General features: G+C 39.1%; 1 protein-coding gene across 1 annotated transcript; it reads left to right on the plus strand.

Moving 5' to 3' along the window:
- Positions 1 to 31,126: 31,126 nt before the first annotated feature.
- fgf10.L (fibroblast growth factor 10 L homeolog) lies at positions 31,127 to 95,983 on the plus strand. Its single transcript, XM_018266199.2, has 3 exons — positions 31,127 to 32,200; positions 92,967 to 93,070; positions 95,246 to 95,983. Exons 1-3 carry the CDS (start codon positions 31,762 to 31,764, stop codon positions 95,435 to 95,437), a joined length of 735 nt encoding a protein of 244 aa, XP_018121688.1. The 5' UTR covers positions 31,127 to 31,761; the 3' UTR covers positions 95,438 to 95,983.
- The last annotated feature ends 48,196 nt before the right edge of the window (positions 95,984 to 144,179 follow it).

Genomic DNA, 144,179 nt, shown 5'->3' on the forward strand with positions numbered 1-144,179 from the left:
AGTATGGTGCCACTAAGCCACGCATGTATAAATCATTGACTTTTACCTTGGTCTCTGAAGGTGGGCGAAGCATCAGAACCATCTGGTTGGGTGGATTTAACGCTGAAATTTCAGCAATCGTTGCAGGTTCAGGTTGGGTGCTGGTTAGACTGGGAATGTACACTCCTGCTTTGATCCTGAAGTTTACCTCTCTATTGTGCGGAGCAACAAGACATGGGTACGGTTTGGGAGCAGGTCCTACAATGAAAATATTTTTAAAGTCTTTTAAGGGGGTTGGTTGTGGGTTTCCCTAACATGCACATCACTAATGCAGGAATAGAAGTCTACCTATAGTAGAAGCTGGTGTCATCAGGCCAGGAGTTTTCAGTTAAAGATAATGTCCACATTGAAAATAATTGCCCTTTATGAACTGTGCTCTATGTACTCTATAGGCTTTTCAGGTCCAGGATGTTGAATATTTTTTGGAATATCAATTGACTTCCCTGGCATGTCATAGAGTTCCTGTCCCATGTCCAACAAATGCATCAAGGGTAGCATGTTGCAACTTGTATGATGTACTAGAATTAATGCAATACCAGGGGGGTAGCAGAGGAACTGCATGGGTGGAACAGCTGTCACTTGACTTTGCTTCTTATTCTAAGGCAAATGGACATAGAAAATCCATTACACACGTGTGCTTGTTAGTGATGGGTGAATTTGCGCCGTTTCGCTTCGCCGAAAAATTCGCGAATTTTGCGCGAAACGGCGCCGGCGTCTCGTTTTTTACGCCGGCGCCCGTTTTTGACGCCGGCGAATCATTATCCGGAAAACCCCAGGTCCTGAGAATTCTGGATAACAGGTCCCATACCTGCACTAAATTAGTAACATAGCACGCAACAATGTACATAACCTCATTAATTATAAAACTCAGCTCTAACTGTAACCTTCTGAATGCACACAATGGACCAGATTCAATTCAGTGTGACAACTTATGGACTAGATTCAAATCGAGGAGAAAAAACTTTTCTCCTAATTCAGTTTCATTTTTTCCCCATAGACTGCAATAGAGTTTTCAGGTGATAAACTGTGAGATAAGTTTCTCTGAATTGAATTGCATCTCAAATTGAATCTTGCCCATGAGTTTTCACATGATACACCTTTTTCTCACTGAATTGAATCTGGCCCAATGTTCTTCTCTCCTCCTCAATATTGCATCTTTACATTCAGAGCTATAGATGTGCTGGGTCCATGCTCTGGAATTCCTTTCCCTCTCTCATTAGACATTGCAAGAGTCTCTCAGTCCTTCACTTTCAACCTACCTCTACAACCATGCTTACAATCTAATTTCTCAGCAACTAGCCCTCTTTTAATAGTCTTTTATACCATGCTTGTCCTCCCCCAACTCCTTGTACTTACTGAGTTACTAAGTTTCACTACACAATTACTTGCAATATCTCCCAGGACCTCACAAAGGTCACATTCACGAGATGACTCATCATAGGTGAAGGGTGGATTTTGTGTTTTGGTTGGCTAATTATAGACATTTTCTACCTCGATTCCTTCATAGATAGTGATGGGCAAATTTCTCCCAATGCGGTTTGCCGAAAAATTCCCAAATTTCCTGCAAAATTCGCAAAACGGCGAAAAATTTGTGAAATGCAAATTCTACCACCGGCGTCAAAATATATTTTCTACCACCAGCGACAATTCTGACGCTGGTGACAATTCTGACGCCTATTAAAGTCAATGGGCGCCTAGAATTGACGCCGGCGTCGGAATTGTAATATATTTTGATGCCTGCAAATTTCGGCAATTTTGTGAATTTATTCACCGGTGACGAAACACGGAAATTCGCCCCAAATTTGCGCCTGGTGAATAAATTCGCCCATCACTATTCATAGATCCCGGGGCAAATTGCACATATGGTACATCGGAACACATGGCAGAAGAAATACAGTGCCAATTCCAGATACAGTTTAGAATGACCATAACATACTGTATATATTATAAATACTCTGCCAATTTAATGTATAATACCCCAGAACAAGTTAACTGGAAGTGCCAGTTTAATGTATACTGCTTGGCAGGATAAATACAATGCCAGTGACATGTCTAATAACCCCAGAAATGTATTGGTGTTGGTTTGGGGAGGTTTAGCCTTTCCAAGCCTTCATTACAATCTGCCCATGTGTCTCACTCTTTTAGATTGTAAGCTGTTTTGAGCACAGTACTTCCCTTACTGTCTGACAGTAACAGTTACACCCAGTAACTTCACAACAGCTAAAGGCAGTCATAAAATAGTAGGTATAGTTCAACAAAAGCTAGAGTTGCTGCTTGAGTTTACCATCATCATAAGCAGTAGTGATAGGCGAATCTGACCCGTTTAGCCGAAAATTCAAGAAATGGCGAAAATTCGCCAACATGCATTGAAGTCTATGGGCGACAAATATCTTTTGGTGCGCAACAAAGTTTTTTTTCACGTACTTCCCTCATAACCCCTTCCTGAGTACGTAGCTATTTCCCCCTGTGCTTTCACTCTTGTTTTTGTAGCTCCTCTTATCTAGGGATTTATATCAGAGGTTAGATCTTCCTCAGCAATGGCACAGATGATTCAGCCTCTGATGAGAGATGGACGGTTCACCAAATGACCCTTGATAAAATCAGTAACACAAATCCCTCGTCCCTGCCACTTCTGGTCACATAAATAGTGGGTAGTGTTACAGAATAATCTTTTATATCACTACAGTTTGTGCTTTAGCTATAGCTTCACTGCTAGACAGTTGTACTTCTTATTCATTTTTGTATTACCTTACCCAAACCCAATAATGGAAACTTTATTTTCCCCTGTTAAAGGAGAAGGAAAGGCTTCATACACTTAGGGGTTCCAAACGTTAGGCACCCCCAAGTGATTGTATTGACTTACCTAAAACCCCAGGCCAGTGCTCCTATCGGCAGAAAACTGCACCGGCCCGGGGTTATACCAGTGAACACCACAGAGCGATCCTCTTCCGGCTTCTTCTTTCTTCAAATTTCCCGGGGCAGACGCATGCGCACTAGAACGAAATAGACCACTTTTTAGTTAAAGTTCAGCTTTTTGTTTTACTGCACATGCGCAGGAAGAGAGAGGTAGACGGAAGAGGATCGCTCCATGGTGGTCATGGTATAACCCCGCCCGGTGCAGTTTTCTGCTGATAGGAGAACCGGCCCGGGGTTTCAGGTAAGTAAATACATTCACTTGGGGGTGCCTAACATTTGGCACCCCCAAGCGCACAAAGCCTTTCCTTATCCTTTAACAGGGGAAAATAAAGTTTCCCTTATTGGGCTTGGGTAAGGTAATACAAAAATGAGCACCGGCCTGTAGTTTCAGGTATTCAGTATTTGGCACCCCCAAGTTTACGAAGCCTTTCCTTCTTTAATATAACAACCCCCACAATCTATAAATTTAAAGCATAGCTGGTCAGCACATTAATATTTGTATTTTGTACAGTATTTAGTTTTTCATAGCAAGTGTGCACAATATTCACACAGATTATATTCTAGATTTCAGTTTATTATTTTTTTATATTATCTTTGTAGCACTTAGGGTTAGTCTTTATTAAAATAGGGCAGTGATAGTTTACTGCCCCGACAAATCATCCACATCAGTCTCTACACCAGTGGGATTACAGTCTGGGTTCCTATCACATACACTATGGCCAATAACCCTCAATATATCTGGAATACCTTCAGAAATGCATTGGGCCACAGATACTCTTTGCAGAGAGAGCCCTATAGGGTTATGTAATAAAAGGCACTAAGTTTGCCCAGGGGCAGTTACCCGTAGCAACCAATCAGCAGGTAGCATTTACTAGTCACCTATTTAAATGCAAGAATTGTATTGGTTGTCATAGGTTACTGCTCCTGGGCAAACTTAGTGCCTTATATTACATATGGGGGCTAGTGCAGTAATTGTAACCATTTCCCCATCTACCCACATTGACTTTAAAACTTTTCTATCTCTCTCATTCTTTTTACCATTTTCATTACATTGCAATGAGCCTATCTTGCTGCCTAGTTGTATTCTACAATTTAGTTCATTGTTTTAATCTTGCCATATCCTGCTATGCCCATCTATTATTCACAGCATTGCAAAAAAAATCAATCCTATGAGATCCTTCTCGCGCTGTTTACCCTGAGGCAATGTACGTGCAGGGAGCTGCGTCATTACGCTGGATGAGTCATCCGCGGAAGTGACGTAGGCGCATGTGACGTCACAGACCCGGAAGTTCGGGTAGCGTGCGGAAATCAAGAATAGACGCATAATTGAAGAGGGTATTTATTTAATCAGTGATCCCCTTACACATCAGAATCCCCTTGACAAAGGCTGTGTGCCGAAACGTTGGGGCTGTTCTCATTTGGAAGGTGTATCGGCTTTTTGTTGTTCTTTTTCTGCCTTGTATGTACCAAAGGGTGGTATGTATATTACAATTGTGTGGAGTGTTTTGTCTTTGTAAACATTGTGTTACTGTTAAATTGTTCTTTTTAAACAGTAAAGTATTTTCTTTCATACCACCTGAATCAAATAATTTCCTATGAGAACACACCCCTCCCCTATGCCATAATTTACAGATAACCAGGACTTCCTAAACTAGCGCTATCATCCTGACTATCATCAGGGTCATACAGTGCTGGTGTCCCTGTTTGACCATAAACAATTTAATGTAAGCAACTTAATTTAAAACAATCCTATAGAAAACAAACCCAGCTTGATCCATTATTGTTGATACATTGCTGCTGAAAATAAATAATAATAAGATTCTTCCTATACACACAGATGGCTGTAGAAATGTTCTGACCATAATATGCTGAGTAATATGACTAGTTTCTGTAAGAAATCTCTTAAATCCAGAGAGAATGGTTGTTTCATGGCTTGTACATTATTAGAAATTGTGAAGATGGTGCTTTGATAATTCCAGCTGCCTCTATATAAAAACAGGGGTTTAGGGCACGTGTAAGCTTGATTTAGGCACTATATGCTGTGAAAAAGTTCTGAACACTGTGTATAAACCACTATATGTTCAGTTTATCTCCTGGTTGACTTTATCTTTTCCTTAAAGGGGAAGGAAACCTAGTTGGCGCAAAAACCCTCCCCCCCTCCTGTGTGTTGCCCACCCTCCCTCCTCCCCCCTGGCCTACCCGTCCCGCTGGGCAAATGCCCCTAACTTATTACTTACCCTTCTGCACAGGTCCAGTCCATGGAGTTCACGGACGCCATCTTCTTCCACGCGATCTTCTTCCTGCTTTGAACGGCGTTTTGGTGCATGCGCAGTAGGAGCATTTCGCCGGTACGGATCTACTGCGCATGCGCCAAAAGTCACGATGTACTTTTGGCGCATGCGCAGTAGATCATACCGGCAAAATGCTCCTACTGCGCATGCGCCGGTCAAAGCAGGAAGAAGATTGCGTGGAAGAAGATGTCGTCTGTGAACTCCCTGGACTGGACCTGCGCAGAATGGTAACAAGTTAGGGGCATTTGCCCAGCGGGACGGGTAGGCCAGGGGGGAGGAGGGAGGGTGGGCAACACACTGGAGGGGGGGAGGGTTTTTGCGCCAACTAGGTTTCCTTCCCCTTTAAGAACCGTCGTTTCTGTTTTCTGCAGAGTACCAGGGGGGAGCTTTCTCGTGATCACTGAGATGGGAGATACTCAGCTGGAAAGCTAGAAGATGACACCAGTGAATTTTTAGTATTGATCCTGCATCAGCTTTTCCTTAAACTGTATCCCTTATGCTGCACAAGATTTCCAATGTGCCATAACTAATGGTCCAAATAGCAATATACTTGACCACTTTTTACAGATCCTCTCCACTATAGAGCTGAAAGAGGCAATGGAAGGTCATGCAAGTACCTTTGGTTCCCCATGGGCTGCTTTGGTTTGTTCAGCAACAGTTGGAGGGAAGCAGGTTGTCTTTCTACTTTCACGGTTTAATTACCCCCTTCCACTTATCGTCGCCTTTAGAACCAGTGTCCAGTATCAGCCTTGGCTGGAAATGTGTTTTATTGGCCTTTGAGTAAGTGTCAGGAGCAGTCAGTGGGCCAGTTACTGTGTAAGGCAATAAATCAGATCAGTGATACTGCACAGTCGTTGTCTCCAGACAGGGAACCACAGCTTTAATCATCCACTCACCCCCCATGGCTTATGTTCCAGCTTTTGGGAAGTGCTCAAAAAATACTTGAATACACGAACAACTGTTTCATTTATGATAAATTACTAATACATCTAAATCAATGGGCTTTCTGAGTAGAATAAGCTGTTTGTGTTGCAGTTAGCACTTTGTCAATGTTCTAGTGCACTGATTGGCAATAAATTGGTTCAGCTCTAGGAGTGCTTGAATGCTCTGGTTGGGTGCATTTTTTTTTGCCCTACTTAATTGATCACATACTAACATCTAATACATAAAAGTGCTTACTGTAATTGACATCAAATAAAGGGAAAGGATATCAATACTATAAGATCACACTACCCAATAACTATATGGAAGGTTTATTATGGAGGAACACGTGTTGCCCAAGTCTGTCATAGATTGTTGCAGATATATACATATGTATGTATGTATGTATATTTTTATTTGTAAAGCGCTCCTTGAGGGCAATGCACTGTACAACAAAACAATAAATTAGTAGTAACAAACAAGGGGTCATTGGAATAAAAAGTAACAATAAGTGCATTATTAGAGTTTCATTATATAAAGTTTCATAACTGAGTAACAGGAAAGATACATAACAAACTTTGTTTATTAAACAAATTCTAGCCCTTATACATGGAAAAATAACATACTATAAATGGAATTAAGTGAGACACTTACCTGACGGAGCAGGACCTGGTGGTGCTTGTGGTTAATAAACTTAACTATAACAAGCAATGCCAGTCACTGGTAGTATGGGTCAGTAATGTTTTATCCTATATTAAAAGGGGAATAGATTCATGGAAATAAAGGGATTCCCTTCTTTACAAACCACTGACAAGACCCCATAGATTATACAGTACAGTTCTGATTTCCAATCTGTGAAAACAATATTAATGATGTAGAGACCGTCCGAAGAAGAGCTACAGTACTGCATTAATAAAGGGAATGGAAGATCTCAATTATGAACAAAGACTTGCTAAGTTGGGGTTGCTTATGCTGGAGAAGAGGTGCTCAAGGGAGTACAGTATATATATAAATACATAAGAGGACCAAACAATAAACTTTTCAGATGCTTTACTATTAGTAGGTCCTGCCAGAGGGAAAGGAGGTTCCATCATAAGAAGGGGAAAGGGTTCTTTAGTTAGACCTGGGAAGTTGGAATTCTCTCTCTGAGGCGGGTGTATTGGTAAATAGAGATGTCGCGAACTGTTCGCCGGCGAACTTGTTCGCGCGAACATCGGGTGTTCGCGCTCGCCGGAAGTTCGCGAACGTCGCGCGACGTTCGCCATTTTGGGTTCGCCATTGTTGGCGCTTTTTTTTGCCCTCTCACCCCAGACCAGCAGGTACATGGCAGCCAATCAGGAAGCTCTCCCCTGGACCACTCCCCTTCCCTATAAAAACCGAAGCCCTGCAGCGTTTTTTCACTCTGCCTGTGTGTGCTGAAGAGATAGTGTAGGGAGAGAGCTGCTGCCTGTTAGTGATTTCAGGGACAGTTGAAAGTTTGCTGGCTAGTAATCGTTTTGATACTGCTCTGTTATTGGAGGGACAGAAGTCTGCAGGGGTTTGAGGGACATTTTAGCTTAGGTAGCTTTGCTGGCTAGTAATCTACCTTCTACTGCAGTGCTCTGTATGTAGCTGCAGTGGGCAGCTGTCCTGCTTCTGATCTCATCTGCTGACTGCTGCAATAACAGTAGTCCTTGTAAGGACTGCTTTTATTTATTTTTTTGTTGTTTTACTACTACTACTACTACTACTATAAGAGCCCAGTGCTATTAGTCTAGCAGTGTTGGGGAGTGGGACTGCTGCTCCTAGTAGTTCAGCAGCACCAACTTTAATTTTTTTTTTTAATATTCATTTTTTTTTATTTTACTTTTTTTTATTTTACTACCGCTGTAGTAGTGTATAAGTTGACCTTTTAGGCATTATTTGCCCTGTAGGCATTATTTGCACAGTGTTTTCTTCAACCCGCCATCTAGCTGTGTGACCTTGTTCACATTCTGTCTAAATATCCATAATATTACCGTCTCCAGAAAAAACACCGGAGTGACTTTTTTCAAGCAGCCATAATATATTTTACGTAATCCGTATCCACCGCTGTAGTAGTGTATACGTTGACCTTGTAGGCATTATTTGCACAGTGTTTTCTTCAACCCGCCATCTAGCTGTGTGACCTTGTTCACATTCTGTCTAAATATCCATAATATTACCGTCTCCAGAAAAAACACCGGAGTGACTTTTTTCAAGCAGCCATAATATATTTACGTAATCCGTATCCACCGCTGTAGTAGTGTATACGTTGACCTTGTAGGCATTGTTTGCCCAGTTTTTTTGGCCGCAGCCACTGAAGCACAGAGGCCAGAAAAAATATGCCATATAAATGCTGAAAATAGTCATTTTTTGCCATACGTTGACTCAACGTATATGGCAAAAAATGACTATTTTCAGCATTTATATGGCATATTTTTTCTGGCAACTGTGCTTCAGTGGCTGCGACCAAAAAAACTGGGCAAACAATGCCTACAAGGTCAACGTATGGCAAAAAATGACTATTTTCAGCATTTATATGGCATATTTTTTCTGGCAACTGTGCTTCAGTGGCTGCAACCAAAAAAACTGGGCAAACAATGTCTACAAGGTCAACGTATGGCGAAAAATGACTATTTTCAGCATTTATATGGCATATTTTTTCTGGCAACTGTGCTTCAGTGGCTGCAACCAAAAAAACTGGGCAAACAATGTCTACAAGGTCAACGTATGGCGAAAAATGACTATTTTCAGCATTTATATGGCATATTTTTTCTGGCAACTGTGCTTCAGTGGCTGCGTCCAAAAAAACTGGGCAAACAATGCCTACAAGGTCAACGTATGGCAGTTGTTTAAAGAGAACAGTAGATTACTAGCCAGCAAAGCTACCTAAGCTAAAATGTCCCTCAAATCCCTGCAGACTTCTGTCCCTCCAATACAGAGCAGTATCAAGCAGATTACTAGCCAGCAAACTTACTATCATCTGTCCCTGAAATCACTAACAGCTCTCCCCCTACACTATCTCTTCCAAGCACACACAGGCAGATTTTTCAGATACATTTTTGCCCTTGATCCCCCTCTGGCATGCCACTGTCCAGGTCGTTGCACCCTTTAAACAACTTTAAAATCATTTTTCTGGCCAGAAATGTCTTTTCTAGATGTTAAAGTTCGCCTTCCCATTGAAGTCTATGGGGTTCGCGAACCGTTCGCGAACCGCTCGCGTTTTTGCGCAAGTTCGCGAATATGTTCGCGAACTTTTTTTCCGACGTTCGCTACATCCCTATTGGTAAATACATTAGATGGTTTCAACTCAAGTAGAAGGTTGATCCAGTGACTGATTCAATTGCCTCTTGGTAGACAGGAAAAAATTTTTCCCCCTTTGTTGCAAATTGAAGTGGCTGCAGATGGGTTTTTTCCCACTTTTACTTTCAGTATTGGTATATGTACAAATATTCATGTACTGTGGATATTGGAAGCTCGGAGATTGAACAGGTTTAAAAAATGTACATCTGCCAATGCACAAGAAAGTGATGATGAGCCAAAGCTCAGTCTATTTGCAATTTTTGATGTTGGGTAAACACAGTTTTTTCCCTACTTTCAAAACCAGGTCATTTTGTTTCCCATTTGAGCTCATCATCATTGCATAGTATCAAAGGTTCACCTGAAGACAAAACACTTCGTACCTTTATGCTGGCCCATCACTAAGGGCTAAGGGCTTTTTGGCTCCTTTAAGCCCTTCTCACCCTAACCAGATTTGGCTCCCCATTTTGCTACTCTCCAAGTCCTACCTCTCAGAAGCCGTGTTCCAATATCTTGCACTGATGAGATCTAACAAGATCGAAACAGGCTGTCTGCAAGTTTGGATATATGGCTCTGAACCATTAGGATGTATCTGTGCTATAAACCAGCGGTTCTGGATGCATAGTTGGCCAAAGGGAGACAAAGGAGTGATTTGCATGTCTCTGCCCATGATGCCTTATGGGAGAATTAAAACTCTTATTTTTGGTATCTAGGCATTGCTGTGTATATGGCATGAGACAAGTAAATACCTTCTGATTTCAGAAGGCATCACTGCATATAATTGCTAGCTAAGGGCTTTTTGGCTCCTTTCAGCCCTTCTCACCCTAACCAGATTTGGCCATCACTAAGTGATGCCTTTTGTAAAATCCACAGTAAATGTGCACAGACATTATACTGAAAGAAGGGATCCCAATGGTAATGGTTTAACAAGTATTCCCATAGTTAGTAACATCTCAGTAGTAAGAATAATTATAACCCACAGAAAATGCTGCCGGGTGAGGAACTGCCTAACTGAGATAACAATAAGGATTTCAGCAGCTTGACAGTCTGATCCCATGCGGGTAACAGGTAAAGCAGCTGCCTTATTGGTTGTTGTGACTGTCAATAAATTACTGCCAGCTAGAGGGTTGCTTATGTAAACAAAGATTCTATGGTCCCAGAGCTCCCAAAGAAAAACACATTTAAAAGGGCCAAAAGGTCATTTTTTATCATTTTAAATGTATTGACATTTGGAGATCAAAGACTACTGAGGAAGCTGCTGGAAAAAGAGGTCTAGACTGATAGTTGTGAGTCTTCCTAGGTCCCTGCTAAATTATCAGACACAAATGCCTCCTGGCTATAAGCAGGGGCTACTTTTGTTTTGTCTTTCTGTATATTTATGACATGGTTTATTTTATACAAACAGCTTTAAGTATGGGAGCTGCCATGCTGCTTCCTCTTCTAAGTTAGTCTTCACGGAGGCAGTGCACCTAGCAAGTAATCAATATAAAACATGGAGCGTAAAGCTGGCCATACATGGGCCGTTAAAAATGCAGACAGACCAAGTCAGCAGCTTATTCGCCCATGAGTGGGGCCCTCTGACGGGCTTCCAGGATCGGTATCTGGCTGAAAGTTGACCAGATGTGGATTGGGCAGGGTTCAAAATCCCGTCACATTTGTTAGTTGATGCGGTCCTGTGATCCAACCGCCCATATTGGTTGTATTATGATCGTTTGTTGGGCACTAGGGCCCACGATCATATCAGCCCAATATCGCCCACCTCGATGTTGCCATATCAGGGAGAGACTTGCAGTATTAGTATTAAGGTGGCCATACACGGGCCGATAAAAGCTGCCGACAGACCGAGTCGGCAGCTTATTGGGCCGTGTATGGGGCCCCCCAACGGGCTTCCCCGAATGTCGGCCAGATCTCGATCGGATGGGACAAAAATTCCCGTCGGATGGCGCCCGCATCTGTTCATTGATGCGGTCCCGCGATCCGACTGCCTGTTCCCATTCGTTAGGATCCGATCTTGGGCCCTAGAGCCCACGATCGGATCAGCCCAATATTGCCCACTTCAAGGTGGGCATATCGGAGAGAGATCCGCTCGTTTGGCGACATCACCAAACGAGCAGATATCTCCGTGTATGGCCACCTTAAGTTGCACCAGCAACACTGGTAGGTCCCCACTAGGACCAACACTTGTATTATCCAAAAACAAGGAAGGTAAATCTACATTGCAGTTTATAGTTCCAGAAACAAAAGTGATAGGGTGCAATGTTTCAAAGGCACTTGCCCAAAAATAAGAGGCAAATGATACTTAAAACATTTGTACTGTGTTTAATGACAATAGTTCCCCTTATAATTCATTGAAATAAAATGGTGGTGAGTGAATTAAAGGTTCAGCCCTGGCACAATCGGGTTAGACAGGATATTTCAGCAGGGCTGCTAGGGGATGAAGTGACTTTTTTGGAACCAAAAATAATGTAATCAAATGTTAGGAAGTCGTCATTAATTTTAATTTATGTAATAAACAGAGAGTGTTTTTTATTTCCTATTTTCTAAGGCCCCAAGCTTGTGTGACTTGGCAGAGTATAAACATGCCCTCCACACTTTCATTCTTAGTTTCTTTTTTATTCTTATTCCATGTTAAATGTATATGATGAGTTACACATATTTTCTGAGTGAGTACTAATATTCTACATTTTTGGCAGGGATGGAAAGATCTGCTTTACAATTCTGCCAAGGTACACTTCCTTGGGGGTTTACAACGTCGGATGTGAACACGATGTTCATTTTCAAAAGCTGTGCGTGTAAGCTAATTTATGGGATTTCTATAGCGATCAGCATCAAAATCCAGGTTTGGGACCTATTATCCAGAAAGCTTGAGACCCGGGGTTTTCTGGATAAGGGATCTTTCCATAATTTGGATCTCCATACCTTAAGTTTAAAATATTGTAAACATTAAATAAACCAAATAAATGTATTTTGCTTCCAATAAGGGTTAATTATATCTTAGTTGGGATCAAGTACAAGCTACTGTTTTATTATTACAGAGAAAAAGGAAATCATTTTTTTAAAATTTGAATTATTTGATTAAAATGGAGTCTATGTTAGCTGGCTTTCCTGTAATTCAGAGCTTTCTGGATAACGGGTTTACATATAACTGATGCCATACCTGTAGTAGTAAATATGATTAGAGGAGAATCACAGGGTGGAAATTTCAACAGTTGCCACAAATGAGACTGCCTAAATCTGTGTATAAAACAGTTTATAAAACTGTATCTGCAATGGACATTAACACAGGCATTGACTAAATGTGATCATAAACTGGCCAATCCTATATGATATCCATCCGATCACCCTATGGCCCAAATAGACAGATACCATATGAGGCCCATACCATGTACCAAGGAAATTAGCAGCGAAATTCCACACTTCGCCGCCTGCGAATACATTCTCGAAACTGAGGCAAAAATTCCCCGGCAAAAAATCTGCCACATCAGAAAAATCTTGGCGCGCATCAGAATAGTCAAGTGCATAAAAATTGTCAAAATTATTGGACCCCCATCGCCTGTTGCGGGCATCGAAATCGACATGTGTCAAAATAATTTTGACGCACATTGACTTCAAAGTATTTCATAAATTATTCGCCGTTTCACGAATTTTGCAGGAAATTTGCTAATTTTTCAGCGAAGCGGGACAAATTTCACTAATGGCCACCTTTCTTTTGTTCCACTTGATCTAGACGGCAGCCTAAATAATCAGAACAAGAAGAAGTGCTAAAGAGCTATGGCCCCTCTCCGGTTGCTTATCTGCCGTGCTCTGGCCAACATATTGCATCACTAAAATGAATTTCAAAACATATTCAATAGATGAATAGACGAATCCATAGTATATAGATATTGGTCAGGATTCTTTGTTGTGTATGATTATATGGGTATGTGTTTGACAAGCTTTACACCTGCCTTTTAACTGGTGCACTAGAAATCCCAAGGTTTCAGTTTTCCCCACTATGATAAATCACAAAGTGCACCAAGTGTTGATGGCCAAAAAAAGCTTCATTCTTCATTTTTCTTCTGAGGAAGGGTTCCCATCCAAATCTTTTGTTTATATTTGGCATAAATAAAAACACCAATGTAGCATCTAACCTTCCATGCAGTATGGCCTGAGATCCCTGAGAAGCCAAAGGGACATCTGCCAAAGGGTCTTAAGGACCAACATCGGCCAAAGGGACATCTGCCAAAGGGGACTTGAGGACCAACATCAGACTTTTCAGCTGCAATATCTTTTTCCCTTTTCTTTTTTATTGTAAAGCCCAAAATATTCAGAAGTATTTAGAAACCCCTAGTAATGAGCTAATTTTTTTCTCCAGCCATGGATTCGCTACAAAATTCAACATTTCGCCATCTGCAATTTTTTTTGCAAAACTGCTGTAAGAAGTCACCAGAAACAAAAAAGTCGCCATAAGAAAAAATACCCTTGAGCCACTGGTTGGGGACCATTAATCTAAAGTTTCAAAAATAATTTGCAGGAACCAGAAAGAAAGTGAAATAGACCACATTATAATAGAATGGAATGAGAAATATGGTCAAAATATAAATATTACTTGGAATCTACACATTTGTGGCTGGTCCTTAGTAAAAGTGATATGGTGGCCATTCAGCTCCTTCTCTGACTTGGAGTGGGGGTAGTAGAATGCACAGTGTAGAATACACCAGCACTTTTGCCTTTTATTCTGTCAGTGGGCATGGGACCACCACTCAGATTCTTATTCTTATTCTTAGCAAATTCTTACTTGGATGTTGGTTTTTGGGCCAACACGTGTCTAAAATAGGAACCAAAATTATTCAAAAATAATTCTCTTTCTAGTCTGAAGTCTTTCTGGGTCTTGAATAAAAAATATCATCTTTGAAGATTCTAGCAGCTCATATTATACATACATACACTAAAGATCCTACCTACCAGCTAGTGGTTTGTCCCATACCCAGACATAAGGCTGGATCTTATTACCTGTGCTAAATTCTGAAATCCACCCAAAGCCTATGATGGGAACGTGTGAGACTGAGGCCAGCGAGAACCTCTCCAGGTTAATAGAATCCAGACCATGACATGTTAAAGGAACAGCAGTATCTTATTTTTATTCCATTGCAACAAAACACCCGCATGGCTTTATCTGCAGTGTATCATTCTGTATTCTTCTTGAGTATCTTGTTCCCTGTCTTCTCTGAAACTAAATTTACTGTTATCTGCATAGCTAAGCCACATAACAGCATTTGTCTTGGTTTCGTCCACTGACCTTATTGTTCTCATTTTCCTCTACTGGAATAAAAGTCATCCAAAGAGCTGACACAATAAGGCCGACTATACATTGCATTGCATCAAACAAAGGGCAATTTAAGTCTTTTTCACGCTGCATAATTCACAATGTGTTCTTACCTTAGCAGTCTATTAACCCAGCTCTCACTTTCATTAACAGCTTTAAGGGGCAGATTTATCAACGGTCAAATTTAGATCTTATGGGAGTTTATAAAAACTCCCACAAACTCCCATAAACTGGAATTTGAAAAAAAAACCGAGCAATCGAAATTTATTCAAAAATTTGAATTTTTTGGAATTCGAGTGAATAGGATCGACCTGCAAACTTGAATCAAATTCGATTCGAGTTTTTCACCAAAAATTATTTTTTCAAAAGTCCAACAAACTACTACAAATTGATTGTAGGAGGTCCCCTATAGGCTAAAACACCAATTAGTCAGGTTTTAGATGGCAAATAGTTGAATTTGAATTATTAAAGGGACAGTACATGATAAATTTCAAAATTCTAATTTTTTTTAAACTCGAATCTAATTTGGACTATTCCCTAGTCGAATTACAGTAAAATAAAAATTAGAATTTTCAATTCGACCCTTGATAAATCTGCCCCTATGCATCCCAATCACAGAAGTTATAAGCCCATTTATTAGAGGTTAAATTTTAGTGGTATTAGAGCATTTTAAAACCACGATTAAAAGGCACTATGTTTGTCCAAGTGTAGTAACCCATATCAGCCAATTATATTTTATTTTAAGACAGGTGACCAGTAAATACTACTTGCTAACTGGTTGCTATGGGTTACTGCTCCTGGGCAAATGGGTTATTACATAACCCCCATTTTTCTAAAAAATCACGAATGCCATGTGCAAGTTATTAAAAGATCCAAATATAAAAAAAAAAACGAACGGCACTGAACAATCCAAATAAAATCTCTAAAATATATAAAAAATTCAAATTTTACAGATAATTGCAAACAAAAAAAAAATCCAAAATCCTCTAAAACTCTGAATGGCAAGAAAAAGGTCCCATAGCATCAGCTCCCCGGGGCTTCTCGAGTGCTTTTACTTGGAGAAGTTTTGTATTAGTTTTTCTTGGTTTTTACACTTAATAAATCTCCAATTTTTAAAAATAAAACATACAAATTTTTGTAGAAAAATAATACAATTCGAGGAATTAAAGGACAATCAAATGTAAATAGGCTAGGGTTCATTCATGACTACATGAAAAGTGCAATATTTGGATGCATATGGTCATGTCTTTTGCCAACATTGCAATATCTTTTCCCTGCCTGCTAAGTATAGTGTTCCACAACTTTTGCACAAATCTCAAATATGTCCACTTTGGTGCATGCAATGCATGTATGTGCATAAGGGGTCAGCAACAACACTAGTCTCCGGTTCATTGAACGCAAGTCGGTTGCATGTGTAGACACAACCTTCTAATTCAGTGATTCCCAACCAGTGGCTCATGAGTAACATGAATTTCACCAACCCCTTGGATTTTGCTATCACTGGCCTTAAAGCAGGTGCTTAATTTTGAATTCCAGGCTTGGAGGCAAGTTTTAGTTGCATAAAAACCAGGTGTACTGCCAAACAGAGCCTCCTGTAGGCTGCCAGTTTATATAGGGGCTACCAAATAGCCAATCACAGCCCTTATTTTGTGCCACACATGAACTTTTTTATGCTTGTGTTGCTCCTCAACTCTTTTTACATATGAATGTGGCTCACAGGTAAAAACGTTTGGGGACCCCCATTCTAAAAGAACCCTGGAATTATTGTCTGGTCAAGGTGCCATTTTAACAATTGTGTTAAAGGAACATTAACACCAAAAAATGAAAGTGTTGTAATTCCTCTAAAACACTTTAATTTTTTGGTTTTACTGTTCCTTTAAGCCTTATAATGCATAACAACAAGCTAATTGGCATGCTTAAAATGAGATTAAGCGGCATTCAGTTTGGGTGACTTGACATCAAAATTGTCTTATTGCACCTTTTCTCTTTTCTTTAATTTTCCCAGGGTTTTTCTCCCCTGTTTGACTTACAATATCTACAAAGGGAAGGTGTGCAACAGGGTGTATCTGGGTCCTACAGGAATAAAGGCACATCACAAAGCATCTTGTACACTGATATGCATTGTACCTACTGCTTGCCTCAGGCACTACCCAATTTGTATTAATGCTGTCAATCACGTCTCAGGCGAATAAACCTGTCAAGATATAGGCTAATGGTTGGTATGGAAAGCATACAAAGAGCAGTAGAACATTACCCTTGGAATTAATTATCGCTGCACCATCACAAGATCAGACTCAAACTTACATGGCCCCAGGATACATTTTCTGTTTACTTCTGTTTCTTCAGAGAAGAGGATAGTGGATCTGAGGGCAAAAGAATCTTTGAGTGGAGACATCGCTTTAATAGTTATAATATATAATGTTCAACTCATTGGCCTTCAGTTATTACACTGAAACTTCCATCATCATTGACTCATATAAAGTGTTAGTGGTGGGAAACTGGGTTACATGCTTAAACCATATATCTATATACAGTATGTGCATCATTTCATGGAAATTATTCCATCTCAACCTACTTAAAAAACTATCCCACAGTCACACTCCCTTCCCAGAGACTATTATCCCCACTGTTACTATAGGCACCATCTCTCCCTACTATACCTGCTATCCCACAGTCACACTCCCTTCCCAGAGACTATTATCCCACTGTTACTATAGGCACCATCTCTCCCTACTATACCTGCTATCCCACAGTCACACTCCCTTCCCAGAGACTATTATCCACTGTTACTTTAGACACCATCTCTCCCTACTATACCTGCTATCCCACAGTCACACTCCCTTCCCAGAGACTATTATCCACTGTTACTATAGGCACCATCTCTCCCTACTATACCTGCTATCCCACAGTCACACTCCCTTCCCAGAGACTATTATCCACTGTTACTTTAGACACCATCTCTCCCTACTATACCTGCTATCCCACAGTCACACTCCCTTCCCAGAGACTATTATCCACTGTTACTATAGGCAGGGCCGCCATTAGATATCACGGGGCCCCGTACAACGATATTTTCGGGGCCCCCTGGGCCCCGCCCAAGCCCCACCCCAGATCCTGCTCACTCCACACCATAGTTAAAAGACCACACAGACATCAGCGCTAAAAAGGTAACCCCCCACACACACAAGTTATGAAAAGCTATTGATGGTCAGGGCCCCCTTATAAGTTAAAAAAAACTGTGGTACCAGGGCCCCCATAAAAGTTTTTTTTAAAAACAATTGGTAGTCAGGGCCCCCCTACAAGTTAATACAAACAATTGGTGACCAGGGCCCCCTATAAAATTGGCCCCCTATAAAAAAAAAAACATTGGGCCCCCCTTACAAGTAAAAAAAAAATTGGTGCCCCAGAGAGTATATAAAAAAAAAACATTTGCGCCAGGGCCCCCCCATAAAATATTTTTTAAAAAAACATTGGGCCCCCCTTACAAGTTAAGAAAAAGTTGGGGCCCCAGAGAATATTTTTTAAAAAGACGTTGGTGGCAGGGGCCTGTAGAGTATTTAAATAATAAATTGGTGGCCAGGGGATTGAAAAAAAAAATGGTGTTCAGTAGAACTTCAGGACTTCAACTTCACCTCCTTTCGTGACTTTGGGTCCTTTCACCGCTTCAGGACTTCAATTTCGGGCTGTTTTCGTGACTTCGAGTCTTTTCACCTCTTCAGGACTTCTGGTCCTTTCGCCACTTTCAGGACTTTTTGCTGCTAATCCCTAATTTAACAGTTATATTCAATTCCAGTGGTAAAAATAATTGAAGAGCATTACTGAGCAGTGGGATTCTAAGCAGTGACACTATTATACTCGGTGCCTGTGTTGGGATATCATTTATAAAACACACAAACACTGTTAGTTACAATTACAGGATGTTGTTGAACTGGACACTGCTACTCAGGACTATTAGTTGATAGCAGGTCTGCTCTGACAAGTAAAGCATCGCCAAAAGAGGGGAAATACAGTTTTAGATGTGTCACTGTCCACTTCAAAGAACCAGATTTACTAGGGGATTACTGGCGACAATCAGTGCGACACTTGCAACAGTAACAAAGTCGCTGCTATTGTGTCTGTGCGATCCATCGGGGGAGCCCAGCCTGTGAGCCCAGGGAGTCCTGTCAGGACATTAGTTCAACTGGTGCCTTTAGAAACTGGTGCCCCAAAGCGCAGACGTGACAGTGGACTCAGCCGCTACCTGTCATTGTACCAGGGAGGCGTTTCCCCGCGGCCAGTGCCCCGCCCACTCAGACGAGGTGTTGAATCGGCCAGCGAGTTGTGGTGGAGGCAATGGAGCTTTCTGATTGGCTGCGTGAATTAGCACACGCTTCTGCTTGTACCTATAGGAATCCTTGCGTGCCGGACTTCAACTTCAGCAGCGAGTCCTCAACCCAGACCCACGGGAATCAGCACAATCACCCAGGTGGCAGACACCATGGAGACAGTACTGGAGCAGTTGTCAAGGGGGGCCCGGCTATTTCAAAAAGTGCAGCACAGCCGGGCCCCCCTTCAGGCCCGGGCCCGGTACAGTAGTACCCCCTGTGCCCCCCTGATGGCGGCCCTGACTATAGGCACCATCTCTCCCTACTATACCTGCTATCCCACAATCACACGCCCTTCCCAGAGACTATTATCCACTGTTACTATAGGCACCATCTCTCCCTACTATACCTGCTATCCCACAGTCACACTCCCTTCCCAGAGATTATTATCCACTGTTACTATAGGCACCATCTCTCCCTACTATACCTGCTATCCCACAGTCACACTCCCTTCCCAGAGACTAATATCCCACTGTTACTATAGGCACCATCTCTCCCTACTATACCTGCTATCCCACAGTCACACTCCCTTCCCAGAGACTATTATCCCACTGTTACTATAGGCACCATCTCTCCCTACTATACCTGCTATCCCACAGTCACACTCCCTTCCCAGAGACTATTATCCACTGTTACTATAGGCACCATCTCTCCCTACTATACCTGCTATCCCACAGTCACACTCCCTTCCCAGAGACTATTATCCCACTGTTACTATAGACACCATCTCTCCCTACTATACCTGCTATCCCACAGTCACACTCCCTTCCCAGAGACTATTATCCCACTGTTACTATAGGCACCATCTCTCCCTACTATACCTGCTATCCCACAGTCACACTCCCTTCCCAGAGACTATTATCCACTGTTACTATAGGTACCATCTCTCCCTACTATACCTGCTATCCCACAGTCACACTCCCTTCCCAAAGACTATTATCTCCACTGTTACTATAGGCACCATCTCTCCCTACTATTACTGCTATCCCACAGTCACACTCCCTATTCTGAGGCTAGTATCCCCATTAGCACTGCTGCACTAACTGTGCAGGAACATGAACACGAAGCATGTTATTGAATTTCCCCACACAGTTCTTACCTAGAGCTGCATTCTGTGGGGCCCCACTATATGTGCACGATGTAGGGAAATCACCCTTAAATTTGCCTAGAGCTCTGGTTTACATTTGGAGCCTTGTGCTGCTACATTGAATTCAGTTATGCTGCCTCAAACTACACTTGCCTTGAATTATTAAATTTGGTCAGATCGGATCTACCATATTACCTATTAGAGGGAAATTGCTTAAAAAAACAATAGGAGCGCTTCTTTTCAACTCCCAGCTGGGCCTCTCGCAGTTGGATGGCAGAAGCACAATGAATGTGCTGTGTATGCCACCTATTGACCTACTGTACTGACTCATGTATTACATTTATAGGCTTTCCCAGTAAAAACACACATGTTAAATTACACATCTTACAGCTATCTATTAACAAATCTATGTAAAACAAAGAACTTTATTGCTGTATACTATTAAAATAAAAACTCAATTGAAATCATGCCTACGCAAAGCTTAATGTTTTTCTTAATCACAAGTTGGTTCCAGCAGGGTAATAACTTTCAGGCCGACTTTTCTTCCTGAAAATGTATGAACAGGTCAGGGATGTTGTCATCTGAATTTTTTATTCCTTTAAAGTAAAAACAAACCTGTTTGGTAGCAACCACTATCTAAAGGTTGTGACAGAGAGTAAAGGGCACATTTACGTTAGCTGGGTGTCAAATGGGCTCAGAATTGTGGCCAATGAACTTCCCCAATTTCCCCAAGAACCAATGGATTTTGTACAAAACCAGAATCGACCAATTATACATGGAGATGGCACTTTATTTTTCTGGTAATTGGCACTGAATTTATCCTACAAGGTGTTTAGGTTTAGGAAGATTTACTTTAAGATACCTTTTAGTATGTTATAGAATGGCCAATTACGAGCAACTTTTCATTTGGTCTTTATAATTTATTTTTTATATTTGTTTTAATTATTTGCCTTCTTCATCTGACTCTTTCCAACTTTGAGATGGGGGTCACTGACCTCAGCTAAAAACCAAATGCTCTGTAAGGCTACAAATGTATTGTTATTGCTACTTTTTATTGCTCATCTTTCTATTCAGGCCTCTCCTATTCATATTCCAGTCTCTTATTCAAATCAATGCATGGTTGCTAGGGGAATTTGAATTCTAGCAAACAGACTGCTGAAACTGCAAAATGGAGAGCTGCTAATTAAAAAGATAAATAACTCAAAAAACACAAATAATAAAAAATGATAACCAATTGCAAACTTTCTCAGAATATCAATCCCTACATGATACTCAAAGGTGAACAACCCCTTTAATATGGATGAAATTGGCACTGCATTTTCCTTCCATGTGTCCTGGTGCCAACCAACATAATTTGGTGCCAACCACCATCTTTTCTATGGACTTTTTTTTGCATATATCAAAGATTTAGTGACCAGTGAAAGGTACAAAACGAACATTAAGTGCATGACCATCAGTGGGGTGGGGAGTTGCATGAGATGTTAAAATGGTGCAAGGTAGGAACCAATAATTAAGGACAAATGGTAAGTAAATTGCATTTCAGTTCCTGAACCCCATTCTACTCTAGTTGCACATGTACCTTGTATTGTAATTAGTTGGAAGAAGCAAGTCACTTCTATGCTTGGAGCCCAAACTAAAACCACCACAGGCTAGGAGATGTAGTCTAGAGGGACGAAGTTTGGACATGTTTGACTTAAGGGGGTAGTCACCTTGAACTTAACTTTAAGTACAATGTAGGCAGTCATATTCTAAGACAATATGCAATTGGTCTCAGGGAGGAACAGTTTTTCAGCTGAGTTAGTGACCCCCCATCTGAACGCTGGAAAGAGGCAGAAGAGGAAGGCAAGTAGTTCAGAAAAGATATAAAATGAAGATCAAATAAAATGTTGCTCAGAATAGGCCATGCTATAACATACTAAGGGGCAGATTTAGCAAGGGTCGAATTGAAAAATTAATTTGAATTTAGAGGCTATTTTAGTGTACTTTGACTAGGGAATAGTCCAAATTCGAATTGAATTTGGAAAAAAAATAGAAAATTAGAATATCGAAATTTGTACTGTTTCTTTAAAAATCCATCTAAAACTTGCCAAATTGCTGTATTAGCCTATGTGGGACCTCCAAGAACCTGGAGTCATTTGGTAGACTTTGAAAAATCTAAGTTTTTTTGGGGAAAACTTTGAATCTAAATTCAATACGATCCGAATTCGATTCAAATTATCGAATACAGCCTATTCACCCGAAGTTAAAAAATTAGATTTTTTAAATAAGTTTCATTGGTCTTTTTTTATTCGAATTTCGAGTTGATGGGAGTTTAAAATAACTCCCGTCAACTCTAAATTCGACCCTTCATAAATCTGCCCCTAAGAGATAACTCAAAAGTGAACAACCGTTTACGTTTTCTTTGGGGCTCAATCCTTTACTCTGTTGTGTTCCCTTTGTTTTTCTATATTGATAGAGCTTACAATACAGGATAGGATACCCAACATAAAACTCTCAGGGGCATATTTATCAAGGGTCGAATTTCAAATTGAAAAAACTTCGAAATTCGAAATCAAAAAGACCAACCGAAATTAAGTCAAAGTTTGGTTTTTTTTGGTTGAATAGGTCTGTATTCGGCCGAATTCGAATCGTGCAAATCGAAGGAATAGCGCATTCGATCGAATTCGATTCAATGTTTTCCCCAAAAAAACCTTTGATTTTTCAACGTCCACCAATTGACTCCAAATAGGTTCTAGGAGGTCCCCCATAGGCTAAAACAGCAATTCATTTGGTTTTGGATGGCGAATGGTTGTAGTCGAATTTTTAAAGAGACACTACATGATAAATTTCGATATTCGATTTCCTTTAAGTTACCTTTTAGTATGTTATAGAATGGCCAATTACGAGCAACTTTTCATTTGGTCTTTATAATTTATTTTTTATATTTGTTTTAATTATTTGCCTTCTTCATCTGACTCTTTCCAACTTTGAAATGGGGATCACTGACCTCAGCTAAAAACCAAATGCTCTGTAAGGCTACAAATGTATTGTTATTGTTACTTTTATTACTCATCTTTCTATTCAGTCCTTCTCCTATTCATATTCCAGTCTCTTATTCAAATCAATGCATGGTTGCTAGGGGAATTTGAATTCTAGCAAACAGACTGCTGAAACTGCAAAATGGAGAGCTGCTAATTAAAAAATAAATAACTCAAAAAACACAAATAATAAAAAATGATAACCAATTGCAAACTTTCTCAGAATATCAATCCCTACATGATACTCAAAGGTGAACAACCCCTTTAATATGGATGAAATTGGCACTGCATTTTCCTGCCATGTGTCCTGGTGCCAACCAACATAATTTGGTGCCAACCACCATCTTTTCTATGGACTTTTTTTTGCATATATCAAAGATGTAGTGACCAGTGAAAGGTACAAAATGAACATTAAGTGCATGACCATCAGTGGGGTGGGGAGTTGCATGAGATGTTAAAATGGTGCAAGGTAGGAACCAATAATTAAGGACAAATGGTAAGTAAATTGCATTTCAGTTCCTGAACCCCATTCTACTCTAGTTGCACATGTACCTTGTATTGGAATTAGTTGGAAGAAGCAAGTCACTTCTATGCTTGGAGCCCAAACTAAAACCACCACAGGCTAGGAGATGTAGTCTAGAGGGACGAAGTTTGGACATGTTTGACTTAAGGGGGTAGTCACCTTGAACTTAACTTTAAGTACAATGTAGGCAGTCATATTCTAAGACAATATGCAATTGGTCTCAGGGAGGAACAGTTTTTCAGCTGAGTTAGTGACCCCCCATCTGAACGCTGGAAAGAGGCAGAAGAGGAAGGCAAGTAGTTCAGAAAAGATATAAAATGAAGATCAAATAAAATGTTGCTCAGAATAGGCCATGCTATAACATACTAAGGGGCAGATTTAGCAAGGGTCGAATTGAAAAATTAATTTGAATTTAGAGGCTATTTTAGTGTACTTTGACTAGGGAATAGTCCAAATTCGAATTGAATTTGGAAAAAAAATAGAAAATTAGAATATCGAAATTTATCATGTACTGTTTCTTTAAAAATCCATCTAAAACTTGCCAAATTGCTGTATTAGCCTATGTGGGACCTCCAAGAACCTGGAGTCATTTGGTAGACTTTGAAAAATCTAAGTTTTTTTGGGGAAAACTTTGAATCTAAATTCAATACGATCCGAATTCGATTCAAATTATCGAATACAGCCTATTCACCCGAAGTTAAAAAATTTGATTTTTTTAATAAGTTTCATTGGTCTTTTTTTATTCGAATTTCGAGTTGATGGGAGTTTAAAATAACTCCCGTCAACTCTAAATTCGACCCTTCATAAATCTGCCCCTAAGAGATAACTCAAAAGTGAACAACCGTTTACGTTTTCTTTGGGGCTCAATCCTTTACTCTGTTGTGTTCCCTTTGTTTTTCTATATTGATAGAGCTTACAATACAGGATAGGATACCCAACATAAAACTCTCAGGGGCATATTTATCAAGGGTCGAATTTCAAATTGAAAAAACTTCGAAATTCGAAATCAAAAAGACCAACCGAAATTAAGTCAAAGTTTGGTTTTTTTTGGTTGAATAGGTCTGTATTCGGCCGAATTCGAATCGTGCAAATCGAAGGAATAGCGCATTCGATCGAATTCGATTCAATGTTTTCCCCAAAAAAACCTTTGATTTTTCAACGTCCACCAATTGACTCCAAATAGGTTCTAGGAGGTCCCCCATAGGCTAAAACAGCAATTCATTTGGTTTTGGATGGCGAATGGTTGTAGTCGAATTTTTAAAGAGACACTACATGATAAATTTCGATATTCGAATTTTTGAATTTTTTTCTAATTCAAATCGAATTTGGACTATTGCCTAGTCGAAGTATGCAAAAAATAGCTCGAAACTCGAATTTTTTTCATTCGAAAATTCACCTCGACCATTGCTCTAATGCTACAGCTCCCAATATCCCAGAGTCAACCCAGCTAGTTTGGATATTGGACATACTGAATGCTCAGTTGGGAGGTCAACCTTTCTGCGTTACCTTGGGCCCCCTTGTGTCTATATTTACATCCTTATTATTGAACGTTCAGACCAGAACAACCAATGGCTGCATCCCACCAAGCTGTTGTAGAACTAGAAATCCAAGGCTGGAGGGTTGGCTTTCCGATATCTATTATCTATTTAATGGATCTGCACATATATCAAAACTTAAATTGTATTTCTTCACACCTCTATGCTCCACACAAGCCAACCTACCTGCCTAAATCCATCCTGGAGACTGAGAAGGGAGAAAGGCGATGAAAAAGCCATTTGTAGCAGTAGCGTTCCTCTGTGAGCCCAGCGGTGAGGCATGGCTGGCTGCCTTTCTCAAACTTACCAGTGAAACAATTAATAAAGGAACCCATTAAGCCCTGATTATTGCTGCTAAAAAAGGGGGGAGGTTAAGTTTCAATCCTTTGAAGTAACTGAGAATGATTCAGGCCTCATTACAGAGATATAATCTACATTCATACATTTATGTTAGTGATTCAAATCTATTGGGACAGATTGAATTCCGTTAAATAGTCCATCTTTCCTGTGGAGCCTTTCTCAGGCTTTCTCAAGCTAACCCAAATGCTGGGCCAGACAATGGAAAGGAGTTGGCTATTTAGTGATCTGACTGTGCTGTAAATGAAAGGCCATAGAGAAAACAGAGAGAAACTGATATAATCTAAGAAGCTATGTCAGCTTTTCATTTGGGCTCTGTTTAGTAAACGCTCTCCCTGTCATCACACGGTATGGAAAAGTATCTGAGTGTATGGATTTATGTACTACACCTGTCAGGCCAGCATCTAATTTTAACCCCTTGAAGCGCAAGGGTCAGGTGCAGAGGCAGCAGAATCGCCCTACGGAGAGATAGACTTGCACTTCCCAACTGTAAACGAAATAAGTTCCTAAATAGTCTTTATTATTATGTTTGATTTTCTTATGTGAAACAGCAGCAACACAGAACTGCTTGAATGCGTGCGCGTCGGCGTGCTTCAAAGTAGGCGCCAGGCGGGGAGGCCGGAGGGGGGCCCTGGACAGCAGTCGCGGTGGCCCCTGGACCCCCAGTCTGACCCTGTCCAGAATGCTCAGGACCTGAGATTTTTCGGATAACAGGATTTGGATCTTCATACCTTAAGTCTACTAGAAAATCATGTAAACATTAAAGAAACCCAATCGTCTGGTTTTGCTTCCTATAAGGATTCATTATATCTTAGTTGGGATCAAGTACAAGCTACTGTTTTATTATTACAGAGAAAAAGGAAATTGCTTTTAAATATTTGGATTTTTTGGATAAATTGGAGCTCCCTGAATAACAGGTTTCTGGATAACGGATCCTATACCTGTACAGACACACCTGGGCCTTAAAGGCATCTCCGATAATAATCAAAACAAATGTTACAGCAAGATATCAGATGGGGACAAGAGAAAAGGGTTAAATGCTGGTTCAGATTTATTAAATTTCCATACTTTGCCAGAACTAATACATTTGAAAAACAGCGATCATAATCATTGTTAAGCATCATCCAAGCCTTTTGTTTCTTTTAAGAGACCACTGACTCCTATAGAAAGCTATGGCCACTAGTGATGGGAGCAAATCTGTTCCATTAGACGAAAAATTTGACGAACAAAATTCGCAAAGCAGTAGAACGCATTGAAGTCAATGGACGTCCGAATAATTTTGACATGCGTCTATGTAGGGTAGGGGGGTAGGGTTTTTTTCCATTAAGGGTTTGTTTCTCCTTTAAGTCTACTAAAAGATCAAGTAAACATTAAATAAACCCAATAGGCTGGTTTTGCTTCCAATAAGGATTAATTATATCTTAGTTGGGATCGAGTACAAGCTACTGTTTTATTATTACAGAGAAAAAGGCAATCATTTTTAAAAATGTGGATTATTTGGATAAATTGGAGTCTATGTGTATAGCAGTTTGGATTATTTCATATCTATAAATACATAAATGATGGATAATCCTGCATAATAAAGTGATGTATGTAAGTATTTTGCAAAAAAAAAATAAAAAAAAATAGAAAGAAGCTAGGCTGGCTAACATGGTACAACAACTTTTACAAAGTATTTTGCCAAACACCATCATGTCAAGCCAGTAGTGATGGGCGAATTTGTCCCGTTTCGCAGAATAAATTCTGAAAAAGAAAATTTTGACACCCGCATCAATTCTGACGCTCACGTCAATTTTGACGCTGGCGTTAAAGTCAAATGGCGTCTAAATAATGTTGGCGCGCGATGGTTTTGATGCGAGAGACTTTTCCGACGCGCGTAAAATATTTTTTTTACGCTGCCGAATTTTCGCGGTAGTTTATTTGACGGCGGCAGAATGTGGAAATTCACAGTGAATTCTCGACTGCCGAATTTATTCGCCCGTCAGCCCATCATTACCAACCAGTGGTCCCAACTGAACAAGACGTAGCAGGCTGCTGCTATACAGGATCTAGGATTTCAGGGTATAAGGACTGACCAGGTCCAGTGTGAGCCCCTGAAAAAAGACGGAAACACATTTCTCCACGTGTAGGTTTTAACATTTCATTCCAAGAAGTGAACTGACTCAGGGTCACTAGAGAGATAAAGTTCCAGCCCTTGTATTTAAGACTTTTTCTACCACATTGTAGCAATATAGTCAAGTCCAGGAAATAGCTTGTTAAAACGAGGGCCGGCTCATTACATGGCTGGTGACCTGGTGCCTGCTGAGGTCTTTGTTGTTCTATTTAGGGAGGGGGGGGGGACAGAAAAATCTTTTAAAAAAAATCTCCCTTTTTTGGTTAGGAAGCCTAAACAATAATGGTTTCAAAAAGCAAATTAAATTTATGATGATATTTGAATAAATGTAGAAACCCATTTGCACTGTATCATTTTAGATGTCCAGACCAGTCATGCTTCAGTGTTTAACTAATTGTCAGGAACTCACTAATAGATTTCACTGTCATTACAGCCAGACCATTAAATCAACAAGGTCCTTAGAGAACAATCCTACTCTGCAATGCTAAATAAAGGGGGTGTGTATAAGCCCCATAGCACACCCTAAGTTTGGCTACTTGAAAAATCCAATCCAATATTATAAATATATATATATATATATATATATATATATATATATATATATATATATATATATATATATATATATATATATATATATATAGATAGATATATATAGATATATATAGATATATATATAGATATATATAGATATATATATATATATAGATATATATATATGATTTTCACACCTGAAAAGAGTAACAGGAGTTTCCCCTGAAATTTTCAGGATCAATAAATGTTTTTATTTTTCTTTTAGCAAAAATGTTTTTTTTTTTTTTGTTCAAAAGTTTTGTCGATTGAACTTCAAATAACCAACGATCCCTGTAGAATAATCCTAGGATGGAGGTGAAAATGTTCCGGGTCGGTGCAGAACACATTGCAGCGTGTGTGCAGTGTCATTTGTGCATGAGAGAAGGCTCTCAATTGGGAATACTGCTTGTTTTGGAAAGACTTTGCCTTGTGTTCGCAGAATCAGTGAGGACCCTTGGGGGGAGGGGAGAAAAACAATTGTACAGAATTTATTTGCAATACATATAAATATATACAAGTATGGGACCTGCTATCCAGAATGCTCAGGACCTGGGGGTTTCCAGATAACGGATCTTTCTGTGACTTGGATATTCATACCTACACCTACTAGAAAATCATTTTAACATTAAATAAACCCAATAGGCTGGTTTTGCTTCCAGTAAGGATTAATTATATCTTGGTTGGGATCAAGTACAAGCTACTGTTTTATTATTACAGAGAAAAAGGAAATCATTTTTAAAAATGTGGATTATTTGATTATAATGGAGTCTATGGGAGACAGCCTTTCCATAATTCGGAGCTTTCTGGAGAACAGGTTTCCAGATAACGGAACCTATACCTGTACATATATATATATATATATATATATATATATATATATGTGTGTATATATATATATATATATATATATATATATATATATATATATATATATATATATGTATATGTGTGTGTGTATATATATATATATATATATATATATATATATATATGTATATGTGTGTATATATATATATATATATATATATGTATATATATATATAAATATATATATATATCAGGGATGAACCTGAAGTCATCCAGCAGTTATTGAATTAAATCTCCTGGGTGGGTGGGAGAGGATGCTGAGAGTTTTAGTTCATCAACAGCTAAGGGACTGCAGGTGGACGTCCCAGATTTATGTTCTCCCTCCCTTTACATGGGCCAGCCCCCTTATCTAGCTGATTATAGGAGATAAATCACACAAACATAGAGATAATGTACACACTGCTGGTGCCTTGGTTAGCACTGCAAGGCTGTGCCACCCCAATACCTGTGTGCAATGGTCTGTGCACCCCACAATGTTTTTCGTTTGTGTCTCGACTTGCACCATGAAGCTTTAGAACAGGGATTCTCAACCTTTTGAACCCGTGAGCAACATTCAGAGTTGGGGAGCAACACTAGCATGAAACATTTTCTTGGGGTGCCTAATAAGTGCTGTGATTGGCCATTTGGTAGCCCCTATGTGGATTCTCAACCTACATTGAGGTTCTGTTTGGCAGTACATCTGGTTTTTATACAACCAAAACTTGCCTCGGAGCCTGAAATTCAAAAATAATCACCTGCTTTGAGGCCCCTGGGAGCAACATCCAAGGGGTTGAAGAGCAACATGTTACTCATGAGCTACTGGTTGGGGATCATTGCTTTAGACAGGGATCCCCAACCTTTTGAACCCGTGAGCAACATTCAGAAGTAAAAGGAGTTGTGGAGCAACACTAACATGAAAAATGTTCCCGGGGTGCTAAATAAGGGCTGTGATTGGCCAATTATTAGCCCCTATGTGGATTGTCAACCTACATTGAGGCTCTGTTTTGCAGTACACCTGGTTTTTATACAACCAAAACTTGCTCCCAAGCCATAAATTCAAAAATAAGCACCTACTTTGAGGCCACTGGGAGCAACATCCAAGGGATTGGAGATGGACAGGTTGCTCACGAGCTACTGGTTGGGGATCATTTCTATAGAAGGATGTGAATTAGAACAGACATTGCAAGCAGCCCTGTAACACTTTTATGTGTTTGCTAAATAAGCCCATTCTATTCTCTCCCTACTATTCTGGACATAAGATGAGGTAGTGTTATGTACAATGTTATAAGTTATAAATGTTTAAAATAAATGCCATCATTTGTAATCATTTTAGAGTCCCATGGCTGTTAGAAGGTTACACACTGCATTGCTAAATAAGATCACACACTAGGCTGCAACTGTAATGTAAACAGTGTGGTCGGGTCCAGAAGTATAATAAACATTTGGATAAACTGAATTCAGCCAATATCTTTGTGCACAGACCTCATTTTCCAGTCCCCAGAATGATAGAGAATCCACTGCGGATACAAGCGTAGAGAGGATATCTCAGACATGTGAAACTCATCTAATCCTTATAAAAATCTTATATATATATATATATATATATATATATATATATATATATATATATATATATATACACGCATAAATCATTTATATGTCTCATTTTGGGGATCAGAAATTGGTCATGGGACTGTAGGAGAAGGACACAAGAAAGTGTGAGCTTTTTTTTTATTTCTGAAATGGAACTAAAGTGTTTGGGGTTAATAAAAAGAAGATAATTATATGAAATTGTTTTGTTCCCCCTATATTTAGTTTATATTTTAATCTGCTGTAGCTGGGGAGCCTGAAACACAGCAGGAAAAGAGTTAGCGAGCAACAATCTGAAGGTGGCTCTCCAACACTTCCCTGCCAGCATAGGGGGAGAGAGAGAAAAAAAAAGCTGGACTAGGAAACAAGTCAAAAAGGGGCTCCCTGGTGGGGATTGGATAGAGCAGAGAGAGGGGAGAACTTGTAAGACAGGGCTATCCATACAAACTGCTGGTGGGCAGCTCAGTAGAGAGGAGTGTTTAGCTGCAATTAGTAGGATTCACATCAGTGGAAAGGATCAGTGGTCTCCCCTCCTTGGAACTCCTCTTACTGTTGGTTTCAGATATCCACCGCTGCTTGACCCCTGCAGCCACCAGAGACATCTCCACCTCTGGATTGTAATCACTGACATTTCCACTCCAGCTTCCAACCTGTTTACAACAAGGGCAACTGCTGTCCTCTCTTCAAAGCCAACTGCTCTTCCACAGGCTGACAATTAGCCGAGAGAGGATTTTTACAGCCTGCAACAAAAAAAAAAAAAAAAAAGGAGGAGGGGGGGACAGAGATTTTTTTTCCCCCTCTTGGAGGGGAGTTGAATATGTCCTGTATTTGGTAAGGCTCAGTTACTGCTCAGACACAGTCAGCTGGCACAGGACACAGCAGATTTAGACGCAGCAGCAGCAGGAGGAACCCGTGCGCTCTTGGAGATACCCAGGACTATGGACATAAGGGATCCCTGAAGCTGGTTTGCCAATCGAGTGATGGATGTTGGTGCCTTGTTCTCTGCACAAGTTTTCAAAGTCCTGGGGCTCCTCGGCCAGCAGCTCTCCAGTTGCCATCAACTCGCTCTCAGCCTTCCAGTATGTTTCTTTCCATGAGGCATTTGCTGATGCCGACAGCCTCAGTACAATGTGGAAATGGATACTGACACATAGTGCCCCAGGCTTTTCCCAATTGCCCCGCTCTTTGCTGCTTTTCTTTCTTGTCTACTTCATTTCTGTCACCTGCAATGAGGCCAGGGGCAGGGACTGGCTGCGCTCCGCGGAGGCGTCCTCCAACTCTTCGTCCGGTCGGCACGTGCGGAGCTATAACCACCTCCAGGGAGACGTGCGGAGTAGGAAGCTTTTCTCCTACACTAAGTACTTTCTCCAGATCGATGGTAACGGCACAGTCAGCGGCACCAAGAAGGAGAATTGCCCTTACAGTAAGTAACAGCATCTGCCCCAGCCTGGAGAGGGGGGAGAGGGTCTAAGCAAGGGTTGGATGGAAAACTTCTGGATTGGGGTGTTTTTTTTTTTTTTTTTGGGGGGGGGTGATAAACCTGAGTCTAGCCAAGTGCATAGGGGCAGGGGTGGCCAAAAGGTAGATGGGGATCTACCAGCAGACCTTTAGTTGATGATTAGTAGATCTCAAGACAGTGACAACAAACATGTCTAAATCATCCTCCTGTTTCATGCTTTTCATTCAGATATTTATTATGTTAAGGTTAAATAAGAAATAGCAATATACATTTTTCCATAAATCAGCATCTAAGTAATCTTTCCCATGGAACAGAATGCTAACAAAGCTTTTATGGATGTAGATCAGAATGGGACAACATCACTAAAAGTAGACCTCACATTAGTAAAGTGCGGGCAAACCTGGCATAGGGTGTTGGGTTTAACCGTTCCGAAGAACAGCTGCTGCCTAGCCGCTTAGGGAGAATAGCTGTCAGTCAGTGGTAGCGGTGCAACATAACACAAGAACAATAGTTCCTAAGAGGAGCTGCAGCAGCTGAGAATTTGATTAAGCTGAAAACTACTAAGTGCCCCCATCGGTGTGGTCCTTCTTAGCCCCCTTGTGCCACCCAGCATGGTACATATCTGGTAATGGCAATTGTGCAGGGGCTGCTTCTTGCGCTGCAAAGGTTGTGAACTGCGTCGGGCTGTTTATGTATATAAATATATATCACAGCATGAACCTGCCAATGACATTCACTAAGGCTAACATGCAGGGGTTTGCTCTGTACCAAGCTAATGTTGTACTACAATTCCCAAAAGCAACCCAAAGCCAGCGCCCGGGGCAAGTCTAGTCTAGTGCCACCTCTAGTATCGCACCTGGGAGAAGCACTGGCTGAACCGTTGTTCACTATAAAGTTCAGCAAGTGCTAAAGTTCTATTGGCATAACATGTGTGTCTAGTATCAGTTGTGAATCTACCCGGCGGCAATAGACGTTCATCCTAATGCCATGTACCAACTGTTGTGCTAAATGTTATGCTAAATGCGTTGCTCCCTGAGAGTGTGGGCTAATGGGACTCTTTAGTGGAAGCTGCTGGGGATGACAGGCATCCTTCTTGCACTCCAGCAAGTGGTGTCTTTCTAATGACTACTGTATGAGAACTCAGTTGGGGCTTCCAAGAAATGAAGTTCAGCCACACAATGTGCTGCAGACCCCTGGGCATTAGAAAAGTGTCCCATTCATGTGCCAATTGTTGCCTAGTGATCACCCGGTACTAAACTCTACTAGTCACAATACCTTTATTTTGTCTGTCTATTGTGCCCTAGGCTTGTTAGTTTGTTAGGGGTTATTAAATAGTATTTAATTATGGTAAATTCATTTTAAAATGAAAGAGTGATTGACAGTTGAATAATGAGGCACAGTTATAGGGGGGCAATGTAAAGTGGTCTAATAACCTATAGCAACCAGTTAGCGACTGATCCACTTGCTGGTTAGTGTAACCTCTGTGCGCAATGTGATGTTCTGGTGTGATGTGACCTGCTTGAAAGTTCAGTCCTATCAGTTGCACTGAGGTAAGGGGGGGGATATAAAAAGCCACCATAACATAAAATGCAAGGTAATGGGATGGGTCTCATGAAATATTTTGCTGTTCTGAAGACCAATTTTTATATAAACCGAATCATGGAGCATTTGCAAACACCAGTAAAGATATCAAGGAGGCTCAAGAGCTTACAATTTAAAAGTCTAGTAGCTGTGTCTTCCCCGACCTGAAAGACTGAAGTTATGCCACGATTGACAGTTACAACCTAGATATATACGGACATACCAGAATACTGCCTAGTATCATGAATAGGGTTATACAGTATATGGTCTGTGTAGATAATTATGGAGAGGAGAAGAGGCATGAATGGGGCGCAAATCACACTCAGCTGTCTTTTGTGTATGGGGCTCAGGGCAAAACAGACATTGTGATTAATGTAAAATAGGGCCGTCCAGCTCTTGGTAACGTCAGCCTTCAGCAGTTGTTAGGTGCTGGGAGTTGTACCTTACTAATAAGTAGCTTAAGGTTATCGTTACGTTGTCCACCTTGCCCTACTGGCCCCATCATGCTCTGCTGGCATGCTATGCGTGACAATTCCAATATTTTTCCTACATGCCCCTGATTATGGAGCCCTGGGCATTGGCTCCTGTCTTGATGCCCTTAAAAAAACATGCTTAAAAACTGTTTTGAATGCAGTGTATGATTTGCCATTGTTTTCTGTTAGTTGCCCTGCCGTGCGGAGGTGCCGGCTACTTACTAGCCTGGTGTCTGCAGACAAGATTCCCACTTCAGGTATAAGTGAAATGTCAACAGCGTGCAGAAAACATGTGTTTTTAAACAGTCCCAGATCCCATTCCAGCTCCAAACTCCCTTTGAGCACAATGCTCTGTATCTGTACTTAAAGGGACAGCAAAATAAACAGCCTACAGCGTTCTGTATGTGTTTTTTTCCGTATGGAAATGAATGAAACAAATAGCAGTACCCTGACCGTAATAGCCACGGCACCTCAGAAAGATATGAATGCAAAGTTACCCCACCACCCAGAAGAACCCCTGCTGGGGAGACTGGACTGTATGCTTGGATTCTCCATAAGGAACTGCAATAAACAGACTTTAATAATGCATCAGAATACAATATTATCCAAAGCAAAAGGAGTTCCCATCTCATCCATTTAATTCACATGGCTGCTTTGAAATTGACCTTGTTGCATGCTGCAGACTAAACTGATACCTGAGCAGCCACACAGCTAGGGTTGCCACCTGGCCTGTATTTTACCGGCCTGACGGTAAAAATGATGGTTGATCCTAGTGTTATTAATAGGGAAAAAAGATAAATATATAGGGATGTAATGTTTTTTATTAAAGACAAGACGAGGTTAAATTGGGTTGAAAAAAAAGACAAAGTCCATCAAGTTCAACCCCTCCAAATGAAACCCATCCATAAATGATATATACCCATATCTATACTAACTATCACAATAGCCTTGGATATTATAGGTATCACACATACCTAGTAGCTATAAACCTTCTATTGATCGGTTGGCAACAATGTTGGTTTTGCCTAGTCCAAAGTTGTATACAAAATAGCAGCGGGATAGTGATACTGTTGTTTCTGTTGAAATAAACCTTTGTGCTAGTTCAGTGCGTCCGACTCATTATACTGTCAACTTATTTATAACACACATTTGTGCCCTGCCAGGTGACATCCAGAGGGCACATCACAATCAAATATACCCCCCATGCCCTTCAATATAGAGACTGAGTTCCCACTTCATTGGTGCTGTACCACCTCCCACAGACCCACAGGCACCACCAGCCAGATATACAATCTTCAGTTAACCTTTGAGTTAACTTTTACTCATTTGGTTTTCATTGTTTATTATTTGTGTTTTTTTGAGTTATTTCGTTTGCAATGTCAGCAATCTGGTTACTAGGGTCCAAATTCCCCTAGCAACCATGCATTGATTTGAATAAGAGACTGGAATATGAATAGCAGAGGCCTGAATAAAAAGATGAGTAATAAAAAGTAGCAATAACAATACATTTGTAGCCTTACAGAGCATTTCTTTTTTAGATGGGGTCATTTGAAAGCTGGAAAGAATCAGCAGAAACAGGCAAATAAATAAAAATAAACTAAACGTAATGAAGACCAATTGAAAAGTTGCTTAGAATTAGTCATTTTGTGACGTAATTAAAGGTAACTTAAAGGTGAACCACCCCTTTAATATTACCCACCACCCCCCACACCCCTTCTGTTTTTTTCCTGTGCAGCCCACCCTAATACACAGACATAGATAGCATTGTCTTAATCACTTCTAGTGGTCTTACGTAATATAAAGCAACTTGGTATCATCATATAATGGAATAGCAACTATAAATGATGCCTATGTACTATGCTATGAACAATGAACAGTAATAGCCACCCAAGTCTTACATTTAGTGAAGGGTGAATTAAATCGCCAGATGCGGATTCGCTGCAAATTTTCCACGTTTCACTAATAAAATATTGAGAAACTGCGGAGAAAATTTAGTGCTTTCAAAAAAATTTTGACATCCGCAACAATTTGACAAAATTATTCGGACGCCCATTGACTTTAATGCACTTGGACAAAATACAATAGGCACACGTCTAATTGTCGCGGGCATTAAAATTGTCGCGGGCATCAAAATTTTCACCGTTTCGTGAATTTCACGTGAATTCCCGGTGAAACAGGACTAATTCGCCCATCACTACTTACATTTCCATATGTATTTCATCATGGCACTGACCCACTTCTAAGACCACCAGGGTTCCTCCGTTGCGCCAATTTCATTCCCTGTTAGCTTGACTGGACACATTCGGGTTTACTAATTGGAAATGTCATTGTTAAGCAATGGGATCCACTATCTGGAAACCCAATATCCAGAAAGCTCGGAATTACGAAAAGGCTCCCATAGGCTCCATTTCATCCAAATAATCAGAATCTTTTTTCTCTGTAATAATAAAACAGTACCTTGTACTTGATCCCGACTAAGATATAATTAATCCTTATTGGAAGGTTTATTAAATGTTTACATGATTTTCTAGTAGACTTAAGGTATGAAGATCCAAATTACAGAAAGATCTGTTATCCGGAGAACGCCAGGTCTTGAGCATTCTAAATAACCTATCCAATACCTGTACTGGTCACTTGCTTGATTGGATCTTGCTGAAATTATATTCCTTTGCTTTAAAATATATTTAAATGGAAGGTTTAGTCCTTTAATGTTCTTATATGGGGTAGGTATATTCTAAATTGCTTGAATAATATTCTTTTAAGGCATAATTGATGCATTGTGGTTTAGTTTGGTATTTAAATAACATCAGTTGGCTGCTTGCACATGAACTTCTAAAGGCCAGTGACGTAATGTACTACCTGGTTACTAGACCCACTGGTGAAAATTAGTTGCTTGTCATTTATTTGAAACTAGCCAATAGGAACACTGTGCAATCTCAGCTTTCTCAATGCAGTTATCATGGGGTGAATTCCAGTGGGCCGGAGAAGAATAACGGACGCCAACGTTAAAATCTGCGTTTCGCATTTCTCAAATTCGCCCATTACTAGCAGCAGAATGGTGTTCAACCTCCCCATACCAGGAACAGTCTCAATGGGAAAATGCCATTCAAAAACAATGAATACTTAAAATGTAAAATTAGAATGAAATTGTCTGTATGATACTGAAAGTTAATTGTATAAGGGGTTGTGCCCTTTAAAGGAGCAGTAACACCAAAAAAATGAAATTGTTAAACTATAAAAACTTCCCTGCACTGGTAGAACTTGTGTGTTTGTTTTACTAAAGTTTATATAAAAAAGCTGCTGTGTAGCCATAGGGACAGCCATTCACAGCACAGGTTATGTAGAAGATAACAGATGCACCCTGTAGAATCCCATTGTTTTCTATGACAGATTATCTGTTTTCTATTAAAGGGGTGGTTCACCTTTAATTTAACTTTTAATATGTTATAGAATGACTTATTATAAGCAACTTTTCAATTGGTCTTCATTGTTTATTTGTTATAGTGTTTTAATTATTTGCTTTTTTTTCTGATTCTTTCCAGATTTTCACTGACCCCTTCTAAAAAAAACACTCTGTAAAACTACAAATGTATTGTTAATGCCACTTTTATCTTTCTATTCAGCCCCTCTCCTATTCATATTTCAGTATCTTATTTAAATGAATGCATGGTTGCTAGGGGAATTTGGGCCGCAGCAACTAGATGGCTTAACTTGCAAACTGGAGAGCTGCTGAATGAAAAGCAAAATAACTCAAAAGCCAGAAATAATAAAAAATGAAAACCGATTGCAAATTGTCTCCGAATCTCACTCTCTACATCATACTAAACTTTAATTTAAAGGTGAACAACCCCTTTAAGTAGCCTGTACCTTTTTTTAGCTGGAATGGCTGCCCCCATGGCTACACAGTAGCCTATTTGTATAAACTATAGTAGTGTTTCTGAAGCAAACACAATTCATAGCAACAGTACATTATATTTTAATTATTTTAAAATGCTTTTATTTTTTTTGTGTTACTGTTCCTTTAAGCATATGGCGTATGATGTCTATTATAAATGAAAGCAGGGGGTCCCTACTGGAACAGTACAGAGAAGGAGGAGGATTATTAGGCCCAGTAAGAATGGTGCAGTCTGTATGGGTATATTCCCCTGCATTCACTCCAGTAATATGATACTCCTGTATGTGTAACTCACACTGCCTCGCTCACTTTCTCCTATGGCAGCCGCTATGAGCTTTCTACAACAAGAACAAATAAGTAATTCAGATTCCGGCCCTTTGAATCCCACCTAATCACCTGTGTGGCCCCCAGCCTAAGAGACACTATATTTCGGCCTGTCTAGATGTTGCACTACAACTCCCAGCATCCCCCTGTCAGCCATTTGATGATGGGGGGGTTGAAGTTAATATTGTAATATGGGAGAACCCACTCACATAACAACGATAAATTGGAAAATATGCCGTCAGTTAATAACACAAGCCCCACTCATCATAATTATAACGCTTCTATTATAATGATATAAAATAATTTTATTAAAGGGGGTTGTTCACCTTTGAGAAAACGTTTAGTATGATGTAGAGAGGGATATTCCGAGACAATATGCAGTTGCTTTTCATTTTTTATTATTATAGGTTTTTGAGTTATTTAACTTTTTATTCAGCAACACTTGCATTTAAAGCAATCTGGTTGCTAGGGTTTAAATTCCCCTAGCAACCATGCATTGATTTAAATAAGAGACTGGAATATGAATAGAAGAGGGGCTGAATAGAAAGATGAGGAATGCCAAGGAGCAATAACATGCATGTGTAGCCTTACAGAGCATTTGCTTTTTAGAATGGGTCAGCGACGCCCATTTGAAAGCTGCAAAGAAAAAAAGCAAATAACTATAAAACTATAAAAAAATAAACAATGAAAACCAATTTAAAAGTTACGTAGAATTGGCCATTCTATAACATACTAAAAGTTACCTTAAAGGTGAACCACCCCTTTAAGTGAGAAAAATTAAAACACTTCAATGTGTATCAAAGAGATTATTGTATCGCAGAACGGGAGCTGCCATTTTGATTGAGTAGGAGGGGCCTTGTCTGTTTCTGGATGGCAAAGCTGAGGCTGCCGACTCTGATCTGATTTTCAGGGGCGGTTGTAGGATTGGAGTCAAGAAATGTTTCTAATATTTGAAAACGACCAATTGCATAGAAGTCTCTGGTCCTACTCTATAAATGATTTGTATTGCACATTTAAAAATACAGTCACATGGTCAGTGGCAGAGCACAATTAGGTCTAACCCGGTTCAAAGTTCTCAGGGGCCCCAACACTGTGGAACAGGAGAGGAGCCGGGGGCCAGTGGGGGATAAGCAAGAGTGTGGGCGTAGGGGGAGGGTGAAAACTTGGGTCGCCCCTTTAAAACCGAACACTTATGGAAGCCATAGCCTGCGTAGCTAATTAGCAATTCATTTAGATGCATGATGCATGGCTGCATATAAATCAGTTCAGTCTGCAGCATGCATCTAAATAAATTGCTAATTAGCCATGCAGGCTGTGGATTCCATAAGGGTTGGACTACACGGACTTTTTCTGCGCTATCCCACACGCTGCGACAAAACGCCGGCGTTGAATCGCATGCGACGGAAATAAGGTAAGAGTTGGAAATGTCGGATGAAGTCACAGCGTTAATCCGACGCGACGCAACTGTCGGATGCAGCCGCAGCGTGCAGCGTCTGCATCCGACAGTCGTGTCGCCTTGGATCAACGCTGTGACTTCATCCGACATTGCATTCACTTACCTTATTTCCTTTGCATGCGATTTGATGCTGGCGTTTTGTCGCCGCCCATCGGAACGCGACAAAAACAGTCCTACACTAAGTGTTCTTTTGATGCGGCCCTCAATACTTGCCATTAGTGATGGGCGACATCACTTATGCTGACGGCAAATAAATTCGCAAAACTGACGCGAAAATTCGCAATAATTCCAAAAATTTTGGACGCATGCCGGAACAGACGCTCACGTCAACGATATTCGGACGTCCATCGATTTTAAGCCAGGCGTCCAAATTTACGCGAGCGTCAGAAATGACAAGGGTGTCAAAATATGCATTTCACCGGTTTCTCGCCGTTTTGCAAATTTAGTGGGAAATTCGCTTATTTTTCAACAAATTGAAACGGGACAAATTCGCCCATCACTACTTGCCATACATTAGATGGACACTTTATTCAGAGTTCTCCTTCAGCTGATCAGTAGGGCAGCTCCCACTTGCATGTACAGTATAAGGGCAAATATACCTACATCAGCCGAAGCTCCATTTCTTTTATTCAGCAATGTAGTCGGCCTTGATGTTTGCGAGGCATCTGACTGGGCCTGCACAGCCTCTCGCTTCAGATACTTTCCCATGGAAACAGTTAAAGTCGGAGACTCAGAATACATTCCCAAATATTTACATTCCGTTTGTTTCCCAATTGTTTTCTATTGCTGTGACCTGTCCCACGTTTTACAGACTTCTAGTAATTGTCATGTGGTATGTGTTCTCTTTCCCTTTAATCAAGTCAATAAAGGCAGGAGGCTTTGATGTCGGCCCTGCGTGCTACCGTTCCTATTTGTTAATCCCAGCAGATAGTTCTCTACTCAACGATTACATCTCTCTTTGTCATGTCTCATCCCAACAGGATGGATGTGCCGCAAGTTCAGCCTTCTAGAACCATGGCTTTTTTTTTTTTTTTTAAAGGGAAACTTCATCCAAAAACTATTTTTTTTTAGATAATGAAAAAGAATAAAAGTTCTGAGAAACTTTGCAGTGTACATGAACTCATGAAACAATGTAGGAGAAGTCACATATCTTCCAGGTTTGCCTTCTGATACAAAACCTTGCTTCGAATTAAGTTTTCTTTTTTACTTTTTAGGTGGATTTTTCCTTTAAAGTTAGTAGTCTGGCTTCTCTCTTTTACAAGCTTCTGTTTTATATGAACAATGTTTTTGTAATCCCTGCTATGGCAAAGGCCTGTAGGCTAATCATTCCAGAGCTAAAGCTTGGTTTAGGCTGAGGGTAGGGTTGCCACCTTTTATTAAAATTTCCACCGGCCGGTGGTGGGGGGAACAAAAGGGTGGACCGCGATGTAAAAGGGGCGGGCGTGATGCAAAAAATTTGGTAAACCGGGCAGGTGGCAACCCTAGAAGTGTGTGACGTCATGGGCGGGGCTGGTGGCCATTCGGGTGCTTCTATTGCGTCAGGGGGCGCATTGGCTGATTGTCATTACCGTCAATGTCCTTCTTCACTCACCCCGACATCTCTGCTGAAAACCGTCTGTCTGTGTGATAACTGGATAGGCGGCAGCCCTAGCAAGGCTAATGTGATGAATCCACGGCACTCCTGTAATTCACCTGTACTGCACTGGTGGTGCTGGCCCTCCGTTGACTTGGCTTGGTTCCTTAGTAACAGCAAGATTTTTTTACGCACACACTCTATTTTCTGCAGTTGGGGAGCTTACCCCTTTTATTATATCACCAACAGTATCAACGTTTCGTGGGGGTAAACCTCCCTCCCCCAAACGTTGATACTGTTGGTCATAAAGTAAAAGGGGTAAGCCCTAGATAGGCACATGTGTGACATTAGCCTAATGTAGGGATGCCCAACCTTTTTAACTCATGAGCAACAATCAGAAGTAAAAGGAATTGGGGAGCAACACAATGTTCTTGGGATGCCAAATAAGTTCTGTGATTGGCCATTTGACAGCCCCTATGTGGATTGTCAGCCTACATTGAGACTCTGTTTGGCATTATGAATGGTTTTTATACAACTAAAACTTGCCTCCAAACCTGGAATTCAAAAATAAGCTCCTGATTTGAGGCCACTGGGAGCAACATCCAAGGGGTTGGAGAGCAACATGTTGCTCACGAGCTTCTGGTTGGGGATCACTGGCTTAAGGGCTCAAAATCCTGCATTGATGTGAACAATAGGCTTCTGATTGGGCCTTTGATTGTTTTAAAGATAGCTCTAATCATGGCCATAAAGTATGACACAACTGCTGCTTGGTGTGAGAAAGGAAGCACACGTAACCATTTGAGGACAATGATTTGCTAAACATTACACCTTTTTACCTTTATCTTTAGCTATTTTTATTGCTAACCAGTACTCTGGGTCCTATGCTCCATTCCAGCCATGGTGCTCCTGTTTTTTTCCAAACTCTAAACATACCGACAGGTTTATTGGTTCCTGATAAAACCGACTAAATCCACTGTGCGAATATGATAGGAAACCTTAGATGGTAAGCTCCTCTGGGGCATGGACTGATATGAATAAAGTATAACCTCTGTAAAAGATCTGTGGAACTGAACAGCACTAGATAAATAAAGGTCAACAATAATACTACAAGTATGGGATCCGTTATGTAGAAACCTCTGAATTATGGAAACGCTGTCTCCCATAGACTCCATTTTATCCAAATAACTTTTTAAAAAATGATTTCCTTTTTTTTTTCTGTGTAATAATAAAACAGTAGCTTGTACTTGATCCCAACTAAGATATAATTAATCCTTATTGGAAACAAAACCAGCCTATTGGGTTTATATGATTTTCTAGTAGCCTCAATATCCAAATTACGGAAAGATCCGTTATCCAGAAAACCCCTGGATAGCAGGCCCCATATATGTTCAGCTAAGCATATATATAAACAGAAAAACAGAATAATTCCCCTTTAAGGGCAGAGACACACGGTCAGATTCGGGGAGATTAGTCGCCTGGCGACTCCCACCGGCTAGAATGAAAATCGCCATCGTGATGGCAATTGGTGCTCTTAATTTTCCAAAGGCGCCCGAAGTTGCCTCACGAGGAAACTTCGGCGACTTCCCGTTGGCGATTTACGTTCTAGCTAATGGGAAGGCAGTTCGGGGAGATCAGTCGCCCCCCAAAGATTTGTCGCCGGGCTACTCATTTCCCCGAATCTGACCGCCTGTTTCTGCCCTAAAATGTCAATATCTCCTTACTCCTGAATGCTAATTGTTATATAAACAGCTTCAAAGCGAGACTAAAGAGAAGACATGAAAGAGCCGTATATATCCCTGCGTGTCGGTTTGTTTGCTATACGTTGAATAAAACCTGAATGATTTTTTTGTGCTAATTTGTACTTAACAAACATCTGTGCGAGAGCGTCGGAAGGCAAAGTACAGGCTGTGTATAATAGTCCCACATGTGCTTGTGCAATCAGACGGCCGTGCCATGACTTCCAGCTGGATCCTCTGAATGCAAGTTCATTGTATCATTAAGATATTGTCTGAAAGGCGCCTAATTACATGGGAACGGGCTTGAGCCATGCCCACAGGCCAAGTGACTTAGCCCACCAAAAAGTAAATTGTAGCCAATTAGGATGTTTAAATTCTAGTAACTGTGAGATATTTTTGATCCCGACCCACACCTGATAGGTTCCTTTCATCCCTTGAAAGAGAAAAAAACCCTTTATTGCCGGAAGCTTTAAGGAACATCTGTCCTTTCCTAGAAGAAAAGAAGGAGATGTGATAAGCCAACGCTGCTATGGGGGCAAGCAGACCTCCCATTATGAAGCCCCTTTTAAGAGCAAATGGGTGTGGGGAAAGTAATGAATCTTCTTTTTTGGTTCTGGGAAAAGGGCAGCAAATAGTGTGTAGAGTAGGTTATGAGAATGTCAGGGGCAATCATTTGGGAGAGAATAAGGAAAAGTAGTACATGTTACACAACAGATAGCAGATAAGCTCTGAAGAACATAATGTTATCTGTTATCCATTATTTATCCTGTGCCATTTAGCCGTTTTTCATTTTCCGCCATTGCTACTCAGCAGCTTGTTTATATGAACTATAGTAGTGTTTCTGAAGCAAACACATCAATTTTACCAGCGAAGGGCAAAACTACATGATATTTTGATTACTTTAAAAGACTTTCAGTTTTTTGTGTTACTGTTCCTTTAAGTCTACTAGAAAATCATGTAAACATTAAATAAACCCAATAGGCTGGTTTTGCTTCCAATAGGGATTAGTTATATCTTAGTTTGGATCAAGTACAAGGTACTGTTTTATTATTACAGAGAAACATTTGGATTATTTGGGTAAAATGGAGACTATGGGAGACGCCCTTTCTGTAATTTGGGACTTTCTGGATAACGGGTTTCTTGGATAAGGTAACAGAGAGAGTATTAGTAACATAATTAGTAACAAGGTCACAGGAAATTGTAGAGACCCCCTCAGAGTCGGATTGGGGCATTGGGGGCCTCCAGGGCTATAACATCGAGGGCCCCACTCACAACCACCAGGGGCTTTCCACATACCTCCCAACATGTTGGAAATAGAAAGAGGGACACAAGAGATTGTTTTTTTACCATGCTCATCTTTGTGGCCACGCCCCCTAATTACCATGTTCAGTTTACAAAATGTATCAGGTTATGAAAGTTTGAACATGTTTCTGTGTTTTTTTTTATGTGTTATTACAGTTTTGCTAATGAAGGTGAATTGCCCTTTAAGTCACAATTTCCCTAAGAGACCAGCTTATTTTACATAATAGTTACAATAGTTTTAATAGTTACAATTGTTTCATTGCTTATGTTAAATTGTTAGAAAAGTATCTAAGTGACCTGCCCCATATGCTGGACTCTCTGCCAAAAGCCAATTAAGTTTTAGAAACGTTGTATCTTTTTCTGGCTGTTCAGTGCAGGAGATCAAAGAGAAAGTCAGGACATTTCAGTAACAATCCGGGACTGCGGGCTGAGCGTTCAAAATTAGGACTGTCCCACAAAAAATGGGACAGTTGGGAGGTAAGCTTCTACCTCCCGACATCCACCTTACCTACATTGTTCTTTAAACTTTTAGGAGTTTACCTGAGAGTCGGGTGGGTTTTGCCGACCTCGCACTCTTCTTTGTAGGTGGCATCAAATGCCGGCTTCCCGGTTCTTCTTTTATAGACGCTGCACCTGTTCGCTCCGCCTCTATTGTGACATCATCGGCGGGTCTATAAAAGCAACTCGGAAGTTGGATGCGGACAGGCATGGGCTAAGCGAGGGTGGGTTAGGGTCGTGGGCGGGTCTGGGAAATCCCGACCCGTACATAACTAATAGGCAAGATGATGTAAGTAGCAGAGGTGGAACTATAGAGGAAACAGATTCTGCATCGGCACAGGGGCCCCACAAGGTTTAGGGGGTCCCAAAATAATTTTACTGTGATGCCCAAGCACCTTTAGTCACGCCGCTGGTCCGTAGCACTTTATATCAGGATTATATCTTTCTATCAGGTCTAACATGCAGCCTCCAGATGTTGCTGAACTCCAGCTAGCACCTGCAGCAGAAGCCTGTTTGGGGACATTGGGAGTTGTAGTTCATCTCCAACTGGAAGACTGCAAGTCTAATGCCCCCTTGGGACTTGTAGATTAATAACAGCTGAAGAACAGTATGGTGGAAATATTTGAAATCTTAGCATTCGGTTTACTCAGTAATGTACGGTAACAATGCTTACTACTTAGTAAAGGAATAATACTTTCAGACTGGAAGCATCAGATTCAAAGTTGTCTGAATCACGAATCCTGCCTTGCTTTTTGCATTCTGTTGTGTGGGTGTTAGAGCTCAGTGTCAGAAGTGAGTTCAAAACCCCATTGTATATAATGCTGTTTGGCCACTCAGAGAAAGTATTTTCATAAGTTGGCCCATTGCTTCCTTGACATGTGCGTTAGTTGTTGAAACACTTTCCTGACTGTCAGAATAATTTAGCCGACAGTCAGGAAAGTATTAATACATGTTAATAAATCACCCCCCATTCGTGTTCTTTACAAATGTTTAAGTGGCAATAGTTTTCTTTTGAACTGCCATATTTATGATGGCCCAGGGTAATGTCTTGCTGTGTTTTATAGCCTTGTGATTGGAAGGCAGGAAAAACAAGGGGTTTGACAGAAGAGGAAGGGAAGAGTACAAATACCATTTGTTTGAGGAAGGAGAGTTTACAAACTGCAGGCACAGAATCAGGGCAGTCTCTGTTGTTGCATCAACTGATCCCTCTGGGTAAAGAGCTTATTGATTACCTGAGTCCCTCAAAGCCATCACACAGAATACAATATACACTCTTTTTCCTGGCAACGTTCTATAATTGAATTTGGATGCTTTACACCATTCTCCTCCCTGTTTGTCGTCCAGTATTTGGTCAGGCTCCCTTTAGCTTGTAACAAAGTTATGCTGGTAGAATTAAAGGGGTTATTCACTTCCAAATTAACTTTTAGGGGCAGATTTACATAGGGTCGAATATCGAGAGTTAATTAACCCTCGATATTCGACTGCCGAATGTAAAGCCTTCGACTTCGAATATCGAAGTCGAAGGATTTACCGCAAATAGTTTGATCGAACGAAAAAATTTTAATCCATCGATCTAATGATTTTTCTTCGACCTAAAAATTGTTAGAAAGCCTATGGGGACCTTCCCCGTAGGCTAACATGGCACCTCGGTAGGTTTTAGGTGGCGAAGTAAGGGGTCGAAGTTTTTTTTAAAGAGACAGTACTTCGACTATCAAATGGTTGAATAGTCGAACGATTTTTAGTTCGAATCGTTCGTTTCGAAGTCGTAGTCGAAGGTCGAAGTAGCCAATTCGATAGTCAAAGTAGCCAAAAAAAACATTCAAAATTCGAAGTTTCACTCGAGCTCAGTAAATGGGCCCCCAAGTATGATATAGGGAGTGATATTCTGAGACAATTTGCAATTGGTTTTCATTTTTTATTATTTGTGGTATTTGCGTTATTTAGCTTTTTATTCAGCAGCTCTCCAGATGACAGTTTTCAGGGTCCAATGCCCCTAGCAACCATGCACTTATTTGACTAAGAGACTGGAATATGAATAGGAGAGGCCTGAATAGAAAGATGAGTAATAGAAAGTAGTAATAACAATACATTTGTAGCCTTGCAGAGCATCTTAGATGGGGTCAGTGACCCCTATTTGAAAGCTGGAAAGGGTAAGAAGAAGAAGGCAAAAAACTACAAAACATAAATAATGAAGACCAGTAGTGATGAGCGAATTTCTCCTGTTTCATGAATTTCATGGGAAATTCGCGAATTTCGTTGCGAAACGGGACAAATTCGCCCATCAAAATTGACGCAGGTGACAATTCCAATGCCAACATCTGGCGCCCATTAAAGTCAATGGGCGTCCATTTAATTGTAATTGCAAAACGCGGAATTTCATCGCGAATTCGCACCTGGCGAATAAATTCACCCATCACTAAAGACCAGTTGAAAAGTTGCTTAAAATTAGCCTCTCTATAATATACTAAAAGTTGAAACTTAAGGGCTATTCCACACGGGGAGATAGCCACGCGTTTGCGGTCGCGGCGACAAAGCGCCGCGCCAGTCGCCGCGACCGGCGCAGGCGACAGTTTTGTATGGGCGCCTATGTAAAAACGCCTGTGCTAACCACACGAGGCGATGCGCTTTTCAACAGTCGCCTGAAAAAGCCTAGCGAGGCATTTTCAGGCGACTGTTGAAAAGCGCATCGCCTCGTGTGGTTAGCACAGGCGTTTTTACATAGGCGCCCATACAAAACTGTCGCCTGCGCCGGTCGCGGCGACTGGCGTGGCGCTTTGTCGCCGCGACCGCAAACGCGTGGCTATCTCCCCGTGTGGACTAGCCCTAAAGGTGAACCATCCGTTTAATGGCTACCCAGCCATAGCTACTGACTTATCCAGAAAAGAAACAAACACTGACCCAAAATTTCACTCTGTTGGCCTTTCTACCCACGCCTTTACACACCCAGGGGGCAAGAGAGACATATTATTTGTAACCTCCCACCCCCCATTGTCCAGGTCTCTAGCAGATATCCCAGGAGTCCACTTAGCCCAGTAATTATGTTGCTCGCTCCTTGTGTAATGATGTCACCTGACTAATTGGGCTCCTTCAGGAGCAGAAAACCCTAGACCACACCAGATCGATTTATAGATAAGCTGCTTCCAAATGTTACTCAAGCATTCTGGGAGTTGTAGTTCCGATGCGTCACCCCAATGCTAGGACAGTCCATGAATTGTGCTTCTGCGTGCAGTGTAAAAAAAAAATGCTTGGATTTTAGACATACATTTCCATTTTTAGAAACCATTCAAGTCCACATAGGCTTTCGGTTTCAGATTTATAAGGCAATTAAGCCTGTGTGGAAGCCTAAAACAAATGGGATGTGGATTAGTGCATTGACTATATTGTAGCCCCACTATATCTTGCTAAATATGACAGCAGCTGGTGTCTGACATAGTTGGGCACCGCTCCAAGAACAGCAAATCCTGTTATGTTATGGCTGTCCAGAACGATACACATATATTCTCAGCACTTAATCCCTCTACCCCAAACATTTACGCCGGTTTGGCACCCCGCTATTAGCACTGTATAAAGTTAATCCCACTAACAGGTTGTGGTGGTTGGGATTGTCTTGGCATGAGTCCTTGTAGTTATTGAGAAATAAGACCCTCGGCTAGTGGGATGTTTGTGCCCCCTATATTTCTCTTATGTGAAAACATCCTGTGCACATCATATGTGCGTGTCCTGTATGTAATAAGATTATAATAAGATTTGTACAGGTATGGGACCTCTTATCCAGAATGCTCGGGACCTGGAGTTTTCCAGATAAGGGGTCTTTCCGTATTCTGGATCTCCATATCTTAAAGTCTACTAAAAAATAATTAAATAAACATTAAATAAACCAAATAAAATTGTCTGCAATAAGGATTAATAAGGATTAATTATATCTTAGTTGGGATAAAGTACAAGCTACTGTTTCATTATTACAGAGGAAAAGGTAATTTTTTGGGAAAAATAGAGTCCGTGGGAGACTGCCTTCCTGTAATTCGGAGCTTTCTGGATAACAGGTTTCCAGATAACAGATCCCGTACCTGTATTATGATTCAGCAGTTGCTTCTGTAGCATATTGCATGTTATCTAAACAACAGAAGAAGAGGCATATAGTGGGAGATACCCTTAGTATTAATGAATTGCATGGTGCAAAAAGTTAATGCCATGTCTCAGATTATCATGATTGTCTTTATTGCTTAAACAGCCGCCCTTTAAGGGTCAGGCCACACTGGATGTTTTGGGGAGATTTGGTCGCCTGGCGACTAATTGCCTTATTTTTGTGGCGACCAATCTCCCCAAACTCCTTCCCTCACTCTGCACCGGCTAAAACGCTGGCGCTAATCACATGTGGCAATTCGTTTTCCAAAGTCGCCCGAAGAGGAAACTTCGGAAAACGAATATCCGCATGTTATTAGTGCTGTCATTTTTTCATTTTAGCTGGCGCAGAGTGAGGGAAGGCGTTTGGGGAGATTGGTCGCCGCAAATACGAGGCGATTACTCGCCAGGTGACCAAATCTCCCCAAAATGCCCAGTGTGGCCTTACCCTAATTAGCCTAACTGGCTATAGCAATTAATTAAACAAATAAATCCTGCCTTTAACAGAAGGCCAAATATATATATATATATATATATATATATATATATATATATATATATATATATATATAGTAAAGGATGGACCCGCACTCCACAGTTCTTGGTGAAAAAAAAAATGATGTGTTTTATTCACAATGCATATCATATATAAAACACATCATTTTTTTCACCAAGAACTGTGGAGTGCGGGTCCATCCTTTACTACATATGCAAAAAACTTGACCAACGCACCCATCATCTAAAAAATCCAGTAAGAGTGCGCTCACCACAATTGACTTTATATATATATATATATTATAGCTTTCTCTTCTTAGGCGTTAGAAGGGATTGGGTTGATAGACATTCATACCTCCAAAACCTGAGGAGTTGCCCATTATATATTTTAGGGATGCACCGAATCCAGGATTCGGTTCAGGATTTGGCCAGGATTTGGCCTTTTTGAGCAGGATTCGGATTCGGCCGCATCCTTGTGCCGGCCGAACCGAATCCGAATCTTAATTTGCATATGTAAATTAGGATTCGGATTCGGTTCGATATTCGGCCGAATCTTTCACCAAGGATTCGGGGATTCAGCCGAATCCAAAATAATGGATTCGGTGCATCCCTAATATATTTGCCTATCAATAAACAAATACGGCTTCCCTGATCTAGCGCTACATTTATAGAGGGTGTCTTGCATGGGCATATCCAATATTAGCGGTTGCCTGGTACTACACGAGTCCTACTACACAACAGTACTTCCACAAGGGTGGTCATTCCAGCCTTAAATCTGAGAGTATCCCACTTTTAACTCCTAATTTTTAGCTCACAAAAGCCCCAAAATGTTTGTAAATACGGGAGTCATTCAATTGGAAAACTCGTCTTCTCTCTTGCACAAGTTAGAGACTAATACCTAATATACCAGGATGGACAGGAGAGAAGGCCACATCTGTACATGATAAAAAAAAACATAGTTTATTTTGGAAAGTTGTGGAAACAGATGTAGCTGCTCCATAGGAACAGCATTTTCACAGAAATGACAAACGGTGAGTGTTTGATTGGGAAGCAGGAGGTATAGTAAGAGTACAAATGTCATTTTCAGAGAGAAATGTATATGGCAGCCATTGTGACTGTGTTCCATACATTATTTGTAGTTTTGTTGAACTTCTCATGCACCAAAGGCTCAGTGATCTGCAGCTTTAGAAAAGTAATTGATTTCTGTTTTATTTGTGTTCCCTAATGATTGTGTTGCTGATTCAAAATGATTTGCATACTGCAGTGTGGATCATTGCTCAGATTTCTGTTGAGCCTTTGCTCCTCAAACTATGGGACTTGCTACCACGCAGAAGGGACCAAAGCATTGGAATGGAGAACTGGCCTCAAGGATGAGAATTGGGGTGAATGCTTGCTTGTGGCGTTAATAATTGTTTGAGCTTATGCAAGATGGTAAAGCAAGAGGGGTTTTAGTCTAATAACACTGGCCTAAAGATGTCCATACATTAGCTGTCATTTCCAGATCAGCTTTTTGGTTGGGGTGTAAAGTCAAAACAATGACAGTTATCTGCTGGGCAGGTCAGATGAGGACTATATTTGGCCAACACCTGAGAGGCCACATTGGGGTGAGAGATATTCATTTGAAGGCCACACCAAAATGAGTAGACCATTTCATGTATGTCCAGCATTAGGGTGCCATGGAGGTTTTCTAGTGCCTTTTTTTCTGTACAGAATTTTCCTTCTCTGCTACTTGCTTGGCTGAATGACTTGGTCTGGTTTACCATTCATATTATAGTTATATCAAATATCACGCCGTTGATTTTAAATTGATCAGACTATAAATGACTAACTACACGAGACAGAGTAAGACCAGATGAATCTCTAATGAGCAGGGACCTCCATCTTTCTGTATAAATAATATTTAAGGGTGGACATGGAAAATGATCACTCTTAAATATAATATATATTTTTTTCTTAATAGCACAGACACAATAAAGTTCTATAATCTACATTGTGACATGGGTACGCCAAGGGATCCCAAACTGGCAGCCTGAAGCTGTGGATTCGGGAGACACTGTAAATGTAATGATAAGTGATAAAACAAAAATCGATGAACTGTAGAAAGTAATGTTTACTGGAAAGGATGAGGGACGGCCCATATACGAAGGTCAGTAAATCACCCTATGCGCCTGTTTTATTCTGCCTCTCTGGAATACTATTTAGCAGAAAGTCTGCCTCTATATTATGCTCTCACACACACACCATACCACACACACAGAAAAGCTGTATAATATGCACCCGACCTGTCATTCAGCTGGATGAATAACCTCATCACTACAGACATGTTCCATTCATCTGTAATTGTTTCAAATTGGGTTTATTTTAGATGTCTAGCAATAAGGGTTTGTTACACATGTTTTCCCTTGTTCTCCTTTCGATGTTTACCTTTTGGAGCAGGTTTAGATTAAGCTGACAGTTAAATAGGGCATAACTTTAGGGAAATCGCATTTTGTGCTCATCAACCTACTTTCCTTGGGGAAAACATAAGCTTTCTCACTTGTGAACATGACTTCCCCTTTACTTCAGTTGTGAAGGTCACACGTGGGGATATCCAATATTTGGCATAGCTGGGAGTCGACATACCTAGCCATGGGGAATTTGGGGTTTTATCTTTTGGGGTAGAGCAATGGGATCTGCTGAGAAACTACAGAGGCACGTTTAATTTGACAACACTATACAGAATTATAATATGACGTAAAATGTGGCAGTGAGATTTTCAGTTTGCAACAATTTTTCTTTTATCGTGTATAGCCTCAATCGCCGAGGTCCTGTGCAAGTAAATGCCATAAACATGACTGTGTGTTGCAGGTGGGATTGGGTTTAAGTATAATGTCCCTTTAACTTCAACAGTATGGGTAAACATGTTGTCTATGTTAACTCTTAATAACTCCCAATAACTGCATATTGGTCACAGTAGGTGTTTACATTCAATGTAACCAATCCTAAAGAAGATGTTTCCATAGCCCAATCTATTTTTAAGGCTTGACTTGTTATCTTACCACAACTGTTACTGAACTTTACCTTCCAGAATGACCTGAAAGTCAATTGCAAATCTTATTCGGCAGCAGGTGGGGTGTCTCAAGCTGGCCTTACACTGGCAAACATTGGCTACCAACTACCAATCAATGTTGCCTGAGATGACCACTTATTGACCTATAGTAGTAAGACAAAACAGAGGCGCCAAAAGGATAAAAATAGCTAAAAGCACTTAAAAACCCAATGGGTAATTCAGAGGAGGTAGTAATGAACTTACCTCCTCCAAGCAGACGCCAACGAAAGTGGTAATTTTCAATAATAGTTTATTCACAAAACAGTATTGACCTATGCATGGGGTCACAATGGTTGTCTCCCCAAAATTTCATGAAAGCTCAATCAATAAAGCAGTCAGACAAGGTTTGCATCTCTCTACTAGCCCCCTTTTCTTATCTGATCATTGGGATGTGTCCCCATTGGTCAGACCAGCATGATTTAGTCATCCACTAGGGTGGCCATAAGATCCCCTCATTGGTGACCTTACTAAATCAGTGGATCTATAGGTATATGGCAAGCTTTAGCCTATAAAGTAGAGTTTCACAAATAATGGGACTCCCTATTCAGAGGTCCTTCAAAGTGTTGGATGGTGGAGCCAAGCCTGAAGGTTAATTAAAGTAAGATTTAAGGTGAACTATATTTAATCTCAGACACATTCTTGGAAACCCTACCTGAAAAGCAGTGATGGGTTTTTTGCTTTCTTAGATACTATTAGAACTATAGTAAGATTAATGCCATAACATTGTTTTCATGTATCTGTATCTTTGTTATAAAGGAAGATGGACCCAAAGCAATAGTTGACCATAAAGGGGGTCTTGAACCCTAAAACTCTAAAAACCACTACTTTAGACTGTAAGCGCTTGCAATAAAAGTATGTTGCAAGTAATAGTTCCAATTTATCTGAAGCCAATGAAACTATTTTAGTGTTCATTTGGGGTTGATTAAAAGCAAAGTATGACAGTGAATTATACTATTTAAGTTTGTGTAAAACCTGGCTCCTTGGCAGATGTTCTAGTTTTCCATAAAAACCATTTGATTGATAATTATCTGGTGTATGTATCTCTTTTATTCTGTTAAATAATGCAGGCAGATGTCTTATCTCTGGACTACAATAAATACAATTATGTAGAACGTATGCATGTATTTGGCTAATGTCACGCTGTCAGCTTTCCTGTAACAATTATATTTCTGTGTCACAACTGCTCTAAATTAGACAGACGGTTCCCATGGTGTTGGGCACTTAACTACCAGCTACAATACACACTGGATAGCCCAGTTTGTTTTATAATTTCCTCTACCCAAAACACTCATAAATAAGTAAGTGCCCCCACAATATTCCATATACATAGCATAATAATAGGGCTAGGAGACCAAGCAGCCGGTATGGGTGTCAAGAGTATAGCAGCCAGTGAGAGACGATACAATGTGCTGTTTCAGTCTAGGTATGCAAATAGATCATTTCTGCTGTTTGTGTGCTGGCTTCTCCGATACTTCATCTGGACAGACATTCAAGCATTGCTTAAAGAAGGATGCAAGTTGGATACTATGGAGCAGACTTTATGGATCGATCAATAGGACATGCCCTACCTATTGTGAAATTAAATTAAATGTACATAAAGTGAGTTCCTGTATCAGTTCTAGATGGTACCACCAGTGCTATGAGATGTGGTCCCAGTAGCATACGAACAGAGCCATCTTTAGTTTAGGGACAGGGCAAAACCTCAGTTGGAATCTGTGGTTCTTCAGCTGTTGCTGAACTACATCAACAGCAACATGTTGGGCGACAATGAAATAAGGACTTACTGTTACCTTATTCTAGTGTTGCCATCTAGCCCTCTCTACCATGTTCCTCACGCAGCTCTTCTGACCTACATGGTGAGAAAGTTGCCTTTATTTGGTCTACCTAAACATAGCTCTTTATGTGTATGGGAGAGGCTCTACACTGCCAGCCAGGGCTCCCATTAGAAATCACGGGGCCCCATACAACAAGATTTTCAGGGCCCCCTGGGCCCCTCTTTGAGTGGCTGCCCCCATGGCTACACAGCTGCTTGTTTATATAAAGAGTAGTAGTGTTTCTGAAGCAAATACAATAGTTTTACCAGTGTAGGGCAACAACACACGTATAGTATGAAGAGAAAATTTTGAAGAGCCTTGGAGACAAGAAAACTGGTCTTTAACTTCCATATCTTCTACTGATATGGACCTCCATATCTTCTTATTGTAACCTCGAAGTAATTAATTTATCTCTGTTTCCCAGGCTCCCGAAAGGTTGAAATGTCTGTTGAGTGCAAAGTTATTCCTCCTCCATAGAAATCCTGTGTATAGTAGCTCTGTATTAAAGTTGAAATATTACTACAGTAGTTCTTGGAAACAGACCTCTTGTCTTGGATTAAAAAAAATCATTTTTCTAAACTTCCTCATAGATTACAATAGGAATTTGTTAGATAATAAACAATGATAAATTTGCGACAGGAAACACAACCCCATTACATTACGAGAAATACTGTGATACTCTGTGATTCTATAATACATTCCAAATGTCCCATTTACTGTGAGATTTTGGTTGTTAGGGTTTGAGGTGCACTATGGAAGCATCCATTATTTAGTAGCCTTTTTTTAATTAGCAATGTTAACACAGTAACTCTAGGTGAGGTCCCTCTCCATTGATGGCATGTGCTGTATGAAGTGCCACTGCTAATGTTCCCTTCCTGAAATAACTTTTACTGAACATCCAAAGTCTGGAACCTATTACAAGTGAAGAGTTATTGCTGAATTCTACCTCAGAAATTCCTAATGCAGACCAGCTATGAATATCCATCAGAAAGCTGCCCCGTGATCTTATAGGTCCATTCCCATTATAAGAGGTGATATCACTTTGCAAGGAGTTTTGTGAAACAAAAGGGAGTTGTGCTCTGGGTTTTTAAAAGATTATGGCCCTTTCTGCTGAGAATATTATCTGCCATTAAAATATGTCTTAGGTAATGTAGAATATTGATGTTAAAGGTGGCCATACACTATTAGATCCGCTCAACAATCCTGGCGACAAATCAGTTCTTCTTAGGGCAACTAATCTCCCTGAACTGCCTTCCCGCCAGCTAGAATCTAAATCGTATTGCTTCCTTTTCCAAAGTTGCCTGAAGTTTACTTGTGAGGCAACTTCGAGCGACTTCAGAAAATGATTTGCGTGCCATCCCGCCGACGATTCTAGATGACGGGGAGGTAGATCGGGGAGATTAGTCGCCTGGAGAAGAAGCGATTTGTCACCGTACAACTAAATCTCCCCAAATCTCCACGTGTGTCTCAAGTGTGTCCGCTCGACAATCCTGGAGACAAATCACTTCTTCTTAGGGCAACTAATCTCCCTGAACTGCCTTCCCGCCGGCTAGAATCTAAATCATATTGCTTCATTTTCCAAAGTCACCTGAAGTTTACTTGTGAGGCAACTTCAGAAAATGATTTGTGTGCCATCCCACCGGCGAGTTAGATTCTAGCTGAGGTGGTGGATCGGGGAGATTAGTTGCCTGGAGAAGAAGCGATTTGTCACCGTGCAACTAAATCTCCCCAAATCTCCACGTGTGTCTCTGCCCTTAATGTGTCATTAAAGATATCATTTGTGTACGGTAGATTAGGAACTAAGCATCTAACCACTCACTGGGCAACTGTGAAGTGTTCAGACTTCTGCTTCAGGTCAAGCCAACAGATACAATACAATGATGTGGACAGTGGAGGCCACTTGAGGCAGCAGAAGCCCAAAGCCCTCCATAACTTTCCTCTGGAAGGTGTCTCTTCCAGAAGAATGTAATCTCTCTTTCTCAAAGAACTAAACCTCTTGTTGACAACCAACAACAATCAATTCAGAACTAAAAGTTAACTTTACTTACAGTTTCATGCTCTCATGAGACCACATTCTAACTTCTTCTTCTGGAGACTGTAACCTTACCCTCCTTGTAGATGCCAGATTTCCCATAAAATGTTCAGATTGCAAAGGGAGCTTACTAAATACCACTAGATTGTCAGTTCTGTTCAATAACTGCATGACTTGCTTCATCTCACCTCATGTTAATACAATAGATTTCTTGAGGAGAAAACGAGGAATAGAATTAGAGGGATGCATTTTTGACTCATTGTATTGAACCTAGCCCTGTGTATGCACTTTGTATGTTTCATATATACACTTCTCGTACACAACACAACAATATATTGGCTCTTACTAAAAATGCCTATTATTAATAATTCCTCCAAAAACTGTGTATATTTTAAATTTTCAACAGTGTTAAAATGGAATATCTAAAGTTACGTCTATAATTAGATAATGGATTTGAAATATCTGTAAGCATATCCATTATATTATTTCTGCGCAAGATTAGTTCTATGTTCTAGTAAACTGTTGCTAAATAATCCCCCATCACTAAAACAACTGCATCTCACATCTCATCTCCTTATCTCTGCCTTACTACTTGTTGTCACCTTACTTTCCTGTTCTTATCTCTAAGTACCCTCTAAGGACAATATAGTTTTGTGCAAATTACCCATCTGCTCACTATCACGTGTGACCTGTCCAAAGCCAACAGATAAATTACCATACCCCTAAAGTTTATTGGTTTCTAAAGTTGACCACCAGCCTCCACATTTCTCACCTCTGAGTAGTCTCACGTTTATTCTTTGAACACCTCCATTTTGATCCATGCGGCACATAAATGACAGCGTTTTAATGTGACACTCAAACAATGAGAACCACTAGAGAATGGATTTTACTGCTTGGAACATGTGCATTCAGTTAAAGTGTTATACATTTAAAGAGTCAGTTGTAAAAACTTGCCCGATTTACTGCTCAACTAATTCCTTGGCCGTGCATCTTTCTTTTAAGCTTGGGATGCATATTATTTAAAAGGACAGTAAATGCTGTTGAAAGAACCATTAGGCAATGCAATAGCATAAATGGACCTATACTAAACTCATTTCAGTCCATTGATATTGCTACACTTATCTTAGCACTTAAATAGGAGCAGCTGCCATGTTTGACCTAAGGGGAGGACAGAATTCCAGTTACCTGTAAATCTGGCCATAGATGGAAAGATCCGATCGTACGAATCATCGTACGATCGGACTTTCCCATCTCCCGACCCGTCACTAACCATTCAGATCAAAGTCTTACCAGTCAGATTAGTTAAAGAACAGATCAGCAATGTTCTGCCCCTGACAGCAATCGTACGATATCTATGTCCAACCAAAGCTGGTGACAGTCTCCCACTGAAAATGGTACGATCGGCAATACACGCAGAGATATTATCGGCAGCCGACAGAAATTTTCTAACCTGTCCGATCGACCAAACGACCGATCTCCGCCGGATGAAAAATGTCGGGACTCTCCGCACACGGTTCGAAAATCAGATCTTTGCGTCTATGGCCAGCTTTACACCCCATTTTGAGGGCAAGGTCACAATGGAAGTAAATATTGCAAATTTCTTATAGACTGATTACACACATGTACTATTCTGTTCATCCAATAGGATAATCAGTTTTAAGCGTGGCAAAAAATATGCAACGATAGTCTGCATATAAATTGGCTCCTTTCAAATATGCTACAACTGTTCTTCATAGCAAAAAAGTCTTCCATGCATGGGTGTCTGCAGAAGGGGACAAGAGCAGGCTCTTTCCCTACCCTGACTTCTTCAGCTAGTTACAAGAAAAGCTTGATTACCAACAACATAAAACATTTTTTATACTTCCCACCCCAAGGCAAGCCTTAATCATCTGACACGTATTATTAAGAAAATGGGAGATAAACCCTTCTTAAATATAAGATACAAGTATGGGAGCTGTTCTCCAGAATGCTCGGGACTTCCACATAATGAATCTTAACGTGATTTGGATTTTCATACCATGAGGGCAGTGGCACATGCGGCTACTGGGGGACATTAGTCGCCCAGTGACAAATCGCCTCTTCTACATGCGACTAATCTCCCCTAAATGCCTTCCTGCCGGCCAATATTTAAATCGCCTATGGGAATGGCACTTGGATCGCTATGTTTTTCGAAAGTCGCCCGAAGTTGCCTCAAGAGGAAATTTCGATTGTCTTCGGAAAGCCGAAGCAATCCGAGTGCCATCCCGCCAGTGATTTACATTCTTGTCGACGGGAAGGCATTTAAGGGAGATTAGTCGCCCAAAAAAGAGGCAATTCGATATTTATCATCAAGCACTGCAGCCAACAAGGTTCTTGTTATGATAACCTCAACATTTAAAGACAACAAATTGAACTCAACTTTCCAATGAACACCTTCAGAGCATGTTTTATGAGTAAGGGTGTCAGGTTAAAGATTGGCTTATACCTAGTGGCAGATTTTCTTCTTAGTTTTCTTTTTAATTTGCTTTTGAAAGAAGGCTGCCATTCACTTCTCCTATGTCACAATCCATTAAAAGAGTCAGGATCCCAGAGGAGGCCCGTGGTAGCTTGTTAATCTTTCCAGTTTAAAGGAAACAGACTCATTCACTTAACCATAATGAATCCCGTTCCTCAAACCGTACATACTTTTGTCTTTACCCTCTTTAAAAAATCATGTATGTTTTTGTAGGCCCACGATTTACTCTGAGACGGAAAGAAAAATCATAACATTTGCCTAATTTGGTTGGAGGTTTCTACTGTCTAATTTCCTGGGACCATCTATCATCAAAAACGATTCTTAGCATTGCCATTATCCTTTTTTGAATTTTATTGTGACCCTTTGTGTGATCCGTTATTTGGAAATCAAATTACAGAAAGACCCCTTATCCAGAAAACTCCATTGGGCATAGGCAGGCCCTACTGGGGAGGTGAGCCTGAGTGCAGTTATTACGCCACTGTTCCTGACTTTATAAGATAACTATTGAATTATTTGGCATTACAAAATATTTATGATTGTTTATTGTGTTCTTTATTATTACTGTGGTTTGTAGCATAACTTATTGACAGTGGGTACAGTCTTTTCTTGTTTTGGGGGATGACCACAACAGAAGTTGCAAGTAATATCTGGCTTGGAAAGAGAGAACAGAAAGCTACATCTACTATATGCCTTTGTGTTACTGGACTCTGATTTAGACTGATTCTTGTGGGATTCTTGGAAAACATTTTATGTAAGGAAACAGTCTTAACAGTATTTCTATTGTTCTGCTTGTTCCAACAAACACCTTGAATGGTCAGGAGGTAGCGAAGAGAAGCTACAGCAGATACAATTTTCTAACATACCCATTTCCCAAACTGACTGATAACCATAGTACATGAGGCAGGCCACCATACACATAGCCAAAAAATGATCAGTGCTAGTGATGGTTGAATATATACGCCAGGCACGAATCTGCGTTGAATTTCTGTGCATCAAAAAAATTGTCGTGCATCAAAATTGTTGCTTGTCAAAATTATTTGGACGCCCACTGACTTTAATGCATTTGGACGAAATAGTCGCTTATATAAAAATTATTGATCACGTCAAAATTCTTGACTTAAGGGTTTTGCTAATTTTTCTCTGTTTCACAACTTTTGCTGTAAATTCACAAATTTGTCGGCAAAGTGAAATGGCACAAATTCACTAATCAGTGCAAGTTTTTTGGACTGGAGAAAAACTGAACCATGTCAGATTTGAGCTTAAAGAGCAGTATTTACCCTTGTTCAAAATAAGTCCAATGAATAGGGGTTGAACTGAACATACCTTTTGCCTATTGTTTTACAACAAACAACAAATCCAAGTTTGGTTCTTGTGAGCAGGGCCGCTCCGCCAATGAGGTGAACTGGGCTGCTAGCCTCAGACGGCAGCGCCAGAGAGGATTCCAGGGGCGGCAAAAACCCGCTCCTACATCTTTAAGAGATGAATTTCCATTTTTGAAACCGGAAATTCGGCTGTACTATTGCGAGAGATCGTAATTGCGCTCTCCGCAATAGTGTTCCTGCCTCCCCTCCCGACAGGTAAGCCAGCGAGGGGGGGCGGCATTGCAGGAGCCGCCTAAGGCGGCTCCTTCAACAGAAACGCACTGCTTGTGAGATTGATAATTAGATTAACAGCGCACAGATATTCCCCCTACATAATGAAGACATAATGGTCTTCTGCTTTACAAAAAGTTGATGAGGGTATTCTTTGTTGACTACTGAATCTATACACAAAGCAGTCTCAGTCTTCATTATGGTCAGTAAGTACCAAAGTATGGAATTGTCGTCCATTTGTCGTCATTGTCGTCCTAGTATTACATAAAATCCATGTGCGGCCAGCTAGTAATACAGAATCTTTCCTCATAAAAGTACTACCGGGAGCGGTATTGTTCTGTGCACATATTTATCATGAAGACAAGTAAATGATAGTTCTAAAAGGCCCCATGTCTTTAGCAAAGCTTCATTTTGTTGTTGGGAGAGCAATATATAACAAAATCCCATTTCATTTTCAGTGTCAAGGTTTTTAGTTATCTGTACTATAGCAAGAAGCCAGATGCGAGGTTGACCTCTTGGCCTCATTATTCTAATAGCTTTCCCATATAAAACTGCCCTTTTAGCAAATAATTGATACAAATGAAATGCTAGCCTTTAAATTGGATTAGAAACCTGAGATTACAAAAAGCAATGTGGGAGGTTACAAACCTCTATATTTTCCTATGGTCACAGTACTTTTCTTATATATTTTTTATGGACACTCTCGCAGAAAGGGTTTAACTTGTGCCTGTCAAGAGAAGCCTGTACGATTACAACATATATTATCTGTATGCAGGGCCAGAACTAGGGGTAGGCAGAGTAGGCACATGCCTAGGGCGCAAAGCTTGGGGGGCTCCAGGCATGTACCTTCCACTACTGCCTACCCCAGTCCGGGCCTCTGAATCTGGCTTGCTGCTGTTGCCGAGTGAATGCTATGCCGAATGACGCATGTAGGGGAGGGGGTGACGCTGCGTGCGTTTGTGTAGGCGCGCATGCGTGCAATCTCATGTAGGCACGCATGCGCGTGCTGATGTGGTCGCTCACGGCGGAGGCCCGGCCCTGTCTGTATGCAAAGATTAGAAGGTAATGAAGAATTTAAACTGTGTATACAGAAGAATTAAGACGGTGTATGGGGGCACCTTAGATGCCCAAACTGCCTGGTCTAGTAGAGAGATATTGTAAAGTATGGTATCCCAAACGCAGAACTAACCCCAAGGACCTGGTCTCTGCTCACTCTTCAGCCTATAGCAGCCACCTTTGGCTTCGGGAGGAGCCCTCAGCTACTCAGTTGCCCTCAAGTCTTATTGTGAGAGGACCAAGGAGAGAGTTCAAACAAATAGTAGAAGAACAGGAAACCAGAAGCGTAGTCGATGGTCAGGCTGGGTTGGAACCAATCGGGCAATACTGTACAAGATAGGTAGGTAGAGGAGTAGTCTGGGTCACAGGCCAGAGTCAGAACCAACAATACACACTACAAAATCAGAATCCGCAGAGTGGTCAGTAAACAGGCAAAGGCTGGAACAGGCAGCAAAGTAGCAGTAGTCAGGAACAGGCAAGGGCCAAGGATCAAGAACAGAACAGAATAAACACACACAGGAATGAAAATAGACCATACGTTGGGCAATAAGTTGAAGTTAAAGGGCCATTTAAATATTTGAATTCACAATTCGACATCACTGTCGACGCCGAAATAAAGGATGCAAATGCATTTTGATGTGTGCATCAAGGTGGAAGCAGTGGCTGCTGCGGGCGTCCCCACAGGGACTGCAGCAGGTATCCTTGCCACACCACGGGATCTCCAGGTACACTTACAGACGTGCTCCAGAGTTACGTATGTAGTCATGTACATCTATAGCAGTCTAAAAAACTGGGTGAAGTGGGCTGATGTTTTTGGTCTAAGACATCCTTTGAGGGATAATATTTGGCTAGGCCTCCCCATAAATTATAATAATATATAAATATATATATATATATATATATATATATATATATATATATATATATATATATATAATCAGTCATTCAAACATTCTTTCAAGAATATCTTGAAAAGAAACCTCTGTTGACTTTTAAACTATATCTAGAAAGCATGTTGGGTTTCAAATCTCACTAAGCTCTTGACTCCTCTGGGGTCTAGGTCCACAGCTGAGGAACCTCTGCCTTAGCTTCATTAAGTGCTAGGTGATTTCCCTGAAGCAGGATCATGAGTTGCCAGGAAACAGATCAGGAATAGGAGTATGTAGACTCTACAGTAGTGGCACCGTCACATAGATTCTACAATCGGTGGGTTCTTAAAAGGCTAACGATGCCTGTATTTATATTTGTTTGTTTTTTTCAACTCATGTATGATGCGCTGAAACTCTTTGATGGCAGCAAGTAGTTGAGTGCTAAGAGGTGTTATGTTTCGTGTTAAAGATTGCACTAATGTTATTATCATTTAGCACTTGTTATTAACCTATCTTGACCCGCAGTCTCTTTATGGTGCAAAGCTCCCACTGATTTCCTTTCCTGTCTCACATAAGCAGTTGCTATTAAGCTTTTGGAAGCCACATTTACATCTGCTGTAAAGGTTTACAGAAGGAAACGCTTACTTCCATATGTTGCCATTTTTCCTTAATGGCTAAAAAAATGCAATATTGTAACTAAAAGTGTTTGTATTTTCTTATACGTTTGCCTTCTGTAGGATCACAGCCCCTTTTCAAAAAGACAGCAATGGACGTGGTTTGATGTGAATAACGGTAGGGCCTATTGAAGACTGCCAGAAATGGAATTATACAAGAATAGATGCAGTAGAAAAGGACCCTAGGTTTTCCTATGCCTAAAAATCTAATACTATGCAACCATAGTTTGAAGCACCGAAAACTTCACTTTAATCCTGAAAAGTTAATGCAAAATAATAGTTTTTTAAACTCAAAAAGGAAAATTACTGTCTGGATATCATGAGATGCTATTCCTGGAAGTTGGTGGTGCCCACAGACAGGCAAGTCACAGCTGAACCTCCATAAATATACCAACATAAGAATATACATTGCATCATATTAATCACTATTTTGCAATTGTTTGTTTAGAAAACTACCAGTTCAATTCACCGTCATCATCATCATCATGCTCATCATCATCATCATTATCATCAGTTATTTATATGCAGAGGTGTCATGTATTAAATTCTCTAGCTGGTGTCCCAGAGATGAGATAAGGAGCAAGTAATGGAAATAAAGGGATGGAGTAACATCTATTTGATTATCAGCTCTAAAATCTTGTCTCTCGTTGCAAGAGAGAAGCTAGGAAAGGAACGCATCTTAACAGGGATCTGCTATAGTGTAATTGAGGATGTGAGACCAATACTGTAGGTAGAATGAGTAAACGTCAACTGTTGATTGGTGGTGATGGGTTACAGGAATTGAACAATTTTACCCATGGTTTCCTACCTTACATGGATGAAGAATATGGGTTTGTACATCTCAGTAGTTCCTATATAAAACAGCAAGCCCCTCTTAAATCTCTTAAAATCCTGGCCTACTAGAGAACCTGAAGGTCTCCTGTAAGGCCCAGAGCCAACTGGAAAAATTCCCTTTTTATCCACTATAAGCCTATATGAGCAATATACCTCTTTTACAATGGCTGTGGGCTTGGGCCCTATATGAGATTTTTGTGAGCTTGGGCCCTATGTATCTGGTTTTCTAGAGGGCCATAAGACTGTCTGGTGTGTACTGTAACTAATGATGGTCTTCATTTTCATTTTTTGGAATGGCTCTACATTATTTTAGATTTCTATTCTCTTCTTGTACTGTAGTTTAAAACTGTCCCTCTCCAAATTCACATTAAAACATGATTTGCTTTGTTTTTAATGGGTTATATTTAAGCATGGGAAAGATTATTTCCCGGAAAGCATGTGATACGCATACACGTCCTGTTTTATGGCAGAACTTTTACACATGCAAAGAACAGTCAAGATGTGAGCAATCAGCCGCTGAGAGGGAGAGTTGCGCAAGTTTAATTGAGGCAAAGTAGTCTTGAGCACAGACCATATAGAGGATGTTGGATTTCCATCTCTGAGCAATAGGTAGTCATTATATTTCAGTATCCCTTGACACAGAAAGTTGTTGGCATCTTTGAAAACTGATAAGCATTGTTGGCTTACCTGTAATGTAATAAGAAGGTTGCACTGGTCCAGTAACTCGTAGCAACTTATCAACACTGAACATCTGATTAGATGCCGTAGGGCAGCTGCTTACCCGAGTTACTACATAAATTATTAACAGTTATTACAGAACTGGTAGCATGTAAGCTGTATTTTAAAAAACCAATGAGAGCATGACCTCCAAAATGGGGGAAAAATGTAAATGTTTGTTAAATAATGGATAACCTTGACATTCAAGTGAGTGTTTTATCTATCGCTGTGTCATTATTAAAGAAGATAACGTTAGTTTGCCGGTTGCCTGACCATAGAAGACTTTGCTATGAGATACTACGGGAATGGGAAGAGAACATGTTTATAGATATTAGTATATTTCTTCCCATAGTAGCATCTAGATATCAGTTTTATGAACTGGAGAAAAATGGTAGGGGCAATTAATTTTACTGATTTGCTGCAGATCTACTTATTGTGAGGAAGAATACCATCTGGATTTAGAAAAGGAGCTGGGTGATGAATTATGAGAGGGGCCAAGCAGGTGGAACTGTGACTTAAAAGGGGCAGAGCTGTAAAGTAGATGGGTCAGATTGGTTGGAGATTGGGTGAGTAGACAGAGTACAGAACTGTTGGGGGCTATAGGAGTTGACCATATTTTGGACATGTTTTGTGGACACAGGACATGGAGTGGCATTAGGGCAAGTGGGCAGCGGAACCACTAGGGTTTACAAATTTACCAGCAATGTAGGTATCCTCCCTTCTGCCCTCTACCCATCCTTCAGAAGCATAAGTTATGAAGCACAGGCTGCCTGCCCTATGGCGATGGAAAGAAAAGGATTACCTGCATTTGCTGGCTGGCTCTGTGTTCCTCACCTAGGACCTGATTTCTAATCCACCACAAGGTGCAGAATGCAGCCAGTCCCTGGGTCTAAGTGTTTGTGGCCCTTAAATTTGACCAGATTATAAAAACTCATGACATCCTTACAAGGGCCAAGAAAAGGTCCCCTCCAGGCCAACTTGGCAGCTTATTAGGTCCTTTCCAATGGGCAGTTATATAATGCTGTTTCTGTATAAAAGGAGGTTGCACACTTGAAATATATTATTTACCATTTGTGTTTTCCCTCATCTGTACAAGCTTCCAAACAGGAAAGTTAAACAGCACAGGCTAATGTAAAAAAAATCTGTATTTACTGCTATGATATGATGTGGGATATGCGGAGGCTGCTGTCTCAGTGCGGTTAGGTAATTGCAATAAATCCCAGGGTGAGAATGTGATTGTGCAAAGCGCAGCCCCTAGCTGTTGTATTTACTGCTGCAGCTGGCAGTGTTTAGCTTTGTTTATAATTGAATGTTCTACACAAATGACAAGATGAAATTGCCATTATACACATGCTGTACACGGATACCCAGCTGAGTCAGCACCTCTGGACTGTAGCCCAACGTGTCTCCGACTGCGCTGTCAGACAATAAAAAAAAAATGAGAGCATAGCCTTGGTTTTTTTTTTTTCCTAGTGGAATTATGTTAATTTTTACCGCTCCTCTGTGGTTTTGTCATTTGGACAGAGCAGAAAGGACTGCAACATTATAATGAAATTCACATTAAATGTTTTCTACTGTTTAGGTGGGTTTAAAGGGGTATGAGCAGCAATTACATTTCTTTCGCATTTAAATGACATCTGCGCATGATTATTTAGGTGCAGGTCTTCTGCGCCTGTTGATGCAGCCTGTAGTGGGAACCCTGGAAATACCACCTTCTTCAAGGTGGCGATAGCTCTAGTTTCCTCTTGTCCATGATTCGTCCAAAAAGACTGAGCGGGCACAATGGCGGAACACATTTTGGTACAAGTTTTCATGGATGGCATCAATATGCAAAACAATTCAACTCTCTTTTGGAAAAATCCGCAGCCAACTATAATATTGCAACTGGGTGTTTTGACAAGGGTGTCTGCCCATGAATGTGTCTAGAAGGTGGGTAGGCCTTAAGGTGGCCATAGATGCAAAGATCCACTCGTTTGGTCACATCGCCAAACGAGCGGATCTTTCCCCGATATGCCATTAACAGGCATGGCTATATCGGGTGTAATCTGATTGTTCAGCCGTATGGGTCACGTATTATGATGTGCCGTGGGCTCCAGTGGGATCGGTCGGGTCAAAATCAAACCTGACCGATCGACAAAACGACCGATCTCCGCCGTACGAAAGATGTCGGCACATGCCACACACAATCCGAAAATCGTAGGATCTGTGAGTCTATGGCCCCCTTTAATGTTCTACAGTAAGTCTGTGGTGGCAAATTTATTTTGTGGCACAATTATATTGATTGTTTACATTTTTACCCTAATAAGTTACATGGCGTGAGGTTCAGAGCACCAACAGATCCACGGAAGAAGTGCTCTTACCCTGCTTAGTGCGCTTGTACTTCTTACCGTTATAGCCTAGTATTTATGTTTACTCTGAGCCTATGAATAAGTTCCCATGTTGCATGAAATGCGTAAGGCATTAGAGATGTTGTTCCAATAAAAGTTTTTGTTTTTAAATTATTTTACTTGGTGAACTTTGTGGTTTTTGAGTGCCTGTTCCCCATGTTTGTGGTTAATATATGTGAACTTTCCACACTTGTTGTTGAGAGTCTGGTGCTGGTGCACCTGGATGATGCTTTGGGGCAAATTCACTAAGCGCCGAAGCGCCTAACGATAGTGTCAATTCGCTAATTCGTTACTTCGCAAATTCACTAACGAACGCTGGCGTAAATTCGCTAGTGTTACTTCGCACCCTTACGCCTGGCGAATTTTCGCAACGGACGTAACTACGCAAATTCACTAACGCGCGCATTGTACTTAACGCTACCTTTTACGCTAGACTTCCTTCGCCACCTCAGACCAGGCGAATCGCAATAGAGTAGATAGGGATTGCTTCAAAAAAAGTTCACATTTTTTCGAAGTCCCAAAAAACCCTGGCATTTTTTCTATATTATGGGTGATAGGTTGAAAAAGATCGAAAAAAATTTTGGGGCTCCCTTCCTTCCCCCCTACATTTCCTAACTCATGGCAACTTAACTATACAGGGGGCACATGTGTAGGGCAAAAAAAAAAAAATATTTGATGTTTTGAAGGTTTCCCAGGCATTTGTAGTGATTGTACGTATTCCTCCATTGAAATTTGAATTTGGCGCCGTATGCAAATTAACCATCGCTAGCGTAACTTCGCTTTGCTTAACGAATCAACGCTAGCGCAACTTCGCAACCTTACGCTACCCCTGAGCGCAACTTCGGATTTTAGTGAATTTGCGGAGCGCTGTCGAAACTACGCCTGGCGAGGTGCGGTGAAGTGCGGTGAAGTTACGCCTGTCGCAACTACGAATCTTAGTGAATTTGCCCCTTTATGTTGGGTGATTTTTTTATTTACACTCATAATACTGTGGTTTGTGTTTGCAATGCCTCTATTGTATTGTGTACTATATCTCATAATATTCTTTTATCAGATAGGACATTTTTTTAGTTTGGGTTTTTTCTCACCCTATGGATTTTGCATTGAGATACAAACCAAGGTTCTGAGATTGATTCATAGAAGATTCCATGAAGCAACTTTTAACTTCTAAAATTTGCCTGGCAATGAAGCCAGATGTTGCTGTAATGGCCAGGAACTCTGACCATTTTATCTGTGGCATGAGGACGACTAGTTAGAATGTTTCATATGTTGCTCTCATTACTGCCTGATGAAACAGAGGAACTGCTGTAATTACCATCTTGAGAAGCTAATTTTGTCTGGTTTTCAGGAGCAATTTTCTGATCTGACTGATTGATCCTTTGGCATTTTGTGTAATAATTACTCTAAAAAAGAAAGAGCTGATGGTTTATCAGACCAAGAGCCTTTGGCAAGTCAATAAAAGCAGGATTGCCCTTGGACCATGGCTGAGAGGATGTCATTTGTTACTTCACTGAAGTGGAATGACCTTTCCCAAACCATGATTGGGAAAGAGGTTAATAGCTGCCAATTGCTGAGGTGTTCTGAGACTTGCATATGGATACTATCTTTAACAACTTTAGTGAGACAGAAAAAAAGAATAATGAGTTTTAATAGGGCCATTTAAGTTGCTGGAAATGTTCCTTTGGCCTCTGAGAGGAAATCAGACTTCCCAAAGCAAAGATACAGGAACACTACAGCACTGGACGTCCATTATTATTTTTGCACTAACATTTTCCAGTCTCATTGTCAAGAGACGCTAAACCTTTTGGAGTCCTGAATGATATTCAGAAAGCTCTATAGTATTCTGGACAGATAAATTTTAACAAGTATTAGTTATCTCTTAATTTATCAAGGAAAAGTACCTTGAAGACCATGGGAACATCTGTAATTTATTTAGGAGATACATATGCAGTTCTTCTTTTTGTGTGAAAAAGACTCTTGACTTACTCTTTTAAGGTAAGATGGTTTCATGGATAGGGGCTATAAATATGATATTTGTAAAGAGGGCAAAGTGATGTCAGGGGTAGTGACTATATTTACAGGATTGTGTGTTTAGTAACAAGGCGACAAGGGGAGGGTTAGTTACAGCTGTACACTGTTTATAATAAATCAAGATGGCTTCAGAGTACTAGTACTGGGTACATTTGCTCAACTGCAAAAACTCATAGTCATTTCTAAGATAATTGTCAGTGGCAGAATGTTCCAGTCCTATGGACGCATTTCCAAAACTGCTTCTTGGATTCATAAGAAAGAGGTTGCAGCCACTGCATGGTACATTATCTGGAAGGGGATCCATCACCTTTGCTTGTTGACAAGTAGAAGTCACTAGACGAATCACAGAATGACACTGTGACCTGTAGATACAATTCGGTAACTTAAGGCTCTGGCCTCGGTCACAGTGATGATTTGGAAAGAAACAGGTCACAAAAAGAAAACAGAAATGCTGGAATGACATTTGAGTAAATAAACTCATCTGTTGGTAAAAAAAAATCAAATAAAAACAAGTGAAAGCCAGATCTTTTCCCCAGCACTTACGGAACCCTTTGGCCAAACACAAGCACAATTTGCTGTTTATTTTGGGGAAAACAAAGCAGTTTCAAGACTGGGACCCCCCATCCATTTTCCATGGACATTCACCAACACTCACTTAAACATCCTTGTAAGAATCATTTTATAAGAGATTTACCTGCTTCCAAAATCCCTAATCCTGTTCTTTGTCAGAATATTATTGACTTTTTCTGATTATTGTTTTGTACTGTAACGTCTTTGTAAAAATTGCATTTGAATTAGTGGCATCGACATTTATCTCACGGCATTTATGTGCCTAGAAGATTAGACCTGATGCAAATGGCTTGTTAACTAGGACCTCTGTGTTTCCAGCTCACCATACTCTTAGGTGGGGACATACAGCTGAACTACCAGGACATAGTCAGGAGACAGGATCAATGACTGAATCTCAGAATTCCAGAATTTTATTCTGCAACGATTACTTCTACCCATGCTAAGTATCTCTTTTCAAACCCGTGGGGACAAAACTCTTAAATCCTATTTGTTCTCTGATATCGGTAGTTGGACCATTTGGGAGGCAGCTGGTCAAATGATCTAACAATATCTGCCAGTGGTTGGCCATCATAGGAGTTCCAACTTCACTCGTTTTCTAATTCAAGGATAGACAACCTTCACAACTCCAACCATTTTATCAACATCCCTCAACAGTTGACCCTTTGGTTTTTTAGATCAATATCTTGCATACATTCTCCAATCTGGTTTTAAATAAAACCTAGCATTCCATACAGTAGTTTTGGCCAGGGATAGGACACTTTCTACTCTCCAGATGTTTGAGCAATAACTCCTCTTATGGAACCAGGAAGGTTGGCTGTTGGACATCAGTGGTTTGGGCAGTATTAACACTCTTGTCTTCAGCAACACGGAAAGTTTTGTGAATCATCAAAGGTGATACAAATAAGATCATACAGCAGCTGGATCTGGGGGGGAGTCTTTGGTAGCAGACGGGAATGCCTTCTAATTACTTCAGTGTTAATATGTTACATGTGTTGCCGAGATTGATGGCTGTGAATGAGGACATGCAGTAGCTGCTTGCAGCCCTGGAGTTTATCAATCACAGATTCAGAATTAAATCCCCAGCTGCTTTATTATTCTTTAATAACCCAAACTTGCATGAAAAGCCTTTCCTGTGAATTTTCACTGAGCATCTTTTCGGCATCTGACAGTTAGCAGTCCTGGGTGACATTTTAATACGTCTCTTCACAAGTGGTCCTTAGTGATTCCATTATTTTCTTTTGAATCCTGCTGTAGGAATTAGAATTGCAGCAACTGGACTGTAATAACACTTTTATACCCAAATTATCCAAATTATGTTCATTCTGCCATGATATTTGAGTGTATGTGAATGAGGTGTTTCTTACATATGTTGTTGCTTTTGCAGTTGCCTCTAATAGCTTTCGAATTTTTGTTGTTTATGGGTATACAGGTATGCAATCCATTATCTGGAAACCTGTTTTCCAGAAAGCTCTGAATTACAGGAAGGCCATATCACATAGACTCCATATTATGTTTATAAATAAATTATTAGAAATCATTTCCTTTTTCTGTGCAATAATAAAAAATTATCTTGTACCTGTACTTGTTTCTGAAGCCCATTGTAAAGAATTGTGGAATATATTGGTACTATATAATTTCTGAACTTTTTGGTACTAAATCATTACAGACAGTCTCAGAGATTTATTTCACAGTCCTATACATAACAAACTGCATGTGAGAGGCTGACTCATGACTGGGAGGCATTTTGTTTTGCAGAGAACTGGAAAAATTCTCTGGTACCCAAAGGGGTAATTGTCAGAGAAAGGGAAAACATGCTAAATCTACAAAACAGCAATAGGAATGAGTAAGAATATTCTGCAACTTCAGCAACTAAATTAACAGATATATAGCATAGAAACAGAATCACAGCATATACTACAGATATAGGATCCATTATCTGGAAACTTATTGTCCTGAAAGCTCCAAATTACAGGAAGGCCATCAAGCACTGTTCATGGAACTCATGTTGAAAAACTGGGGTATACTGTCCTTTAAACATAATATGCATTTTGTACAGTTATGGGACCTGTTATCCAGAATGCTCTGGAAATGGATCTTAATACCATATTAAGTCTACTAGGAAATCAAGTAAACATTAAATAAACCCAACAGGCTGGTTTTGCTTCCAATAAGGATTAATTATATCTTAGTTGGGATCAAGTACAAGCTACTGTTTTATTATTACAGAGAAAAAGGAAATCATTTTTTGAAAGTTGGATTTTTTGGAGAAAATGAAGTCTATGAGAGATTCCGTAATTCAGAGCTTTCCGGATAACGGGTTTACAGATAACAGATCCCATACTATACTTAAGGGAGTTTTACTCACAACTGACTATGTGGAATTGTTTACTGCGTGCCTGTGTATTATTCACCCACTGTACAAGGAAGGACCTCCTTCCTACTCTATCTCTTACTACATGGCACTTAATATCTTTATAGTTAGACTTATTTATTCTGTTTTTTCTCCCTGTGTGTACTTTTCTATCTTGTAAATTTGTACAGCACTGCTTATCCTAGTGACTCTTTATAAATAAAGATAGGCATATGTACAGAATGTTTCTTCCTGTGAGATATTGACTCCATATGTAAGAAGGGAAGAGTTAATTTGATAGGGTCCTATTTCCATTTTTTTTTAATAGAACATTTCTGTTTATTAGATGTCTAGCTATTTAAACGACACAGCTGATATATTTCCAATCTGGTGTGATTTATATCACTTTGCAGAAAAACAACATGTTTGGGATTAAATCAAAGACATTTAATAAGGGAACAAAGTGTGGAAAACCGAAGTGTGAACTGCAAAGCGCAATTCAAATAACTTGCTGACATGCAACGCTGAGGAAATTTACAGGAAGGGCTGTACTTGGGTAATGACAGTTTTTATTATCACCGGCCAAAATATCTTATCGCTGTACTCGACTACAAAAGCCCTTGAAGCACGGATGAGTTAGCGACCAGATCAAAGGTGTCATCCTCTATCATTTGCAGCAAACATGCATAAAATGTCACCCAGAAAGGAAGTGATCATTTCCAGTTACACAGACTGCAGTGTAAGCAACAGTGACAGTGCCAAGAGGTCTTCATTTACACTAATGGGAAGGTGCAACTCTAGTTGAGTCTAAGGCTAACTGTTATAGGGATATTCAACTGTTATCCAGTGTTCGACAGCAAAGAACTTGTAGTCCGATATCTCAGTTCTGTATATACTGAATTATTATTGTACTAGTAGTTAATGGGATTCTGTCATGATTTTTATGATGTAGTTTTTATTTCTAAATTACACTGTTTACACTGCAAATAATTCACTCTACACTATAAAATGTAATTCCTGAACCAGCAAGTGTATTTTTTTTAGTTATAATATTGGTTTGTAGGTGCATCTCAGGTCATTTTGCCTGGTCATGTGCTTTCAGAAAGAGCCAGCACTTTAGGATGGAACTGCTTTGTAGCAGGCTGTTGTTTCTCCTACTCAATGTAACTGAATGTGTTGCAGTGGGACCTGGATTTTACTATTGAGTGCTGTTCTTAGATCTACCAGGCAGCTGTTATCTTGTGTTAGGGAACTGTTATCTGGTTACCTTCCCATTGTTCTTTTGTTAGGCTGCCCGGGTGGGAAAGGGAGGGGGTGATATCACTCCAACTTGCAGTACAGCAGTAAAGAGTGACTGAAGTCTATCAGAGCACAAGTCACATGACTGGGGGCAGCTGGGAAACTGACAATGTCTCTAGCCCCATGTCAGATTTTAAAATTAAATAATAAAAAATCTGTTTGCTCTTTTGAGAAATGGATTTTAGTGCAGACGTCTGCTGGTGCTGCACTATTAACTGATGCATTTTGAAAAAATATTTTTTCCCATGACAGTATCCCTTTAAACATATACACCATAACAATCATATTACATTTCTTTCTTCTTATTACTAAAAGTGTACTTCTGCCCAGTTGTTATTTTTGGCCTCAATTGTCCAGCTTTAGATTGAACAGAGCGATACTATTGAGCCCAAAAGGAGCAAGGCAGGAAGTGGGTAAAGTTTCTGGTGAATTGGGGACATACCTGACCATAACTGGACATTGTCTGTAGATCATGCTAAACGTTTGGAGTTTTAATTTTCATATGTTGGGAGGTGTGTTTGTGCCTTTAAGAGTGGCTTGGATGATTTCTTGGACGGACATAATATCAAAGGCTATTGTGATACTAAACTCTATAGTTAGTATAGATATGGTATATAGAATTTATGTGAGGGGAGGGGTGTGTGTATGGATGCTGGGTAGTAATGGGCAAATAAATTTGGCAGGCGCAAATTTGTGGTGAATTTCCGCGTTTCACTGCCGGCGAATACATTTTCGAAACTGCAAAGAAAATCTGCTGCATCAAAAAAAAATTTGGGTGCACGTCAGAATAGTTGCGCGCATAAAAATTGGCATGCGTCATTTGGAGGGATTGAACTTGATGGACTTTGTCTTTTTTCAAACCTATTTAACTATGTTACTATGTAACTATGTTTGTCTAAATAACTCTCATCCTGGTTTATAGTTTACAAAGTTCACTTTGATCGCTCCATCACCAGCAGCTTTTCTGACCAGGCCATTTGTGTTCTGCTTAGAAACTACTGCCCTTGATGGCTCTTTAAACAGAATCATGTTCATTTCAGCACATGTTAAGCCAGTGCACATGATTCTGTGTAAGGACAGGCTGCAATGTGAGCAATCCAATCAAGGGAAGCTGCAAAAAACAAATATTGCTGAACTGAAGACATATAGTTTAAAGAAAATGTGACATTGAGGGGGTTTTTTACTAAAATCCGAATGTATCTAATATTTTATTTAAAAAAAAAAACACGAACAAACCCCCATGCCCAATTTTAGCTTATTTATTAATTAAAAATCTAAATTTAATCGGATCGCGGATCAAGTGAAAACCCGAATCGCTCGAATTTTTCTGGCTTTTTCCCGAATTGCTCAAATTTTTCTGGCTTTTTCCCTGAATTGCTCAAATTTTTTGAGTTTTTGCCCAAAAACCAACAAAAAACTGCAGCACAAATCACAAAAACTTGAGATGCCTCTCCCATTGACTTATACAGGATTTTGACAGGTCTGAGAATTTTTGGATTTGGGCTTTTTGCAGCATCGGAAATATAATAAATCTAGAAAAATTCAAGGTTTTTTTTCCTCTTAAAATTTGAGATTTCTAGTGAAAAAAATGAATTTTTTGATATTTTAACATTCAGATTTTAATAAATAACCCCCTTACCGTGCTTCCGGAGGGCCCTTCTATCATGTGAAAAGACCACACCTGTCAGTCTTTATACCCTGCGCCAATGATACCATTGTTCTACAGAGAAAAGAAAGGTCATCACTATTGATGGGTGAATTTATTCGCAAGGCGCAAATTTGCAGTGAATTTCCTCGTTTTGCTGCCTTCGACATCAAAAAAATGTTCACAGATTTTTCGACGTTCGCGGACAAATTCGCCCATCACTAGTCATCACAAGAAAATGCAGAATTTTAAGTATAGATAGCATTAAAATAAAAAAATATTTAGAGCAACAACATCTTTTATAGGTATAGAAAATGTCTACAGCCTTTATGTCCACATTTTATAAATACATTTGTCACAGCAAAACTCCTTGTTGTAACCCCTGAATGCTTGTCCTCATCCATATCATGAGATTACTCAGGTGGTGGAGCAATGAATGAATGTCATTCCTCAAACCCAACCACCTGCTCTTCAATGTCTATGGACTATGTACATATTTTGATGAATACATTTGTATGTAAAAAGAAAAGTATACATGCTCTCTATCTCTTTCATTGATTCTTTCTCTTTTTAAAATGATGTACAGTTGTATCAAAGGGCTGTTCAAACAGTAATTCTGTTGGAGTTGGCTGACAGGACCCTTAATAAATCAGTATTATTGCAGTAGTTGGGTTCAGTTGAGATGTAAAACCCTGTTAATATGGAAAGCTTTGGTAACAATAAGACAACAGGTGTTTAATACAGATGTCTTTTATGCATTAATTTGTAAAATAGTATCCACTTGGGTAGAACTTAAAGTGGGGCCATACGGCACAGATGTCCACATTTCATTGAAGTAAGGATTAGACAGTGCTAATATAAATGTACATTCTATAAATCCCCACATTAGGGGGCACATTTACTAAAGGTCGAATATCGAGGGTTAATTAACCCTCGAATTTGACCCTCGAGGTAAAATCCTTCGACTTCGAATATCGAAGCCAATGGATTTACCGCAAATCCTACGATCGATCGATCCAAGGAAAAATCCGATGAAATCCTTCGAATCGAACGATTCGAAGGATTTTAATCCATCGATCGAAGGATTTTCCTTCAATCAGAAAAAGCTTAGAAAACTTATGGGGAAGGTCCCCATAGGCTAACATTGTAGATCGGTAGGTTTAAAGTGGCAAAGTATGTAGTCAAAGTTTTTTTTAAAGAGACAGTACTTCGACTATCAAATGGTCGAATAGTAGAATGATTTTTAGTTTGAATCGTTCAAATCGAAGTCGAAGTCGTAGTCGAAGGTCGAAAGTAGCCTATTCGATGGTCGGAGTACCCAAAAAAAACCTTCGAAATTCTATGTTTTTTTTAACTTCGAATCCTTCACTCGAGCTTAGTAAATGTGCCCCTAGGTATACTTTTCTATAGGAAACAATGTAAAGCTGTAAATACTTTATCATTGTTTGTCTTTTTGCCTTAAAAGTAACCGCATACTGCGAAAAAGAAAAATGTGTGGATGTGTATTTTAATTAGCAAAATGTCTCAGTGGGAGAATAAGGGGCTCGGTAGGAGAAAGAGTATCTCTTTAGCAAAGAATCAGCTTAGCAGTAAAAGGAGCAGCTCAGTGAGAAAAGGAGTGGCTCAGTGGTAACCAAGTCTGTTCGGTTAACAATAAAATGGTGGGTTTGTCAGGAAGGTGGGCTTAGTGGTTGAAGAACTGATTGAGTAGAAAATGTGCTGGCTTAGTAGCTTGTAGATTTGCTCAGCTAGAGATAGTGGTATTTGAATGGACATGACTTGCTGGATGACTGTTGCCAACATATAAAGGTAGGAGTTACAGGCCACATCAATATTCCTTGTGGGGATTACATTATTGTATTGCTTTTAAATAATTATCTTCCCATTTTGTCCTTATTCTGGTAATATCATCCAGATATTAAATTACCATTTTAATTGAGTCGTTCAATAAAAGTAAAACAAATATCAAAGGCATCATTATTAGTGGTTCTGCTGTTTACCAAGATGGTAAACTCTTGGTTCCCAAAGAAATGTTTTTGGTCCTTTAAAAAAGTACCTGTACTATTTCCACATCCGCTTGGATCCCCCAATTTGCTTCAGACGAAATGGTGCAAAAGAAAAGTAAAAATGTGAAAACTTTAGCTGTAGTTCAAAGCTCTTCTTAGTTGTTTTTTTGGTCACAATAACCTGGTCTGTGTAGAGAAGTGCTTCTTTTGAACTTGCACTGCAGTCAGGGTAGTAGGGGATGAAATTGTGCTAATATTTTCAACACCACATCAAAGCCTGAGAAATTCTAAACAAGAAGGACAGATGCCTTTGTTAAAGTGAATTGTACCTCATTTTCAAGTCTCTAGCAGCATACCATGATCTTTCTAAGAAGAAGAAAAAAAAAATAACGCTAATAAGCCAAGTGGATGTAAAGTCATTGACTAGGAAAACTCCCACCAGTTTCTCATGAAATGCTTTTGTATTGGGCCGCTGCTATCTTTGATCCCCAAGGATTTAAAATTAATCTTTCATCATCTTTGTTTGCCCTACTGTGTCACTCTTCCTTCCTTAATATGTGTGTGAGTTTGAACCTGAGGCTTGGGAGGGAAAGCTATTCATTTACCTGTCCGGTAAAGAGCAACCTGATCTTGTAGGAAACGCGGCTGTACTGGAAAGATCTTTCTCATATCACAGATCTAAGAACAAGTGTCAGGATAAATAAATAAATAAATGGCCAGGTGCTGAATAAATAATACTTTTAGGTTAGGTTGTCAGTATAAGCAGTAATGAAAAGGGCAACTTACTGACCGAAATTAGTTCTGAGTCTTTTTCACAATAATAAGGGCAAAGTGCAGCCTACTCTCCAGGAAATGTAATGAATACACATTGGTTGTACAATGTGAGCTTTTTTTGTGTGCAGAGGCCTATTTCACAAATTTTGTTGCCTTGGCTGTTGTAGCTTTTAGTTGACTCTGTTGGCAAGAAATTGTCGTAGTTCTGTAAATGGTCTAAGGAGGTGGAGCTGGTCCCCATTGGTGTATTGGCAAGGAGACACAACTTAAACTAGGGTAAGATGTATGAATAATGGCTACTTGCTGATTAAATCCATATAAAAGCCTATCTTAAAGGTCATTTTGAGATGAAAACTATTTTTTGTCCTATATACTCTTGGAAAAGTGTGAATTTACTGACCCTAGAGAAAAATTATTTTGGGTGGCACTAAGTCTCTAAGTTTCTTCTTCAATAGTCACACCCAACATGGTGCTATTGCTGAATGACTGACTTTCTTTTATCTATAACCATGTTATAAACCAAGGGGAGCCACAATCAAAAGGTGGAGTTTCAGAAGAGTTTTGAACTGCAAAGTCTGGCACTCAATGGCCTAAGGGTTTATCTGCGCTGTTTTTTCCATGAGTTCATTTATTATTGCTTAATACTCTCTGGTTGAACCCACAAATGTTCATATGTGCATTTTAGCATAGTTGCATTTGCACCTCCATGACTTTTAACAATGGTCAAGATGCTCAGCACTTACTGTGTAAAGCTTCTTTGCAGTATCAGTGGGTTGTCCCATCCAGTGGGGAGTAGTAGGCAGACAAGTAGTAGTAGTAGCTAAACTTGCTAATCTTTAATAGGAAAGTATATGTTGTAGGCCTTTGCCCTCTAATTAAAATTAGAGTTTCTGCCTTTGTTGGACAAGTTCCACAACAAGCATCCTTTTATAACTGAAGGATAAAATGGAAGAATAGAAACTTAAACTGGATTGTGTTACCGTGATGGTTCCTAAAATGATAGTAAACAACATTCTATTAATGTTTGCCTAATTGGGAAGAAAATAATCAATGCACTCCTTATAATAAACCTCTGCAGGAGACCGCATGATTCAAATGACTTCTTTTATGAGTGCATGTTCCTATTAATAGTAAGTTAGGTTGAAAAACGACACGCCCATCAAGTTCAACCTTTTAACTCTATTTTAACCTGCCTAACTGGTAGTTGATCCAGTTGATTCTTTGGGATTTCATACCCTTATCTCCTGTAACTAACTGGGTGCAATAAATTAACTTCTTATAACAACAAATTAATTTTCTCATATGAGAATGAAATATGTTGGTGCTCCTTCCATCACAAGCGCTTAATGAGTTGTACAAATTCAGAGAGCTTTTATAAATAACCGTGTTGTTTTAGGGCCCCATTTACGGCTTCTCATTGTTTTCAGAACATTCCTAATAGATTAGTAACATACTCTGTTTGCAATGTTCCTGTTATTTATGTAAACTTTGTAAATTGTTTATTTTTCATTCATGCAGTGCTAAAGCAAATTTTAGGGAAACACAGGCCTTTTTATGCAGAACGTGACTTAAATGATGCCTTTATTGGATCTTTAAAAAGTAGATGGACAATCTTCTGCTAGTTTCTATGAGATACGAAATATCACTGCTTCACATAGTGCTAGCATTCTTTCCTTGTAGAGCTGCGTTCCTAGGTTCAATTCCAAGCAAGGTGTTATCTGTAAGGAGTTTGTGTGTTCCCCTAGTACTCAGTTTCCTCGAACTGTTTTAGAGGATTATTCACTAAAATCCGAATGTAGCAATTTTTTTAAATACAAACCCCCCACCAAACTCTTAATACCCAAATTGACCTTTTTTATTATTAAAAAAAACTTTTCATCAGTTTGGGGTAAACAATTTGATAAAATCTAGCACGTTTTTTCCAGAATTTTTCGGATTTTGGCCTGAAAAGTTAGAAATGGTCAGAATTTCTGGCTAATTCCAGCGCAGAACAAAGAAACTTCAAACTAAGATAGGGACCTCTGCCATTGACTTATACACAACTTCACAGTCTGAGATGGTAGATATTCAGATTCAGGCTTTTTGAGCATCAGGCTTTAATATATCTCAAAAATTTTTAATTTTTTTTTAAAAAAAACTGCTTGTTTAAAACAGCTTTTGTCTCCAATTAATTATGTGCAAGTCAAGTGGCCTTTTTTAACCTGCTGTTGGAAACCTGGAGCTCCCACCAGGACCAGGTTGGAGTAGTAATAAAAGGTAGGTGCGAATTCGAGGTAAATTCCTGCGATTCGCCGCCAGCAAATAAATTTGCAAAACCACTGTGAAAATTCGCCAGCATCACAAAAAATTTGGACACTGGCGTCCATTTTCTTGATGCCGTTTCGCGAATTTTTCAGCGAAACGGCCCAAATTCGCCCATCACTAATTATGAGGACTGTTAATGGTTAGCTAAAGCCAAAAACTTTTGTATAATGAAAAAGAAATGTAAATGAATGGACTTTTCCAATATAATTATTAATTAAACATTTTCCCCAGCTGTCAGGCACAGTTCTTGATCTCATGCTATAGTGTAATGAAACAAAAGAGAATTATTTTATTTTGAAAATATTTTATTTGATTTTCATGATAAACAAATAATAACAGTATGACAGCAAATTTTATGCAGAAAAGAGAATTATTAATAGTTATAAAAAGAGATTAATGCCATTATTGAGAGAATGAGATATTTTAACAGATTCATAGTATTCAACAGCTTTGGATGGAGCTATTTAAAACTGCAAGTGAAAGAAACCCAAAACAAGACATCTGTTAATTGTAACAGGCTGAATAAAAGACACATTAAGCAGATCTGGTCAAGGCAGCCTGTAACAGAGAATGGTTTAACATGAGCTTGTTCTTGGACGCACTCGTTTGACAACTTTTGCTCAAAAACAACTTCTCCCTACTCGGTATCTTTAAAAACATCTATGGTAGAATTGGGTGGATCTTAAAACGAAAGGTATTTATGGGAAAAGAAAAGGGATGGCAAGTGTAGAGACTGCAGTTATACCCTACACTAAGAGGGTTATTTATCAAGCTCCGAATATCTGAAATCCGAAAAATTCTGATTTTTTGGACCAAAAATCTGATTTTTTTGGGATTTATTAAAGTCCAACGGTCTGAAAAATCCGAATCCGAAAATCTGGCATCTCAAAGCTCTTGGGGTCCTGTATAAGACCAAAAAGTCTGAAAAGTCTGAAAAATTTGTGGTTCTTGTGAAAAAGTCCGGATTTTTTGGTCAAAGGTCCGAATGTTTTGGATTTTTGCCCGAACCTATTTTTTCGGACTTTTATAATGATAAATAAGGTCCATTCAGGAATTCGGAGTTGCTCGGATTTTTATCTTAGAAATACTGAGATAAATTCGGAGCTTGATAAATAACCCCCTGAAAGAATCAAACATATAAATTCAACCACTCATGTCTTTTTGCTGCCCCTATTAAAGTGCCATCATAGATTGGATACCAGGTCTCATTTACTACACTGGGCAAAATTGCCTCATTGCAATAAGCAATCAGTTACTTGTTTTTAGTATTTTACCAACAGCAGACTGATCAATTGGCGACTATGAGTTACTTCACAGTATTCTCAGGCAACATCCTCCCCATTTTCAGGCAGAATTCCTCCCATTGTAATACTTGTTGGTGCTTCTGTTGGGCTCTAATGAATAAAATAATTTCACTGCCGTAAGTCTGACCAGAGCAACATGTTTTTTCCAGCTGAGAACACACTGACATCTTCCCTAATAGCCCTGCTCAAACATAAAAACTTTGCTCAGTAGAGCAGACTGACGGAAAAACCAATCTGCGGTTTGTCAGTGAGACTTGGATTTTTTTATCATGACATACAGTATGAGGAATAATGTTTGTACAACATTAGCTTAGTAATCGCTCTTCTCTGAACCAATTATGCTGCTTTTGGGCTTAATATGAAGGGACAGGTCAGTTAGATTTCCCCCTAACAAATGAATAATTTAGGTGCACATCTAGGCAAGTGCAAACCTAGTAATTGCAACCTGCTGTGCTTAAACCCAGTGTTCACCACCAGCAATGCCAGAATTACCCTACATTTACCCTGATGACAGAGGGGTTTTTTTTTTGCACTTTGCACCTTGGACCTTGCTTTATAAATAATCCCTGTTGACTCATGCTGCTATGTGGTACTAGGTTCAACTGGTGGCCATTGTTTTTAGCAAAATGGTTTCCAGATATTTTGAGGTATTTCCTATTGAACATAAGATAAGGCTCATTTATTAACAGAAGCACAATAGCTGAGTAGGGACATCAATTGTAATGTTCTTACCCACATTACTGCAATTTTAAATAGCGTGCATCCAATTCATACTATGTTCCACATGAGAAAGATGTACCACTCAAGAATTTTAAAATTTTAACACATCTACATGTAGGAATTGTTCAGCGAGGTGAAAGAGCAACTACCTCCACATTTTACTTATTTCTCCAATAAAATGTTTAGCAAATCAGTAACATTGTACATACATTCCAGTGTGAATCATGGATAAACATCTGTCTGATTTAATCATGACTCACTCCATACCTTGTAAAAATATATATAGTTATTATTCCCTTTATTTGGAAAAAAGAAGTACAATTATTTGAAGAATTCAGAAATTGAAATAAATAGAAAGAGTGTTATTTTGTATAAGAGGTTCCTACTGTAGTATTTATTATAATCCCTAGTGCAGAAATGTATTTTGTGTTTATTATTAATCTTTTATTTCATGTATAAATTGCATTTTATTTTTTTCTGGTTAGTGTAAACAATATATAATAACATTATATATATACTGTATATATACATATATATATATATATATATATATATATATATATATATAGTCCAAAAATAAAAGGAAGCACTCACAGCATAAAGGTTGTTAGAAGTCCTATATCTATCTATCTATATATATATATATATATATATATATATATATATATATATATATATATATAATTAAGTACAATAAGTACAATAATATTTATTCTATATTGACGATTTGGCCCTAACTGGAGCCTTTGTCAAGATATTACCATCCAATAATAAAAATTAATTAATGAACTCAGTCCAGGACACACCCAGCAGCCACCCCACCATAAAGAATACATGTATCAGGTAGAAAAGATCCGTCCTTAGTCCATGTATGTTATTCACATTGCCACCTAGAGGTGAGACTAATACACTCCTTACAATAATATCAATTTGAATATCTAAAAATTGCAAGAATGAACAGTACAGGTATGGGACTTGTTATCCAGAATGCTCGGGACCTGGGGTTTTCTGGATAATGGATCTTTCCGTAGTTTGGCTCTTCATGCCTTAAGTCTACTAGAAAAGCATGTAAACATTAAATAAACTGAATAAATGGGTTCCAATAAGGATTAATTATATCTTAGTTGGGATCAAGTACAAGTTACTGTTTTATTATTACAGAGAAAAAGGAAATCATTTTTAAAAATGTTGGTTATTTATATAAAAGAGAGCCTTTCCGTAATTCGGAGCTTTCTGGATAATGGGTGTCCGGATAAGAGATCCTATACCTGTATTTAAGATCTCTAATGAATACAGGGTTAAGTTTCTAAATCCAAAGCTTTTCAGTTGAAGGAGCATATAACAACCCTAACCCTAACATTACAATAATACAAATTCGGAAATTATTGAAAACCGTATAAATTATTGAGTATCTAAAAATGGCAAGAATAAACAGTATTTGAGACCTCTAATGAATACAGAGTCCAAAAGCTTTTCTGTTGAAGGAGCATATAACATTGGTCCCACCCCTGCCTGGTTTTGGCATTGTTGTTGGTTATAATAAACATAATAATATTAATTATAATATATATATAATATAGAACATTGTATAACATAGTTTTTCTATCAAAGGTCACAGTTTGTGACCAAAATGTTGGCTTACACTAAGGGGCGGATTTACTAAGGGTCGAATTTCGAAGTACAAAAAACTTTGAAATTCGACCATCGAATTAAAAAACTTCAAATTCGAATATTGAAATTCAAAGTTTTTTCAACAAGTTTGGCAATCCTGCGGTCGAATAGAAATCGTACGATCAAACGATTGAATCGTTTGAATCGAACGATTCGAACGATTCTTAGCGATCGATCCCATAGGCTTACATTGCACTTCGGTAGCCTTAATTTGGCGAAGTATAAAGTCGAAGTTTTTTTTAAAGAGACAGTACTTTGATTATCAAATGGTTGAACGGTTTTTACTTCGAATATAGCCTATTCAATGGTCAAAGTACCCAAAAATTTACTTTGAATTTCAAACTTTTTGAGATTCGAACCATTCACTCGAGCTTAATAAATCTGCCCCTAAATAAATCAATCTTTATATTTTACTATGCCCTGTTGAGTACTATATGTTTTTGAACATTTAAATATAATATAATGACATAAATATATAAATAAAATAGATCTACATCTAAATAACATTGTGCTTATCGATTATTTCTTCCTCTTCCTCTTCAAGCTTTTGTCTAATGTTTATTCATGTCTTATCAATTTTAAGGTGAAATCCAATGATGTTCACACAAAAAGTAAGATCTCAGTGTGAGTCTAGACATTCTTCTGACACTAAACTATGTGATTTTGCTGCATAGCAACCACCATTTCCCTGAAAAATCCACGTGACGGTAATAGATTTGGCGAGGTGTAAGATGATGACCATAGTGTTTTATAGCCTTTTAAGTATGTTTGCAGGTTTCAAGTTTTTATCTTGCTCTGATGATGTGTTGAATGACTGTTTATGAAATCGGCATACATTGCAGACCTCCAGCAAAAAAAAGAAAAAAATATGTTTATGTTACGGGACAGAATACAATTATTTAAATCTAATCTGCTCCAGATTCAGCAGATAATTAATATTTCTACTTAGCAGACTGCGCTGTTAACAGCTGGTTTTAATTCTTCATGAAGAAATAATTTGGGAAGAAGTTCAGATTTAGGCATGTCTGGCAGGCGTCCGATTAAAATGCATAGTGTATCACAACAAAGGGACGGAGAAAAATGTCTACAAAACAAATATCCTACTTCTTCATCGACTTAAGTCTAATAGAAGCTTCGTTTGTTTGAATCTGTTGCTTGACACGTTTAACTACCTGAGGCTAAATTGCTGATGAGATGGGGGTGGGCTATTTATGTTTTATACACATATTTCCTTGGGATGTAAGAGATAATTGTGGTTTAGAAACAATGGGAAAAACATCTCACAAAGGTACACCATGACCACAGTAGTGCTCTTGTGGAATCAAGTATTGACAACAACACTCCTTACTCATGTTCTCACCTAATAAATGGGAGATGTACCTACAGGTGATTGCCAGTAATCTCAGGGCTTGAGAACTTTTCATGTTCAAAGGCAACGTTTGACCCCCCATACAAGTTTCTCCCGAGTCTTATCTGTTCGTTGTGAGGAAGACGTCTGAAACACTTCTAATTTATATAACATTTGAAGGAGAATTACTTAAGGCAGGTGTTGCAAAAAGGAACTTGAAACAGATGTGAGGAGCTGCTGTTTAAGTGACTTGGCTGTTGAAGTACTGCACCTGAATTTAGATGGGTTTTTTGGGTCGTTCAGACATACAATATGTCCTGCTTCCTTACACCTGACAGACCTACTTCCCCTTTAGGTTTTATCACCTGACACAAAATGAATGGTAAACATATCCTAGTTATATTTAACCCTGATTGAATAAAATGGAATATCACTAAACTTTGATGATGATTACTGTACAATGACACAGAACCCAATTTACAGTTTTTATTTTGTTTTGCCAATATGTGTAATTTGTCATGGTTCTAGCAGATCTCATATTTTTGCGGAATGTGTTATATTTAAATAAATTGTTTAAGTGACATTATTACCCCCATGCTCTATAATTATTTTTTAACTCGAGTTTTATTTATTTTCTCTCATATTGAAGAGTTCCTTGGTATGATTGTTTGGCCACCAGAGCTGTTATCTCTGCCACCATCATAGCAGAATTTCTTATTTATACAGAGATTCCAAAGGGCCTACAGTACTTGCTTTATTAATGCACCAAAGCAGTAAAAAAAATCACATTCAACTTATGTCTAGTTGCTAGTTGAAAAGGTTGCTATACTTGGTTGAATTTGATTTTAGGACTTTGATTGTTGTGGGTTGTTTGAATATCCAGTCAATTTAGAAAATAAAAATGGCTTTGGCGATGAATAGGTTCATAACATGTATCCTCTTTTGTGTAACATTTTTTCATGCAGCTGCAAGAATTGGTTTGTTTGGGATATTTATTCCACAGTACATACAGTATAAGGAAGTACCTTGTCAGCATGCTGGTTCTACAGAGGGGGATAAGACATGACTTACGGTGGCCATACATGGGCCGATATAAGCTGCCAACAGACTGAATCGTCAGCTTATTGGCCTGTGTATGGGGCCCTCCGACGGGCTTCCCTGATCGATATCTGGCCAAAAGTCAGCCAGATGAAAGCACTGCGTATCTTGATAGCGTTATATAAATAAATGATGATGATGATGATGATCTGACCGCCTGTATTGGCAGTATTATACTCAATCATTGGGCCCTAGGGCCCACGATAGGATCAGCCTGATATCGCCCACCTCAATGTGGGCATATCGGGGAGAGATACGCTTGTTTGGCGAAATCGCCAAATGAGCGGATCTCTATGTGTATGGCCACCTTAAAGGAGAACTAAACCCCCCCCATTGTGATAAGTCCCCACTGGCTTCCCTCCCTTCCTCCCCCCTGCACAGTCTTACCCCTGAATTCTGACCACTCTAGAACTCATCACAATGTGGGGTTTGGTTCTCCTGTAATAAACAATTCAGTTTTGTATCCAGTGGTGTTAAGGGAAGATACTGAGCCCCTCATTAAAACAATTTTAGGGTCAAACGTTAAGAATAAGACAACTTTCATAAACTTATATGGATACTGTCTATCACTCAGTTCCTTACAAGATTTTTACCTCCCATAGTCACATAGAGTTTGGCTTTGCCCTTGTTTATATCCTTAATCATAACAAGAATCTAACGAGTTATTTAGATAAAAACATTTAAGATGCACTAATTCATAAATTGGATGATTTACTCTAGTTTCTTCTGTTTCCCTGATCTAATATCTGCCATGTTTTTCATAAACTTGAAAATGCAAAAGCTTTAACAAAAAAGTGGTGCAGATTTGGGCAGATCTGGGATGTGACCAGGTGTGATTAAGGGGCAAATTTACTTAAGGTTGAATATCGAGGGTTAATTAACCCTCGATATTTGACTGTCGAAGTTAAACCCTTCGACTTTGAATATCGAAAAAACGTTCGATCGAATGATTAAATCCTTGGAATCGTTCAATTCGAAGGATTTTAATCCATCGATCGAACGATTTTTGTTCGACCAAAAAAAGATAGCAAAGCCTATGGGGACCTTCCCCATAACTAACATTGACTTCGGTAGCTTTTAGGTGGCGAACTAGGGGGTCCAAGTTTTTTCTTAAAGAGACAGTACTTCGACTATCGAATGGTCGAATAGTCGAACGATTTTTAGTTAGAATCGTTCGATTCGAAGTCGAAGGTCGAAGTCGAAGTAGCCCATTCGATGGTCGAAGTAGCCAAAAAAAGTTTTTTTCCTCTATTCCTTCACTCGAGTTAAGTAAATGGGCCTCTAAGTGTAACTGGGATTGGCCAGGACAGGTCAGTAAGTGGCCTAAATTGTCTTGAACATCAGGATATGTTCAAGAGAAAACAAAGCTTATGATGAAGAGTCTCAAAGGCTTATTTTAGATGAACTGAATTATCAATATACAGAATTGTATAATGTCAGATATATAGCCTATTTATCATTTTATACTGCATGATATTTTCTTGCTCTTATGAGCAATATCACAGACAGAAGGAACTCGATTTATTGCCTTTCCTTCAATGCCTCCCACATGATACAGTCCATATTCTGTCATATTCATTAATGTAAGTGCTTATACCATATGTGCTCACCACAGGCTAAAATGTAATATAGTAATGCATATTAACTACATCAAACCTCATCAGGATCAAAACTTTCTATTTATAATAAATGGTCATATTAAATATTGGGAGAGATGGGAATTCTAAGCATGCAAGACCAAAGTACAACATTTATTCACTTCAATTCAAATAAAGATGTTACCCTCTGTAATGATGATATGAATCATTGTTGCATGTATGTGATAGAAATAAGGGTGAAACTACAACTCAGCTCATAAAAAAAAATGGTAATTACTGTAATTCAAGGAAACATGAGAGGAAAAATAATATACTTCTTTAAACTTTTTTCTCAAATGACTTCCTGTTACAAATAATGGTAGTAGCTGGGAATAGCCATCATTTTCCAGAAACACAAACCCTTGTCTAACTCTATGGGGCAGATTTATCAAGGGTCGAAGTGAATTCGAGGGAATTTTCGAAGTTAAAAAATTCAAAGTAATTTTTTGGATACTTCGACCATCGAATAGGATACTACGACTTCGAATTTACTTCGACTTCGATTCAAAGTAAAAAATGATCGAATATTCGACCATTCGATAATCGAAGTACTGTCTCTTTAAATAAAAACTTCGACTTCAATACTTCGCCAAATTAAACCTGCCGAATTGCTATGTTAGCCTATGGGGACCTTCTATAAACTTTTTCCAAGTCTTTACACATTGAATAAAAATCCTTTGACTGATCGCTGAAATCCTTCGAATCATTCGATCGTACGAAAAAACTTTGAATCGGTGAAAAAACTTTGAATTCTATATTCAATTCAAAGTTTTTTAATTCGATGGTCGAATTTCGAAGTTTTTTGTACTTCGAAATTCGACCCTTGATAAATCTGCCCCATACCATACATGAAATAAACAGAATAGTATTGTTTTGCCTCCAGTAAGGATTGATTATATCTTAGTTGGGATCAAGTACAAGGTACTGATTTTTTATTACAGTGAAAAAGGAAATCAATTTTAAAAAATGTGAATTATTTGATTTGAAAGTCATCTATGGGAGATGGCTTTCCTGTAATTCTAAGATTTCAGGATTATAGGTTTCCAGATAACGCATCCCATACCTGTATTGAAAAAAATTAATTCAATTCAGATATTTTTTAAATTTTCTAAAACATTTTTAAAAAATCGGGTGATACAATTTGACAAATAAAACCTGGCAAATTTCTGTATAAGTCAATGAGAGGTGTATTTTCAACATTTAACGTGCAGATCCAGATATTTTCAAATTCAGGTTTTCTGATAAAAATCTTAAAATTTTAATGATCATGTCAGACAATTTTTTAAAAACGAACAAAGTAATATGATTTTTTGTGGTAAGCAAAATATCAAGATCAAGTAATAAATATTCCTACAGTCTTGGGGCAAAAACATTTGTGAATAAAACCCAGTCAAGTGATCTGAGATTCTGCTCAAATCTGTCTTTAATCAGCATTTAAGTTGGGCCCCCAACAAAGACTCTGAAACCCCCTATGGGTCCAGCACCACTGTGGCCATACACGGGCTGATAAAAACTGCTGACAGATAGGTTTTTGTATGTGGCCCTACGAGGGGCTCTCCAAATTATATCTGAATAAAAATCATCCAGATGTTGATTGGGCAGGTTTAGAAATTCTGTCTAGGCAATGAATGCGTCAGCTCAATGGCCTGTTTGTTCTGCATTGTGACCCTCTAGTCAAAAAACTATTTTGGCATATTGGTAAAAGATCTGCTGCTTTGACAACCTCACCAATAAGAGCAGAGCTTTACATCTTAGTATACGTGAAGTAGAGCCAGGCACTTGCAGATTTACTGCAAAAAGTTTTATTTCACTCTTTTTATGGACAAAGGCAGGGCAGAAGGCACGTAAAAGGCAACCAGATATTTATACAGAGCTTCACATGTATGGCCAGCTTTAAACTGATGACACCCACAATCTTTCACATTTTCACATTAACACAAGCATTGGAACTGTCACAAATATGCTACAACAATGTGACTATAGTAGATATTCATTTACCTTCTAGTCAAACCAACTTTTTCCTACGCACAGTAAAACACCCTGTTCGACAAATAATAAGTTTCAGATTTCTTTTAAAAATCATTACTATAACAAAATTAACACAACACCAAAAAAAGACCATAACTTATTTATGGAATAGTTTTGGAATATATACGGTAAAAATATATATATAAATAAGTCCGCACACTCAGGTCTTAAAGTACAAAACATTAACTTTATATTAAATACATTTAAGTTTATTACTGGGAGACTAGAACTACTGCAAATCCTTTTCCGGACCCAGGATGCAGCCCCCTTTGGCATTACCTGCCACCGCCCACATGCACGTACCCCGTTTTTCCCCCACCTGGTTTTTTGCCCCGCCAGCCCAGTCCGACCCTGAATAGCGCTGGCATCTCTATGGTCTATATATATATATATATATATATATATATATATATATATATATATATATATATATATAACCAGAGGAATGGTGCACTCCGTAGACAAAATTAATACCTGGGTGCCAGCATGGGAAATAAGCAGTGAAAAAGGATTGCGGCACTCACAGGGTTTTAGTGAAAAAACAAAAAATGTTTTATTATTAAGCCTCAACGTTTCAATCCCCCACAGGGATCTTTCACTGCCCTTTTCACTATATATATATATATATATATATATATATATATATATATATATATATATATATATATATATATATATATATATATAAAATTGTAATGTTTGTGGCTCCATTGTTGTTAGTGTTAGAGTTTAAAGCATTTTTGTAAACAGAACCATCTTCCGCTGTTACCAAAAATATATGTAACATTTGCTTGGGGGTTTTACAAAACTGCTCAGTTTTCCTTGCGTGTCCAACACACGAATCACAATAAATTTGATGCAGGTGTCAGCTTCACTGAAAGGGAAAATTAAATGTCATGTGGAAAATCAAAACATTTTCCTTGTAAACAACAGATAGAAAAGAAATAACTTTCTATCATACATTTTCTGCCATTTTAATTTCAACATCATTTAAAATAAATAGATCAGCTCTACCCCCTACATTAAAGTCTTTGTGGCTGGTACAGCATAAAACAATTCCACAAAACAAACACATAAAATTTAGTTTTAGATTAGTTTAGTAAAAGTAGAATACATTTCGTCCACCAAATAACTGCCGAATGTCCACATCTCTTTCTGATACACTGCTTAGTTCTCTTTTAAATATTGATATTTCACAAATATGACTTTGTCTGTACTTTAACGATGTGTAAAATTCCACGCAAAGCCATTTTCGTCAGTTTTTCCTATAGCCGGCACAACTTGTTATTACTTTTTACGATTGCTTTTAAAATATTTGGTAACAGAACATGGTTTGTGGAACACCTGCACACATTACACCGCAATAGCTGCCGGCATCATTATTTCACTAATAAGCCAATTAAGAAAAAAATGGGAGTGAACCCATGTTCTCATTGTGATTTAGTCAAATGTGACAAAGTGTCATATTTAAAATGCATAAAAGATCAAATAATGATACATAGAGCCAACGTTAAAAGACTCATTTTGTGCATAAAAGTGCATCGTTGTGATTTAGTAAATGTGTCATGTTACGATTGACATTATTTGCATTATTTGGTTATAATGTGTAAAACAACCATCAAGTGATAATACATAAACACAGCATAAAAATACATTTTTGTGCAAATGAGTCCGTCATACGATCAGTGTCAGACTGGGATGCCAGTGGCCCACCAGAAAGCCTTAGACCTTGGGCCCACCAGAAAACCAAAGAACGTGAGCCCACCAGAAAACCTTAGACAGTGGACCTTTCCAAACTATTATTTCTACTCTACTCACTAAACCTCTTCCAGTAGGAGAGAGGAGAGCACTCTGATGCAGATTAACTGCTTGTGATTAATATTTATTTAAGCTGTTATACACAACATGTTTCGGGCTGTAATTGCCCTTTCTGCGTCAGACTGCTCTCCTCTCTCCTACTGAAAGTTCAATTGTTTGGGATGTTCGGTACATCTGTTCGGGAGGATTAATGCATTCATTCATCAGGTGCTAATTGGCAGAGCGCGGATTCCTTACTTCCACTCACTAAACCTCTTCATTCTCCGAATGAATTTCGAATGTTTTTTTTGGCTACTTTGACCATCGAATGGGCTACTTCGACCTTCAACCTCGAAACGAACGATTCAAACTAAAAATCATTCGACTATTCGAACATTCGATAGTCAAAGTACTGTCTCTTTAAGAAAAAACTTCGACCTCCTTGTTCGCCACCTAAAAGCTACCGAAGTCAATGTTAGCCTAGGGGGAAAGTTTTCTAAGCATTTTTTGGTCGAACAAAAATCGTTTGATCGGTGTATTAAAATCCTTTGAATCAAATTGATTTTTCGTTCGATCGAACGAATAGCGTTAAATTCTTCGACTTCGATATTCTAAGTCGAAGGATTTAACTTCGACAGTCAAATATCGAGGGTTAATTAACCCTCGATATTCGACCTTAAGTAAATTTGCCCCCTAGTCTTTTATATATACTTACAATATTCTCTCATTATTAAGCATTTTCCCCATAAAGAAATAGGGAATGACCATGAAACAGGCCAAATGTTTAGAAGCAAAAGGGCCCACTAACACCTGGGCCCACCTGGAGTTTTCCTGGTATCCCGGTGGGCCAGTCCGACTGCATACAATAGTCCATTGTCCATAATATCCAGAAAAAGTATCCAGAAGAAAGTATCAAAAATTATATTAGAAAAGTATTAAAGTAAAGTCTTTCAAAAGTCTGTATAATCCGGAAAAACATTCAGGATGTAAATCAATCCATTGGTGAAATCACACTTCCAGAGGTAACCAATTAGGAGTTAGCTTTACTAGAGTAATGAAATGGATGTAGTATTTGATTGGCTTGTTACTAAAATAAAATGTAAGTAAATATTGATGTTTTATTTCCGTATCTTTAGGTATACTGGAGATAACATCTGTGGACGTGGGGGTTGTGGCAGTGAAAGCCATTAACAGCAATTATTACTTAGCCATGAATAGGAGAGGAAAGATCTACGGTTCGGTAAGTAACCATTCAAACTGTGTAATGAGGTCCTGACAATTCTAGGTACCCTTTTCTGATTATTTGCTAATATCCCGGGTAAACATCCGGTATCTAGGTGAGATGCCATATAGTACACCATTTAGGTCACATGTACAGTACCTACATGTATATATGTTCCAAGAAAAAAGTTTGCACTTAATTGATAAATCGGTTTGTTGATAATCACAAAAATATCTGTAATATCAGACTGAAATATTTACCAACTCCAGTCATTCCAAAAGGCTGGGTCTCGGCCATACTCTGGGGGTTATCTAATAAAAGGCACTAAGTTTGTCCAGGGGCAGCAACCCATAGCAACCAATGAGCAGGTAGCATTTACTGGTCACCTTTTTAAATGCAAACATCTTATTGGCTGCTATGGGTTACTGCTCCTGGGCAAGCTTAGTGCCTTATATTACATATGTGGGAATGTGTTTAAGCAATGGGCTTGCTCTTTTCACCATATAGTCAGAACTGCCCATGTTTCCCTAACTAAAGATTAAATGGAAGTTAGTATATGGCTTTATTAATGGATCTCTCTATCCAGTGTTGCATTGTATAGAATAACACACATGTTTAGACACATTAGAAAAATTATATTTGGAGGTGCACAGGATACTAGGGCTTATTACAGGCATGCACTTCAGACGAGCAATCAATTAAAAATATATGTAGGAAGTAAAAAAATGATAAGAAAGAAATATATCGTCCAGCAAAATCCAATGAAATTGAAAAAAAAAGTCTTCCCAATCAATACCGATGTCTTCCATTTCCTAGGGGTTGCTGTGTCCTCAGCAATTAGTCAAACCAGAAATAAAGTAGCTCTAAATAAAAATACAGATGAGGGGCACACTCTCATAGTGGAAAACCATTCACATGATTTACTAAAAACACATAGTTGCACTTACAATGTAAGGTTGAATCACGCAGGGCCGGAACTAGGGGTAGGCAGGGTAGGCACCGGCCTAGGGCGCAATCAATACAGGAGATTTTTTTTGTTCATTTCTTTTTCCGTTTTGTACTTGGTCTTTAATTGTGGTTTTTACAATTAAGCAAGAGCTGCCTAACTGGCACAGGTACATGGGGGCAATCTGGGGGGTGATATTTTTGGTTGGATGATGACTGCTGGCACAGGTACATGTAGAAATCAGGAAGGTGGGGGTTATATTTATTTGACTGGATGATGACTGCTGGCACAATCATACCCTGATTTTAAGTTTTGCCACATTTCACACTGCTTTTCTGTGGTTCCACCAATATATAATGCATAATAAATTTCTCTGATGTTATGTTTTCCTGGATTTTTCACCATTACACCTCTGAAAAACTTAATATGGGGATTCCACTGTATTCCATTGTAGTGTCAATACTTATAATTACACAAATTAAATGTTACATTCATCAATGTATTGTGAGAATTCACAATGGTACCTGGGGGGGGTACCTGTAGCATCAATTTATATTACAGACAAACCTCATTTTCTGCTTGATAATCTGCTAAGACCCCTAAGCTTAGCTTCTCAACAGCTGCTCAGAGCCCACTGAGCATGTGAGAGACACTTTCCAAGATGGTGACCCCCTGTGACAAGTTTGAAGTCCTGGATCATTGCTGCTATTGAAAATCTGAAACTTTAGGCTGGTGCAATAAGTTCAGTATATAAAATATGGCATTTTTAACCACATTCATTTTTAGAGTTTAGTTCTCCTTTAAGCGCTGAGGTTACACAGACATGTCAACCCACCTGAATTTTTCAAAAGTCATCTTGACTTAACTCCCTTTACCCAGTCACCAGCAATTACAGTCCATTCAACTGCTCCCTGTAATTTGTACGTGAATCTTAGCCATTTAAAAGCATAGTAGTTTACTGAAAATCCTCACAAGCAGTTGTTGCAGGGAGAAGAATCATGGGACGTGGCCTAGAGGTGTTGCCTGGGCAGGGAGTGGAGCAGGTGATGTACTAGGATCCCTTCAGATCCTGGTTGTCATCTGGTTTTAGTTTGAAAACTGTTTCAAGATGTCTGTTATATATTTTTGTATACGAATCATGTCCAATGAGTAGTAGCTCATTTTTACTAAATGTTCAGTGAGATTTACCAGTAGCTTTTTATTGCAGTTACTTTCCTTTTTCTAACAGTTTTTTATATTTTCCACAGAAAGAATTCAGTATTGATTGCAAGCTGAAAGAGAGAATAGAGGAGAATGGCTACAACACCTATGCGTCACATAACTGGAAGAACAATGAGAGACAAATGTTTGTGGCCCTTAATGGTAAAGGAGTTCCAAAGAGAGGACCAAAAACAAGACGGAAAAATACTTCGGCTCACTTTCTTCCAATTGTCTTTTAACCTCAAATGAAGGAATTTACATATTTCTGTATTAAGTACTTCAGTACTTTCTTCAAAAACCCTTAGTGTGTACTCACCTCCTAACTCCATTCTAATGGGGAGGTCCAAGATGGATAATGTTCTTGTTTGGATTGTAGAAGGACAGTATTTCTTATTGACTTCATGGTGGAAGGAAAGCAGCCAGTACCTGTGTTACATAGAATTTTATTTGTACAGTCCGATTTAACGGATACAAGGCAATTAAATCATTGATCTACTGGGAAAGTTATTTATGGATTACTTTATTCAAATCAAAGACATTCATTGCTCATTCACTTCCAATGGTCCCAATGAGCTGTGAGACTTTACTGGAAGCACTTGGGTCAAAAGTATTGATGATGTATTTTTCTGAAGAGTCAACGTGAAGAATGGTTAGGATTAAGAAATATAAATGTATTAAAACTGTTCTAACAAAAATGAATATTATGGTATGCCTGTGTACTTTTACCTTCATCTCTCTCTGTTTCTTTGTAAGTTATTTATTTAATAGAATGTTTGATACCTGTCTTCTGTGTTTGAATTGTTTGTCTAAAATTCAAAAATGTTGGCTGTCACTCTCATAGATAGATGTCTCTGCTTCACCATCATACTACAATATGTGTCTAGGCTGAAAAAAAAAGAACACGTTGACTATCATACAAATTAATTTTTTTCTAATGGTTCCTTTTCAGTTGGGCATGACTCAAGGATAGATAGACTTTTTTTAGGTTTTAAAGAGAGGAAGATACAAGTCGATTACGCCATTGGGAAAAAACATAAACAGTGTTAGTGAACTCTTCAAGGCAAGACCTTTGGGAGGTATTTGTTGATTAAAGTTTGTTGGTGAAAAAACTGACAACACAAAACACAGGTAAATTGTACACTGCTTTTTGAGTGGCAGGACACCAAACAATGGGTTGGTCCAGATTAATCAAAAATCACACGGTCTTCCTAAAGCAAGTGGAGTGTATACATGTTATGCATTTTGGCCCACTTTGTCTGTTAGTGTAACTGCTCATGATTTAACACCTTTATATGAATAGCTTATCACTAATATTATCATTTTTATTCTAGTGTGGATAGATCTTAATCGTTTCCTGGGACAGTACAGCTACCAGAATGATATTTACAGCTTGCTACACTATTTACCCCTGACTTTAAGAAAACTTTGCCTCACTTGCAGAGGTATAACATGTATGATGTACACCCTGTGTTACATACTTTATGCAAAACCTCAGACCAGTATAGGAGTGAGAAGACTTGTTTTTTTTTGTAAATGCCACCAGGTCATGATTAGTCATAATTATATATATATATATATATTACACATATATTTCTGTTTCTATGACCTAATGGAAAAATGGTGCTTACAGATGGAATAGACTTCAGCACTTCTTTTTACAGAAATGCTACATCAAGGAGTGCTCCAGCTGTTGCACCAAAATGTGCTCTAGATGTTGCAGCTAGGAATGTTCCCAATGTTACACCAAGGACTGCTCCCGATGTGACACCAAGGAGTGCTCCAGATCTTATACCAGGGAGTGTTCCAGCTGTTGCACCAAGGAGTGCTCTAGGTGTTGCAGCTAGGTGTGCACCAGCTTTTACACCAAGGAGTACTCCAGATGTTACACCAAGTAGTGCACCAGATGTTGCAGCTAGGAGTGCTCCTGATGTTACACCGAGTAGTGCACCAGCTGTTACACCAAGGAGTGCTCCAGATGTTACACCAAGTAGTGCACTAGATGTTGCAGCTAGGAGTGCTACTGATGTTATACCAAGTAGTGCTCCAGATTTTATACCAAGTAGTGCTCAAGTGTTACACCAAGGAGTTCACCAGATGTTGCAGCTAGGAGTGCTCCCAATGGGAGTGTTCCAGCTGTTACACCAAGGAGTGCTCTAGGTGTTGCAGCTAGGTGTGCACCAGCTGTTACACCAATGAGTACTCCAGATGCTACACCAAGTAGTGCACCAGATGTTGCAGCTAGGAGTGCTCCTGATGTTACACTAAGTAGTGCCCCAGATGTTACACCAAGGAGGGCTCCATGTGTTCCATATATATTCTAATTTCAGATCTTAAAAGTACAATATTTGGACCAAAAAATTGTTATGACCAATTGGAGTCCTCTTGCTGGAAATTTCACCAAAGCCTACATATATGTATTAACTGAAATCCCTCAAGGCATTGAGTTTAGACTGTGAACTTTAACGACTAGTGAAAATCCTTTTTTCTTCTTCTGGCCTTGAGAATAAAGTGCATGTAATGGGGTTCAAATATTTCAAAATTTAAAAGATTCTCCCCCAAAATCTCTTTAATTTAAATAAAATTTAAATAAAATTAGATAAATAATACATATATCACCCAAGCCACAGACTCACTTTGTATTCCATTAGACAAAAGTACATGCCTTATAGGCCGTGTCCCACCAAAGAAAAGGCATAGTCTAATGTTATCTTATACAAAAAATGTTAGATGATAAGGTAAGAATGAATTGATATTGCAGTTCTTGTAAAATAATATGGTTTATTTTTATTGCTCGAAAATATTTTGGTACAAATGAAAAAGACTTTTTACTAAAAGTATAACCTCTAGAAATACTGGTATTTTGTGGTCTTATAAGTTATTTGAATTTAATGCTTTTTATGAGCACTTCCATGTAAAGCTGTTATTTAAGTATTAGCTGTTTAAAAGGAGCTTTCCCATAAACTGCAAAATGGTTAGATTGTGTTGTCTTCCTCAATAAAGCTGACTCTTAATCAGTGTATAGCTAATTATTTATTGATGTTTAAATGTGAATATCTTTGTGATAGCTAATATAAACAGATATAGAACCTTTTATCTAAAATGCTTGGGACCCGAGGCTTTCTAACAAAGGGAATACTCACCCTATCACATTTTGACCACCTTTTATAGCTCTCATTCATTTAAAAGGAAATACCAATACCTCTGAAGCAGGTGCTTTTATCCAAAAATGGTGCTTACTAAAGTATTTATGGTTTCCATATGGATCCATTTGTTTCAGGGGAGGTTGCCGAACATGCAGATCTTTGTGCAATTTGGCCAGCTATGTCTGGAAAAGCCCACTCAGTCTTGGTCCTAAGGGGCCAAATCAGCAGCTCCAATTGGCCCATTCATGGCCAGCTTTAAGATGGCCATAGACATAACAATTACGATCTTTCTTGGAAAAGATCTTTCCAAAAAAGATCATTAGTTTCTATAACACTTGTAGAGCTGAATCGCGAGATATACAGGTAGAAACAATAGAATTCTACCTGACGATTCAGCACTAACAATGGCCGATGTTTGTGTTCCTTCAAAGGCACCCGATCAAAATTTTCCATCCAGCCCGATTGACGAGCCGACCTATATCTAAGTCTTCTGCCAATATAGGTCGGCTCGTTTCCTACCATACGCACAACGACTATCGTACGGAAATTAGTTTTGTACGATATTATCTATGGCCACCTTAAATAAGATTAATAATGCTGGGGGAGGGGCATAGAGATCACATTATCAAACTAAAAACAATGTGATGCATGCAGATTCATATTGGACAGGCCTGTACAAATTTTCCTGTTGAAATTCCTTAGAATCGTGACAGTTTAATTCAGTCATGTTTTACTGCTTTAAGGGGGAAGTTCACCTTTAAGTTCACTTTTAGTATGTTATAGAATGGCAGATTCTAAGCAACTTTTCCATTGGTCTTCATTTATTTATTTATGTTAGTTTTATAGTTATTTGCCTTCTTCTTCTGACACTTTCCAGCTTTCAAATTGGACTCACTGACCCCATCTAAATCATCAGTTGCTTTGTAAGGTTACACATTTGGCAGGTTACTATTGAATTTGCTCATTTTTTTACACTTATCTATTATTACATTTTCCCGAAAAAAAATTTAGGGGAAAAAAACAGATTTTCAAGATTTTTTGGGATTTTTCACCGAAAACTCTTTTTGCCTGAAAACTCCAAAACCGTTGGGGTATTCCACGAAACCCAGCGCACATCAAAAAATCATTGACTTATATGTAACATCGACAGGTCTGAGATGCCGGATTTTCTGATTCAGACTTTTCCATCCTCTGGGTTTAATAAATTCCGAAAAATTTGTGATTTTCTAAAAGTCAGATTTTATTAAAAAAATCATAATTATTTGGGGATTTTTGCATTCGGAGTTTAGTAAATAACCACCTTATTGTTATTGCTACTTTGTATTATTCATCTTTCTATACAGGCCCTCTCCTATTTATCCTGTCTCTTATTCAAATCAAATATGGTTGCTTGGGTAACCACATTGCTGACATTGTAAACTGGAGAGCTGCTAAATGACTAAAAAAACACAAATAATAAAAAATGAAAACCAATTTCAGATTGTCTCAGAAATTCACTCTCTACGTCATACTAAAAGTTAATTTAAAGGTGAATAACCTTTTAACATCCAGGGGTACCAATTTTCTCACTCATGTAGAAAGTAGGTTGGCACCTAATCAGCCTGATGATTGGTTGGATCTCAGCCTGTGATTGGTTGGATCTCTACATGGAAGAAGTTACACACACATGGAGTTTTCCATAAACACTTATATTTTTATTGTGACTCACAGACAGTGTCAGACTGGGCAGGCGGGAAACCGGGAAAAAACCCGGTGGGCCCCGGGCTCTTGTGGGCCCCTCTGGCCCAGATCTGCTTCTTAGTGGAAATAAAAAATTTTGCATGTGCGCACTGACGTCACGCTGTGCACATACTTACAAACCCAGCGCCATGCGAGTACGGACAAAGCGGCGCTCCGGAGCGGCGAGAGGGGCCCTTAGGCAGTAGACCCAGTGGGCCCCAGGCACCCCAGTCTGACCCTGCTCACAGCTGGTGCTTAAGGCACCCACATCTCTTAAGGGATGTTTTTGCAGCTTGATATAAATGGGTTCCTTCCCACCTCTTCAAAAGTATTTTTGTTCTCAGTCTAAAATATAAACTTTGCCTTCTTCGTATGAGTGTTGCTTATCTTGCCCTTAAAAGCTAGCCCTCATATTTTGGGACATTCACATATTCAACAGTTGGCATCCCAATATATAGTTTTTTGCAGTCTCCTCTACAGTGGACTGCTTATGTATTTTGGTGTTACCAGGCTTCGTCTGAGTGCATTGCATTGTTTGAAAAACACAGGAATGTGATGTTTGTAAAAATGCTCCTAAGGTTTTCTGATACTCCATACAAATGGGATGACTATATTATCTTGTCTGCTGTGCCTCTTTTCTCTGCATATAAGTCTGGTATACAAAAGCTTTTAAAACCCCTTTGATATGTTTTATTTCTTGTCCTTAGACTCCATGGGACAAATTCGTCTGTGAAGAATTCGTCACTCTCCGCACCACTTCACCAGGCACAAATTCACTACCACTACTCAAATTCACTAAAATGCGTCTCTGCTGCCAAACTCTAGCGAAGTTGTGCTAGCGTTAATTCATCAGCGCAAGCATTTTATAGCGAACTTTCGCTAACATTCATTTCTGCCTAGTGAAACTTCATTAGTACCCTTACGCTTAGGTCAATTTGAATAGGGCGGGTACATAAAGTCATATGTATCTTTTCGAAATTCGACCATCGAATTTGATACTTCGATAGTCGAAGTGTATATAAAAATTGTTCGATTGACCGATTAAATCGTTTGCATTGAATGATTCGAAAGATTTTACAAAAAAATACTTAGACTTAGCGAAACACTCAGAAAGGTTATAGGAGGTCCCCCATAGGCTAAACAGTCATTCGTCAGGTTTAAGGTGGCGAAGTGTCGAAGTCAAGGTTTTTTAAAGAGACATTACTTCGATTTTCAAAGTCGAAGTTTTTTCAATTCGAATCGAATTTTGGCCTATTCGATGGCCGAAGTACCCAAAAATTACTTCGAAATTCGAAGTTTTTGAATTCGAAAATTCACTTTAACCCTTAGTAAATGGCCCCTAGGTGTTGGCGGTCTGAGAGAAGAAGATTTTAAATTATGAAAAAAAGAGATTATCTTAATATATTTCAAAGATTAGATTAATGCTAGTTTGTTAGCAAGGGGAAATTGTTCCATTGAGCATGAAATGATATGTACAATCCAGATAGATGAATCAAAACCGGAGGATATAGTCACATTTTTCTATTTAACAGGGCATTTAGTTCAGATATATGTGGACTGGTGCAAGCATGGAGGACAAAAAAGTTAATGTGATTCCAGACCAAAATACAGAACCAATAAAGGAAGAATGTGAGAACCAAAGTATAAGGAAGATTTAACTGACGTCCTAAGATGGCGGAGTCCAAGATGGCGGCGTCTCACATGCGGTTCCTACTGGGTGCAGCTCTGTGACATCACACCTGCGTTTAAGTTATTAACTGATCTACAATGAATACTGAGTGCTGGTTGCGTAATGTGCACAAAGGTATGAGTCTCGGGATTGGACTAGGTACCCAGTGCAATATAAATAGTGACAGCGTCTCAGGTAATATAAGATCAGTATTTATTATTATATTCACTTTTAAACACTGTTCATTAACGGACTGAACATGGACTCATTTTTGGGACTGTAAACTCACTAGGGGTTAATTGATGAATAAATCTGATTAACCAATGGAATCACTGAAGGGAGGAGGATGATGTAACCACACCCCTATAACACTATATATGTCTCAAGAGAAAGTAATCACATTAGGCTTGATAAAGGGTCCAGTAGGGCCCGAAACGTTGCCCTTTGTGTGTTTGTATATGGGCTAATAAATCACTGAAGATTTTTGCAACACTACCAGAGTGCTACTGGATTTTTTCACTGGATGTAAAAATTGACCCAGTTTGCAGGCAAGGGTCTTCCGGTTTAGCACCTGCACCTACACAGGTGAATACAAGAGGGTAGAACACTCCTAACTATTGCTATCACACCTGCGTCAGACGCGTCGCCGGCGTTGGATTAATCGCCAGCGCCGATACACCAGCGCAAGGATGCCAGAGTCATGGCGTCACTGCGTCCATTTTTGGCGCCAATGGAGGCCTATAAAAGACACTGGAGCTTTGCTGACTTTGCCCTACAATAGGTTCCACATAGTGAGTTCCTGGGTGCGCTATTAATCCTGATCTTGGCCTTGCCTGTCTAACCGTGTATTGAACCTTTGCCGCCTGTACAGACCTTTTGCCTGGACCTGACTTCACCTTTCTCTTAACCCCTTGGATACCTTGAACTGGTTGGACTGTGCTTCCTCCTTGGTCCGCTACCTCTGGCTGAGCCTTCGGGCCCCTTACACAGAGGAGGAGGAGAGCAGGAAGCCAAAACTGGTGCCAAGACAGTAGTTTTCAGAAGGACAGTGGTTCAATTGGTAGAAATCAAAGCAGGACTGGATTATGATTTATGATAAGGAGGTTGATGAGACTTTATTCATAACAAAACTATATAACATTTCTATTACCTAATCTACCTACACTGCTGACTACACCCTCTATTTTAGTACTCAAGGCTGATGTCTTTTCAGCTTACCCCCTTTTCTGGCCCTGTGTAATACACTAATTTTGATTTCGTCTTTTATAACCGCCTAAAAGTCCATTTGCCTTTTGACTTCTACTAGATACTGTATGTAAGGTATAGGCCTGGTTTTGACTTAATGCCATAATGCTTGAGGAGTTGAAGAATTTTTGATCTGAGCATATTCTAAGAGTTTTTACTGAGCTGTACAATTAATACCCAAGCCATTCAAGACAGTGTTTGGGGTTTTCTACTCAAGTGTATATCAGCCTTGAATATAATTGAATGCCAAACTGTTTTCAAAGGGACATTAGGACTCACTAAAATATTTATGGTTGCTTAGTGGAGCACAAGAAGGAAATTATGCTGCTATTCAACAATTGATAAACAACTCAAGTAAAAATCAGCGTAATTATTTTGACAGTGGCTAGACTCTTAAACAGTGTTTCTTTATCCCACATGGGACCTAGCCTTACAACTTAACGTTTAGTTTAGACTTAACGCCATACTCTTGCTGGTAATATGTCGCTACTAGCTAGCGTTGCCCAGGAAATTTCATATACCGTCATTAAAATAATACAATATATTTAATTTAAATTCTCTTCATTTCAAACCCCAATACTGTAAAGCAGATTCAAAATTTTTGTTTTACTTCAAATTAGGGGCAAAGGGGCTTGGAATAGAGACTTACAGGGGAATGTAATTAAAGTCGCAAAGAGCAAAACAATTCGCACCAATAAGACTAAAAATCCACATCTCGCAATGTAATATTGTTCCTTAAACTGTTATTGCATTGCGAATTTTAATTGCGCATTGCGAATTTTAATTGCGCACTCATAAGAAGTGCTTGAAGGTGTCGTAATCTTTTGGAGCAAACATAACGACTTTTTCAGTAAGAAGTTTTATTACATTGACTGCGCATTGGCGCAAACTATAAAATTCGCAAACGGTCTTTCACTGTCGGAAGTGGTCGCTAAACAGTTTCCGGGCTCGCAAAAGCTATATTAAATTCGCACAAAGCAAAATTTGTTCGCGCAGAGGCATAACTTTTCGCATTGCGAATAGTTTTTCCGTTAGCGATTTTTATTACATTCCCCCGTTAAAGTAAAAAAAATTGTGGTATTAGAGCTTTTTGAAACCACAATTAAACTCATTTTCTCTAAAACCAAGAATGCCACAACAATTATTTAAAGATCTGATTATAAAAAGTAAAAACAGAAAAAAACTCTGAATGATGGGTCAAAAAATATGAAAACCTCTAAAACCTTTAAAAATACTAAATTTTCAGACACTTTTTTGTGGAAAAAATCTACTTCTATAGTACTTCAATTGCTATTACATGGCAAAGCTTTGTATTCGAGTTTTTTGTGATTTTTACACTTAATAAATTTGTAATTTTTAGAGTTTTAGAGATATAAAAAACATGAATTTCTAGAGGAAAAATACAATTTCTGAAGAAAAAAAACAGAAATCAATCCGAATGTTAGTAAATCGGCACCTAAGTCTTGAGTTTGGGTTGAAAAAAGTCTGTTTTCTCTCAAGGATACACCATGAGATTAGAGCGATGGTTATGTAAGTGGGATATTTAAGGTGAACACTTATTTGCTACACTGTGGGGGCATTTACTCAGACCCCCTTAGTGCTCATTCTGGCAGTACTTTTTCCTTGCCCAATGTTTTCCTGTATCTTTAACCTTGTTATGAACTAACTGGACCCTGTCCAAAAGGTTAGGCCTCCAAAGGGGGTTTGAACTGGAAAAGTCGACAATTGTTGCTGTAAATTTTTAAAAAAATTATGATTGGCGTACATTATATAATTATTATGTTTTTTTATACATCACCCCACCCCCTTTGTTATGAGACAATTTAGACAAGGGAGGGGGTGGGGTCTTGAACAAGGGAAGTTCCAATAGAACAATGGCAGCACATGTTGCTTGACATTGGTGGGAAATTGCACTTCCAGTGGTTAGCAACATTCCCCGCTAATAGCTGTGAATTGAGGATCAATCAAGTCATCTTGACGTTTTCGTTCTAAGTTAGAGTTTGTGAAACAGTGACATTTTGCCAAAATTCATGGGGAGTCAATGGTAGTCAAAATGTAATTGTAGCTAAGACATTTTAGCTCTGCAATAGCATATTCATGCCCTACCTTGTTGCTTTCTTCTGTGCTACAAGTCTCCTTTATAGAAAAAAGGCTCTCACATTGCCAATTTCTTCATAGTGCCTGGACAGACAGAAGGAGGGCTGGGGGTGGCTCTGATCTGATTGGTTGGTGTGGAAGGCAAGGGGGTGGATAATAATGTCTGTGTTTGATTCTGTTCACAATGAGTCTCAACGTATGGTGAAATTCAAGTGCATGAAAAAAATTTCACTTAAACTTACTGAAAATGTCCACAGGCAACAAATGCCCTTGATTCACCTAAAACATATTATATTGTGATTGGATGGTTGTATTTTTGCATTTTTAGCCATAATATTTAATATATGAGACAATCAATAAAGCCAGTCACAATTGGTTAAAATGTTTCTGGAGGCTCATCACGCAGCCTCCAGTAGTCCTGTATACTTGTAACGAAGTCTCACCCTGGTGGTCTAGTGGGGGGACGGCAGGGACGCCTGCCGCCCCCTCGGCGGGGATGCCAGCCGCACCTGCGCACTTCCGGATTTAAAGGCGCATGCGCGCTGGCGTAATGACTTCAGCGTGCAATGGCGCCAAATTTAAAAGTATTAAAGGGGCATTCCCACAGTTTGTCATTGCCCGTGATAGGATTGAATTTCCTGGTGCTCCTGAGCCTTGTGCTAATCTGTCTGTTATATTCTGAACCTGTTTTGACCCCTGCCTGGCTATTTTGACTATTCTTACTTCTGGATCCTGACCTTTGCCTGCTTTCGACAACGCTTCTGTTTAACCCCTTGTTTGACCAACCAGTTTTGACCCTTTGCCTATTTGACGATCCTTGCTATCCGCCTGCCTTGACCCAGCCTGCCTGACTACGATTCTGCCTAAACCTTTGTACCGTGACCTTCGACCTAAAAAGACTCTGCTAACAGCCGTGCCCTTTTGCCAGCCAGAACATCTCGCCTTGTACCCCTCGTTAAGTCCAGGTGGCACCCAAGTAAGCTGAGGGCTCCTCCCGAAGCCCAACGGTGGTCACACTACTGGTGAAGCCCAGCCGAGACCAGGGTACTTGGCACTTGTTCTGGTATTAGGTGCCGGCCGTGACAATACTCCTGGAAGCCCAAGGATCCACCAACTTCACTCTACTTCCATCATTGTTGTCCTCCACTAACTTGAATTTATATGGCCAACCTTTCATTTATTGTTCAATTTGAATTTTTAAAGTGTTGGGGGGGGGGGGTTGTCCAGGCAGTTGTATTTCATTAATTCATCAGCAAATTAATTGTCAAAAACTTTGCAGCTCTACTTAAGGGAAGGCCGGTTTTCCCTTGGCCCCACAACAACTAAAGACGACCCTGCACACAGGAAACCCCCCATATGTATCCTGTATGTAATCTGTATAGTGAAAAGCCTGCAGGGTTTATTGTATTCAATTTTGCCTCATTAATTACAGAAGAGTAAATAGATTCAAGATAAGAATCAAGGAATTTGTATCCTGTGTACTGTAATAGTTCATTCTTACTCACCCATCACTGTCTGAGGAACAAGCGACTCCTTACCATGTAAGCAGCATGTGAACACTGGAGGTATTTTCACAGAAACAGATACATTATAATGCGAATACAGTAGTGTAATTTATTAATTGGCCAAATTGAAGAAGACATTTCTCCTTCCCTGCTATGCCCTCTGTTAACATTATACACAGTATGACATTCAGAGACCAAATGAAAACCAGCAATACACTCTGTGTTTCAGTCGAATAGCTTCCTAATGCAGCTGAACAGGAAGCCAATGAAATACCATTCCTGTTACTTGCTCCTGGGGGATGTCATTTAATTGATAGGTAAAGTTATTTTCTAGTCAGGCCGAAAGAGAGCCTCCTAATTAACGTTTTTTTATTGCTAAACATGGGGAAACATTTTAGTTTCAAAGTGGCGCAAGATCATTGCTCGAGGTATTAAAAAAAATGCTTGTGTACAGATTGTCTTAATAAGATTAAGTCACATCATGTAACTAATGGAGACCATAGATAAGCTGGAATGAAGTTATGTGATAGGCTTTTAAATGTATGCTCATTTGAACCGAGTTTGATTCACAAACGGCAATCTAAGCAGAGGCAACTGACCTGAGCCCTATACGTAGCAATAATACTCCCTCTATTTGCACAACAATGACTATTGCAGCTGTGGGTAGCAAAGAATGTAGGAGAATGTGGCTAATGTAGCAGAGAGAAATGGTGCCTGTGTCAGTGGGTCCTGTAGCAAAGTATATATAGATGGTGCCTATAGTAACAGTGGATAATAGTCTCTGGGAAGGGAGTGTGACTGTGGGATAGCAGGTATAGTAGGGAGAGATGGTGCCTATAGTAACAGTGGGATAATAGTCTCTGGGAAGGGAGTGTGACTGTGGGATAGCAGGTATAGTAGGGAGAGATGGTGCCTATAGTAACAGTGGATAATAGTCTCTGGGAAGGGAGTGTGACTGTGGGATAACAGGTATAGTAGGGAGAGATGGTGCCTATAGTAACAGTGGATAATAGTCTCTGGGAAGGGAGTGTGACTGTGGGATAGCAGGTATAGTAGGGAGAGATGGTGCCTATAGTAACAGTGGGATAATAATCTCTGGGAAGGGAGTGTGACTGTGGGATAGCAGGTATAGTAGGGAGAGATGGTGCCTATAGTAACAGTGGGATAATAGTCTCTGGGAAGGGAGTGTGACTGTGGGATAGCAGGTATAGTAGGGAGAGATGGTGCCTATAGTAACAGTGGATAATAGTCTCTGGGAAGGGAGTGTGACTGTGGGATAGCAGGTATAGTAGGGAGAGATGGTGCCTATAGTAACAGTGGGATAATAGTCTCTGGGAAGGGAGTGTGACTGTGGGATAGCAGGTATAGTAGGGAGAGATGGTGCCTATAGTAACAGTGGATAATAGTCTCTGGGAAGGGAGTGTGACTGTGGGATAACAGGTATAGTAGGGAGAGATGGTGCCTATAGTAACAGTGGATAATAGTCTCTGGGAAGGGAGTGTGACTGTGGGATAGCAGGTATAGTAGGGAGAGATGGTGCCTATAGTAACAGTGGGATAATAATCTCTGGGAAGGGAGTGTGACTGTGGGATAGCAGGTATAGTAGGGAGAGATGGTGCCTATAGTAACAGTGGGATAATAGTCTCTGGGAAGGGAGTGTGACTGTGGGATAGCAGGTATAGTAGGGAGAGATGGTGCCTATAGTAACAGTGGGATAATAGTCTCTGGGAAGGGAGTGTGACTGTGGGATAGCAGGTATAGTAGGGAGAGATGGTGCCTATAGTAACAGTGGATAATAGACTCTGGGAAGGGAGTGTGACTGTGGGATAGCAGGTATAGTAGGGAGAGATGGTGCCTATAGTAACAGTGGATAATAGTCTCTGGGAAGGGAGTGTGACTGTGGGATAGCAGGTATAGTAGGGAGAGATGGTGCCTATAGTAACAGTGGATAATAGTCTCTGGGAAGGGAGTGTGACTGTGGGATAACAGGTATAGTAGGGAGAGATGGTGCCTATAGTAACAGTGGATAGTAGTCTCTGGGAAGGAAGTGTGACTGTGGGATAGCAGGTATAGTAGGGAGAGATGGTGCCTATAGTAACAGTGGGATAATAGTCTCTGAGAAGGGATTGCTGACAGATAACATAATTGGTTTGACTTGTGTGACATACATGATGCTACTAAGCATAGTTCATAAGCATATATTTTAAAGAATTATATGTTGATATCTACCTGGCTTTAAAAGCAATGTTGTTTGAATGAAGCATCTTTCAGAAAGAGGAATTCCTTTGATTCACCTTCAAACAAAACATTTATCCAGAGTAATGCACAACAGGATGCAATAGCTCGGTGACCAAGAAATACTTGCCATGTATCAATAATCTTTATGGGCTAAAGCCTGATTGCATCAGACTTGTAATATTTGACCAGGACATGCTGATGTTCAGCCAGCAAGGATACTATTCCCCTAATGACATTGTCTGTCTGTGGTTCGAGCAGAATGAGTAAGATCAAGGAATATGCAGCCTATGGATAGTCTTAGGGCCATCATAAATGAACCTTTAATCAAGCTCTCTTTATCTTTAGTGATGGGCGAATTTATTCGCCAGGCGCGAATTCGCGGCGAATTTGCGCGATTCGCCGCCAGCGAATAAATTCGCGAAACTCCCGCGAAAATTCGCGGCAAAAATTCGCCGGCGTCAAAAAAAAATTTCCCGAAAAAACGGACGCCAGTGTCAAAAACGAGATGCCGGCGCCGTTTCGCAAATTTTTCGCCGTTTCGCGAAATTCGCAAATTTTTCGGCGAAGCGAAACGGCGCAAATTCGCCCATCACTATTTATCTTTCCTATAAAGAACAACTTTTTAAATTGATCTTAATTTCCGGTTTTTCATTTTCATATTTCAATTTTAATTTTATGTACGGTAACTGTACCGTTTCCCTTACATCCCTTTTTTATTTACTATAGAATTGCTGTGCATATTAAAGGGGTGGCTCATCTTTAAATTAACCTTTAGTATGTAAAAGAATGGGCAGTTCTAAGAAACTTTTCAACTGGTCTTCAATATTTATTTTTAAATCATTTGTCTTCTTCTACTGACTAGTTCCAGTTTTGAAAACAGAAATGCTCAGTAAGGCGACAACTTTATTGTTATCGCTACTTTATTACTCATCTTTCTATTTAGGCTTTCTCCTATTCATATTCCAGTCTATTATTCAGACCAATTCATGGTTGCTAGGGTAATTTGGACCCTAGCAACCAGACTAGTACAATTGCACACTGGAGAGCTGCTTGATAAAAAGACAAATAACTCAAAAACCACAAATAATAGAAAATGAAAACCAATTGCAAATTGTCTCAGAATATGACTCTCTACATCATACTAAAAGTTAACTCAAAGATGAACAATCCCATTGAGTGCACTCAGTTCCCATACCTTGCATTAGTGCCTTTGTTCCTAGGGAGCAGATAATGGCATAACTTATTCATCTTTTTTTCCACTGACAAGAATGTTCCATGGCTTTGAAAGTTAATTGCAAAACTATAGTGTTTCGTCGCTCAATTACAAAACAATAGGCGCACTACTCCAGAATTAGGAATGCAAAACATTCTTTTAAAAGAGCCATGCCAGAGGTGGGAAATCATGCTTCTCGTGCTATCTGTTGTTTGGCAGACAATGCAAAGAATGCTTTTTGGGAGGGAAAAAACATCAAATACCAGGTATAATGTAAAGTATGGTTAATGAGGGACAAAGGAGTTGTTTGTCGTCAGCGAAGCACAGGCCCGGACATGCGCAGCTTTGCCTTCTTGCTTACTGGTATTACTGGTGCAACACACGAGAGTGCTTTACTCTTCTGCTAATTACAGAGTTTACTACTGATCTACTCACATTGCAGTGTTTTATGTTTCATGTTTTATGTTCATAAACATGTTGTCCTTCTTAGAACAAGATGGATAGAGATAGATAGATAGATATAGATAGATAGATAGATAGATAGATAGATAGATAGATAGATAGATAGATAGATAGATAGATAGATAGATAGATAGATAGATAGATAGATAGTAGATAGATAGATGATAGATAGATGATAGATCGATAGATAGATAGATAGATAGATAGATAGATAGATAGATAGATAGATAGATAGATAGATAGATAGATAGATAGATAGATAGATGATAGATAGATAGATAGATAGATAGATAGATAATTGATAGCTAGATATATATATATATATAGAAGAATTTGCAAAAAAATTGAAAATTTGAATATTGAAATTTATCATGTACTGGCTTTAAAAATTTGACTTCGACCATTCACCATCTAAAACCTGCCAAATTGCTGTTTTAGCCTATGGGGGATTTGAAAAATCAAATTCGGCCAAATACGGACCTTTTCGACCCAAAAAAAAACTTTGATTTAATTTTGGTTGGTCTTTTTGAATTCGAATTTTGAATTTTTTTCTATTCGAAATTTGACCCATAATAAATATGTCCCTAGGTCTGTTGATTGTGGTAAAGGTTTTTGTGCGGGAATAGGATTGTTTTGTATCTCCGCTGTACACTGAAATGCATGTCACTGTTGTGTGCTTCCCATTTCTTTCATGTGCTTCAGCCATAACAATCTCACTCCTTCAATGAAAGTAAAGTGCTTCTGGCACTTTTACATGATTTATTACAATACTACTTACGAATGAACAAATGTTGCGTGCTAGACTAGTATCTGCTTCCGAAATGAGATACAGGGAAGTATAATGAGAAAATCAAATTTAATTGTGGCATTTCAGATTCCTGGGAGAACACGTTTATTTTCCAAAACAAAACACGCCTTTTAACAATCTGTTTTTTTTTTTATTCTGCTCTACAAGATAATGGCAAGACCTATTTAAGTTAAAATGGACGATATAATGTACACATGAAACAGAATTCCTCTTTCAACAAAGACAGTAGATGGATAACATGAAAAAGATGAGAACGGGGAATACAAAAGTCAAAGTTAGGGAAAATGTTAACGACCAGACCATACAAAGTTCAGGCTGGCACAAACTGGACCAACTTAGTTATAGGCTAATGACAAACAAATGACTACATCCAACAACAAAGCTCATATTTCAACCAATTAGAAACAAGGTTACATATTTACATAAAAACATATATGGGTACATTAACTTGTTTCTAATTGGCTGTGTATATAAATATGCAACCTTGTTTCTAATTGGTTGAAATTTGAGCTTTGTAATTGGATATAGTTCCTTTAAATTCTGTTATTTATAAGTGCCCCATGTAGGCACGAAACATGTAAGAGTTTTTGCACTAATCTATAGGTGCTTTAACTTTTTAATGGGATGGTTCACCTTTACACTCCTCTGTATAACCACTTCTTGTTGCGGCCCCCACATGTTGGAGTCACTATAAACGATATTTGGGGTGTAGGCTATATTTTTTGAATGAACAGTATTTTCTCTAAGCACCAGATTGAACTTGCCAAACCGGCACATTTATTGTTGAGAAATTGAATGTTTCTACACATTTTAAACGGCTTTAATTGTTGCCACTAGTGTTTGGCCCACTTTATTCATTTTGTAACGAATTGATACACTTTGTTTGTTATTTTGTTTGTCCTGCACATTTTGACTCACACTTCTCTGCTTGTCACGCACCTTCCCACCATACCTTGTATATGATCCTGTTTCTGTTTTGGTGATTCACTTTGAAAAAGGCTGGTGATCCAGCCGAAACGTTAGTTTCTGTGCCCACAATAAGGCTATTTGGACTTATTATCGTGAGTACCAACCACGTTCTTTATATATATATATATATATATATATATATATATATATATATATATATATATATATATATATATATATAGTCAACTACAAGATTCCTCTGCACTCAACCCATTATCAATATATTTAAGACAGAGACATTTTGTGCATACTGCTACTGAAAAATGCCTTACCCTTTAAACACAGGGATTGTTTGTCCATATATTGCAATATATTTAAGCTGGCCAACTACGTCAAAGTCATCCCATATCTGGCCAGTATCTGGCAGTATATAAATATATTGATAATGGGTTGAGTGCAGAGGACTCTTGTAGTTGACTATATGTATTTTGTGGTCACACCCTCATTGCACCCCCGCCTAATGGTTTAAAAACTAGTGGTGAGCACAACTTTCCCTTGTTTGTTATAGTTTATACAGGAGCAGTGACCAGCTCCATGTTGTAGCTCCCACCCTTCCCAGCTATAGTCAGGTGATCCCACTGGTGTCTAATAAAAGGGCAGCCAAGTTTGGGAGTTTTCCTTTGAAACCAGCAAGTAAGTTGCAGGTAAAACCTAGTCCCTTTGTAAAATGTATAATTAAGCAATTGAATTCTTAATGAATCAGATGAAAATTAAGCGTAGGACTGGCCAGATATGGGATGACTTTGATGTAGTTGGCCAGCTTAAATATATTGCAATATATGGACAAACAATCCCTGTGTTGTTTAAAGGGTAAGGCATTTTTCAGTAGCAGTATGCACAAAATGTCTCTGTTTTAAATATATTGATAATGGGTTGAGTGCAGAGGACCTCTTGTAGTTGACTATATGTATTTTGTGGTCACACCCTCATTGCACCCCCACCTAATGGTTTTAAAAAATAGTGGTGAGCACAACTTTCCCTTGTTTGTTATATATATATATATATATATATATATATATATATATATATATATATATATATATATAGATATATATATATATACACATACAACAAACCGCACTCCAAGGGCTATTATCCGTGAAAAAATAAACTTTATTTCAATTTTTCGGCTCCTCTACTCGGACTGTCTTCAGGAAAGTGTTTCTTTGAATTTTTTTCACAGATAAAAGCCCTTGGAGTGCGGTTTGTTATTAATGATTCATAATGTTTTGTTTAACCTGCACCCAGGCGTTTGTTTGCTGGTTTTGAGTGCACCCTGCCTGGACTTTTCTATATATATCTATCTATATCTATCTATCTATATATATATAGATAGATAGATAGATAGATAGATAGATCGATCTTTCTAGCTTTCAAATGGAGGTCACTGAACCCATCTCAAAATAAATTGTAAGGAACATACCTGGTGGTCAAGTGGGGGTGCAGCGGGGACGCCTGCCGCAGTCTGCCACTGTGCGCTGGCGTTCTCTCCCTCGCGTCTGAAAAATAATGCACATAATCGTGCACCGGCGCAAAATTCAAATATTTAAAGCGCTCACAAGCTAATGTTCTTTGCCCAATGTAGGTCTACTTTGCTAGTTTCTGCCTGTGATTTCCTGTGTGTTCATTCGTGTCCGTCCCTGATCTTGTCCTGTTTGCTGCCTGTCCTGACCTTTGCCTGAATTTTGACCAATCTCTCGGATACTGTTTATTTTTGCTTGTGTACCGACCCGGCCTGTGACCTTGACTACGTTCTTACTTCCTGACTTTGCACTGCACTTCCTTAATTGGTATCGACCTGGCTCCTATTCTCCGCTCCTGTTTGCACATACAGTTCCCTTGCTCACCCAGAACTCTCTCCTAGGTCCTCTCCCATTAAGACCTGGCGGCATCTGAGTAGCGGAGGGCTCCTCCCCAAGTGAAAGGCGGTTGTTGAAGGTAGAACAATGAGCCGTGACCGGGACCTTGGGGTCTGTTCTGGGTTTGGGATACCTAACGTCACAAAAATGCTCCGTAAGGCTATACATTTAATGTTATTGTTACTTTTTATTACTTTCTATACAGGCCCTCTTATATTAATATTCTAGTCTATTATTCAAATCAGTGCATGGTTGCTAGGGGAATTTGGACTGGAGGGCTGCTGATTAAAAAGCTAAATAACTCAAAAACTACAAAAAAGAAAAAAAAGAAAACAAACTGAACATTGTCTCAGAATATCACTCTCTACATCATATTAAAAGTTAACTCATAAGTGAACAGCTAAACAGCATGAATGAAGCATTTTTGGGATGTGATGGTATTATTATATAAGCAGCATTCTTTAGTGACTTCTTCAGTGACTTCTTTGGTGACTTCTTGTGCGGTTTTGTACAGGCATCTTGAGAGGATGTTCAAACTACTGATTAGTAGTGATGGGCGAATTTGACCTGTTTCGTTTTGCCAAGAATTCGCCGCCAGCGAAATGTCGCCGATGCCCATTAAAGTCTATTTTTGTCGCGCATCGAATTTGTTTTGACGCTCAACTTTTTTTTTTGACGCACGACCCCATATAAGTCTATGGGCGTAATTTTTGAGGCGAAACAAGGCGAAAAAATTCGCCCATCCCTACTGATTAGGACTAGTGATGGTCGAATAAATTTGCCAGATAAGGATTTGTGGTGTATTTGCCACGTGTGAATTAATTTGTGAAACTGTGGCAACAATTCACCAGTGAAAAATCCAGCACGTCAAAAAAAAAATTGTCGCAGGTCAAAATTGTCACGCACATAACAATTGCTGAGCGTTAAAATGATTCGGACGGCCATTGACTTTAATGCATTTGGACCAAATAGTCGCCCGTATAAAAATTGTTGTCACAATTGATGTGCGTTAAAATTATTTTGACGCCCATTGACTTCAATGTGTTTCGAGAATTTTTCGCAGTTTTGTGAATTTCACTGTAAATTCTAAAATTTTTCACTGCAGATTCGCCCATCACTAATTAGGACATACAAGCAGTATAGTCGCTCTCAGAATAGTCACTCTCATAAAACTGTCGCCTGTCCAAATTATTCAGACACCCATTGACTTTAATGCATTTGGACAAAATAGTCGCGCGTATAAAAATCGCATCAAAATTATTGCATGTCAAAATTATTTTGACGCCCATTGACTTCAATGCGTTTCAAATGGAACAGATTCGCCCATCACTGTTAAGCACATCTACCTGCTATAACCCTCTGCTATAAGCTCTCTGAGACCCATGGGAATTCTTGTTGAAAACACCCAGGCGGCAACAGGTTCCCAAGACTCTCACGATATGTCTCAGCATGTCCAACACAAAAGAGGTATATTATCCCTTTACAACACATCCCATTTAAGTTCAAAAGACATGTTTACACATCTCATCAGAGAAAAAAAATAAGTCACTTTGGTCTTCTGGGAACTTATACATGAAACCACCTGTGACCAATAATACCGCCTTTGCAAGCCGTTTGTGACTGCTGGTATCTTCAACCAAAAAAACGTATTTAATTAGTTAGAATGAAATCATTAATACTAACGTTGGTTCTGCATCTTGCATAGTGAATAAAGACTTTTGCTTGAAGTTCAAGTGACTCACTCATGAATAGGGTTCTTCACAGCAACCAATCAGTGTTTTTCTTTGATCTGTGATAATGAAAGCTGACTTATGATAGGTTGCCATGGGTAACTGCCTAGGAGCAAATTTGCAGCTTATTGGTAGATGAGCCCATATTCGGGCAACATCAAAATGCTGTTACACAGCCCTAAGCTACTTTTATAAACAAGTTGGAAAAGATCCAATAGTCCTTGTGTTACTCAGGAAGATGAAGCTATGCCACAAGACCTCTTTTAACTGGTGGTCAGGTGTTGGTTATGCCCATGGCTCCTTCACTAACCTATGTTCAGTGGAGAAGCGTGGGAAATAAAACATGCGCTGGGTACTCTCAGTGTAGGGATGCTAGGGACACTAACAAGAGAACTAAGTTGAACTACTTCCCTGTGGCCTATGAGTTAAGAACAATATGTAAGTAATGCTGGGAATCAGTAGCTGATAGGATGTTAACAAATAAAATACTGTGCCCTCAGCCATTTCTATGCCCTAAACCCAGTGGTTTCTAGCTGTGAGGATGCCTCCTGCCCTCCAATGTGAAAACCCAAGAAACATGAAGAGCATCGCTCCGTGGTGCTGGCTAGAAGAACCCCAAGCCGGTGAGGTTTTCTAATGATAGAAGCACCAGCCCGGGGTGTCAGGTAAATAAAAGTAGTCACTTGGGGGTGCCTAACTTTTGGAACCCCAATTGTAAAAATGGTATTCCTTTAAGATGAATAAAAGTAAAAATTTTAGGTTGAATGCATATTTGTTGTCTTAGCTATCCCTGAAACTAAATTATATTTGTTGCCTTTAAATTACCATGCACATTGACTATTGTACTATTATTTTCTTAGTAATATGTGGCTAATTTTGTGCAATTCTCACTAATACACATCTAATTCAACATACATTTTTACATCTCTAAATTGAACCAGTTCTGGTGGCTAGAAAGATAGTTCATATTTGTATTGTATAATATTGTTCATCCTAAAAATATTACATGGCAAAATTGAATTCTACTTACATGCTAGAAGTGGACTTCTTCCTGCATAAGAATGTTTTTTTGAAGAAAGCGTTTTTTTAAGACATACGCTGCACATTGGCACGAACTGTAAAATGCACCAAACGAGTTGTCAATTATATTAGAGATTATAAAACTTACATTCAATAAATGTTTAGAAATTGCTTATACACTATACAATTCCATTTGTCGTAGAATTCCATTAACCCGGAGACTACTTGAGGGGTTAAAAAAAGTTTATTTGGCATGAGCTCTGTGGATTCTGAGCTCACAAAGAGTCAGAACTCCAATCCACAGCACCAAAAAAAAACAAAAAACTGCTCTTGCAGCCAAACAAGTGGCTCTGCCTCAAGGCTGGGGTATTAGTGACTAAGGGGTCCGTTTACTAAAGTGAGGTAAATCTGACTTTAAGTTTCCGCATGTTATCTCTGAGAATATTTTTACGCCAGAATATTCGCAGCGACTAAGTTTACTACACAGCGATACGCTCAGTCATTGCATTGCGATCACTTGCGGTAACTATGTTATGGAACCAGCTTACGTTAGCGGTAATTTTAGCGAGTTGCGAATTTTCTGGCGAAAAATTAAGTTTTTGCGAATATTTATGAAAAAAATTGTCTTGTTTTATGGCGGTTATTGTGGCAATTTTTACTGTGACATTTATGGCCAGAAATGCATCTTTAAAACTTATAAACTTTATTGACTGATGATTATACCATCCAACAACATCACCAGAGTAACACCAATCTAACATGTCTGCATCAGTTTAATGTAGCCAATCACAATGAAACCAAAAAAGCGTAGAGGCTGACGAATCCTTGGACTGTGATGCCGCTGCCAATAATACGCCACTGAGCTGAAACTGCTGCTGTTGCACCAGATAGAAGCAGAAGCCAAAACATCCTGTCAGCAATAGCTACAGATCTGTCTCCTGTCAGCAAAGAATGATGGGTAAAAAAAACCCCAGTATTATGGGATATTTCCTGCCCCTTGAGAATTTTCTGGCGAAAAAAATACTTTTACGCCACTACATAGGTGGCGGTAAAAGTTTGCGAATATTCTGGCGTTAATTTTGTCTATAGCACATTTCGCTGTTTAGTAAACCAAGCGTTAATGTGTACGTAGCGTTATTTTCAGCGAATGCGAAAACTGGCGAACAATTATTCTTGCGCAAGAAAATTCGCAAATTAATATTTACCGCAGGTAAGTAAACTGGCGATAACATATTTGGCGAAAATTCTGTCTATAAATTGTGGAAATATGTTTAACGCACTTTAGTAAACGGACCCCTAAGACTAGCAGAATCCATCCAAGTCCCAGGGGAATCTGCTTACACAGAATTGTATTCTCTCTCACAGAGCAGGAGTTAATATTTTTATGCAAGACAGAAATTCATTTAGAAGCCACTGACTGTCACTGCCTAGAATTACACATTATCCATAAAAAATCCCAAATCCTATCAATTAAAGGAACAGTAACACCAAAAAAGTGTTTCAAAGTAACAAAAACACAACGTACTGTTGTGCTGCACTGGTACAACTCATATGTTTGTTGCAGAAACTCTAGTTTATACTAAAAGCCTACTGTGTAGCCATGGGGGCAGCCATTCAAAGCTGAAAAAGGAAAAAAGGCACAGGATACACAGCAGATAACAGATAAGCTCTGTAGTATACATTGGGATACTTAGGAAGTTATCTGTTATCTACTGTGTATCCTGTGCTTAAATGGCTGCCCCCATGACCACACAGCAGCTTGTTTATATAAACTATAGTTGTGTTTCTGAAGCAAACACACCAGTTTTACCAGTGCAGGGCAACACTACGTGATATTTTCAGTACTTTAAAACACTTTCATTTTTTGGTGTTACTGTTTCTTTAATGAGGCTCCCAACCCACCATTTAGCATATAACTTGCATTTGAGCTAGTTCGACATTACACTTATCAACACTGAAACCAGTTTTCTGCCAAGTTCTCCAGTGTAGTCAAATCTCTGCAAAATGGCAGCATTCTGAATGGAACTCATAGTTTTACACAATTTAGTATCAACCACAAAAATGGATACAGTACTTACGATGCCCACAAGGTCATTAATAAACAAAATAAATTCCATGCTTTTATGCACAAACTGAGTTATGAGTGCGGTGGATCATTGTTTGCACAGTGCATTCCTTCATTGTATATCTATGGTTTTAGGACCATGGAGTAGGAGCTACCGCATTATTTGTCTTGGCTGAAGAATCACCATAAGAAGCCATTAATATATCACACTAGCGCAACCCTTTTCTGACCGATAAATAATTTCTATTGCGATCTTTAGAGGAGGCCTTGCTTCCCTCAAATTGTATATAAATACATATATACAGAGATGGAATGTTCCTTGAACGCCATATATTATTTATTCATAGTTTTCATTCTGTGGACGAGAATGTTGATGGAGGATAATCTCTACTTAACACCTCTTGCACTATGCCTTCATACCTTTCTACTGAATATAACAAATGCCTTTTTAAGTTTATATTTACTGATTAAAGCAGCAATTTTCTGCTAGAAATCTCATTTTTATTGTACATGTCAAGTTCCTAACTACACATGGTACTATGAGGGAAAATCAAAGCCCATGCTCAACTGCTCCATCACAGTTAATAGAAAAACTGCATAATTACTATCCTGCAGGTTCTGTGTTCAATATTGTACTATTCCAGCATCACTGGTTTTGACAAGAGAAGTCCCCAAACCCCTAGAATCAGCTGTGGGGTAGAGGGTTATATTCAGACCCCTTTTACCCAGAGGGTCGCTGCATTCTAAATGGAAAATGGAGGGTTATAAATGGTACCTTACTTACTTATTGGAAGACAAGTACAATGGGTGCCTAAAGTAAACTGAGTTATTAAATATTAGGCAGCACACATTTATACGAGAGTAATATAGTATCGACACAATACATGTAGATAGTTATAGCTTTGTTCTCTTTTTGCCACTCCAACAACAAGCCAGAAGGATGACATTGGCCAGTGTTTCCACATATTGTACTGACTTCATTCACAGCCCTCACTGTTTATTTTTCCTTAGAAGTAAAACGAAACCCCCCGCAATGTTAAGTCTCCACTGCCCCCCCCCCTCCATTGGCCCCTTCCCTGCCTCCCCTCTGCCCGGTCTTGCCCCAGAATTCTGTTCCCTCTTGAAATAGTGACTGCACATGCAGAGTGAGTACAGCAGAGCTCATGGGTGCCATCTTCTTCTCTTCGGTAAGCTTTGTGTCTTCTTCCTTCCCTTTGGTAATCTCTGTCTCTTTTGGCGCATTCGTGGTTGTCATGAATCGGAAGTTTGCTCCAACTGTACATGCGCTGCTCACTTCACGAGAATTACCGAAGAGGAGAATATGGCTCCTGTGAGCTCCTCTGTGCTCACTCTGCATGTGCGGTCACTATTTCTAGAGGGGACAGAATTCTGGGGTAAGACTGTGCAGGGGGGAGGCAGGGAGGCCAATGGAGGGGGGCCAGTGGAGACGTAACATCACATGGGGGTTTAGTTCTCCTTTAAAGCAACTGTTTTTAAAGCAGAAATCCTGAATTGATTTATTGTGGCTAAAGCCAGATGGTATTCCTTCTCCTTTGTTGAATCAAGGTAAAAATCTGAGGGTGAATGCATATTTGTTTTCTTAGCTATCCCTGAAATGATGTTGCCTTTAGACTGCTGTGGAGCCATTTTTGATCAAGCTCTGGAATACACAGCAATCTTTAATTCTGAGATGTTTCCAAGAGACTGTTGCACATCAAACCCCTCCCTTCCATGTAGAGCAGAGATCCCCAACCAGTAGCTCATGAGCAACATGTTACTCTCCAACCCCTTGGATTTTGCTTCCAGTGGTCTCAAAGCAGGTGATTATTTTTGAATTCCAGGCTTGGAGGCAAGTTTTGGTTGTATAAAAACCAGGTGTACTGCCAAACAGAACCTCAATGTTGGTAGACAATCCACATAGGGGCTACTAAATGACCAATCACACTTTTTTGGAACCCCAAGAACATTTTTCATGCCAGTGTTGCTCCCCAACTCCTTTTACTTCTGAATGTTGCTCACGGGTTCAAAAGGTTGGGGATCCCTGATGTAAAAAAAACTCTCCCACTAACAAACACCCCCACTGGTAAACACCCAACATGAATGTAGGTTCATTTTCAGATAAGGAATATGCTGGTTGGGCTACTTAAACAGCAAACACATATAACAAACCTGCTGATATTATTGTAACCAATTCAAGCGAATTGCTGATTGGATGATATGAATATGATGATAAAATGATTTCTTCACAAACATCCCTTAAACCTGAACTAGTATAGGTCAACCTGTTACTAAGCTAAATGTTATATTTTTGGCCCTGTACAACAGAGAAGGGGAGTCAAAAATAGCACTGCTTAAGTCATCAGTCAGTATTAAAATAAAAATACATATAATTAGCATTACTGGCCATTATTTTATGATTACTTTCTTGCTTCCTTTATTACAGTAAGATTATGCAGTTTTATTACAGTAATAATTAATAACTAGAGAGAGAATTTCACATGAGAGAAGCAAAATGCATAGGCACATTACTCCAACTCTTTTGTGATGCTATCTCACCCAAACGGATTAGCAGCTAGGACTATTTATACATCCACAAAATGTTGGAGATGTTCCACGTAGATTGTCTCCATGGCTCATGTTTGATGGCAAGACCCCACATTAAAGTTGTGCAGAGGTTTCTGAGGTATGCACAACTCGTGATATTTGTCTAAACTTGCATTGGAGCCTTTTTGCTAACAGATAATCTCCGTAAACACATGGAAAAGAATAATGAATATAAGTGCCAAGAGTTGTTTTAAAGGAGAACTACAGCCTGAAAATGAATACGGCTAAAAATGCCATATTTTATATAATGAACCTACCAAACCAGCCTAAATGTTCAGCATCTTTATAGTAGTAATGGTTTAGGCCTTCAAAGTTGTCACAGGAATTTCCCATCTTGGATTTTGTTTGGGGTGTCAGTGACAATGCACATGCTCAGTGGACTTGGAGCGACTGTTGAGAAACAGTATAAGCTGATGCTATAGGGTTGATTATTAAATTCATTAATTATTTCTTAATTATTAATGATTCTTTTATCCAGAAAGCTCTGATAGTCTCCCATAGTCTTAATCAAATAATTCACATTTTCAATCAGAGCTCCTGAGAGAATGACCAACCTGGGTTTTAAGGGCTACTGATCAGACACCTGAGGCTAATCACACCCAGCTGGTCAGCCTGTTGTAATAATACCTGTGTGGTGGGGCCGGCCGCCGCTTCTTCTTCCTTTGTGCCATGAATCTTCTTTGCCGCATGCTCACGCCACTTCCAGGGTTTGACGCGAGAGCCGTGTCTGACATTATCACACTTGGCATGAAATTCAAATTTGAAAGTGCCATGTCCCTATTCACATTGCCCAAAGTAGGTATATTTTATATAGTTCCTGGATGCAATTAAAAGTCTGTTTAACCTGTTCTTGACCCCGTCTGTAACTGACCTTCTCTTGTTTGCTGCCTGACCTGACCCTAGCCTGTGTTTGACCATCCTTTCGATAACCCAATTCTGTACTGGTGATTGACCCAACCTGTGACCTTACTTACGCTCTTGTCTCCTGAATTAATACTGCTCTGCCTGATTGGTATTGACTCAGCCTGTCCCTTGACCATTCTCCTTGTTCCCCATTCTTCCTGTAAATGTTTGGTTCCCTTGCCTGCCCAGAACTCTTTCCCTGATCTGGTGGCATCCGAGTAGTGTAGGGCTCCTCTCAAAGCAAAAGGCGGTTGTTATAGGCGGAAGAGTGACCTCATTGGTGCTGGGAAACTAGCAGGTAATATGCTAATGAAAGTTCAAAGATCAGCGTGTTAACATGGCTACAATCATTTCTTAAATTTATGTTCAACAGAATACACTGTGTATTTAATCTTTGGCATCCTCTCCCTGACCTTGACTATCAGAAAACAAATCTTTCTTTTTAAAGAATTGTTTCTCTGAAATGTTTTTTAATAGAAACGTGGAACATAAAATGGTATTTTGGTGATGCTGTGGGTTGGCAGCTAGAAGATAAACAATTCTTCATATTTTTGCGGCAAGCTGACATGCAATCTTTCAATCTTAACTCCGCATTCAGAGTAAATGCTTATCTAAAAGACCTGTTTGGTGCAAAAAAAAAAGCCTAACTACAAAGGATCTGCTCCATGAAAAACAAATGAAATGAATACGCCATTCAGTAAAATGTTTGTTTTTACTCATGAGGCTGGTAATCGAAACATTGTTCTTTTAACCTCACCTTTAGGCGAAGAATAAAAATCCATGGCTGGATAAAGAGAAATGTAACCAAGCAATGATAAAGGTTAAAAGGACAACAAATTTGGCAACAGAGCTATTTGTTCCAGAAAAATCAGAGTTTCCATGCAAAGCTGTCCAGTAATTACCCTACACATCGCTTAGTGGGGAGCAGTCAGTGCAGATGTCTCAAAAAAGTAAAGGAAAGATTCATGACTCATAGTCATCAATGTGATGGGTGGTTTATATTGCTCTGAAGAGGGTCTTCTGTGGGGCCCACAATGATGACATTTGTTACAGGCATGTTGTGCACGCTATCCAATCACAGATAATCTTGCTTTGGAGTAGGAGTTTGGCATACAACTGGTAGGGTACACAAAATGCTATCATATCATTAAATCATTTAGTGTCATAGGATGGACAACAGTTTGCCTAAAGGTCAACAACCCAACCCCAGCACCATGCTTATACAAAACACTTGAAACTGTTATTGCCTGCCAGGCTTTACCAGGGTTGGACAGGGCTGAAGGGATACCAGGAGTAAAGCCGGTGGGCCCTCACCAACCCAGACAGCAGCTCCAAACTGTTCACTTATGCCTTGATCACATCTGCAAGATTAGTTAAGAAGGTACACGCTGGGGGGGAGGTGGACTGGGGTGAGGGGCACATGGAGGTGACGGGGGGTCCCAGGGGTGTGTGTAAGAACTTAATGAGGTCATTAAGGGCCCGACCCCCCCCTCCAGTCTGATGCTGGCCTTTGCAAATTTTACATTATTGGGGCTGAATACTTAAAGTATAAGTTAAGCCTAATTGTGTAGAGTGCCTATCTGCCTTACGGAAGTGCTCCAGGTCTCTGCAGAGCACAGAGTGACAAAGAAATTAGAACGTATTGTATACATCAGTGCTATATTCCCCCATCCAACCCCCTACCAGTCCTGAATGACATGCAATTTAAAGATGCAGACCACAATGGGGCCCTTTTTCTACCCTTGGTCTGTTATCCGGGTATCAGAACCCTTGCTTCCATCCAGAGTATGAAATCCACAAATTCGAATAAAGTGGGTAATGATACCATAAGGCGCAGAGGTAATAGTGCAAAGTGCCTTTATTCAAACAAAAGGCACTTTGCTGCATTAATGCTGCACCATATGGTATCTTTACCCACTTTAATCGAATTTGTGGCCCTTTTCAGTAAGGACAGGCAGGGCCGGATTTACATAGGGGCAACCCTAGGCCCGCTGCCGTTGGTCACACCCATTCCTTCTCTTTTATTCACACAAATTTTCATCATCGGAACCCAGAGCAATGGGGATTGGCGAACAGGAGATTTTAAAAACTATTGTATCTCCTGAGCATCCCCAGTGTTTTTGAACCAATGTGGGTGTGGTTGGGCAGCACACCACCCCCCTAAAATCCTGCCACACTAGTCCCGGGCCTTGGTGGCCTCTCCATAAATCCTGGCCTGAGAACAGGGCTGGCACATGATCCAAACCACAGCCACACCGGGGGAAGAAGTGTTTGCTGAATTAGCACTAAGGCTCCTTTGCCCCTTAACACTCTGCACTTCTTTCCCCTTCACTTCTTTAATAAATGACCAGCACTGGCGGGGGGGGGGGGTAGGCCCACTGGGGCTGGCGTATCAGGGGCCTGCACACCCCCCATGGGCTACCTGACCCGGCTGCCACCCCCCTCCACCCTCCATCACGTACCTGTTTTTCTGTTATTGATCGAGGTGGAGGGTGGTTTAGGAGCCCACAGTTTCAGGAGGTTATAGGGAGCAGGTCTGAGCCAATGGGGCCCACAAGGTTTTTTTCCCAGTGTCCCGCCAGCCCAGTACAACCCTGTAAATATCCCCTTTAAGTCTGTACTAAGGATGCCTAGAAATTGTAGATAAATTGGCAGTGTTTTGCTGCATTATGTTTTCCCCCCAGGAAAGGGCATTTTTTTCCTAGAAGGAGCCCTAGCCCTTGGATAACACTTATTGATTGTGTACATAATATATTGGCACCCCCTGTGAATTGTGCTTTTCCTTATTTAACAATATCTCACCCTATTTTTGTAAAAATATTTTTAATATAAAATAGCCACATTAAAAAAACACAGAATTTTGGATTTTAGTGCCTTGAAATAAAAGCACGATAAAAAGCAACATTTCAGCATTTGTTATTCAGTCAGAAGCCATGTGATTTGAAACTGTCAAACTGGGATGATACGATCTTTTCCCCTTTTATGAAAATCGCTTATTCCATGTCTGACCTCCGTGTGACTCTGGCCACGTGTTGTGACGGGCCTTATTATTATTAAAAATGTTTTCCAGTATCATAACATTTTATGATGATTGTGATTAGTTAAAGAGTTGATAGTCGAGTAGAGAATTTTTCGCCCTCCTTCTGCAAGACTGCTTTATTTAGGGTGAGGAAATGAAATCAAAATATTTCTGCAGACTTATTATAAACATGCCTGCAAATAATTTAATTTCTTCATTCGTTTATTCCTCCCCTCCACTAGCATAGTTTTTTTTATTAAAAGAAGGTTTTAATCTTTGCCAAAATTGTATTAGCTCTCCTTAGAGTTCCTTGCATATTCATTGCTGGGCAAGCAGGGAAAACTGCGGAATTCTCTTCTGGAGTTCTTTAAAGTACAGATGACAGCAGTGGAATTTAATGAAAATATAAAACATCACAAGATTCTGAAAATTTTGTTTAAGGGTTAACATATCAGTTCTTTTGCACTAGGGATGCCCAGCCTGTTGAGGGATGTTGGCAGTAGTAGTTTAGCAAGAACTACTACACCTTGGGTTCAATATCCGTGGAATTTATATTTATATTTGGTATTTATATTTGGTATATATATTTATATTTGGTATTTACATACTGCCTACAGAATATTCCACATAATGACAAAGTGATTTATCTAAGATGTCAAAAAAGCTGATACTGGAAGCAGACAGTCCCTTCATAGGTCATCAGGTTGAACTAACCGACTCATTGAACCTAAATAAACACATAAAACAGCAGGATGATTTTAATCTCCCTTCTTTGTGAGTCAAGGACCTAATTAAATATACCAAATGTCTAGGTCTATAAGCTCACTGCACAGTCTATGTCTGGCCTATAAACTATCAAGCACCGACCTAAGTTTCCTTGACAAGCTATATCTATCTATCTATCATCTATCTATCTATCTATCTATCTATCTATCTATCTATCTATTTATCTATATCTATCTATCTATCTATCATCTATCTATCTATCTATCTATTTATCTATCTATTTATCTATATCTATCTATCTATCTATCTATCTATCTATCTATCTATCTCTATCTATCTATCTATTTATATCTATTTATCTATATATCTATATCTATCTATCTATCCATCTATCTATTTATATCTATTTATCTATCTACCTATCTATCTGTCTGTCTGTCTGTCTATCAATCTATCTCTCTCTCTCTCTCTCTCTATATATATCTATCTATCTATCTATCTATCTATCTATTTATATCTATCTATCTATCTATTTATCTATCTACCTATCTATCTATCTGTCTGTCTGTCTGTCTGTCAATCAATCTCTCTCTCTCTATCTATCTATCTATCTATCTATCTATCTATCTATCTATCTATCTATCTGTATTTATCTATCTAACTATCTATCTATCTATCTATCTATCTATCTATCTATCTATCTACTTATCTATCTTTCGTCTATCTCTAATCCTATCAGTCCATATATCTTTCATTGCAAAAATTAAGCCTTCACCAAATTTTGTAATTTTGTGATATCATGTTCAGGGTCACATTTAACCTTTTATATGACAGTTTTACTCTATTGATATAACATATGCCTTTTAATACTAATAATTTACTGGGAAAATTACATATTAGGAGAAGCTGGTCCATAGAACCAAACTCTCATGATTAGTGATGGGTGAATAAACTTGCGTTTTGCCGCAATTGAATAAATCCGCAAAACTGCCTCGAAAATTCACAGCTGACATCTGCCACATATATATAGTCGCATGCATAAACATTGTCGAAAATTGTTCGGACACCCATTGACTTTAATGCATTTGGCCAAAATAGCCAATAAATATAACAATTGTCGTGGGCATCGAAATCATTTTGACGCCCATTGACTTCAATGCATTTTGCAAATTTATTGCCATTCATAGGAAATTCGTGAATTTTTCGGCGAATCTAAACGGGACAAATTCGCGCATCATTACTCATGATCTGTTAGAAATGGGTTTGCCTATAAAGCGTTCCTATACATTATATCTCTGACTCAAAAAATTATTTTGGCTTACAAGTATGTAAAGTCATATCAACGGGCGGTCCCTGGGATTTTGATTTATTGTTTCACACGTATAAGATCTGTGTATAATGTATTCCATGAATAGCAGTCCTGGCTTCCATATGTGTTGATACTCTTGAACTAGTTACAGATGAAATCTCTTGTCTCCAGCCTCTTTTTATCACTAATTAGAGTTTGTTTATTTCTCTTCTTCACTTTGTTTCCCTTGTCTCCTTAATGTATGACAAACATGCAAAAAAAAAAAAAAAGAAGCTCGAAGGAACCCACACAAGCCACACGCACACACAAACAACAAAATTGATTGTTTGTAGCGTTTGGGAGGGATTAAAATGTTTTTTTTAATTCCATAATGGCTGCATACGGCGCATGGACGCAATTACTGTATAACCTTGGTTTTTGTGTTTTATTTACAGGCAGCTGGTTTTATAGTAAATGCACGCAGGTAGGAATGATGAAATACTGCAAATAAATCATACTGAGATTCCATGATCAAAGGGGAAATTTTTGGCTGTAAAAATCAATCTAACACGGAGAAGGTGCCCCATAACCGAAGCATCAGCTTCTCACGCCTGTATATTCTGACGCCCCCAGCGCATATTGGGAGTTGCTGGCCAGCGGATAACCTTTAAAACCAAAGATATTCACATTAAAAGTAGGGAGGGGTGTGTGTATGGATGCTGGGTTTTCATTTGGAGGGGTTGAACTTGATGGGCTTTGTCTTTTTTCAACCCAATTTAACTATGTAACTATGTAACTATGTAACTATTATTACAGGCAAGTTGGATATCATTTACAAATCCTGTACTTCATTGTCTCAGTCACCTATGCATTAACTTTCAAAAATACATACAGTTATGGGATCAGCTATCCGGAAACCCATTATCCAGAAAGTTATGAATTACGGAAAGGCTGTCTCCCATAGACTCCATTTTATCCAAATAGTGTTAATTTTTAAAAATGATTTCCTTTTTCTCTGTAATAATAAAATAGTAGCTTGTACTTGATCCCAACTAACATATAATGAATCCTTAAAGGGATACTGTCATGGGAAAAAAATCCATTTCTCAAAAGAGCAAACATATTTTTGTATATTCAATTTTGAAATCTGACATGGGGCTAGACATTTTGTCAATTTCCCAGCTGCCCCAAGTCATGTGACTTGTGCTCTGATAAACTTCAATCACTCTTTACTGCTGTACTGCAAGTTAGAGTGATATCACCCCCCTCCCTATTTCCCCCCAGCAGCCAAACAAAAGAACAATGGGAAGGTAACCAGATAACAGCTCCCTAACACAAGATAACAGCTGCCTGGTAGATCTAAGAACAGCAATCAATAGTAAAAACCCATGTCCCACTGAGACACATTCAGTTACATTGAGAAGGAAAAACAGCAGCTTGCCAGAAAGCATTTCTCTCCTAAAGTGCAGGCACAAGTCACATGACTGGGGCAGCTGAGAAATTGACAAAATGTCTAGCCCCATGTCAGATTTCAAAATTGAATATAAAAAAATCTGTTTGCTCTTTTGAGAAATGTATTTCAGTGCAGAAGTCTGCTGGGACCTCCTTATGCCCATTGGCTCATGCACAGTGACGTCGGCATATGTGACATCACAATGCACCGTGATTTCACTTCTGCTCCTTCATCGCCCGGTACCCCCTACCCCACACCTCTTCCTCTGGATTTTAAGAGAAAGTGCCCGGTAGCAGGGGAAGGGGGGTTGTGTTAATTTCACTTACCATAAAGGCATCTCAGGGCCGCCCCATGAAAGCTGCCTCCCTAAGAACAGGCCCTCTAGTGCCTATATGGAAAATACGCCCCTAGATTTCATACCTGTATTAGGGCTCATTTCCAACTGCATGTGTAGTGTACAAAGGGTCATTTTCCCCACAACCAGAGATGACCCAGTGCAATTATAGTGCCATCAAAAACAAGCCCTGTTGGAAGAATTGGCCTAGACGTTAAGTTATCAACCTTTAATACAGGACCTCATGCTACAGAAGCTTTGAACTTTGATATATTAACCCTTCAGTGTGGCTCATTTATAAACACTGGGCAAATTTGCACCTTATAAACCAGCTGCAGGTACAACAATGAAAGCCCGCATCTGATTGGATACCATGGGTTACTGGCCAGGTGCAAATTTTCCCAGTGTTCATAAATGACTTTGAGTCCCATGTGCTGCATTGATATTTTCCCCTTTCCTTTTGGCTTTTTTAGGGATAGTGGGGGTAATTTTTCAAGACTGGGCAAATTTCCCCATCGGCAGTAACCCATGGCAACCAATCAAATAGCTGCATCCATTGCTCTACTTGCAGCTGGCTTTAAAAAGCTAATCACTGATTGGCTGCCATAGGTTACTGCCCATGGGCAAATATGCCCAGTGTTGATAAATGTGCCCCAGTGACTTCAGCCTATGAGTATGTGTTTCAATAGGCCATTCCTTGGGCAGCGTCGGACTGGAGGCCCCGGGACCCACTAGGGCTATTGCCTCGAGGCCCCCACCCCAGACAGAAGCATTCTCAGTGCAGGGCAACACTGCATTATAATTTTATTACTTTAAAACAATTTCATTTTTTGATGTTACTGGTCATTTAAAGGCACTAAATTTAAGTTAAAAGTATACTTATTGGTAGCCATGGGTTACTGCTCCTGGGCAGTTTTAGTGCTTTTTATTACATATGGGAGCTTACGTCTTAATAAACTAATCCTTTTGATTTTTTGAAAGTCTCACATTTTTATAGTGATTTCATCCAGAGGCGTAAGTAGAGTGTGCCCCCCTGCAAAAAAAAATCTTTTTAAGGACCTGGTGCACAGCAATCTCCAACTGTCATCCCGTCCACCCTGCGTCCAATCAGCTGCCTGTTTTTGCTCTCTCTCTATAGTTTTGCTCTCTCTATAGTTACGGCACTTATTTCATCCAAAATCATCTAGGAACTGAGTATTAGGACACGAATAAATGGAACAGCATCCTATTTGCCTTCATATTTTCAGTCCTCATATTTTGTTGCAGAAGAGTTAGAATGAATTCACGAAGACTGCAATTGGACTTAGTATATACAGCTGCACAATACAAACTATAGCTAAAAAAAACCAATGAAAGCTTCTAAGCAGAGCATGGATTACAGGCGTGCAATGCACACAAGGAACTGACTAACAATTCAGATTACAAGACATTTATCCTGAGTTCCCTTTAAGCTTGCAGAATAAATATACTTTAGTTGTGTATTATTTTTGAATCTTAGTAAATCCAGAAATGAAGCTTAAAAAGAGGGGCAGTCTGGGAGGTCTTTTATAGTGTAGACCGGTGGAACAAAACCCATGTTTCTTGGTTGGAGAGAAAGGAATAATAAGTTGCAGATGACACACGTATCAAGGGCCGGGCATAGCACATCCAGCAGGTCTAGCAGAACCATCCGAATGAATCTCTTAGTAAATGTTGGAATGAATGACAGGTTGAAGGAGGCATTTTTAATATGTATTTCTGAAGGCTTTCACGGTCTATTTCTGTTTTAGTGTTTTTTAATGGGGTGCATTACTTCAGTCTGGTCCTGTAACTCACTTTATCTCAGCTCCTCGGGGCAGGACACATACAAGCAAATAGAAAAACTGTACCACACGATAGCTGAATGCATAAAATACCTTCCAGTAAAACACCTGGCATGTACAGATTATATTTCCACAGTGTAACTCACACAAGAGGCCCCTTTAAAAAAAAAAAATATCTGCATCTTTTGTCCGCGCGTCTCTTTGTGGCTTTGCAAGCGGAGTTAAAGCTAATGACTCCAGGTATAAATATTTCAAAGGAAAGTCAGAAACCAAAGAAAGAGCAATTTAGAAGAGAGAATAGAAACTCAAGTATATTGTTATAAATCTGCTTAGGAAAACCAGAAAGCAAGCAGTGATTATGCCAAGAAAAACATGAAACAAGAAGAAACGTTTAAAAAAAAAGGAAAGAAATAAAAAAGAAACACGATAGATGTTTAGAAAGTACGGTTATTGGAGATTGCCATGGGACCTGTTATCCAGAATGCTCGAGACCTGGGGTTTTCCAGATAAGGGGTTTTACCATAATTTGGATCTTCATACATGGGGGGGGGGGCGATTTATCAAGGGTCGAATTTTGAGGTGATGGGAGTATTCAACTTGAAATTCTAATAAAATAAGACTAAACGAAATTTATTAAAAAAAATCTCATTTATGAAAGTCGGGTGAATAGGCTGTATTGGATCGTTAGAAACGAATTCGGATCGTATTCAATCAAATTCGATTCTAAGTATTGTCAGAAAAAAAACTTTGATTTTCCACCAATTGACTCATAATAGGTTCTAGGAAGTCGGCAGGTTTTAGATGGTGAATAGTCGAAATCGAATTTTTAAAGAGACAGTACATGATAAATTTCGATAATTGAATTTTCAAATTTTCAAATTCAAATCGAATTTCGACTGTTCCCTAGTCAAAGTACACTAAAATTAGCTCAAAATTAACATTTAAAAAATAGATTTTTCAATTTGACCCTTGATAAATCTGCCCGTAAGTCTACTAGAAAATCACATAAACATTAAATAAACCAATTGTTTATAATTGGAATTGAATTTCGACTGTTCCCTAGTCAAAGTACACTAAAATTAGCTCAAAATGAACATTTAAAAAATAGATTTTTCAATTTGACCCTTGATAAATCTGCCCGTAAGTCTACTAGAAAATCACATAAACATTAAATAAACCAATTGTTTATAATATGGATTAATTATATCTAAGTCTGGATCAAGTACAATGTACTGTTTTATTATTACAGAGAAAAGGGAAATCATTTTTAAAAAATTGGATTATTTGGATAAAATGGAGTCTATGGGAGATGGCCTTTCTGCAATTCGGAGCTTTCCGGATAATGGATCCCATACCAAGGCATCCAGATCCTGTTAGCAGGGAGGATCTGAACCTATGAATATGACCTATTAGGCCCCCAGTCTTCTTTCCTGATGATTCACAGCACACTCTCTGATAAAGAGACAGATTTGCAAAGAAATGTGTGCCAAAAATGTTCACACATTTGCACTTTTTTTTTTCTTTTTTGCTGGAAAAAAAATTGCAGGGGAAAAAAGGTCCTTGATGAATTTGAACCACAAAAAAAGTAACTCAAATACTTTCATAAAAATACATATATTCAAAAATTCAAATTAAAAGGAAAATATACAAACAGTCCTTGAGACAGGAATACAGGATATTTATTTTTGTATTTTGATGTACCTTTTGGATCTGGAGGAGTATCCTAGTAGCCTTTTCCCTTTTTGACTGGCAAACTGTATCCCCTGCATAGAACAAATGTAGTTGTCATTTTTTTTCCAGTGCATTTGGCACAAGAAAAAAAATGCAAGAAAAAAAATATCCAATGATTCCAAAACATTTGGCATGACAAAGAATGCAAAGAAAAAATGCCTATTGGCTCCAATGTATTTAGTGTAAGAAAAAAAAAAAACATGAAAAAAAATGTCCATTAATCTTAATGCATTTAACAAGATTTAACTGTATTGTCACCATTTGCAATTTCTTATTGAAAAACAAAATAGGACAGTTTTGCTCATAACTGCTCTGGGCTGCCGTCATTTACCTGAGCTTAGGGACCGACTCACACTATACAGCTTACAGGTATGGGATCCATTATCCAGAAACCCAAGCTCCAAATTACAGAAAGACCTTCCCCATAGACTCCATTTTATCCAAATAATTTTTAAAAATGGTTTCCCTTTTCTCTGTAATAATAAAACAGTAGCTTGTACTTTATCCCAACTAAGATATAATTAATCCTTATTGGAGGCAAAACAAGCCTATTGGGTTTATTTAATATTTACATGATTTTCTAGTAGACTTAAGGTATGGATTTATGGAAAGATCCATTATCCGGAAAACCGCCTATCCTGAGCATTCTGTATAACAGGTCCCATACCTGTATATCGAATATAAAAGCCACAATACAAGGAAAGGGAAGGACTGGGGGGCCCGGGGCTGCTGTTCAGGGCCCCCCTCACACCGCGCCACCTCCCCGCCGCACACTAGTGCACAGGCGTGCACTCGGGCCACCACGCGCGCGTGGAAGAAGAGGCAAATGGAACAATCGGGGTGTGGATATGGGCCGGCGTACACTGTACAAGGATGAATGTACAATGAATTAAGATTCATGTTACATGGCAGCTCAGAAACCAGTACATTCTACATCAGAATTTAATAATCAATTAATAATAAACTCTAGTGTATTAATAATCAGGGACATTAAAAGTAAAAGAACAGAACATTTCTTTTACAATTTGTGCCTTTGCATTTTTTTCCTTAAAGTGGACCTGTCACCCAGACATAAAAAGCTGTATAATAAAAGTCCTTTTCAAATTAAACATGAAATCCAAATTCTTTTTTTCATTAAAAGGTTCATAGCTGTTGTAAATGCATTTAAAAATCTCAGCTGTCAATCAAATATTGGCTGCCCCTCCTCTATGCCTTAGGCAAGAGGCGGGGCAAGCAATTACTTTCACTTTCCATTCAGCACTTCCTAGATGTCACTGCTCTCCCCACATTCCCCCAGTTCTCTTTACCATTTAATTGTGTAACCAGGACATGGGGATGGACATCAGGCCCCCCATTCTGGTGCACAAACAAGATTCTGAGATGATACAAGACTTGTCTTAATAACTGTGTCCACAAAATAGCTCCTGCCTGCTTGCTATAATTATGAATTCCCAGACTGGAGGAAACAAGATTCAAATAATTTATATAGTGTAATTAAAGTTAATTTTGCTTTACTAACATTATAAAATAGCATTTGGAATATTTTTTTGGGCAATGGGTCCCCTTTAATAAATAAGAGAAAGCATGTAGTGGGAAAAGTGGCCACAAATAGCTGCAATATTTTTTTCCCACCAATCTCCTTCAGTGGGGGGGATATACATGTAAACACTTTGATATGAGAATAACAAAGGAAACCAGCAGTTACCATGTTCCCCTTCAATTTAAACATCAGCTCATATTTGGTGCTAATGTGGACGGACAGAATGTATGAGTCAGTGCTGTGTGGTGCATGAATCACTGCTTCAGTCCTTCCACTCTCCTCGGTGGTAACCCTGATCTATTGATGACATCTTGACAGTATTAGTGCTGCTCCAGTGAAACGTTTAACGGCTGAGGCAATACATAGAAATTCTAGGGTAATGATCCGTTCAGTGTATAACAATGACGGAAATGAGCAGGTTACAGTTACAGAGGAATAAAGGATGGTCAACAATGAGGCAGTACAATGCACAATCACAATACAAATATATTAAAAGGATACTGTCATGGGAAAACATGTTTTTTTCAAAACGCATCAGTTAATAGTGCTGCTCCAGTAGAATTCTGCACTGAACTCCAATTTTTCAAAAGAGCAAACAGATTTTGTTATATTCAATTTTGAAATCTGACGTGGGGCTAGGCATATTGTCAATTTCCCAGCTGCCTCCAGTCATGTGACTTGTGCTCTGATAAACTTCAATCAGTCTTTACTGCTGTACTGGAAGTTGGAGTGATATCACCCCCTCCCCACCCAGCAGCCTAACAACAGAACAACGGGAAGGTAACCAGATAGCAGCTCCCTAACACAAGATAACAGCTCCGCGGAAGATCTAACAACAGCACTGAATAGTAAAAGCCAAGTCCCACTGAGACTGATTCAGTTACATAAAGTAGGAGACATAACAGCCTGCCAAAAAGTAATTCCATCCTAAAGTGCAGGCACAAGTCACATGACTGAGGCAGCTGGGAAACTGACAAAATGCCTAGCACCATGTCAGATTTCAAAATTGAATATTAAAAAATCTGTTTTGAGAAAAGGATTTCAGTGCATAATTCTGATGGAGCAGCATTAATAACCGATGTTTTGGAAAAAACATGTTTTTCCATAATAGTATCCCTTTAACATATGAATGACTCAAGCTTATATTTCACAATCACGAGTCCAGGTATGGGATCAGTTATCCAGAATGTCTGAAAACTTGGGTTTTCAAAAAAGGGGTCTTTCCATTTGGATCTCCAAATTAAACCCAATAGTATTGTTTTGCCTCTAGTAAGGATTAATTATATCTTAGTTGAGTACAAGGTACTGTTTTATTATTACGCAGTGTTCAGTATATTTATATCATAATCAATAACACAGGCAAGTCTAGGCAGGCAACAATCAGGAATGGTAAGGGACAGACCAGGAGTCAATAACCACAATAACAGCCAATTAGAGCCCACCAATGAACTTAACACAGTAAGACAGTAGATGTAGATGTTACTGGGCCCCACCACAAATTCATTTTATAGGCCACAACAGAGGTTGACATGTTTTGCCAATATATGTTGAGATTGCTCAGTAATGAGGGCCTCATGGGGCCCCTATATCTCTGGGGCCCCCCCTGCAGTCACAGAACCTGCTTCCTCTGTAGCTACACTCCTGGACCTAACATCAGGCATCAAACCAGATTTAGAAGGGCCTTTTTCTTTGAATTTGGCACTGAAAGTCAACCTTATATAAGTATGCAAGTTGAGAAGTGATGAGCGAATTTCTCCTGTTTCGCTTCGCCAAAGTGGAGAATAATTCGCGAAAAATCGGGAAATCGGGAAATTCACAATCAAATCGTGAAATTCGAACATTTTCACAAAAAAAAATTAAAATTCTAATGTTTTCACGCAAAAATCGTGAAATTTGAACGGTTTCATGCAAAAATCGTGAAATTCAAACGTTTCACAAAAAAATCGAGAAATTCGAACATTTCAACTAAAAAATCATGAAAATCGGAAATTAACAATGGCAAATTTTCACCAGAGAATTTTTGCAGGAGATTTGCGAATGTATTCACTGGCGGCAAACGCGGAAATTCGCTGCGAATTCGTGCCAGCCGAATTTATTCGCTCATCACTAAAGTTGAGGTTTTTCAGGATTATTTTGACTTTTGTTAGACGATTCTCCTACTTGACTTCCATTTATTTGGTGCAAGGGCAAATTCACAATAACGATTCCAGGATATTCATGTAAGGTATGAGCTTTCTTAGAGAGGCCCCCAATATAAGGTGCTGCACAAAATAGAAAACAGGAGGGACACCCAGTGCCATAATTTAAGGAAATCCTTCAATCCAGGGGCAATTGTATTAGTCTGGCTAAACCACACAAGGACTTAATTTGATGCAGACTACAAACTCATTGGTGCCTTCTTTATTATATTATGCTTTGCTAATGTTCCGTCTTTTGCCTTTATTGCATTGCCATTAATGTTCTGTCTGATTGCTGGAATCCGCAGAAGATTAAAAGATAAAAGACAGGAAACAAGAAAATTGTCCATTTTTTAAAGCAAAATCCTTTAGTGCATCTATTAACAAACTTACTTAATTCTTTATCAATCTGTGCCGTGCAATTAATGAAAAAGACCACGTTCCTTGTTTTTTGAATGATTAGAATATGTTTTAATTTAAGAAACACATTATATATTGTTCCCTTTAAACCTTACCCCGCAGGAAGCCCCAAATGACTCCAGTGAGCACTAGAAGTTCTATAAAATCAATTGTTTTCTTGACTTGTGAAAGACATTACTATATTATTATATTCCAAATTGCAAAATGTTTTTTTTTTTTAAAAAAAATGTGTCTTTGCAATAAAAAATAAATGATTGAAATGCGTTATAGCTATGTTCATTCTATGATAATAATTTGGTTAGTAGGAAAAGAACATAATATTCCCTCCATAAAGGGGAACCTTAATATCCAAGTTTCATTTTAATTCTATTTCTTATTTATAATGGCAAACAGATATAGTTCTTAAAGCTGTCTTGCCAACTATGCTGTACGCTTGACTCTCAAACTCTGAGACTTATAAAAACATAGAATTTGATGGCAGATAAAATACACTTTCCTTGTATAGTCTTCCTATCCACCAATAACAGCCGTTAATAATTGTATGTGAATATATAGGGCTATAATAGGGCTGTATAGGATTGGTGCAGACTTATGTTTAGTACAATGACTATGTCCTTATGAACAAAATGTATAGGATTGCTGCTGCTAATCCTTTATAATTTCATACTGATTGATGACTGGTCCTTTCCTTAAAGGGATTCTGTCATCGGAAAACATGTTTTTTTCAAAATGCATCAGTTAATAGTGCTACTCCAGCAGAATTCTGCACTGAAATCCATTTCTCAAAAGAGCAAACAGATTTTTTTATATTCAATTTTGAAGTCTGACATGGGGCTAGACATTTTGTCAATTTCCCCGCTTCCCCTGGTCATGTGACTTGTGCCTGCACTTTAGGAGAAAAATGCTTTCTGGCAGGCTGCTGTTTTTCCTTCTCAATGTAACTGAATCTGTCTCAGTGGGGCATAGGTTTTTACTATTGAGTGTTGTTCTTAGATCTACCAGGCAGCTGTTATCTTGTGTTAGGGAGCTGTTATCTGGTTACCTTCCCATTGTTCTGTTGTTTGGCTGCTGGGGGGGGAGGGGGTTATATCACTCCAACTTGCAGTACAGCAGTAAAGAGTGATTGAAGTTTATCAGAGCACAAGTCACATGACTTGGGGCAGCTGGGAAACTGACAATATGTCTAGCCCCATGTCAGATTTCAAAATTGAATATAAAAAAATCTGTTTCCTCTTTTGAGAAATGGATTTCAGTGCAGAATTCTGCTGGAGCAGCACTATTAATTGGTTCATTTTGGGGAAAAAAAATTTCCCATGACAGTATCCCTTTAAGGATCTTACATTGCACTCCCTGAACATACTGAATATTAGCAGATTATGGCACAACAGCAGCAATTCTTTATCTATGTAGTTACCCAAAATTAATCTCCATGCTGTTTCAGTTGGGTCTCCATCAATATTATCTAATAATTAGTGATGGGCGAATAAATTCGCCTGGCACGAATTTGCTGCGAATTTCTGTGTTTCGCCGGCGGTGAATAAATAGCAAGTCTCCTGCGAAAAAATGCCGCATTTCTCAATTTTTCAGATTGCTCGATTTTATAGTGAAAACTTCAGAATTTCTCGATTTTTTTGTAAAAACATTTGAATTGCTCGATTTTATAGTGAAAAACGTTAGAATTACTTGATTTTTTAGTGAAATCTTTCGAATTGCTAGATTTTAGTGAAAGCGTTCAAATGGCTCGATTTTATTGTGAAAACGTTCGAATTGCTCAAATTTTTTGTAAAAACTTTCAAATTGCTAGATTGTTTAGAGAAAACGTTCGGATTGTACTATTTTTTTGGTAAAATGTTTGATTTTCAAGTTTTTTTTTCAAGAAAAATTCACGATTTTCATGAATTTATCGCCCATCACTACTAATAATGGATATCTTGGTATAAGATGTAGTATAAGGAGTGAACAACAGGTTCTAAACCAATGTTGGTCAAAAAGCTTATTTCATTAATTTATTTTTATCCTCTGAGAACTAGGTTAAGAAACAATGAAATACATGTAGGTGAGATCAATGATAGCCAGTCTTCCAAACACCACTGCTTATGTTGGGTTAGTTTATTTGGGGAATATACGTTGAACCCTAGCATCAGGCAAACAGCAGACAGTTCGGCGTGAAGGGTCCATACGAAAGATTATTATATCCACCTTTCTAATAATTGAATCCCCTATAATAAAACCTGACTATCCTTCCTTGCATTTTTCTCACTGCCTGTATTATATGGATACTGTTCCAGTTTATAGCTTAAGTCTTTGTCAGGTTATTGCTGGCTAAGGTTTAAGTTATAAACTGGAAGGTTGACTAATAAACCATGTGTTGGACAGTTTGATAAGACCCATGAGTGCAATTTTTTCTAAGTATATACATTCAAGTTTTGCCACACACACAGGCCGTGTAAGTTATTGGTATGTATTCTATTTAAGTGACTTTGTATATACATATACATGTTTTCCTCTGCACATTATTGTAGATTATATCTTTATTAATGGTGTGTTCTGATATCAGGGCACCCATAAATATGCACACATACTCCCATAGATATATTTTTTAAAAGAAATATGCACCTTTCTAGTTTTATGAGGGGATTTTATTTACTCTCTCCTTTCCAGTCATTGGATTGGGTTTGTGGGACATAAGGTACATAACTAAAGAGCCTAGGAAGAGGTAAAGTAATATTAGTTATATTTTGAAATGAACCAAAACTTTTTTAGTAAAAATTGGTGTAAAGTTGAATCACACTAAGCATCTTTTTTAGGAACTGAAATGTTCTGAAAACTTAGTGATCATCTTTGTTAATGTGATTATTTTGCCAATAACGTTATCACTTCTGTTATATTTCATATCACATTCACTATACAATACTATACAACTTTTTCACTAGAGGTGACCTTACACGGGTCGATATAAGCTGCTATCTTCAGCCAACAGTTTATTGGGCTATGTATGGGACTCTCAGGAGGGCCTGGTCAGAATATCCCATTGGATAAGGACAACATTAGCATATGAGTATTAGTACGCCCACAGTATGATCAAATCAGATCAGTCCAATTTGCCCCAACATGTAGGTGGCTAAATCCAGCAGAAATCTGCCAAACATGCAGATCTCAATGTTTATGACCAGCCAAACATGGCACAACACCTTTACCAGTAATTAATTTAATTAAGTTTACCTGTAATTCAACCATAATGTCTGTCCACCTGAATATGGAAAGGCTCAAAGAGCTGTTTCAACCAACCATCCTGTAATCCTGTGTATATTTTTTAGGGAAATTAAGCATGCTTATTTTTGATAACAGTATTAATAGCTAAAAGCATATTAACACATCTAAAAAAATGAGTTGCTTTAGAAAAAAAGAGTAGGCTTAGTTATCATTAAAGTAACAGGTAGAACTGAGTAATATAAGTTGAAATGAATGACATATTTGGGTATCTTCGCATACAATGACAATTTAAGCTGAATGCTCTGCTTTTCCAATTTGAACACAGAAATGAAAACTTTTAATGGAGGAGACTTGGGTGACTTGTTAATTATTTATATCTTTGTAAAGCAATTTGCTTAAACATATATATCTGGGCTCAAGTTATATATTATCACATAAGTTAAATGTGGTACCACACGTGATAAATGTTCTTGTATGAGATGTCTTATTTATATAATTCAAATAATTCTCTATAACCTTTAGATCTGTGCTTAGGAAGACATACAAACAGTGTATGTATATGTTTATTTATATAGTGCTACTTGTTCAATTAGCACTCTGCATTCTCAAGTATACTAATAGTCCAAATGGAGAGCAAACATTGCAAAAAACAAATATACATTGTAATAAATATATACTGTTCTGGAGAGGAGTTTAGGGATGGAATTCCAGAGGAAAGAAGTAACAGAAGAGGGACATTTAAGACATGAGATGATGAGATGACATTGGAAGTGGGTGGTATGAAGGGAAGAGAAGACAATAATATAAGTTTAAGAGATGTTCTGACATGAGGACTTGAGTGAAGGGCTTTGAAAGTTGGATAGGGTAAGGGAGTGGTTCCCAAACTGTTGGGGTGGCCCTCCTGGTGGCCTTGGAACAGTTTCTGGAAAGGTTTAGCATGAAGGCCAGTTAGGGTGAGAATTGGTGAGTAAGGGAATTTGATCTCCTGAAAGCCCATCTTGATGGTCAGTTAGTTTTGGGATTTGTGGTGTACTTATGTTTTCCTATATTTTTCCCTGTCTTCAAGGAGAGCCCTAGTCAAAGGCTGGACCATAAAGAGGGGCTTGAAGTCAAAAAGTTTGACAATCATAAGGGCAAAAATGGGTAGTAGTGGCTTGAAAGATTTTGGCAGTGCTATTAATACAATTAAAGAAGTAAAGGGAAGGATTCAAGCCCTAGGGAATGTGTTGAATGAAGAGGGACCAGTTTTCGTGGAAAGACAATCAGTTCCATTTTTTTGGGATTAGGTCAGAAATATATATCAAATCCGAACATAGTTGGATTTAAATCTTTGCACACAATGAACGTGTGCATGGATCAGGAATTCCATTGGGCCCTCTATACTCCTTTGCTTCACAGCAGTTGTAAGATCTCTTGCCTCTATTATTATTATACCCCTCATGGAGGCCTATTTATCAGAGGTTGGATTTTAGTGGTTTTAGAGGTTTTTGAAACCACAACTAAGTTCTCAAACTCTAAAGGGGTTATTTACTAAACTCCGAATGCAAAAATCACCAAAAATTCATGATTTTTTTTTTTCAAAAAAATTGGACTTTTAAAAAAACCACGAATTAATTGGAATTTATTAAACCCCCAGGATGAAAAAGTCAGAATCTGAAAATCTAACAACTCTGACCTGTCGAGGTTGCAATGGGAGAAGTCCCAATGATTTTTTGATGTGCGCTGGGTTCTATGCAATACCCTGAAGTTTTCGGGTCAGAATTCTAAAAAATCGTGAAAATCATGAAAAACGGATGAAAAATCTGAAAAGATCTTGAAAATCGGATAAAAAATCCAAAAATATAGTGAAAATCAGATTTTTCTCCCAAACCCGATTTTCCTGAAAATGTAATAATAAATAAGCGTAAAAAAAACCCTTGCAGATTTGATCGGCGTTTGTAGCAGAAAATATTGAGATGAATTCAGACTTTGATAATTAATCCCCTATGACATTGCCATTTATTTTAAAAAAATAAACAAAAAATTTTAAATGCACGAAAATTATGCTGAATGATGTACTAGAAAATATAAATACCTCAAAACCTCGAAAAATGTGAGTTTTTTTCGGACATTCCCTAGCATTCAAAAACCTCCCAAAGTCCCAATTGATTTAAAGTGGTCCAAAAGGATCAGCTCAGCTCCCCACATTGACTAATATAGGACCGCAACATGTTTTACCTGGCAAACTTTCGTATGAGTGGTTTTCATGGTTTTTACACTTGGAGATTTGCAGTAACGTAACTAGAGGGGGCGGGTCCTGGTGCGGAACGCGCAGTCGGGCCCCTCTCCATGCGTGATTTTTGGCCCGGAAACAGCGGCGCACAAGCTGCTTGGGAGCCCTGAGGGGGTGAGGGCCCTGGCCCAATCGCACCCCCTGCTCCCCCAGTAGTTCCACCACTGGAGATTTGGGGAAAAAATCCAAATTCAATCGTAAGTGTATGGGCCCCTCATTATATTATGTTGAATTGCAATACTCTTAAAGTACATGCTGGATCCCTGTGTCATTAATGTGCTATCAACATTTTTAGCAGTAGTGTAACTTTAAATTGTGTTTCTGTCCAGACATGCCATTAGTTTTGCTTTGGATGTTCTTTACTGCTAATAGGGCTAAAACAGAGGAGGGCTCTGCAACCAATTTGTTTCCTGGATACTGGTTATAGAGGAGATAGTATCTTTCTCTGTCAGATGGCCTTTTCCACTGACCTTAGTGAAATAAGAAAACAGACAGATGTCGTATTTTTGCTGCAAATGCAAACGAAGAGAAAAGGAACAACTGTTATTCTTTAGGCGATTCTTTAATCCAAATATTCCATTACATCTTAAACTTCATCTAGTGGAAAACAAAAACCAGAGCGTGAACTATTTATTATTATTTTAGTACCACTTGCCATATTTTGAAGAAATACAGTTGGAGAAATAGACTGTACCCTTTAATTTCATATAGGAAACGACATGCTTTTTGTGTAAACCCTCGAAAAAAAGCTGAAATGAGAAAGGATTGCATTTTTTTTTAAAATCAATGTATATTGATATATCGGGAATAATTACTCCGACAACCAATAAAAGATAAATAATAGAGGTCCTGAATAGAAATATAATCAATAAAACATAGAAATAAATATAAAATTGAAGCCTAACAAGTCAAGTCAATTTGTAGTGGCCAGGTGACAGGTGACAACCAGATATACAATCATGTGCTTGAAAATTACAAATATATTTATTTTTTGCATAAAAATGTTTTCAATTTATTTACATTTTCTACATCAGAATAATTTGAAACATTTATAATTTTATTATAAACATGAAAAATAAAAACTTTCTATCCCTAAAACTTTTTTAAGTAGACTCGTTTTGTGCCATGAATGAATGGACGGCACCCATCCACCCCCATCCACTTTAAACTTGGGCCTTCATTTTGCCCAGGGCAATTGCATCATTACTCCAGTTGGTATATGTAAGCAGGATTCTGACTACCTCACTGCCTAAAACAGCCTTTTGGATGTAACTACCACTCACCCCCCTTAGCTGACTTCTTTTTTTTTTTGCAGTGGTGAGGATAGGTCTCACTGGTAGTGCAGAGAGTGAAATTGCATCCTCTGCACTAGAAGAACCATATTTCTAGTTTACAATATCAGCTCAAACTCTCTTTTAATTGGCCTTCCCCGTCAGAGACTGACACCTCTCCAGTCCATAATGAACACTCCTGCTAGGCTTATACACTTCAGCAACCGCTCCTCCTCTGCTATGCCATGCCATGTCAATCCCTACACTGGCTTCCATTACCTTTCAGAATAATATGAATTAATGACCTTGACATTCAAAGCACTTCATAACTCTGCCCCACCCTACATCTCCGATCTTATCTCTATATACCCACCCAACCACTTGCTACGCTCCTCTACTGACCTGCTACTCAACTCTTCTCTCATTACCTCCTCACACACTTGCATTTAAGACTTTGCAAGAGCTGCACCCCTCCTCTGGAACTCT

This window comes from Xenopus laevis, chromosome 1L (assembly GCF_017654675.1).
Source record: "Xenopus laevis strain J_2021 chromosome 1L, Xenopus_laevis_v10.1, whole genome shotgun sequence".
NCBI lineage: Eukaryota > Metazoa > Chordata > Amphibia > Anura > Pipidae > Xenopus > Xenopus laevis.

Excerpts from the sequence above, each read along its gene's own strand:
- fgf10.L (XM_018266199.2), top strand. The coding sequence starts at position 31,762 with ATGTTGGTGCCTTGTTCTCTGCACAAGTTTTCAAAGTCCTGGGGCTCC. Across the intron at positions 32,201-92,966 it reads GAAGGAGAATTGCCCTTACA|GTATACTGGAGATAACATCT; the intron begins GTAAGTAACAGC and ends CCGTATCTTTAG. Across the intron at positions 93,071-95,245 it reads GAGGAAAGATCTACGGTTCG|AAAGAATTCAGTATTGATTG; the intron begins GTAAGTAACCAT and ends TATTTTCCACAG.